This window comes from Siniperca chuatsi, linkage group LG13 (genome assembly GCF_020085105.1).
Source record: "Siniperca chuatsi isolate FFG_IHB_CAS linkage group LG13, ASM2008510v1, whole genome shotgun sequence".
NCBI classification, from domain to species: domain Eukaryota; kingdom Metazoa; phylum Chordata; class Actinopteri; order Centrarchiformes; family Sinipercidae; genus Siniperca; species Siniperca chuatsi.
The window spans coordinates 23603204-23747382 of NC_058054.1; the positions used below are offsets into that span (position 1 = coordinate 23603204).

The 144179-nt window shown below is 39.8% G+C and overlaps 2 protein-coding genes and 2 long non-coding RNA genes across 4 annotated transcripts in view; 1 reads left to right on the forward strand and 3 right to left on the reverse strand.

Moving 5' to 3' along the window:
- Window positions 1-19934: 19934 nt before the first annotated feature.
- On the forward strand, window positions 19935-93216 carry LOC122887141. Its single transcript, XR_006380480.1, has 3 exons — window positions 19935-20067; window positions 73044-73248; window positions 92285-93216. It is a non-coding gene; the product is annotated as an uncharacterized LOC122887141 (long non-coding RNA).
- A 7812-nt stretch (window positions 93217-101028) lies between these two features.
- LOC122887142 lies at window positions 101029-102067 on the reverse strand. The gene is made up of 3 exons (XR_006380481.1): window positions 101691-102067; window positions 101375-101590; window positions 101029-101254 (listed from the first exon to the last, which is right to left on the reverse strand). It is a non-coding gene; the product is annotated as an uncharacterized LOC122887142 (long non-coding RNA).
- Window positions 102068-124340: 22273 nt separating this feature from the next.
- tmem53 (transmembrane protein 53) lies at window positions 124341-126661 on the reverse strand. The gene is made up of 3 exons (XM_044220084.1): window positions 126388-126661; window positions 126103-126206; window positions 124341-125931 (listed from the first exon to the last, which is right to left on the reverse strand). The coding sequence occupies exons 1-3, from the start codon at window positions 126440-126442 to the stop codon at window positions 125230-125232; spliced, it is 861 nt and encodes a 286-aa protein (XP_044076019.1). The 5' UTR covers window positions 126443-126661; the 3' UTR covers window positions 124341-125229.
- A 6047-nt stretch (window positions 126662-132708) lies between these two features.
- Window positions 132709-144179, reverse strand: part of toe1 (target of EGR1, exonuclease) — an 11798-nt gene continuing 327 nt past the window's right edge. Inside the window, exons 1-8 of the mRNA XM_044218830.1 lie at window positions 144089-144179; window positions 139943-139983; window positions 139676-139772; window positions 139188-139346; window positions 138201-138314; window positions 137185-137333; window positions 134638-134800; window positions 132709-134526 (exon numbers count right to left, since the gene is read on the reverse strand). The exon at window positions 144089-144179 is cut by the window's right edge and continues 327 nt beyond it. Of these exons, the coding sequence (XP_044074765.1) occupies window positions 133750-134526; window positions 134638-134800; window positions 137185-137333; window positions 138201-138314; window positions 139188-139346; window positions 139676-139772; window positions 139943-139983; window positions 144089-144179 (1591 nt within the window). The 3' untranslated portion in view covers window positions 132709-133749. The remainder of the gene's footprint in view (window positions 134527-134637; window positions 134801-137184; window positions 137334-138200; window positions 138315-139187; window positions 139347-139675; window positions 139773-139942; window positions 139984-144088) is intronic.

Genomic DNA, 144179 nt, shown 5'->3' on the forward strand with positions numbered 1-144179 from the left:
CATGAATACACATTTTCAAAATATTCCAATAGGACAAGAAAACTTTATGTCATATTGCAAATATTTATAGTTATGTACATGTTCATTAATAATAAAATTAATTTCTTCTCATACTCAACAGCTTCTTATACCGTAGTTGGTTCTGACAACAGACATTTTTACTTACTTTAAGTGTTACTAAGGACTCTAATAACTGTATTTCATTTAGGTTTAGTCCCAGTGTTCTGTTATTTTGCGCATGCTGGCTCATTGGCACACCTGAATAGGGCAGAGCCAGAGACTTTGCTTTTCCTGTTATGACAAGTCAAAATTACTGCTGTGAGAAAACCTCCTAACAATGTGTCAGGTTTTTAGGAACTAAATAAACTAACTAAATAAAAATTGCATTGTTAATGTTCCTGATGAGAAAAAAACCCTCAAAAGACAACCATCAAAAAAGAAAATAACTAAACTAATTACTAATTAAGTAATTTGTGTCATTATGTCAAGATATAAACATTTTCTACTAATTACTATGATGTACACTATGCATTTACCTTATGAAGAGTTGTTTCAGCATTATAAAGTCAAAGTCTTCTCCTACAGGTTAGGGCATTTTTTTAATTTATTTTATTTTGAGTGGGAATCACACAATGTGCACTTGTCCCATCCCCGTTATACTGTACACCATCCTCCCTGCGTTCTTCCTCTCTGTTTCTACAGTCCGCCCTGCGTTCTCTCCCACTTTCTCAGTGTATGAATATGGAGTGATGGTCCTGCCCAAAAACGTGGCTCAGGTCACTGTCATAATGTTAAGAAGCAGCCATTTGAAAACATGGTCAATATAGCTCTCTCTCTCTCTCTCTCTCTCTCTCTCTCTCTCTCTCTCTCTCTCTCTCTCTCTCTCTCTCCCTCTCTCTCTCTCTCTGTCAGGATCTTGGCAGATCGTGGGAGGTGCTAATGGAAAAGCTCCTGTTCCTGTTCCCCTTGTTCACCACACTAATGTGAAAGGCACCATCCATGTTACAGCTGTGTGTTGCCATGGCCAGGCCGCCCTGTCATAGTCCACTGGTCACCAAGCTAATGGGCCGACCACAGACGAGAAAGACGGGCCGTAACAGATGGAGGGAAAAGTCAGAGAAAAAGACAGAAAAGCAAGAAAGCTTCTTTAACCAGTACTCGGATCTCGCCAACTAATGAGGGAAAAAATATTCAGAAACCACCTCATTGCATTTCTAATAAATAATGCTTATTTCTGACATTATACTGGGTATTTTCACAATTTTCTGATATTTTGTATACTAAACAACTAGTAGATTTATAGAGGAAAAAAACTGGCAGATTAATCAATACTGAAAATAATTCTTAATTGCGGGCCTCCATTTTTTTGCCCCACTTTTTCAATGAATTAAAATATCAGTTATAATTATTATTATTTCTAATTATACAGTTGTTTTGAAATGTGTGATTTATTGAAATGACATATAAAATATAGGATATAGGTGCTAAATCTTCTGGTAAAGAATTCACCAAATAACATATTATTGCATATAGTTTTTTATTTATTAATCTCTATCTGAAAAGTGTTAGAATTATGTATAAATATGTATAAACATTACTTATTTAAACACCACAATAACAAGGGGATACTTTACGTGTGTGTGTGTGTGTGTGTGTGTTTGTGAGAGACTGTGTGTACACTAGGTATTCATGTACAAGACACTGCCAGAGTCTGACAGCATTTCTTGTTTCTCTTGCATATTTCTTAGTAACCATGAACCTGGGAAGCCTCTATCTGCCGTCACCTTTGTGGTCCCCAAACACACACACACACACACACACACACACACACACACACACACACACACAAGAAAACCTGCAGTATTAATTCAAGACAAGTCTGTCCATTCCTCCTCTTCTTCCAACTGGACTACAGCTTCAAACAACCCTCCTCAGAGTTTGTCACATGCTGAACCACTACCAGACTCTAACCCAACACTGCACTCTGTATATATGTGTGTGTGTGTATGTTACTGTATGTCTCCTCACACCCCTCATCACAAGCTCTGGAGACAGTGGTATCCCTTAACAATACTCTCCCACTCTCCCCTGTTGGACTCGGTGCTACTGAACAAACGAGTCTCAGTTCGTCAGACCCAAACCAAACTGTAGTCTACTGTTGGACAACACAACACTGAACCACAAAGTGACACATTGCACAATCCCCCCACCACACTCAACTGTAGGCACTAGAAGTTCTACAGGTCTGGTAGAAAATACAAAACTGTAGACACTACGAACTCTTCTCCCAGAATAACTCTGGTTTGTTACAATTTGGTTTATTTCAACTTGGATCCTATTTTTGTATATTTGGCCATCATTTCTATCAGTTATGAAAACACTGTAGGCACATTGCTGAGATCAGGGAATGTGACAACATTGCTACAACAGGGTCCGATGGGGAAAAGAACACAAGCTGTCACATGATCAGACAAGTTGTAAACAAGACAACTAGCCAGATTATCTAAATCACTTTTTTGGGAGGTAAAACTGAAAGTTATTGCACTCAAAATCCCTCATTGCACAGAAAAACTGTGAGTGTGCACAACCACAGTATGTGCCATAGGTCAAATTTAATATTTTGCCTTTTTTAGCTTCTCTTCCCTAGACACTACCTGCCTGGTAAATGCCCACATCTCAAAACCCCATACCCCCATTTTGTTATGCCTTTTTATTACAATTCTCCAAGCGTCCAAACCCAGGTCAAGATAACGCTAATGACACCACAAGGGTTACACGTAGTCCTCCCCATGACAAGTATACTGATCTCCATGTGTAACATTGGTGAAGTGTCCCTTTTGAGCAGCTTTAGGAACAGTTATTAAGTGATATCTGCAAGATATTCAGGTCCTGATTTGACAAAAACATGCAGGACAAATGATGTCGGTTTGCACTGTGGAAGTGAATCAAAGTCTCAGTGGGAGAAAGAGAGTTGAGTGGATAATATCTGAGCTATGGGGCCCCTACAGTGGCTGTGGAGGCCAAGGTGGGTTTACTTATGCCATTGTGCAGTTCAAGTCTAGCTTGTGACCTTTATCGCTTGCCTTCTCCTTCTCTCATCATTCTTACTATTTTTATTGTGTTCTATCTAAAGCAGATATGGCCTATAATAATCTTGCAAAAATAGGTAGGTCATGGTGTTTGCCCCTTTAGCTTCAAGGTGGAAAACTTCAATGGCAAGCAATCAGATTTAAGCCAGCAGATTCATGTGTTGAGTAGTTTTAAAAGGTTTGCATTAGCCTGCTTGCACAGACAGACAGACGGGCAGAATATCAGGGGTAAAAGCTCTTTCTGTCTATCATACACACTCCATTGTTGCCAGTTTCAGTCAGTCTGTCTCTCCTCCCCCCTCCGCCACTCTCTTCTAACTGGCTCCACTCTCTCATTCTCTGTCACACTCTCTCTGTCTCTCTGACAATTGCGTTATTTGGCCTTATCGAGGAATATGAAACGGCGTGGTGCGACACCTCCGCGGCGAGCCCAACAGATATGCCAATTCATTTCGCAGCCGGCGATTTGACAAGCTAGACTGCTCCTCTTGAAAGGCATCATTCAAGCGCACAGCCGCCGCCACCGATCCCCACTCCCTTCCCCTCTCTCTCTCTCTCTCTTTTGCGCTCTCCACCTTCTCCTTCCCCCTCCCTCCTTTATTCCAGTTTCTCCATTCCATCTCCCTCTCTCCTTTTTGCAATCTGTAGAGCTTCGCCTCTTAAGATTGAAAAGGGCTCTCGGTCCACGACAAAAACCTGAAAAGAACAGGGGAGCAAAAAAAAAAAAACATACCCCCTCCTCTATATCCCTCCCTCTATCACACTCCTTCATACGAAAAGAAAAAGACTGAAGTATTGAAAATATAAAATGATGGGATGGTGGAGGGAGGCAAGCAGGTGATAACATTGTGGATATTAGGGGTGGAATTGCGGAAGATGAGGAAAGAGAGTGAGAGCATGGGGAGGAGAGACAGAAAAGAAATAAGAAGAAGAGAGAGGGAGGAGGAGAGGAGATTGGTGTCCTAAGCTGCGGGTGTTTGAGGGGATGACACAGCCACTAATACAAGTGTTTAAATATTTGATGCAGGGAGGGATAAAGCGGGATCGTCTCGCCACGGAATTGAGTGTCAAGACGAGAATCTATTAGAGAATCTTTGTGTGTGTATGTGTGTGTTTGTGTGTGAGTACAAGGCAGATTTGACAGTGTGGCGGAGCAGAGCAAAGCCAATTCACCCCCCAACCCAACACTACTTCACCCCCCAATCCCTGTTTCCACCACTACCACCCCACCTTCTCTTCACTTAAATGTTTTTCTGCCATGCTTCAGTAGACGCTGATTATCACATCTTTTGGAATGGAGGTTTTTGGGCAAGGAGCAAGGCCGACAGTGGGTGAGAGACAGACTCAGAGATAGAGAGACCATGGTGCAATGGAGGGAGAATAAGAAACAGTTCTTTGAGGGTGAGAAAATACTGTGGGGACCCTGTGTGTGAGTGTGAGTGCACCTGGACTGGCTCGCATGTCCTTGGACACTTGGGCTGTGTCTGAAATCACTGACTAATAGACTCTTGGTTAGGCTAGTTAAGCATTTGATTAGATTTAATTAATTGGAAGTCTAACCATTGATCACTGTCTCTACTTAGAAATATTGCCAAATTAGTTCTTCCTAGGAAAGTTACAAGGAAAATGGGAATTTATGAAACTGTAAAATAAAGCGTTACGTCACATATTATAGACGTGAAAGGTACAATCATGTGACACCATACCTGTCAGTGATGACCCAAAATGATCATAATTCACAAGTGTCCGAATTGTCAATTTACTGCTGACTATAGAGTGCACTGTTGGGTGCACTATGTAGGGAGTAGTGAATGAGTGAATAAGGGTGATTTGGGACACAGCCTTGGACAAAGAAAAAAACTGTCACTTTAACTACGATAACCAGTATGTTATCCACTATGTGGATTGTTAAAGAACTGCACCTGTTTCATCCTGAAAATGAACTGTGTGGTGGTTTGTAAACCCCAAAAATGCCAATGTGAGAGACATTAAAGCAATCAAAAGCAACAATAAAGTAAAAATGACACCATCTACAACAATCAGCAGCAACAAAAACAAAGACACAACATTAAAGACACCAACAGCAGAAGCAGACACAGCAGCTCTATAACAATAACAGTGACACCACACAACTGCAGGTACAACAACATTAACAGCTTTAACAATTACAACAACAAGCATAACTGCAGAATAGAAATGCAAATGACAACAACAATAACAGCAAAAAACAAAAATAAACAACAACTAGAAAAACAACAATGGCTATCAGACCAAACAACAATATCAAAAACAAAAGCAAACAGAGCTGCTTAGTGCAAAGGCAGCATTAACAACAACAGCAATCGCTACAATGTAAGCTACAACAACTGTCATCATGTTTAGCTCTTTCTCCTTTTTGACTGCTGGTCAGTCATGGTGTTTAGATCCTATTAAATGCAATGAAGAAACAAACACACACACACACACACACACACACACACACACACACACACACACACACACACATCATCTCAATCTCTCCCACTCACTATTCTATGATTGCGGGCTTGTGGCCTGGCCAGTAGTGAAACCGGGCCACAGTCCACTCTCACCTTTGTGTAAGTGTGTGTTTGTGTGTGTGTGTGTGTGTGTGTGTGTGTGTGTGTGTGTGTGTGTGTGTGTGTGTGTGTGCGCGCACTCTTTAGCTGTCTAGACGGTGCCACTTTAACCTGTATGTAATGAGGGCATGGTGGAACATTGTTAGGGAATAAAGCTTGTTACTTCTAGTCCAAACACACTTGCCAACACACAAAAATGCACACACACACACACACACACACACAATACAGATACACACACATTTCATCCAAACAAGACTTAGCTAACACTGGGTGTCAGGGTTGACCAACACCATTGACTCCAATTTCATCTTGCCCTGTAGCTCATGGGCCTGCTTGTTTTCTTTCTTTTTCTCTCTTTCGTAACACTAGAAACTAATAGCTGCAAGTTTAGGCACGTGACATGAAAGCAAACAACAAGGAAAACAAATGTTTATCTAAGTTGCCTCAACATTCATTACAATAATAGCTCCCAATAACAAAAATTACATGAAAAAATTAATTTTACTCCGACTTTCACCAATTCTTGGACTACAAGAAAATACTGCAAAACAAAGTGTCTTTATTTAAATCCCAAAAAAAGATCATTACAGGGCTTAAAAAGTACCCAAAGAAGTGTTTCTCATTAGGACAGCGAATACACAAAAAGCACAGGCAGGTTAATTCTAATTATTATAGACAGTATATTATTATTTTTGTTTGTACATACAGTATAAATAAACATATCCTATTATTTTGTCTTGTCCACCTGCCATAAACAGTCTGCATTTTCTTGTTGATATAACACATTTTAAAATCATACCTTCATTCAAATTGTAATATTTAACACTTTTGTATTAATTGTAAAAAATATAACAAAGAATAACAAATGTGGGGCCTGTTGGGTGCCAGTGATGTGAACCAGTTGAAGGAATCACACACATATCCACACACACCAAACCTGACTCAATAATGCACCTAGTGAGTGTGGTGCGCAATGTGTGTGTAGCATCCAGATCAGACACCCTGTGACATTCCCCCAGCCCCCTACACACACACACATACAAGGACACACTAACACGCATACAACCATGCAAACACTTACACGCGCACACATGGCACCCATCAACCCCCTTTCTCCTATACACACACACCCACCTCCCCCCCTCATTCACCCTGTAGACTGATTCTATGTTCCATGTCGCCACCCTGTCTTGTCACATTTCCTTCTTGTCTGCCACACTGTCTCTCTCTCTCCGTCTTCCTCTTTTGTACTCTCTCTGTCTTCCTATCCACTCCCTCCCTCTCTTCTCCCATCCCTCCATCCAATCAATAACTGCTGGCACTTCCTTCCACAGCTCAGGAAAAAACAATTAAAAGCCATCGATCCCAGCACACACTCACACGTGGACGCGCATGAATACACACACACACAAACACACACACCCAAACACGCGCTCGGCCATGAATATGCAAGTGGGTCTCCTTGACCTTCAAAGACAGGGGAAAGCCAGGTGACTTCATTCTTCATGGGACTGCCACTGGATACGTCCCCTCACACTCACACACACACACACACACACACACACACACAAACACACACTCACACACACATTTATTGACAGAAAGAGACGCATGTTTGAGACATACATGCAAACTTAGGTGCGTCTGTGAGAGCACACATGCATATCTTAACATATGCAGCACAGATGCATACACAGTTTGATATGTCCTTGTTGTTTGGATTTGAAAAGACTACCAATAGTATCTGAATATGTGAATTGATTGGTAGAGTCAGTGAGTTGCTTTCCATCATGAGCATGTTCATTAACCAATGGGTAATGCAAGTTTAGTTCACATTCAATCCCAGAGAGATCGTTTTAATGTTGTTTCCATCGTTATAAGTTACTTTACAGCCATAAACAGAACTATGGCACAAAAACTACAACACTAACTATTATTTCCCTGCACTCTTTTGCCAAGTAGGGCCTCCAAAAAAATTTTAAACAATGTGATATTCCCTGGTATACATTTTTATTTAGCTAATTCTCATTTAGCGAGATTTATCAGATATTATACATCATTCTATGTCCAACATACACATTACAATGGTTTCCTTTGGTTAATTAACAGTTGTTAACAGCTGTCATTGCAGATGCAGTAGTCAAAGGCATAATATCCATTGGAGATAGAGAGGACATGGGACATGTCCCCTTCGCTTTTCTAATACTATTTCTGTCCTCCTCCACTTTTACAGTTTCAGTTTGATTTACTCACTAAACTCTTGATGATCAACATGTTCATACACTCATCTGGGTCGCCTTCACTACCATGCGCTCAGAATAATTAGGCTTCATAAGAAGCAGCAAATGCTTTGCAGACTTTTTGTCACCTCTCAGGTGACATACATGCTGCCTATCTCATTGTTACAGTTATTATTCTCCTAAAAAGACACGTCTGACTTCAATGCGTCCCCCAACTTTTGAAACCAAATCTATGGACTTGGCTGTAGAAAAATTATTGTTGTAGTATTTGTTTGACCTGTCATGACCGAAAACACTGCTAGCATTCTGTGACAGTACCCAGAACTTGGATTTCACCTCATGAGCAAAGCTGACATTTAGCTCCAGCAACTTCTCCTCATAGCATAAAATAAAATTTGTATCTGTGGTTTTTTTCAGATCCATTCAGCTTAGTCCAATCCATCTATTGTTTTGGCCAGCTTTGAGCCTTGGACAGATTGAGAAATGGGGTAGAAGAAAGAGATGGATAGATGGACGGATGGCAGAACGGGCATGGATACATAGACACAACAAAGAAGAAAGAAGGTGACGAAGGATGGAGAAAGTGGAGATGAAAGAAAGAAATGGCTGTTGCAGTGGGCTAAGCAGGGAGAGAGAGTAATAGAGAGGGACAGCAGTCACACTCTGGCTGTTGCTCAATGAGGGAGTGGCCTGTAACGCCACCTCTAATCTGTGTCCAGTCAGCCCTGACACACACACACACACACACACACACACACATTATAGCATCTGCAGAGCTGCCACACTTTCTTCTACATGAAAAATAGTCACATCTCTTTGCTGCTGATTGACACAGGGGTTAGAAATTGAATTTTTTTGTTGTTGGGATGTTTTTTCATTGTGTGTGTGTGTGTGTGTTTGTGTGTGTGATGGTTGATGTCACTGCAGGCCAGGTGTTCCTCAGGGTCCGTTGGTTTTCTTTTGGTTTGGCGAGTTTGATAAATGAAGAGAGAGGGAGAGAGAAAGACAGAGAGAGGAGAGTAAACAAGGAGAGTGAGAGAGCTTGATAAATGATTGGAGAGTGATGGATTGACTGCTCCTACATCTGAAGCATCTGCTGTTGTTGTGTTGGCTGCTGAATTTGTCAGGGGCCATGGTTCTGTGTCATTAAAGGATTTCTGATACCTGCTACTGTACACATTGCATATAGCATTGGAAAGTTCAGAATTTAGGCAAATTAGTGTCCAACTTGAAAATATTGAACATGTCACAATGTTATGTAAGTAAGGATTATCAGATTTTAATTTAGTTAATATTCAACCGGTAAAGCTTTGCTAACTACTTAGGGTGGCCAAGAGATCTCTGCATTGTACAAGCAAGCATTAGACCGCAAGCAAGTTAAGAAACACATTCACCAATTTGACAACAAATATGTAGGATACAGAAATGCTCTGCAAACACAGAAAACACAACCGCAAACAGAAATGCGTACAACAATTTTCGGAAGTCGACTAATGGTCAGTAATTCTGGAAAATTAGCTAAAGATGTTTAAGATATTTTTGTTTTAATAATCTGATTGTATGTTTCATTTGTTAATCAGTCTCAGAAACGTCTATTGTTTTGTATCTTAAATCTGTCATGTTGAGTATGAATTGCAGCATTTCCTTACATTTTTTATATTTGCAGTGTGTTTCTTTATGCTGTGTATGTTTTGTCTTTTAACCTCTAGTATGGTCTCAATTGCATTTTTTCAGTAGACCATCCCTGCCTGATAAGTGTCTGCATATTTCAACGGCCAGACTTCCAGTTTGTGAACTGAAAATTTTGTCTCCAAGCCCAATAAGAGATGACATTATCCGAGTTTATTTTCTCTCCTCCTCAACCACCAAGGACACAATACAACTGATTTCTATCACCAGACAAGAACGTTGATATTGGATTCTGAAAAAAACCCGGGTTGAGTTCAATGACTGTTTTTTTTATTTACGTCCGATGCTTTCTAGAATATCTGCATATAGCCACTATGGTGTGGTTAAGGTTAGAGGGTAAAATTGTGGTTATGGCAAACAAGTGATTAGTAAAGTATGGGTAGGGTTAAGCAACTAAAAGACTTGGTGGGGTATGCAGTCCTGTAGAAATCCAATACCATGACAAATACCATGATATAGAGCGAACAATAGGACTTTGACTAGGCCACTCCAAAGTCTTCATTTTGTTCTTCTTCAGCCATTCAGAGATGGACTTGCTGGTGTGTTTTGGATCATTGTCCTGCTGCAGAACCCAAGTTTGCTACAGCTTGAGGTCACGATTAGATGGCCAGACATTCTCCTTCAGGAGTTTTTGGTAGACAGCAGAATTCATGGTTCCATTTATCACAGCAAGTCTTCCAGGTCCTGAAGCAGCAAAACAGTCCCAGACCATCACACTACGACCACCGTATTTTACTGTTGGTATGATGTTCTTTTTCTGAAATGCGGTGTGACTTTTACGCCAGATGTAATGGGACACACACCTTCCAAAAAGTTCAACATTTGTCTTGTTAGTCCACAGAGTATTTTCCCAAAAGTCTTGGGGAGCATCAAGATGTTTTCTGGCAAAAATGAGATGAGCCTTAATGTTCTTTTAGCTCAGCAGTGGTTTTCGTCTTGGAACTCTGCCATGCAGGCCATTTTTGCCCAGTCTCTTTCTTATGGTGGAGTCATGAACACTGACCTTAACTTAGGCAAGTGAGGCCTGCAGTTCTTTGGATGTTATTGTGGGGTCTTTTGTGACCTCTTGGATGAGTTGTCGCTGTGCTCTTGGGGTAATTTTGGTTGGCCGGCCACTCCTGGGAAGGTTCACCACTGTTCCATGTTTTCGCCATTCGTGGATAATGGTTCTCACTGTGGTTCACTGGAGTCCCAAAGCTTTAGAAATGTCTTTATAACCTTTTCCAGACTGACAGATCTCAATTACTTTCTTTCTCATTTGTTCCTGAATTTCTTTGGATTTCAGCATGATGTCTAGCTTTTGAAGATCTTTTGGTCTACTTCACTTTGTCAGGCAGGTCCTATTTAAGTGATTTCTTGATTGAGAACAGGTGTGGCAGTAATCAGGCCTGGGTGTGGCTAGAGAAATTGAACTCAGGTGTGAAAAAACACAGTTAAGCTATGTTTTAACAGGTGAGGCAATCACTTTTTCACTCTTTGACTAATATTTAAATTTGTTTGATGTTCTGAAACATTTAAGTGTGACAAAGAAATCAGGAAGGGTTCAAACACTTTTTCGTACCACTGTATTAGCACTAGACTACAACAAAAGCTTATATTTATCTATATTTCATTCTCTTTGTTTTTTTGTTTGTTTGTTTGTTTCTTTCTTTCTTTCTTTCTTGGTTTTTGTCTGTCTGTCTGTCTGTCTGTCTGTCTGTCTGTATGTCTGTATGTCATACATTAGACCACAACTAGTAGATCACAGTTTGATCTCTGCAAGTGTGCACGTGCACAGCTGCACACACTTGCAGAGACATTTTTCCTTTATATACTGCTCTCAGACGTGCCTGTTAATGGTAATACTGCTTGCTATGGCAACGACTGTGCATGTAAATGCAGCGGATTGTAGCTCCTTCAAACTTGCCACATTTTTGTTTTAAATTGTTATTTTTTTCCGGCTTTATTGTTGAAACATCATTGAATGATGTCTGATTGAATTTGATTTAAAGAACTAAGCCAAAATTGTTCAAATTGAATGGATCAGGAGATTTTGACTACGGCAACGGCTGCGCATGTAGATGCTGCGGCCTGTAGGCTATAGCACCTTCAAACTCTGCTACATTTTTGTTTTTATCTGTTGCCTTATTTTTTTCCTGCTTATTGAACACATATTACCTATTCATTGGAAAAGGAAGCCGGGATTAAAGATTGGATGGATTAAAGATCAGCGGACCTTGAGACAATCCAACCAGCCAGATCAACCGGACCAGACACCACAGCGGGTGCTGTGTGATCGCCCCGGGAGGAGAGGAAGAGCCGGGATAGGAGCCAAGCTGGCCCAGTTTGGACTTAAGGCTGCTCCTGGCTAATGTCGGGTCTGGACAAAATGGGACTCAGGCTGGCCAAGCAACAGGAGATCTGAGGCTGCTGTGCCCACATCTTTGCAGAGACCCAGATCGAGCACTCAACGGGTGGATCGTGTTCCAAGCTGAAGGAGCACAAGACTCCGGCGGGATGAGGGGAGGCAGAATCTGTGTTTACATTGATGGTGCTTGGCTACACACATACACTATATATATGTGTAGCATATATGTACCGATTGTGCGAAATCTGTACATTCTGGAAAACAAAATCCAGGAACTTGTTTTGAAGGTCCCTTGAAATGTTATCATCACTTTCTTAATGTGATGGAATTCCTGTTGGAACAGGATACTGGGGCAAGACATCAAACAAAAGGGATACATTTTGTAAAGAGAAATATAACATCCCTTTCTTTTCCTTTCCTTTCCTTTCTGAATACATTAACAAGGGCCGTATTTCCAAGCAGCATTTCAAAATCAATGCATACATCAAAACATAAAAAAATACTCTATATATCAGTCGAGAGCAGATCAAGGCGTTCTATTAATAACATTTATTTGACAATTACTGTCATAAACTCCTGCTCACCTCCAGGCCTGCAAGATCAATTGACATCTGCACTGACTGGTTAATCGCTGCTCCTGATTTGCTTCACAACCTATGAGATCATTTCCCTCTTCTGTCAATCATACGTGCTAATGTGCATGCCAGGTCAATTGATTCCCAGTCATCTGAACATAATCCCTCTGCAATTAACCAATTAGGCATTTAACCAATTTAGCAAACATCCAACAAGCCAGACGAGACAGGCCTGTTCAAAGTGTGCTGGTGTTTATTGTTGTTTGTGCTTTTGATTGAAGGCCAGTATTCAGGAATGAGTGTGTCTGTGTGTGTGTGTGTGTGTGTGTGTGTGTGTGTACTGATGTTATCATGCTTGAGTTGAGATATTAGTAACAGGTGGCTAACTGGATCCCTGGGGCTCCATGCACTCCACATGGAGATCTGTGTTAATTGAGAGATACGTAATTAGTTTACGAGTTTGTGTGTGTGTTGTTGGGTGTGTGCTGAGTACATGGGAGTGTTTAATTGCAGTACTGTTAATTAAGCCGGTTAATGCTGCAACTTCTGTAATGGTTTCGCTATTATCCACTGAGTCCTGCCTTTTCATTAGCATGTGTGCTTTTGTCCACATGTATGGCTGTTTTCTGTCTCCTTCTGTTTGTTCTGTGTGTCTGCATGTGTGTAGCAGCTGTATTAGTACATCATTGTCTGTCCCTGTCTATGTGCTGACAGCCATAAACCAGCAGACGAGCATGTCTCTTTCAGCAGAGTCAATTTTACAGCTCTGAGTCGCAGCTCTGAACTGACAAATCAATAAAATCAGAGGGAGTTAAATAATTTAGAGCTGGCTCTAATTAGTCTTCTAGTCCTGCAGTATGGATTCCTCTACAATATTGATGACAGAGTGCCTGTTTATGGAAGAGATTGGAGGACTGAGCTCTCTTCTTCTCTGCTTTGTTATCAGAGACTACCTAATACAAATCAAGATCCTGGAACAGCAGCATGAATTCAAAATGGATTTTGAATTTTTGGGGTGATAATACAGTGACAACAGATTGCATTATATAATAGTGTTTCATTTGGCTTGGCTTCGTTTGTGCGTAATCACAACCTTGTCTCCTAGAAATCACGTTTGTATACTATAAAATTGTTTTCATAATTACGTTGTAGTGACAATTGGAATCGATGCCTGGATTATGTTCAGAGACAACGTTTATTTGAGTTAATGAAACACTACATTTATGTACCACGCTGGAGTCACAGGGAGGTGGTCATGGAGGATGGTGCACGACTGTGACACCAGAATCCAGGGTTCATGTCCAGACTCCTGTCTGTGGTTAGGTTTAGGCAACAAAAGCACTTAGGTGCTAGGTTAGTGAAAAATTGTGATTTCGCTTTATTGTTCTTACATCTCAAGTCACTGCTGACTTTTTCTATATTAGTGCTAGTGCCTAAACATAACCATAAAAAAGTTGAATAATGCAGTAGAAAACAAATTAAATATGTTGTCAGTGAACATTTTATTTTATAGGCTATGATAATAGAAAACATAATTCGGTTGGCATTATGTTTCCCTCAAAACATATAAACGTAATTTCTAGGAGACAGGGCTGGTATTCATTGTCCCAAAAAACGTCACCCCACTGAGGGAATCTGTAAGAATAAAAACTGTTTAAATTAGATATTAAAGGGTTTTTATAGTGGGAAAAAATAGTAACTCAAATCCATCATATCCTTTGAAAATCTGATTTTTTTTCTCTTCTGAATAAAAGAAAAAAAAACCCAAAAGAAAATGTCTTAACTCTTATGCCACTGTCACTTATGAGAGCAGGGGTCAGTATTTTCAGTTGGCTTATTTCTTTGTTTGGAATGTTACCTTTCAGTCTTTTAAGGGAACTCAGGGAAACATGAAGTGGAGTGTAATGCAAATGTGAACTCCTGATTGGAATGGCAGAGAATGGAAAAAATATATCTGGAGTAAATCACACAGTTCTCCATGTGCTAAAGAGCTTTACTCAACTTTTAAGAGGCTAATAAACTCCATATATACAGTAATAACTAATGGTGTCATTTTAACAACACTAAAGGTCAGTATTTATCCAAGTTTGAACATCATCTGATAATATCCTGTCAAAACCAAAATTAAGGACATGTATTTATATTAATCAAAAATATGGCCTTGAATCTATGTTACATCTGCTTATCTAGAAGCCAAAGATCTTAAGTTGCACAATTCAGAAAATGAGTCCTATTTTTATCTGCATTGTATGTACTGTGATGTCTTAAAGAGAGTAGGGTGGGAAAAAAGGCACTGAGAGTTGTCGCTATCTATGATAGCTAAAAGTGGATGATGCAATAGGTCAGTGTGTCCCTGTGCCTTTGAAATTTGAGCATCTACAATTCTTTGAAAATTGCGCAAACTCAATCTGCTGATAAAGATCATGTGATCCACAGCAGCAACTAGCCTAAACAGACCATGTGATGAGATTGTTTCTCAAATGTTTGATTTTGATATATGTAGGTTAGTTAACATTGTCTCATAATACTTAAAAAGGCAAGGAAAGTTGATTTGTATAGCACATTTCAACAACAAGGCAATTCAAAGTGCTTTTACATGAAACATAAAAGCAACATAGGGCAATATAAAAAGACATTTAAAAACAGGAGAGTAAAAGTTACAGTGTAGTGTAAGAAATTAATCATTATTTGATTTAATAAAAGGCAGAGGCAAACAGAAGAGTCTTCAGCCTTGATTTAAAATAACTGAGAGTTGCAGCAGACCTGCAGTTTTCTGGGAGCTTGTTCTAGAAATGTGGTGCATAAAAAGAAGTTGGACTATTTAGTCCTTGCTATAGTAGGTTTCAATTACATATGCTTTTTCAGTAATTCACAGAGTTTTGTTGTAGATGTAAAGGGCTTAAAGTTTGATTATGTAAGAAACTGGTATTCTTTACTTTTTGACTATTTGTAATATTGCTTAAAAATGTATGTGCTCTGTTCTGTTGGTCGGTTTATTTTCATTTGTGGTGTCTTATGGGCTGGGTATATTTGTATGCACGCTACAAGAAATAAAAAGGTTATTGTCATCATTTTCATCATAGGTTAAATATGGTGACCTTATACAATGAAATGAACAATTTTCCTTAAGAATGTACATAGAGAAACTTTAAAAGGTGTATTTTTTTGTCAATAACTTGACATTGCCTGAAAAAGGTTTCATTGTTCTGTACTCCCATTCATTGCTTCTTTATTCCATGTTAGTTTGTGTGCTTCTGCAAGTGTGAGCGTGCATTGTTATGTGCATGTACACTCAGTGCGGTTGTCTGTGCATTATCAGTATCTTGCTTGTATGTTTGCTTGCAGCTCTCTGTGTGTGTGTGTGTGTGTGTGTGTGTGTGTGTGTGTGTGTGTGCGTGCGTGTGTGTGTGTGTGTGTGTGTGGCGGTTGTTATCAGTCACAGGGGGGAAACTATCGATCATCTCTTTTAATTACCCCGAGCATAGCGAGAGGCCTAAATTAACTCCTCTCCTCTGGCTGCTGAAAAAGCCATGCATATTTCACGACCGGGAGACCAATCGTATGTCACTCAGCCCTTCTCCTCTCCTCTGACAAGACAAGACTTATCACTGTTATTTATCTCTCTCTCCCTCCCTCACTCCCTCTCTCTCTCCAGCAAGCATGTTGTCTGTGTGCAAAACAAAAGCGTGAATAATAAATATCCACATTGCGTGCGTGAGTTTGTACTGAAGCATGTTGCCCCGGTGAAAAACAAAAACATGAATCTCAAGTGTCCCCATCGCTGGCTTGTGTGTGTGTGTGTGTGTGTGTGTGTGTGTGTTTGTACGTATGCGTGTGCAGTCATGTGTCATGTGTGTGTCCTTGCTGCTGTACGAGAAGCAGTAAAAGCCCATAGAGGTGCATTAGAGGTGTTTTACCATGCTGCTGTCATTGTGGCTTGTCTGCTGGTGGTGACACTGAGAGCTGTTTTTTCCTTCTGTAAGGGTCTGCTCTGTTCCCCTCCCTCTCTCCCTTTGTACTTTATTGCACTTTGTTTTTCACAATGCAATTCTATCCCCTTTCTTTGATACACTTAATTTTCTAATGATCACATCTATAATTTTTCTCTTTCTTTCTTTAGCTCTCCTACCATGATGGAGTGGCATTTGCAAGTCCCGATTGCAAGCTTTGAGAAGGACATGTGAATGACAGACTAGAGAGGAACATGCACAGTCACACACTTAAAAGCACATTATACCAAATTTCTCATTCATTCAAAAGTACACACGTAGTTAAAAAAAAAGGCAAGCACATGCATTTTTCCTTTAATTAGACTAAAGTTTAAATAATTACATATATAACAGAGTTTAGTTCCTACCTACTGACATGAACATGGACATGCACACATGCACAATCCAAGCTATCATTACCAGCTAATCTATTGTCTTTCATTGGAGCTGGATGTGCAGCACAACAATAGACAAAATGGCCCTAAAAACAAATCTGAGCTATTTAACATACAGGCTGCAGACAACATAACATAAACTTTCATGAGAATGGACTTAATTTACAATCCAATTTCTAGTGTTATTCTATCTGTGTATTAATGTATATCAACTACTTCAGGTTAATTTCACCATGTGACTGCTGTTTCTCTGTTTCAATTAAGTCTGTTTCCTTTTACATAGTATTAATAATATAATATTCCAAAATTCCTGTTATAATGTAGCCTGATAATCAGACAGTTCGATTCATGTCATTTATCCAGCCTGCATTCATAAAGGGTTATATGCTCTGGAATAAGCTTGAATTTCGACCCCATCCATACCATTGGCCCCAGCCATGTCAATTCGACACATTTAACTTGAGCAAAAAATGTGCGCGTATCCCGGGGCTTTATGAATCTACTTCATAAACGTTACGAGAAGAGAGGAAAAGGAGAGAGTTGGAGGCTGGTTTTGCAGTGAGATTTTCTGCTGAGTTCTGAGTCCGGTCAGAGGCTGAGCTGCCGCACAGACACGAACGCACTCCCACTGACATGGTTGGTGCACCCATTGCTAGCTAACTTAACAGCTAAAATACAGTAGACTGTTTGGGGCAAATAAACGGTCCAGTGGTCAAATTCTTAAGAGTGACGCAAGGCAAAATTTCACATCACCATTGATGCAACACAAATCACCATATTCCCTGCAAAATCTGGCCAAAATACTGCTATGATTTACACAGCGGACATGTCTGTCACGCACACCCATCACAGTAGCGAGAATCAGTATACCGCGGGCCCAGATGAATAAACTCACCAGAAAGAGAGTGTTGCCACAGCCACTAGGTTCACTGGATCACAGCGGTGAGCGAGCCTCGGACACTCAGGGCGGCAGGCCCCCACGTCTCCACCCTTCCTTGCCGGGGAGGTTGAGGTACAGAGTCCCAGACTCTAGCCGTGCACGGTCTTAACCTGCAGCTCCGAGCACCCAAGTTCTCTCAAACGAGTGAAAATGCAGACAACGCCAAATTGTAGTCGCAATTCTGCGGAATATAGAACAACTCAAGGCAACCATTTGTCTTTCTGTAGGTTTACTTCAAGCGTCTGCAGATGGACTCACAGCAGCAAGACATACATCAGTATAATCTGCTCTGAATGAGTACAGAGGGAAAGGAGTATCAGTTATTTATCCAGTCTTCAGGGTCAGGCTCCTCAGCCTGGGGAGAAGAGTGTCCCTGAAGTCTGGACATAACAGTCAATAGCATGTTTTGTAGTTCCATCTCATCATTATCAATGTACTGTTCTCATCACGCAGTCCAAACAATCATACACAGATCAGTTATGTGCCTGGTATACAAAAGAGTCATATGTATAAACTGTATGTTATATCACAGAGTCATGTGTATGTTGCACAATCATGCAGTCCGTTTGTTCTTGCCATTACAAAATACAGATGTAGCAAGCAACAGCATGATGCCGAATACCATTAAGCCATTTGATCAGCACTCAAATTTGACTTTCAGTGGAGGGCATGTTGAGGTTTATGTTGTACAAGCAAGGAATCAGGTCCAGAGCTAGGAGATGGAGACAAATCTGGAAAAATGTTCCCACATTCTACATGCATTGGTTGTAAACTTAGAATATTAAAATTATTGCAATGATGACACTATGCACAGATCAAATCCTTATTCAGACTCAACTGCCCCCCAATGCCCAGCAATCTGCATTGTTTCTGCACACAAATGCAATGAGTTCAGATGACATGGCAAACTGAGTGATCAGTACTTCTCTGCAGTCACAGACTGAATCTCTGCATCTGAGAGAGTAGCAAGTTGGTTTATTTGTTAGAATGCCAACTCCAATCAATAATTGACAGTCTCTCCCTCTGTCTCTTGATGGTTTGGCTCCCATCCTCCTTCTCCTCTTAACTCTGCACTGATTATTTCCAACTTGATACACACACACACACACACACACACACACAAAAAAAACTCAGCTCTCAGACATACTGTATTACACGTCTGTGTCCCTCAGTTCTGTTTGTGGAGAGCAGGCCTGTCACAGTAAGGATCAGGCTACCATCACAGAGGTCTTCTCTTGAAAGGTTCAAATGTCTAAAGAGCCTAATCTGATTAATCACAGCTCTCTCAGTCCTGTCTGCCTAAAGTTCTAAAGTCAGCATTTTATTAGCAGAGATCCCATTATTAGAATTTATAACAAGACTTTCATTTACTCTGTCTTGGCTTTCTTCTACTCCTGCAAGTCAAAAGAGATGAAAACTATTTCTGTAAAAGACAAACCTATTCCACTTTACAGCAAACACTGTTGTGAGACACCGAGAATACATTTTTACATTAAGTAATGTGTTTACAGATAAAGCTTTTTGAGCTTGATTTAATTAAATTAGTGCAGTTGAAAGAAATTACAGTTTTATTTTATCTGGTTACAATATCAGCCCATTTTAATTCTTCCTCTGGTATGGAAATGATTATTTGTAGAATTGTCTGGGAAATACATGACAGTTATCCACGCTATAGCATTAAGTCACTGAGATATTAGTTTTCTCTTTTTTTCCTTTTTTTATTGTTTCTGGTGTTTGGGTTCTGACTGTAATGCATAGTATGATCTGTCAGTAAGATTTGCAGCTTGCACAGAAAGAGAGAACGATTCTGCAGAATTGCAGATACATTTAAAATTCATCTTCTTTCCTTTATTTTGGTCCTCCATCCACTTTAATGAGCTTTTCAAAAATGCTGCACAAAGTGGGAAAATTGGAAAATGCTGCACTTTTGGGGATGTCGAAACCAAAAGTTTGCAAACATGCTGATGCACAATGGTCATGTGATCCAATATTTACAATCCTGACCATAATTCACATTTGCTCTTGACAAACATCACTTTGAAAAAGACAAGGCTGCTTGTTAGTAAAGCTGTAACACTGCCGGCTCAGACGCCCTGTGTATGCTCACTAGAAGGAATTTATCAGTTTTTCTAACGTTGTTTTGGTGTTGTAGCGTGGATGGTGAACTCTGATAACGCTAGTGTGATGGAAAAACCTTTGACAGGTAAATGCTATTTACAGATTTATCTGCCTTATCCATTCCTTCCTTCCTTCCCTCACCGTCAATCTCTTTATTAAGCTGCAAAAGTTGATTGCCATGCTATAAAAGCCATTTTGTTTTTCAGCCCCTCCACACTCCTTTTCTACTATTTTATTTTCTTCCCTCTCATCTCTTGCTTTCCTCACATATTTTTTTTTCTCTCTAAGCTTGTGTTTGTGTATGTGTGTGTGTGTGTGTCAATGAGAGAGGGGGAGATTTGTGTTATATTGGTGAGATGACATGGTAAACAAGCCTTGCCTATCTGTCTGTCTGTTTTCCAACAATGAGTCAGTGAGTCAGTCAGCTACACAATCAGTCAACCTGCGAGTCAGTGAATTATCCCACAGCTACTAATGGTCCTTCCTCAATCTCTCTCTCATTCTCCTTACACACACACACACACAGCAGCCATTCTCTCTGTAATTTAAATGACTGTCAGGTCAGTGGCGAGAGCAGCACCTTGCCACGTTAAAAATGCCAGGCGGCTGCCATCGTCACCGCCAACAAGCTGCCCAAACTGTCACACACTCACACACGCGTGGACATGCACACACACACACAGAGCTGTCAGCCACCGGTCACAATGCATTTACTTAGTGACAGAATTCTAATTAGTGGTCTGGCTGGTGTCACCTGACTTGGAGAGAGAGAGCGAGAGAAAGAGGGAGATTTGTATGGTGGAAGAGAGGTGTTTGTTGGAGACTGGAAAATGTGGACGAGTGAGATGGAAGGGTATGGAGAGATGAAGGGGAAGAGAGGTAGAAAGAGAGGAAGTGGTGGGTGGAGAAAGAAGCGTGGCGACGTGGCGACAGTTAAGGTGATGGAGAGGAAAGAGAGAAACAGAAAAAGGTGATGATGTAAAACTGTGAGAAAAAAACAGATGAAGAAAGTCCAATGAAAAAACACATCAACTCTGCTTTCCTCCTGGTCACATTTACATAAAAGGGACCAAATTACCTCCCACGAGTGACTAAAGCAATCCCAGTGGCTCCTAAATGCCCGCTTGCCTAATTGCCACATGGAATGAGAGTGCTAGAGTTTAACCCTGCATCGCCCCTGACGTGACTGCACCCTCCACTGTGACATGCCATTACAGACAAACAAGATGGGAGGAAGCAGCAGCGGAGGTGGTATTACGATGAATACAGAGCAAAACAAAAATAACTGTGATATATCCTCGCTGGCTTTGATTGGTTTACATCATCTCGATTGTCTCTGATACTCTAGATACTGATAATGTATAATAGATATATAATGTTGCAGATCAGTGTATTTTCTATGCAATGATTGACTGGCAGAATATGTTTCAAGCTTTTATTTTAGTTCATTTGACATGAAAAGAGAGACACATCACACAGATTGACACATGTCAAGGTCAGAGACTTATTTCCATTGTGGTCCTTGATGTAAAGTAGGTAAGGGTACATGAGTCTATGTGACTAGGTGACATACTTTCAACTAAACAATACAAATGAAATACACCAGGGCCAAATGTATGGGCATACTGGAACAATAAATCCATATGTGATTGTTAAAAATCTCACTGCAAAACCAGCCTCCATATAACAGCTTCCACTCTTGGGACCAAATTTTGGGACCTGAATGGGAGCAAATCCCTGACTGTAGGACCACACGAGCATTAGTGAGGTCAGGCTCTTGTTTTATGACAAGGCTCACAGTTGGTGTTCCAGTTCATCCCAAAGGTTTGGGATGGGGTTGAGATCAGGACTCTCTGTGCAGGCCATTCAAGTTCTTCCACACCAAACTGAAAACCATTTCTTGATGGACCTGGCTTTGTGCACAGGAGCACTGTCATATTGAAACAGGAAAGGGCATTAACCCTTAAGCAAACTATTGCCTAAGATATCACTGTACACTGTAGCATTAAATTTCTTGCTGAGAGTTAGATGAGAAGATTGATGGTACTCTTTTGTCTGTCTATTCAAAATTTAGCTGGATCCAGCAAACAAATAGCTTAGCTTAGCATAAAGACTGGAAACAGCTAGACTGGCTTTGTCTGAAGGTAACAAAATCCACCTACCAGAACCTCTAAAGCTCACAAATTGACACATAATATCACGTTTGTTTAATACATACAAAAATGACAATTTGGGGTTTTACAAGGGGTTATATGCGAGACTTTCTGGGACGGACGCAGTGACTTCCTGAAGTCTTGTCATAACCATGAGGTTGCCAGGCAACCACAATAAATTGCCCCGTGTATAACCCCTCTTAAAACCAAAGCAAATTGTCATTGCCTTTACTTCACGGTTTGAAGAAGTTTGCCTGGCTAAATGCAAATTCATAACGATATTGAAAATCTGTTATCCAAAAGTAATCAATGGTTTGTCCAATAACAGACATCCACAATAGAAGAAAAATCTTGATGCAGGCTATATGAACTAATGGCAGACACAAGATATTAGAAGACTGAATTTCTGTTGCAAAAATGATGCTTCACAATTAAGTTTGTGAGGTTAACTGCTTGGATTTAAGTTTTGTTTCATGTAAAATATTTTATCATGAAACATCAGCAACATTCTGTGCAGTAGCTCAGAATGGGACTATCCTGCTCTCTCTCGCTCTTCCTCTCTCTTCCCAATCTACCATCTTCTGACCTGTGTTGATCTCTGCATCTCTTTTCCTCCACCCCGACTCCAGTCCACCACTCCATCTCTCCACTCAACTGCCACTCTGCCTCTTCACTCGTTCTCCATGCTTCAGCTCACCCACCTACCTACCTCACAGTGCTTTTGTTTCCACTGGAGCTTCAAAATTGCCATGTTGTGGACCACTTTTACATTCATTTCATGATTTTAAATCCTAAATCGTAATTGTCCCCTGCTGAAATGTTCTCGCCTTAACTGTAATCTTTATTTCAGTGTTTATATGAACTGAAGACTGGCAATTCAATTGGCATACTTATCTTAAATCTGTAGTCCTAAAATTGGATTGAGAGGTAGTAAAAATTCAGCCAGTTTAAAAAGCCGGAGCCCAGGGGACAGAGGAGGCTTTTAATCCCCTTGAAGAGTTCATCCAGGCCCTATTACTGAGGCTCCAGAGTAGGGTTGTGGGGTTAGCTCTGACCCAGTGGAGCTGCAGGGCTGGAGATCTAGGAGAGAGAGTGCGCTCTGGGACTCAGTGAGCCTAGGACTGAGAGCTCTTCATGGGGTCAGGCAGCCAAGAGGTCCCCTTCTGTCCTGCTCCCCACTCTGGTACTATTAACTGGCAGTGTGAAGAGGCACTTTGTTTCTCGGCTCTGCATTTGTCTCTCTCTGTCTGCTAGCATGGCTGCATGTATGCAAGTCTAGTCTATCCCTAGATGGTTGGAGAGAGGGGTCCTTGGGACTCATCATATCCAGGATTAAGAGCTCTTTAAGGGGCAAGCAGGTAGTGGAGTACTCCCCTCAATCTTAATCAACTTCCAGACCCTTTACACCTTCAGGGGTTCTCAGCTGCCCTTATGTCAAGGACCAAAATATAGATCCACATTTGGCCACAGATCCGAGTTTGATAACATGTAATCATATGGGCCAATGTGATTACATGAAAAAAGTTTTTTTTTCATTATTATGTCATCGTTATATATTCAATTCTGGCCTATTTCTGCATTAGGTTTTACATCCAAATTAACTCTGGCTTAACTTTTTTCTAATCCTTTATTTATTCAGGGAAGTTACACTAAAAGCCCAGCTCTCTTTATACCATACTAACATTCACACCTGGAAGCTGTGTGGCTATGAACCAACCAGCTACAACCACAGCCTGATATGGGGGGGTTGGGGTTAAGAGCCCAGCTAAGTAAGCGCTGCTATTCCACTTGCCCTGCCCAGATTTATCCTGCCAGTCTGGGGATCAAACCTACAACCTTCCAGTCACAAGCCTGCTTCTCTATCATTGCATTTCTATGGTGGCCCCAAGGGTCAAAACACAACAACATTTCAGAAAACACAATAACATTTCACAAAACACGACATTTCACAAAACACAACATTTCACAAAACACGACATTTCACAAAACACGACATTTCACAAAACAACAACATTTCAGAAAACATGACATTTTACAAAACACAATATTTCACAAAACATGACATTTCAGAAAACACAACATTTCAGATTACGGAAAGGGTGGGACAACACTTCTTGTTTGTGATTGGACAGAACCCAAGTCAATTCAGAGTTTATTCAACAGATATGTTAAAGTGGGTTGGTGCTAGATTGGATCAGCCGGAGGGACGCTCTAAACTGTCCACTGCTGTGATTGGTTGTTTTGCTCTCAGGCAACTGATGATGCTCTGGGCATGGTCAGCTACATGGAAGTCCCTTATATGGCTAACTGACCAATCGTAGCTTTATTGAAAAAGCTACGCCTTGACAAATCAAATTCCTGCTTCATCTCCTCAGTCCTAATTCTTTCAAGCGTGCTTTCAGGGTTCTACAGGACATTTTAATGTTGTGATATGTTGAAAGCATATCAAGAATTGCATCATATGAATGTCCTTTGTTAAAAAATTCCCTTATGATTTCAATCTTCTCTTCCATCCTTTCAAACTCAATTTAAAATTCATGTAAGGACACTGCTGAGAGTAGTACACAATAGAAACAGGAAATGACATTGAACTGTCGCCATTTTGTGAAATGTGGTTGTGTTTTGTGAAATGTTGTTGTGTTTTGTGAAATGTGTTTTCTGAAATGTTTACCCTCAGGGCCACCGTACATTTCACCTCATGTCACCAAGTGCATAAAGGTGCTTTTACAAATGTACAAAGTAAGATGTATAAGCTTCCAGGTGTATCAGGAGGAACCTTTTATCTATTTTAAGTGTACTCTGTCACCCATTCATCATTTTAAATTGAATTGACTGGTGAAATAGCACACCATGGATTATGAGTGTATTAAACGAAACAGAGGTATTAATTTCACCAATACATCATCTGCATACCCAAAGGGCATGGGGGAACGATTTATGCTAATTCATTAATGTTTCTATCAAGGCCTTGTCAATATCATGATCAGGGAAAAGTTGCCACTTGGCTTCATGTGCGTCAGTGTGCTTGGACTGAAAATGCATATGCAGCTTTTTAGATAGGTGTGTTTTGTGCATCCTGGGTTCTGGTTCAGCTCTGCACCATATACTCATATGTCCATTAAAAAAACTAAACACTTTCTAGTGTACACTCAAAATACAGATGTGTATATGTGGCAATTACTGTCATATTAACCCTAGCTGGGAAGAAATTGCAGACGTAACATACGTAGGTCTGATGTGTGTACACATATATTTAAAAACAAAAATGCATCTTCAGAATGAAATTCACATCAAGTAAAAAGGAAATAGGAGAGAGGGGTCATATATCAGAAAAGACCCAGACAGAATAAATCATTTTTACTTTGTAGCTTGTGTGCGGCCTCTGTGGCCTTCGTTTCCACTGTGCAGTGACACAGCAGCATGACATAATTAGAATCGTGTGTGTCTGTGTGTGTTTGTGCGTGTGAGAGAGGTGTAATTAGAGTCATGTAAGTGAGTAAATGTGCTGTGACCCAGGCCTCTGTCAGGCCACAACACAGTGATGCCATTAAACACACACACGCACACACACAATCACAACCTCTATGCTCCATTTGACCCCTTCACAAGCATAGGAACCACTGACAATACTTGCTCAAAGTTCCTTGCCAAGTGGATGGATGGTGTGTGTGTGGATGTGCATACATGGTGTGTGACACACAGGGCAGAGTAAGAATGACTGAGGGCATCATGCGCGTGATGCTCTCTCCTTTTTACACTCATCCCCTCGTTCTTCCGTCTTCCCTCCTCTGTCGTTTGTCAAACTCAAATGTGGTACACTGACATGGTGGGTTTTGGTAAATGTTACCATAGCAAATGTTTATATCACTTATTTTTGTTGTCTCTACATGTAGTATTTTAACATAATAAATCATAACAATCACAGTGGTCTACAAGCTATTACATTGCTTAATTTCTCCCTTAATTTCTCTACTTTAGTCATTTTCATAAAACCATTCTTCCATACCTCCCCTCCCTCTTTCATCTTCCTTTGCTTATCATCCTACCATTCCTTCTTTCATCCCTGGTTTTCTTATTAGGGTGCAGCGACCCCTGCGAGGACCTTATTGAAACAGAAGGAAATATTTTTCTACCAAATGAATCACATTTTTGAGGGGCTAAAGGTGCTTGAAAACTCACGAAACTTTTAACACATGTCAGAAGTAGGGAAAATGTACTTATACTATGGGTCTTGGGCATGGGTATGGCAAAATGACTCCATAGCGCCCCCTACAAATTTGAAAAAAAGTAGCCCCCACGTTACCTTTCACACAAAATAGCCTTTTGGAGCCATACCCTAAACCTAACAGGAAGTCAGCCATTTTGAATTGAATATGCAATTTTAGGCCTTGTGAGTTTTCATCGAACATTGTTGTCGTGGCGACGCATTATTCACTGTGAAACAGGAAGTTGTTGTAACTTGAGTGTACATTCTCCAATCTGCCCTAAATTTCAGTCCAGAGGACATCTACATGCCAATTAGGAGTCATAGTCTTTGCACAACCTACTGGAAACAGGAAGTAAGCCTTGTGTGACAGTCATCACTTGATTTACATGAAATTGTCATGGTGTGGTCAACACTTAGCATACTGGAACATAACGTATGATTAGTGGGTGGACAGGAAGTGACATTCAACTCCTTTGTGCAGCATCCAAAACACATGAAAATTCAGAGCGGTGTTGATCGACCGCTGGCATCGCCGCCATGAGCTCTTTAAGATATGATGGTACCTGACTGTTAAGAACTTTCTAGGTGAGGAGAAGAATTTTAAATTGTATTCTGGATTTTACAGGGAGCCAGTGCAGACAAGCTAATATTGGAGATATGATCTCTTTTCCTAGTTCTTGTCAGTATACGTGCCACAGCATTCTGGATCAACTGGAGAGTCTTAGGGGACTTATTCGGGCAGCCGGATAATAAGGAATTGCAATAGTTCAACCTAGAAGTAACAAATGCATGCACTAGTTTTTCGGCATCATTTTGACACAGGATGTGACCTGATTTTTGCAATAAAAAGCTTTGCCAGTAAAAAGCTAATAAGAGTAGTTTATCACTATGACTAATATTTAAAATATTTTTAAAAATCATATGATTTGCTTAATGAGGTAATTTAAGCACAGTGTTAACCGTTCCTGCTACAGCTTTCAGACCGTGGTCAGGAAGCACAGGGAAGATTTTGTTTTAATCCAGGGCTGAAGTTGATGCTAACCTCGGGGGTAACCCCCTTCACTTTTACCCAGCAGATGGGAAGCAAGACATGGGAATGTCTTCGGTACTGAGGAGCTGCAGCGTTTCATGGGCAAACTGTAACCTACACTGTACATTTACTGCCACTAGACAACTTCACTGCTAACCCGTCCCTCTGCTCCGATCGCCAACACCTGTCTGCTGTCAGGTCTGCAGTCACCTTCACTCTCTCTCTCACTTGCCCACACACTCACTACATGCTGCCCTGTTATTTAAAGGAGCCATGATACTCTTATAACAAATAGGGAGGAAAAGTAAAGAAAGACCGGGCGAGTAGGTGAGGATGGGCAACATTGTCATTGTCCATCCTGATGTTTCACTGTGGACATCGTCACATGGCATTTTGGTAGCCAAACCCTAGTGAGAGGGCCCATTCATCGCTTTAATTCCTCCTTTTCTCACTATTCTCCATCTTCCCACTCTTTCTTCTTCTCTTACTTTCATGTTTCTTTGATCTCTTCCTTCAACCATCCATTTCTTTCTCCATTCTTGCGGTTACAACCCCCTGCACCACTTTCCCTCCTTATTTTTCCTCTCTCTACCTCAACACCATCGATATTTCACCTATTTCACCATTCCTTTTCCCCTAATCTCTGGGCTTAGAGCAGTCATGGTGATTTAGGTAAAACACTCAGGTAGGTAAAGCAAATGTCAGGGCAAATGGTCGCTCCCTCGGGAGAGAGAGAAGAGAAATCCTTCTTATTTTTACTTCCCTCTTTTCCATTTTATTATTTATAATTCTACTAGATTCCACCAGCTCACACACTGTCAGAAATAGTCCCAAACAAAAGGTACCACTGCAGCGCAGAAGAGTACAATGATACTGCATGTGCTTTCTACCCTAAAGGACATAATTCAGGAAAAAAGTGTTACACTTTTACTTTCTTCTATTTGAACTGTTGATTGATTAGCTTTTGTTGTGTTGAGTCATACCCCTTCTCATGGGTCCCTCTCTATCTTTTGCTCAAATGCCGTTATCACAATAAAGATTTAATGTAAAGACGAGCTGCCCTCTGACAAAATTATCAGCCTACCAGCAGTAATACATAAAATTGTGGGTTTTCTCGTATTTATTTATTTATTTATGGTCTTGCGTGTCTCCCAGCATGCATCACAAACTGCAGAATTGTGTCAACACATGCAGTAATATCTTCAGCAATATCAGTCATAACAGAGGTCCAAAAATAATACAAAACAATAATAATAAAATAAATATGCTCCTGTTGATGAGGTAGCAAAAAATGCAGAAAATGGGGAGAAAATCTTTGAAAAGTTCAGGGAAACGAATATTGGTCAGGTGCTCTGTGCCTGGCCCAAAATATTTTGACAACAATATAAATTTTGATTAATTAGCAACAAGATGTCATCCTGTTCTTCTGTACTTAAAAAAAAACATTCTTAATGGTGTGACTGTATGAATGCCATTGTTGATTGCATGGTTCACCACTTTGGTCCAGAGTGAAATATCTTGACAACCTGCTGTGAAAGTTTGTACAGACATTCATGGTCCCCACAGGATGAATTCTTGGATGAATTTTCCTCTCACCTGCAGGTTAAAATTTCCACTTATCCAGTAAAATATGTCCACATCTACATGAAAGTTGGTTCAGACATTTGTGGTTCCTAGACAATGTATCCTAATCACTTTTGTGATACTCTGTAGTGCCCCAGCAGGTAAACATTTCTTAGAATTTGTTTTTATAATAATATAAAAAAATAACCTCATCTTTCATCCATCTTAAAATGTGGTGTCCTTTACAATAATCTTTACAGCCCCACAGAGATGCTAGCAATGCTGTACATTATACACAAGTGCAACACACATCAGCCGCATCTTTTGATGCCCGTAGCACACGCTAAACATTGTATCTTGAATGTGTTGATAATGGCGGCGAATTCGACAAAACTGCTGCTTTTCCAGATAGTTGACGCTCAGAATATAGGACAGCAGGACGCTTCAGTCATATCTGACCATTTGAAGCATGCCAGCCCACAATGACAGGCATCATGATGCTGCTAATGTGTGTTGCCCTTTAGTCTTGTTTTTTCAATACTTCAACTATAGCATCTCTCTCTCTCTCTCTGTCTCTCTCTGATTGCTCCCACGGGTGTCTGTACTAGTTGTTCTCACCCATGAGGCAAAATCATTAATGGTGCATGCACAACCAACAGCTATCATAATATTATGATCCATAACTACAGACACTGAGAAAAAGAAAAAGAGGGTGAGAGGGAGAGAGGAAGAGAAGTGGAGAGGGACATAACGGCAATAGACCTCAGTGAATTACACTTACATCTCTCCACTCTCCCTGGCTCTATTCATCTGGGAGTGATCTAGGAGGGTGTGCGTCCTATGAATTATAGAAACAAGCCCATAATAAAGCGATAAATATATTTCTCAAGGAGAGCCACCGAGGCATTAACTGAGACATTAGCATAGGCTGCGTCCGCTCTCTATCTAACACAGTGATTAACTAACAGCATGTGTGTGTGTTTGTGTACGGGTCTAAACGTATGGTGCGTGTGCAGTGAGATGAGGAGGGTAAGAGTGTGTACAAGTGTGATTTTGAAAGAGTGAATATGTGAGTGTGTGTGTGTGTGTGTGTATTTGTGTGTGTTTAAATTAAGAGGGGTGATAGTGTGAGTGATCGCAATGATGAGCATTTACGTGCGATCAGGTGTACATTTGTAAGTGCATCTACATTTGGATTCATGTGTATATGTGTGTGCATTGTACAGTATGTTTGTGTGTGAGTATGTGTTTAAAGTATATAAGTGTACATGTGTTGCATTTGTACGTTATGTATATGTTTTTTGTGACTATAAATGTCAGGGTTTGAGTGTATGTAGTAAACATTCACATTCATATATATGTGTGTATTTTTATGCAAATGTATGTGCATGCTCTTGTGCGTTAATGTGTAAATACATGGATACATGCAAGGCAAGAAAAAAGTCTCCACTCTATAAATAAGCCCCCCTCTCATTACACAAACCTAGAGCCATTAAATGCATGCTGATATGGAATTAAGTCTGCTTGTCCCCTCAACGTGAAGAGAAAACACATTTTTCCCCACTAACAATGCAAACAACATATTTACACCTGGTTAACAATTTAAACCACCGGGACAATCATATTGGAGTTTTTCTCCGAGTCCAGTAAATAAAATCGCCTCATTAGCATAGAGCATGTAGTGTATATGGATTGAATAACACTTAACTCCTGCATTGAGTGTCATCATTCACAGCAGCCCTTGCAATGGGTGCCAAACACCTTCATTATTTTGTGTTATCATGTCTGAGTATGTGTGATATTTAAAGATATACACATATATAGGCTGTGTTTATTTTGCTTGTGTGTGAGTCAGTAATGCACCGTTTCACCCTTAAATAATTCCACTGCTTACTGAAAGAGGAGGAATAATGTATTGCAATATTTCTTAGGCCCTCTATAGGAAATATGTAACTTTGAGTAATATGTGTGATAACAATGAATCAAAGTGTTTTCTATATTATATCTGATTTTTTTAACCAGCTATTGGTTAAGGTGTCTAGAGTCTCAGAAAAACCATGTCTATATTTATTACATTTTACTTTTAAAGCTGTATCAATAGTTTTATGTTATCTTTGGATCAAATGATTATGTGTAATGTGAGAGGTTTCGCTCATAGTGACGAGCCCACAAAGAATTATCACCTGACTCTGCCGTTCCCCTCATCTTCATGGAGCATTTTAGCAGCTTTTAGCGCCTTGTTTTGGTTTCAACTTTACTGTTTTGGTTCAGTCTCACTGCTCTTATCAGCCATTTTCAGCTGTCTCTAATATAAAAATATAATGTTGTATTTATGAGCAAACACTTCACGCTTATTTGATGCTTCATGCTTGATTAATCTATTTCATAAAAGTACAGACTCAAGAGGGAAAAGGAGAGAGAAAGGAGGAAAATAAAAAGATCTGGAGTACCTGGTGAGCTTTAAGATCAGTCATAATTTGACCTATCACACAAAAACACACACACACACAGTCGGTATGTACGTTGCTAGCTAGTTTACTGCTAGCGTCTGTATACATCAGCTGTTTGGGGCAAATAAACACAGACTAAACAAACAGTCTAGCAGTGAAATTCATGCAAATAGCACAGGGGGAAATTCTGCTTCGCTTGTTGAATCAGTGTCATCTTTTAAACCTCTTCTCAAAGGTATCTTTTCAAAAAAGCCTTTTTTTTAGTTCTAGCACACTGTTTATTGTTGGGGTTTTATTTCATTTTATTTCTGTATTGTTTTAATTGCGTGATTTAATTTGCCTCAGTCCTGAAATGTTTTAATCCTGGTACAACCATGTAAAGCACTCTTTAACTTTGCTTTACTTTTTGAAAAGTGCTGTATAAATAAAGTTTATTATTATTATTATTGTCTGAACATACCTTTATGATGGCTTTTTTTTACTTTTCAATTCTTTTCAGTTTTTTTGTGCACATTCCAGGTCATACCAGGAAGTGGCAGAGGACATTTTGTTGCTCAAACCACACCACAGGGCTTTTGCACTGCAATCTTTTATCCTACCAGAGAAGAACAGCTTAAAACAGCATTAGCTAATAGGATAGCCCCTACAGAGATCTGCACCGTTAGATTATATTAGATCAAAGAAATCTCATAAATTCTTCAGCATTTTTATACACATGTGAATACAAACAATAGGAACAATTTCCCCATGGAGACAATAAAGTGCAACTTAACAACCTAACTTAACCAACACTAACGAGTAAATAAACCCACTGGTTTACAATACACAGAGAACTAAGCATAGTTTGCTTTTGTGGTAGCCATCAGGCTGTTGCAATGACTTCTCATGAGGGAAAATGGGTTCTAAATCGTTCAAAAACGATGATCCTGTTGGTACATGTGGAGAGACATCGGACGATCAGTAGGTTGGCTGTGCAGTTATGTGTGCTGTGGCTGTGATGGCCGCGGTTGGTAAGCTGGCAGTGGAGGACCTATGGGCCAAAAGAATTGGTATTGTTGTGGTGATGCTCCTGGTGGAAAGGGTGGGTGTTGGCTGGGTGGAACTGGGGCAGTTTGAACATGGTGAAATGCCGGGACCTGAAGATGTCCATCCTTGATGAGTTGGGCAAGGAAGGACATTACTGACATCTCATGTTTGTGCTGAGTGGCCTGCATCTGCAATAGGACATCATTATCCTTTTCTAGTACATCAGCAATCTTTTTGCTTGTTCTTTCTTTTTCTGCTTATGGTCCCTCGAAAACTTTTGATACACCTCAAAGCGCACAACAGTTCTTAAGTATGTACTGTATATGAGAATAACAAATGTTGCTTAATTCTGAACACAACACTGTAAAACTACAGGACTGTAACCACACTATTTATCTGTTTACTGCAACAGGCTTGTTATAAATCACAGTAGCTGATAATAGATGGAATTACAGCATAACATAGCAGTACGTGTTGCAAAATAGGCACTTACATTCAAAGGGAGTTCCAGAAGATGCTGGGCTTGGAGTCCTGTTTGGTTGGGTCACAACTGCTGGACTGACACAACTGTCAGCTAGTTGAACTGTCTCTCTCTCAGAATCTGTGGGCTTATCTAAGACATGGATGCGTGCTAAGTTTGAAATCAAGAAGCTACTTAACCAATTTCTCAAAATAGTCAAGTGTTCAGATCTTTTATTACAAATTGTTAACGTTAACTTAGTGGTTATGAACATACTATTTGTTGTAGTCTCCACAGCATCCTTGACTTCTTTACTAATAACTTCTTGAGTAGCAGAGCTGGCAACGTCAGCAGAGCTGTCTATAATAGTCAAGGGATGAACACTCGGCTTGTCGTCAAGTATGGTGTCCAGTAAGTCATAAACTGGGTTGCTGATATAGCCTGCCCCACTTTTGCTATTGCCATCTTTAATTTCCTTGTATTTAGGTTTCGTCGGCACTGCAACGACCTACGAAACACCCTTTCTTCCATGGCGTGAGAAATCTCTTGATAAATTGTCTTGTTCCAGTAGGTTCTTTCCAGCTTTGCCTACCCCCAAAGTCCCAGCAGACAGCGTCTGTCCATGGATTTGGGCTGGCAGTCTGAACAAGGCCAAAATTGCTGTCGTAAACTGACTGGAATAGGATGCACAGTTCTCACATTAAACACTGTAGACAAATTCCTCAAAGCTTAAATACGGTGTTAAAAAACTAACTTTTTTGCTGATAAACTGACTTTTTAATCTGAAGGCGGTGATGTGGAGGCATGTATTCACAAAACCTTAATGATGGTATTTTCTAGTATATGCATACAGTATGGCGATATTTCTTTCTTCCTTGGAGGTTAATTAAAACAGGCCCAATCTTTCTATCCCAACATCAATTTAAACTCCTCTAAACAGTGGGGAGGAATGGTAGTCTCTCCATCGTTTCCTTCTCCCCTCACCTCCTCTTTCTTCTCTATTTGCAAGACTGCCTTATTAGCCCTGCAGCTTCTTGTCCTCACTAGATAAAGACCAAGTCATTTTTTTAGGTTTGTCCGTACACGCCTGTGTGAGTGTGTGTTCTGTGTGTATGTGCAGTGGAAGCCACTTCACCTCCCCATCAACTGAAAATCTCTCCCTAGTTTGTGTCTAATGAGCGATGAGCGCAGCACAGCCACTAATGACGCATCTTTGTGTGTACTTGTGTGTGAGTGTTACTGTATACATTAAGCGTGTGTGTGTGTGTGTTTTAAGCGACCAAGGCGCTAGTTAGCAGTGTGGGTGTGTCTTGTAGTAGCTGATTTTGAATTCGATGCGTTCCTGATGTAAGACACCAGAGGTCGTGGGGTCAGCCCAATTACTTCCTTGTTGAGAGATGTCTGCTCTTTGATTTGCCGATTCCAAAGGTTCTGAGGGTTCTGCTTGGGGTGTGGGGGGTCTGCTGAGCGCCGATTAAGGAGGTGTTAATTGGAACATGTTGTTTGGACCGGGCAGAGATGTGAGATGTGTGCCTGCAGGTTGGTGTGTGTGTGTACAGTTAGCGCATCTGCATCTGTTTAGCATGCATTATTATATTGTTTTGTGCATGTATGTTTTTGTGCACAATGTCACGATTAGATAACCTTTTTTGTTCCTTGTAATGGACATTGAACAGCAGTGAATACATGTCTGCGTTGGCAGTGTGCCTTACTCATGTGTGACACATGCCTTTTAATTGCAACATCTAAAGAGCCCGTGCTTTCCTTTTCCCCTAGACACAAAAGAAATGGCAAAGCTATCATCAGTGTCCCACAGAATCCTCTCCTCCCCCAAAAAAACACCATTTCAGGCAACATAACACACTAACTGATTTCCTCACTGGCAATGTAGGGGTGAGTCTACATGTTGGGTCAGTCACTTTTAATTGCTTCCATTGTGTTTCTATATCTGTTCATGTGAGTAACCAGCCACCGCCAGCTACACTTTACATGGCACGATAGGTTCAACTTGACATTTTAACATTGGATTTTAACTGCCTTTTTAAAATGTTTACTTTTTAGTCATTTTTCGTGGGAAAAGTCACCTATAACCTGCCATCTCTGGATTGTCAGCACTGAATATTTGCATATTTAGTGTACATCCTTTCATGCTGTACTTAATGAAAATGGCACAGGGCTACACCAACAGGTTTCAACTCACACTTTCAAAATCCCTCATCATTCACTGTGTAAAATCAACTTAAAACTCTAATCTGTAACTTTCTGCATGTTGTTACCCTCTCTGGCAGTAAGAGGTCATTCAAACAATGTTCAAAGTACTGTATAACAAAGATGGCAGAGAATTCGCAGTCGTGTGTTACATTAACTCTGAATGCATATATTGTTATATACAGAATGTTCTTGACCTACCAGGCAACTCAACTTTTGATTATGTGTTGTGCTTTTTTGTGTTAAAGTGACAAACTTATTGCAGGGTAAATATTAGAGGCAATGACAGAGACATTAGCAGACCAACATAAATAACTGTGATCCAGGACAATATTAAGCTAAAAAGAATCTGTCCTGAACAAGAAAGTAACTTGGGTTGTGTCCGAGGTGCAACTACCATACTTGTTTCAGTTGAAAATGATACATTACTGTGCAAATACCATTCCACCTCACAATGTATCAATGAACTGTACCAAAGGGACTCATCTGGCCTTCACAACCCTTAACCCTTATGTTAAAGAATAACTTTATTATTCAGATTTATTTTGATCTTGTTTTCAGTTTTCCCTTTTGTATTACTGGTTATCTGTGTGATTACTGTTAATATTGTGTATATGTACTGCACGTGGATGTGTACTGTTCTTCAGTGTGACTGTCATGAGGAATGGACAGTTTGCCATGAAATGAGTTTTGGTGCACACATATCAGTTTGTGTGTGTGTGTGTGTGTGTGTCGTCCACACAACACAATTTGGCTTGGGTGATGAGGTATTGAACTGGGCAGCTTCTCACTGGGCTTGTTTCACTTGTCATAAAACATACTCCCTTTATTGGCCTGGCCATTCACACACACACACACACACACACACACACCAAGCACTTAGTGCCATGTCCCCCCTTAATCCACTTCTAACAGAACAATCTCCTGGGTTTTGACTTGTACAGCTCTCGCTCTGTGTGTGTGTGTGTGTGTGTGTGTGTGTGTGTGTGTGTGTGTGTAGGTGTGTGTGTGAATTGACCAGGATCAATGCTGTGTTGTTGTCAGCAAAGTGTGTATTTAAACTACAGGGCAGTCCAGGGAGCAAGAAGATGGAGAAAGGATGGGAGGAGGTCACCGGAGAGGGAGGGAAGCTAGGGAGGAAGGGATGAGATATTTAATGTGTTTGCTCTACTTGCTGTTAAGTAATGATTCCCATATCTACCAAACCCCTAGAGGGGAAAGTTGTTCATGTTCACAAATCAAGACTGAAGTGTCTGAGAGAAAAACGCATGCAGAATCCATTTTACTGTAACTTTTTTTGCTTTAAGCATTTCTTTAACATATGTGCTACTGTCATCTCCTACACATTACTTATTGACTGCATCTTAGCTAGAACACGATTAATGGAATTTTATCAATACACAAAAAGTATAATGAAGCAATCTCAAAGTGCTCAGATTGAAGCAGCTGTTCAAGAGGTGACTTTTTTGGCAAAGAAAAGCACTTTTTGAAAAGGCTCATCTTTTCAGAACATGTGTCATTAACTAAGCACAATGAAGGAGATTATGTGTTACATGAAACAACAACAAACATGGTGAAAAAAACTGTTGTGAAATAATCCAGTCTCCATAACAAGGCAAAATGTTACTATCAGCTAAAAGAGAGCAAAAATACTCTAGAAAACTGGGTGAGTGAGGACAGATGGGTGGATGAATGGAAGGGAACAGAGATGGAGGGAGAAATTCCTGGATAAAAAAAAATATAGAGACAAGCACCAGGGAAGTTGAAGAGAGGGGAAGGAGATATCAGTAATCTGAAGACATTACAAACACTCGACACACATGATGGATGATCTTCTGTTTATAAGATGAGAGATAAAAGAAGAGTCAGAAAAAATATAATTTACTAATGTGAATCATTGAGTGTCTTTCTTCTGACTGTGCTTGCCTCAGGGACGCAGGCAAGGGTTTTCTAATAATTACCTAAAACAGACAGGGTTTGTTCTGTGGATATATTGCAACTATCTGTCATGTCAAGTATTTTAAGTGCTTTAGGGGTTTGCCTATATAGCATGTTTCACAGTTTTTTAGTGCATTGCAATTAGACATTTGTAGCATGTTTTAAAAAATGCACAAAAACAACATATGTGCTTAGATTGATCCATACATATTAATGCTTCACATGAAACTGTAAAAATCATGAGAAGTCTCCCGCTGAGGCTAAAAGTCTTACTTCACCTAAAAACTGAAAAGGAAAACAGTATTTATACAACTTAGTGCTTTTCTCGAGATACTTTAATGACAGCTTTCCCAGAAAAAAAAAACACAAGAATTTTAACACCAAATAAAAAAAGTTATTTACAACACCAACAAGCATGTACCGTTTCAGCATGGAACATAAAATCTGTATAAAACCTTTCTGAAGGGGTTGATTGTGTAAGAAAAAGGATACTGTTAGGTCCAAACCATTTTATGGGCAACTGTAGAATGTAAGTTATTTAGCAATTCATGTGGTTGTGTAAAAAAAATTATTTATAGTATGTATATTCAAAATATACATCTCTTGCCGTTAAGTATTAAGAATTTTTTTGTCGATTCCTTGATTGTTTTTTTATTCTTGAACCATATGTGGGGTTTTTTCCTTAACACTTCTAAATATGCTGTCATGTCAATACTCATACAGTGCTGTGGTAATACTGTATCTGAATATGGTTAACCTCATGGGGAAGAGTATGATTTATTTACAGTCTTACTTAGAGTCATAGAGTCAGTTACTGTATCCTGCTAATTTATCTACAACCTTTATTATAATAAGTAGTCTAAAGCAGTGAAAGAAAATACAATATTGTATGTCTCTGCAATGGAAGTTTACAGTCCCAAGCTGAGAGGATGAGAAAGGGAACAGTCCCGCCTGCTTCTGTCTGTTTGGGATGGGCTCTGATAGGTGAAACATTGTGGCTGCATACACACTCTGTGATCAACAGCAGGTCAAGAGACAGCTGCTCAGACGCACACATGCAGACAGCTGTGTGCACATGTACCTGTGAACACACACTTTTTCAGACCGCACATACTCACAAAAACAAATATAAACATAGGCATACAATGATATTCCTACACACACACACACACCTGCACATGTCAACACAGGTAAAAAAAATACATCTTCACATACTGTACTATAATATGGTACACATGCATATTTTTTTGTGCAAACATAAAATGGAATGTGTGCACCTACTGTATATGCAACCATGCAGACAAAGAAATGCCAACATACAAACACACACAAACACACACACATCCCAGACTTTCTTCTCCAAGGTAGGTCTACCCCCCGGTTCTTTCCTTCACTGCTGAGACAGAGCCATTCATCCATCCTTTCTCCCTCCCTCAGCGCCTACCGCTTTATTTATTTATTCACTGGCTCACGGCCAGTTTGTTTTTTAAGCAAGACAAATTGAAAGGAATAAAAGTCCAGGCTTGTACAGGCTGCTGCTCCTATTGCCTTTGTGTCAAAAGGCAGCACACTAGGTTATGAATCATGTGGCATGCAAGTGTGCGTGTGGGGTGTGTGTATGTGCAGGTAGTTAGTCCTGTATGTTATCTAAACCTCACAGCTGGCTGCTTTTCAGAGGGGTTGGTTAGTTTCTAACTGCTACAAAACAAGCTAAGCAAAGGAGCACTGTAACTATGCTTGTATACCACTACAGTTAAACAGGTTCGCTGTAAAGCTTCCATTCACTGACTTCACTCCATTAAGAGCAGTACATCGACAGCATTGATCATTAAAAAGCTCAAAATGACCATGGTTTTACATTCAGTAGCAACGGATGGTTCACTGTAAGTCAAAGGTCTTGGGCTGGAGTTGATGGAAGGGCATACAAAGTGTTTGACTTGACACCGGAGAAAGATTGATCAGCATTAGTTTGTTCTAACCATAAAAATTCCCTAAACTTTTAGTCCCCTAAATTTGAAGTACTCAGACAAAAGCACCAGATCAGTCATTTAGGTAAAGGGACTTTTTTATAGCAGTTTTGAATGTCTGACTGCTGTTTGTCTTCATTTGTCCAGATTGCTGGGTGAATTAACGGTTCCGCCACTGTTGCTTCATGGCAAGAAGCTCCTGGGTTTGAATCTGCTGGCTGGCTAGGGCCTTTCTGTGTGGAGTTTGCATGTTCTCGCCATGTCTGTGTCGGCTTCCTTCATATGCTCTGCTTTCATCCCGCAGTCCAAAGACATGCATGTTAGGTGAATTGGAAACTGTATAAGAGTGTATATGTGGTATGTTAGACCTGTGAGTTTCATCCAAATTTGGCACAACTTTGAAACAAATTTCCAGATAATCTGCAAAAGAAGATGTTAATTAATATGTGCATTATGCATGATGGAAATATGGCATTTATGTTTGTTTCATGTGTTCGTTTTAGGAAGATTACAGTCTCCTCATCACTGCACACAGATCTGATGCTTTGTCTGCCAGTAGGGCTGTAGCTATCAATTATTTTAGTAATTGAGTATTCTACCGAGTATTCCATCGATTAATTGAGTAATCAGATAAGAAGTACTTTAGCTGTATTAAAGAGTAATAGTAAACATCCAAAACAGTAAATAAGGTCTCTTAAAATGAACAACTAATTGGTTTCCTTTTTAGAAAAATCTACATTTTTATTGCTTTAATTGCATACAATAATATTATGTCAAAACTAAACCCATTTAGTGTATTTAAGTGCCATATTACATTCTGGGTTTTAAAGAAAACATGTTCTGAAATGCAAAAACAAACACCTTTTGCTTTAAAAAAAGGTATATATACTTAAGTTCCAGGACTACAAGTTTCAACCTAACTACAGCTCAGCCATAACGTAAGCCTTTACTGTCTTCTTTGTGGCATTTGTAAGATGCAAAAACAAGTGGACAGGAACTGTGTCTATCATAATAATAAATAACATGAATAAAGCTCAGGCTTTCACAAATTGACCACAGCTTTTTATTTTCTGTGGTTATTTTCTTGAGCAAAACCTAGCTAACTTAGTGACATCATAAGTAGCCACTACACTGATGTATGTTGTTAACTAGCCATTACATATAGCCATAATTAACGTAGCCTACATTCTTTGCTAGCCTTTATATACCCTGTGTCGGGTCCGCTCTGTGGACTGGATGCAGAGACTGTAAAGTTATGCTTTCTGCTGAGATGCTGAAGCACAGACGTGCTATTGTGTTTGGCTAGTTTCGTTTTACAATAGACACATTACTTTGTGTTGCAAAGTAATCCTGCACATTTCTAGTGATCTTACCAGAGCAACGGGCAGATAGAATAAACCGCAATTCAGAATTAACATTTGTTTCAGCATGATAAGTCAGTTTGTTTTTTTTTACCATACAATGAATTGTATTACATAATCACGTTTTTTGTATGATGTATTTAGAGTAATTACTGTTCATGCAGGAACTTTAAAAAAATTCCACAACCCAATATAGTTTATTCATAAACATTTATATTATAAACCTCTCATATAAGGTAGCTTGCTCTGGTCATACAGTTGAAATTGTGTGATTTTAAAATGAATGCTTGATGCATCCTCTTGTTTTCTGCTCTGAAACTGGATGGCTGCAGATGTGTAATGACACCAGTAAAACAATTAGAGGAAGGAACTTTGTCTTTATCACTGAATATCTCCAATAAACACCTAACAGGCCTTTTTCGCAGCAGACAGTTTGACATGTCACAGTTGGAAAAACACAGTGTAGATAATAAAATAAATGATGGCTGAATTCCATTTAGCTGTTTTAGTTTCAGGGTCCTGGTATTGTGCATGATGACTCACCGTCACACTGTTATGACTTACTGGGAATAGAACAGAGCCATCATTAATGTTATTAGTAACAAATGTGCTATTCCTGCTTTTACATATGTCATAATATCTGCTGTGACCTACTGAGTAATTACAGTTTTTCCAGTTGCTAACAAGCATTGTTCAATACTGAAACCACATTTTCAAAACTCTTCACACAGTCAGCGAAACAGAAGTCAATGCAGACCAAACTGTGAACCATTTTTCATTGCTTTCAGACAAAATGCATTCAGTGACCACACTTTTCAAAATTCAGGAACTCTTTTCCCATTTGTACTCCACAACATGCAAAATACTATGTATTTTCAGCACATTTTTCTAATGCTAACACACTGCATTCAAAATGATTACAAACACATTCAAAACAGAATTTATGCAGTAATTATTTTAAAATACTGAAAGTATACTAAAATACTGGAGGCAATGAAGACACTTCTCCTGAAGGCTGCCAGGGATGGATCAGACATCCCAGGAGGAACTTTCCAAGATGCCAGAGACGACATCAGATGTGATGTTGATGAGAACAGAGAGAGCAGACTAGAACCATCACTGTAATTTACTATAATGAACAACTACACATGTTGTTACAGTAATGTGTAGGATGTATTTTATTTATTCTTTTTTTATTATCATTGCTGCCCTGGAGTTTTTCCCCTCTTTTTTCACCTTTTGGTTATAATTTTCAAGTACTATATTCATATAAAAAAAAATGAAATTTTGATTAATTTCTGATTCATTCGTGTTACAAATGCTTTCAATAAAGTGAAATTGTGTTACAGTATGTATGTGGAAAATCACTTAAACTTTAAAAAAGAAAAGTTCATCAATCATGTAATGCTCCCTGTTAGTGTTTTTTAGGTCAGTGTGTTGTGAATGAAATGTGTGTTTTCTGAATGAGAATTGTGGCCAGTGTTATGTCGGTCTGAGTGAGTTTTGTAGGTGAGATTAACCGTTTGGCCAACATTCATGCTGGTAATGCAGACTGTGTGAAGAGTTTTGAAAATGTGGTTTCAGTATTGAACAATGCTTGTTAGCAACTGGAAAAAAACTGTAATCAAAAATCCACTATAACTGTTGTTGTTAACAGTCCAGTCAAATGTGTTCACCCCAGCCAAACACACTACAAAGACAACACAGTCTGAAACAAGCTGTTTTCTTTAAGAGGTCAGTTGAGGGAAACAAAACACAACACTGAGCAGCATTGAATGTGCGTGTGTAGGTGTGTGTGTGTATGTGTGCATGTGTGTGGCTGCTGAGAGCACTGTTAGATGCGCTGTCACATACTGCTCGTATCTCGTGTGTATCTGCGTGACTGACGAACTTAAAACAGAATCTGTGTGTTTGTGTGTGTGAGTGTGTGTGTGTGTGCGTGTGTGTGCATGGAGGTGTAGGTGTGTTTTCTGTGAGTGAGTGACAGAGTGGAAACAGAATCAGAGGCCTGGCAGTGAAAGACAAGCTGAGTGGAAGCATCTGGAAGAAAGAGAAGGGCCCATCAATCATGACTGCAATGCCACCACTTTCACACAAACACACACATATTGTGCTGTACATGAAACACACAACAACATAACAATGCACCAAGAGGGAGAAATTGCTCCAATAAATAATGATGTCCAATTCTATTCTATTCACAAATGTACAGGTGAACTAAAAGCATCCTTGCACTTTGGTTTCACCAAATTTTTAACACTTTTAACATCTTTGCTATCACTATGAAAAGTCAGTTTATTACAAATTAGTCTACTCATGACTTACGCCCTTTTATTGTGGGCGTGGATCAGTGTAAAGTGTGGAACAAAGGCACAAAAATCACTAAATATTATCCGAATCTGCCACATTTACAGTGGTGTGAAAAAGTGTTTGCCCCCTTCCTGATTGCTTATTTTTTTGCATGTTTGTCACACTTAAATGTTTCAGATCATCAAACAAATTTAAATATTAGTGAAAGATAACACAAGTAAACACAAAATGCAGTTTTTAAATGAAGGTTGTTATTATTAAGGGAAAACAAAATCCAAACCTACATGGCCCTGTGTGAAATAGTGATTGCCCCCTAAACCTAATAACTGGTCGGGCCACCCTTAGCAGCAACAACTGCAATCAAGCATTTGCGAGCGCTCCACAGCTTTTACAGCGCTGTGGAGGAATTCTGGCCCACTCATCTTTGCAGAATTGCTGTAATTCAGCCACATTGGAGGGTTTTCGAACATGAACTGCCTTTTTAAGGTCATGCCACAGCATCTCAATAGGATTCAGGTCAGGACTTTGACTAGGCCACTCCAAAGTCTTAATCTTCTTCAGCCATTCAGAGACCCCACAACAACATCCAAAGAACTGCAGGCCTCACTTGCCTCAGTTAAGGTCAGTATTCATGACTCCTTTTACTGTTGGTATGATGTCCTTTTTCTGAAATGCGGTGTTGTTTACGCCAGATGCAATGGGGGACACACCTTCCAAAAAGTTCAACTTTTGTCTCATCAGTCCACAGAGTATTTTCCCAAAAGTCTTGGGGATCATCAAGATGTTTTCTGGCAAAAATGAGACGAACCTTAATGTTCTTTTTGCTCAGCAGTGGTTTTCGTCTTGGAACTCTGCCATTCAGGCCATTTTTGCCCAGTCTCTTTCTTATGGTTTAAGTGTCAAAACCATTTCTTTTGGTATAGTTATCCACTGGGATGCATATTGCATCCTGTGGGCTGCAACACTGGCCTGTAGTTGGATCCAACTGAAGTCAACTTGGTGAACTTATCCATGGATGTTTTGTAAACCACAAACTTGGAAACTGAATTTGAATGTATGATAGTTGTCTCTGAATATGATGATTTGTACAATTATTTGGTTTTCAGCACCTGGCAACGCAGAACCGGAAGTTTCACCAAGAAGTGGGCATTTACCAATCTCCTTCCACAATTCCCCCAACTTTATGGAAGTGCTATACAAAGTCACTGGGGAACTCTCTTGAGGGCCTACAATATTTGAGGTATACCTGATCATCAGTAGCACATAGGAAGAAAATATTTGATATATTATTTCCAGTAGAATCCAAAGAATACAATGAATAGACATAACTTTATATGTACCGACACAATGTTTTGCTTATTCAATTTTGTAATATTTTGAAACCTATACAAATACTTTTGAGTTTGACCACTGCAGATACTGTATAATACTGCATTTTAAAATTCAAGAATGAATAACCAGTGTAATGAATATAAGCGAAGACAGAGGTGAAAATAGAAATAAATGTGAACATTTAAGCAGCATCTTCTTGTAGTTCTACACAAGGAGCGCTTTAGTGGACCCTGACGTATAACGTGACAGAACTCTCAGAGAACACACAGTCCATCTTGTCATCCATCATAGTTGGTAGATGAGAGTGGTGTCTACATCTTGACCAGACCAGTGCATTGTTCTGGTAGGCTGAGTCATGATTTGCGGAGAGAAACCGAGAATGACTGCAGAGGTTAGAAAGAGCAGAGACAGACAGAACGAGCAAGAAAGAGCAAGAGAGGAGGAGTATGAAGAAGAACACAGAAATGGAGCTGAAGAAAGAGAGAAAGCCCTGGGGTGTAGCTCAATATAGGAGAAAGTGTCACGTTGACAAATGTAACACAGTGTGATCTATTAGTTATACCACAGACTATGTTAAACACCTGCCCTGTGCTTTGGTGTTGGTTCACTTACACATTCAGTATTGTGGCCATCTCTATCATTGGTTGCCTATGGAGAGAGAACAACAGTTAAGACAGCTTGTTTCTGACAGCAAACGAAGGGAAACTAATTTAGTCCGGTGGGTTCTCTCTATTTCTCTCTCTCTTTCTCTCTGTCTGTCTCTTGCTCTCTCTCTCTCTCTCTCTCTCTCTCTCTCACTCTCGCTTCCCCTTCCTCCTTCAGTGTTGGAACAAACAAATATTTGTCCTCATTACTAATTAAACAGCAGCAAGAGAAAATGCACAGAGGGAAATTGACGACTATGTGCACCCCCGTTCTCGGACACACACATACACACAAGGCTCTGCATCTTCAGGCTCTGTATCCTCAAGAAAGGTATAAAAAAAAAAGTGTGTATGTGTGCGTGTGTTGTGATTTACGAGCGGTGTTGCTCGGTTGCTGTTGTAGCATCCACCTGTAAGCCATTCATAAAGCAAGCAGCTGAATAATGAATGGCTGGTGTCTGGGGCCAGGCTAGGCTACGCCGTGCCCTGGTGGCTGTTTTAAATGAATAGGAATTAGTGGCCTAGAATGGAGCGCAGAGCCCCTTCTGTGCATGTGTGTGTGTGTCTATATATGTGTGTGTGTGTGAGAAAGAGATTGTTGTTTATAGGCACAAGGGACGGCCATTTATCAGGCAGCCACCATGTTGGCAGGAGTGCGGGTGTGAGGGTTGGGTCTTGTTTTCATGGTTGTTGCCATTATTCTGTAATAACAACATTATACTTACAAAGTTAATCGGTGATAAAGATCAAGAGATCGGTGAATGTGGCAAAATTGCTAAAAAGAAGTCAGACAGGGCAAGAAACACGAGTCAGATGATCAGACAGGTTTTTTTAGTTGCGGGGGAAGAAAAGTTGTGAATGTAGCTTAAAGAGACCTGCTCTATAGGAAAAGTGCATTGAGATAACTTCTGTTAAGAATTGGCAATATTGAATTTAACAGAATTGTTTGGTTGAATTGGTAAATCGGCTCCATTGTATTTTTAGCTCATTTGGTTCAAACGTAGAGTTTATGGTTGTGTGATTTCTCCATCAGTTTTACACTGTGTCATGTTTGTGTTTTGCCCTAGAAACCTACACAACATGGATTTATTGTTTCTGTGGTCCTCTTGATTTTGTTTGCATTTAATAATAACGCCTATAGGACTTTCAGCCAGGAGACCGCTGTTCGTTGTCCCATGTGAAACCAAAAGTCAACAAGGACTTATTTTAACTTGTATGTTACACGTTACATAAGTTAAGTAACGTATTTAACTAATGTAACGTACCTAACGTGATCTTTTCCTAAACCTAACCAAGTAGTTTTGTTGCCTCAACCTAACCAAACTGAGCCTTGCTGGTGACATCATGACCATTTAAGTTGATGCGTGGTATTTGGACGCATCTGCTCTCCACAGAAGTTAATGGGAAGGATTGGCGTATCACCTGCACGCAAAATTGGAAAGTGTAAAATTGTGTTATTTATAAGCAGATTGAAGGGACCGGGTTCATTTGATTGAGAAATTGAAGACAAACAGTTAAATTATTACCCCAAGTGTCTGTTTTGAACATCCATCACAGGTAATGGACTGACTTCTTGGTTCAACTTTGACCTATCTGTACTTTAAGTATGCACGCTGTGCAATGAAGAATTATCACCAACATTTTCAGCAAAAATGGTCAGTACAATGTTATAACAATAGAAAAACTACAAACCACGAAAACAAGGCCTAAGTTGTAGTGAACTGGAATTTTCCTTTAAATGGGTGTGTGAGGGGAGGCAGAAGTAAGTAATGGCAGTGTGTGTGTGTGTGTGTGTGTGTGTGTGCATTGCATCTGTTAATGTCACATGATTTATTTATTTTTTACCAGTAACAAGTAGTGTTATCAATTAGTATTTCAATGTAGAGTGAGTTAGAGTGAGTGAGTTAGAAATAAGTATTAGTAGCGAGAATGTAGTAAGTAGTGTAATGAATCAGTGCTGCCATTAATGACTCTGCTTCTCCAATGAGTGACAGCTAATGAGTAATTCAATACTTATTCATGCTCTTCATGTGCAGCATCACAGTTTGTAAAGATTTTCCAGAGTTATGGACATTTCTTCTTTTGCATTTACTGTCTAATTTACTCACAGCGACAACACACACATATATGCAGATAGACTGTCATTGGGCTTCGGGGACACACTCGGAACAACTAATGTCACATTCGCGCTCTGCCTTTGTGCATTGTTCTAGGGTTTAACTATGGGAAAGTGTGATGCCAGGCCATTTGTGTCTCCAAATTGGCTCGTTTGTTGCCTCGCCTGCTCTCCTCTGCCATTCAGCTCCCGTGGTGCTTCGCTTCAGATGGACACTGCACTTCAGCGAGGCAAGTGGAACAAAGTTGAGTATAAAATAATAATAATGCTGTGAAATAGTTTAGTGTTTTGTGTCAGAAGACTGAAGCTTGCCAGGCACGTAGCTATCATTGAGGACACCAAGGTCATGTCCTCTGTATTTTTTCTGGGTCTTTTTTAATTTTTTAATATATATATTTCATTAAAAAAATATTTGATTAAAGTGACAAATTGCTAAAACTACTTAGTTTTATGGTGTGCTGCGAACAAAGGTTGGCATCATCTCGCCAGCAGAGCTGAACATCTGATAATACAAATCCTCTTAATTTATCCAATGCAACTTCATTTGCTCGGCACAAGTAAGTAAATTAAATCATTCAAAACACAGACTACTTGAGTTCATTCGCCTAAAGTCTGGTTATGTGTCCATTTCTCGATCATTTATATTCCTTTAGTCTGTAAGGGTCCACCGATCAAAATAATCAAAACGTTTTTTTCATAAAAAATAATCCAAGTTGTGGATATTGTCATGTGAAGTCCATTGCTCACTTGCCTGCTAACTTTGTTCGTCAAACGAAGGTCGCACTTTAACTGACAAACAATATTTTCTCCTCTTCCTGCACCGTGTTGTAGGGTATGCTCGTTTTTTCGTTACTTTGCTGGCTACAAAATAAAAGTGTCCCCACCTTTCTCTAAGTGCAAAGAAAGGTTGAAATAACTACGGTAACCTTCTGCTTTCATCCTTTCTAAGGTAGGCTACCGGTATTTTGATATGGGGCTCTCTCTCTCTTATATGTTATATGAAGCCAATTTCTTTATGTTATCCTCCCAATAGTTTGAGGGTGTGACACCAACCTGGCTTTTCGATTTTTTATTGATTTTTGGAAGTGCTCCCGACAGCTGAACCAACGTTAGTTAGCTCAGGGAAACAATCAAACGGAAGTGCGGCACAAAAACCGGACGTTCAACCAGCTGTTTACTTCCACATTTAAAAATAAGGTGAATAGCCTTCCATAGACTGTATTCCATCTGACCTACACACTCAAAACAAGTAACTACGAGTTACACCACAGGAACAGAACTGTGTTCAAGATCTGAGCTCACAAACTACGTGGCATGTCCAAACTTACTCAGAATCAATTAAGAGTTTCTGCTCTGACATTTTCAGTGGCAAGAACATTCATGGTGGGAAACAGGCTAATACATTATAATAAAGTTACACTGCATGGCAGCAGCATTGAATAAACAATTAGCCTACCTTGCTGCAGTCATGCTGTCTGTTATTGTCTACTCCAAAAATGGCCCTTGCCAGGCCTTGTGCAAGGTTTGTGATGATGAAGGATTACATCATCAGGGCAAACAGCCTGTGTCCAAAATAAACATGATCGCATGTATGCGAGAGAAGTCAATCTCTCATGGGTCATTGTGCTGCTAAATATTTTGGAATGACAAGATTTGTGTCCAGTGATTTTTACCAAAAAGTTTCAGTGACACCTCATTTATCACTTTAATTCATTGGTCAATATTGAGAAATACCTCTTATTTTGATCTCATTGGAAATAAGAATTATTATTATTATTAAAAAGTATTATTTACAGTATTTTATTTCTTATTTTAAAGGGCATATTATGTATTGGTATATATTTAACAGTTTTATACCACTTCCTTGAATCTGTGGAACATTGTTAGTAATTTTGTTTTTGCACAGATCCAGCACCTCTTTCTTCTCTTTCTTGTATTGAACACGCCATTTTTGGTGGGTGTAGCCAAATTTACACCAAATTTAAAATTAATTACTTTCGTCCCTGCCTTTCTACGGCACTCCCAAGAGTAAAAGAAAAAAAGTGTAGCTATATTTTAGCACCACTTTTCCACTGTCATGCCATGTGTAACTTTTAGATTATGGCTTATTGTTCAGAAGAACTTGAGTAATGAGTGTTAGAACACTTGTTAATAAGGTTGAATGCCCTGAAGCTTGACAGGAAAAAACGAAATGTTTTACATTGTCAGTGTTGTGTAGATCTGTGCAACCTGTATCAATTTATGTGTGTGGGGATTTAACTAGAGTAGATAGATAAATAAGTTAAGGGCATTCAGACTGAATGTGAATTTTCGCCTTGCGTTATTCGTGCGAATTTAACTGCTGCAGTGTCTTTTCAGTCTGTGTTTATTTGCAACAGTCAATGCTAGCAACGTACTCACTGACCATGTGTTTGGGATATGTCTATGTGTGTTTGTGTTCAATTCAGACTCTGACTAATCTTAATACTCACCAGATTTCCTTCTTTTTTCTCCTGCCTTGGTGAGCTTTATTTTTTGGGCATGAGTTGAAACATTTGTGCGGACGTATATTTTGTCTATTTGTGCTGCTGAATTTGGTTCCACTTTCCATTGGCATTATATTGCAGTTTGCACTACCTGAAAAATATGATTTGTGTTTTAGTGAATGCACGTTTAGTCTTACATAAATGTTTAACATATTCTATCATCATAAGCCAAATGAAAAACTAATCACTCATGATTTTAGCGCCTTTTTATTTTTTCTGTGAAGGATATTGATATTTTCTTCTTCAAATTCACAGAAAAAATAATAAAAAAGGCAAAATAAATTATCGAAAAAATAATTGCTTGATCTTGAGTTAAAAACTCCTTAAAGGTGTATTTTTACTAGCAAACAAAGCTCAGAAAGCCTCTCCTTTTTTATTTAAATCTGGGAGCAGTAGCTATGTAAAGTTATTTTTCTGCAGCAATGTGTGTGTCCACACCAGCAGGTGTGAGCATGTGTGTGTATGATCCCACTTTAACAACCGCCATCTGCTGCAATCAGCGTTCTTCTGTCGGCAAGTGTGTGCGTGTAACATCGTCCCAGTGTAGCTAACAGTCAAATAGCCAGCAGACACTGACCTTTTCTTCTGTCCGGAGGCACACACACACATGCGCACACACTCAATCCATCGTACAGTTACACAAACACACACAGTGCATACGGTCTGTTGCTTCTCAGGCTATGTGACAGCTGTCAGTCAGCACTCATGCAGTAAACACACACACACACACACATATGCAGAGTTAGGGGCAGTGTTGAGGTTTAGTGGTCCGTGTGATCAGATTGCTGGACAGACAACGTACGGCCCATGTTAGCACAATAACAACCCTTCAGGAGATGATCTCAGAATACCAGTTTGTGTGTGTGTATGTGTGTGTGTGTGTGTCACCCCTCTGGCTCTGGTGCTGTGAATACCAGTTTGACAACTGCTACCCTGGGCTGACTGACACATCTGGGTTTAAACAGGACAGGCCACACACACACTTACACAAACATACATAAGTATTCAAATATTCACTCTGGACATGATGCCAGCTTTCTGAAGCAGAGTCCTTGGCATGATCCAGCTGTCAAATCTCCACTGGTGGGAACAAACTGATCATGACATGAGTCAAATATCTGTGCTTCTTTTTTGGTTCACGTGCAAAGTTACTGAAAGGCCAAGGCAGTCACTTTGACCATTTTTTAATTTAAAATGTAACAACATTGTTTAATGCCACAGACTGCAACAGAAACCTAAATGTTGGCAGATATGCAACTGACATTTGTCTTACTGACAATTGCCACCACAACACACGCCAAAAAACATCAGTATTCACGCCATCTGTGATTTAGACCAAAATTCTTTGTATAATATTTAGGAGTTCGTTTGGTGAAACTTTTCACCCTTCCGCCCCTGATTGGATCATTTCATAAATTGATTTAAAGTAATTTGTCTATGCTGGTGACACTTTGTTACTGATATATTTTTTTAGTGCCTTACAATTTCATTCAACCATCAGAAACCTGAACCTCACTCAGCCAACAGTCTGTTAAATACATTAATATCCACTGATTGACACCAAGTTAGAACAGATATCCATACAACTAACTGCCCCAGTTTCTTCTTCTCTCTTAATATCTGTTAAACAAGGCAGTTAGCACAATTCTGCACTCTTGTGAGTGGACTACTGTGACTTTCACATGCATTATAAGTGAACATAATTTTATAACGTGCAGGGTACTCTTTCTAGTTTAATGGCCCATCACTTCTAACATAGGCTCGCTATGACACCATACTGGGTTAAATCATATTATTTATGACTCAATTTCTTTTATCGATGCATAGTAGCACATAAACTCAACCCTAAGCCTGACTGGATCTGAAGGTTTCTCAGATTACGAGTTACTGGTGCATAACAGATTAATTTATTCACTGCAAAAATCTCCATTTCAAGTCATTTGTGATGTCATTTGAGTCCCTAAACCTGCAATAAGTGATTTTTTTGACCACTTAGGGGCAGCGGAAACAACGGAAGCTGTAAACACAACATTGCCATGGCAACACGTTTTAAGTTGATATGGCAAACTTGTTAGCTAACAGTTTACACATCCAGCAGTTACAGAGCAACATAATTTGGAGTTCTGATGAATGTAAGTCTAATATTTACACTCTTTTAGCTCTGTTTTTTGTCTCTTTAGCGCTAAATGCTCCACTGTGTTCACCGGCTAGTTGCTAACTGTGTCTGTCTGCAGTTTGGTGCTGAGCAGGTAGTGTACAGTGGTTTTTTTAGAGCCTTTTCACTGAAAACAACTGCGTGCTGAGGCCGAAGAGGACGTCATGAGAGCGGTGACAACAAACCAAACAGTAAAGTTGCGGGCCGAACAGCAAAACAATGAGCTGAAACTCACTATACAGCTCCATAAAGCCAAGGGGAGCTGCAGATTCAGGTGATGATTCTCTGTAGGTTCATCACTAAGAGCGACACCTTTCACACTGTTGTTTTCACATTGTCATCTGATACATTGTTAATATAAAAATTTTGATTATAGTCACTTTACAGTCTCAGTTTTGTAAAACAATGCAATAAGAATATTTCTATGTGTTTTCAATGAAAAACACTATTGTATTCTTATTCTATAAAAACAAGTTTTCTTGATTCTAGTGCAGATTTTGTTTCACTTGGATTAAGACTTTTTTTCAGTGTTAGTAAATACGTTATATATTGTGGAATATGGACATGACCCAGCCGTGGCATTTCCATTGATTTTTGAATTCATTTTTTTTATGTTCTTTATCAGATAGTATCGACTAAAGAATTTAATAGCAAAAAAGTTTAATATTTCCCTATTGTCACCAGCAACTGACTCAACAGACTCAACCCAACTGTAACTATAATCAGCGCAACAATCAAAATGTCTGTCTGCCCCTTTAGCCAAACAATACCAAAACAACATGAAACGTGACAGAGGCCAGGTCTGAACAGATCACTGCACTTTATCTGGAGAGATCTAACTCTTGTTTTGGGAAAAAAATTGATTGATTAAACAGAGAGAAAGACCACAAGGTAGATATGATAAGGGAGGAAACCATATTGACAGAAAGACTGACAAAGCAAGAGAAAGAGGAGGTGAAAGACAGACACAGGTTGTCGAAACAGAACAAGGAAAAGAGAGAGTGCGAAAGATAGCTTGAGACGCAGAGAGAGAGAGAGCGCAAGGTGCCTTTGGGCAGTACTTTCACCTCCACTGACATTTAACTAAAAACCAATCTCCATGTCTGCCATCTACAGCCGCTAACCTCGGGGCTAGAGGGTGGAGAGGGCTAGGTGCGTGTGTGTGTGTGTGTGTGTGTGTGTGTGCGTGTGTGTGTGTTTGTGTGTAAGCGCAGCAATTTGGAAGCATGGATTTTGGGGGATGGAACGCGTATATATTCGTTCACACATTCATGTTTCATATGTGTGTGTGTGTGTGTGTGTGTGTGTGTGTGTGTGTGTGTGTGCGAATAGAGAGAGAGAGAGAGAGAGAGAGCACAAGAATGTCCATTGTCCCCTGGGTGAGGTCAAGGTCTCTGTCCCCACTCAACATCATCACCTTCTCCATCTACACACACACACACATCTCCAATAATCATGCCATTGAATCAAATATATAATCAGAGAGGAAATGTCCCCTCGTCACCACCATGCCATAATCCAGCAGGAATTGGAATTGGAAAACTTATACAAGGGCTAGCTGGTGCAGTCGGATGGTGCCCCAGGGCCTCAGCAGAGCAGGAGGGAGGGAGAGGAGAGATAGTGAGGGTGAAGAGATGACACAACAGAGTAACAGATACAGACAGAGAGAGAGAGAGAGAGAGAAAGAGAGTAAGACAGGATACAAACTGGAAAAAATGGAAATGGAGCGTAGGAATATGATGTAAAAGAGAGGAAGTAATAGAGATGTTACGGGCAGAATGAAAGGAAGACTATGAAAAAGAAGGAAGAGAAAACAGGTGTATGTCTTTCCTTGTGTTTGACATAAGGGTGTCACAGCCCCACTCCACCCCAGCCATTCGCTTCTTTAACATCTCTGCAATCTTCAGCATTTCATAGGAGAAGGGTCTCAGAGCTCAGGTTAACTGCTAGCCCCAGGGCTCGCAGTAACACCCAACTACCCCTCCACCCAACAACCACCAGCCTCAACTGACAAACTGCACAGTGAATGGCACAGTGAAATTAGTCAGATGGGTATGGTGAAATAAGTAGCAAAGTTTGTTTTTTCTAATATCTCAGTCTTAGTTCCATTAATTCCAGAAATTTTGACAATTAAGGTTGGAAGTTTTCAGGTACATGGCCTTTACCATAGATCAGAGTTTCAGTATATTGGGGTCATTGAAAAGGGAGGGAGGAATAGAGGGAGCAATGAAGTGATGGAGATAGGAGGAGTAAGGGTCTGTGTAAGTTTATGTGCTCTTGTGTGTGCAGTTGTAAAATCCCACAATTATATATTTGCGCCTGCCGTGCCTCTCGGTCAAGGTCGTGCCATCTGTGCATGGCTCTTTGCTAATGATTGGCTCCTGGTGTGTGTGAGTCAGCTAGTGCCCGCCACAGAACAATATTCTTTTGTCCAGCTCATATGTGAGTTTCTGTATCCGCTACTAAATGGGTGACAACTTGGAGGTTTACTACATGAAATGTGTAAAACATACGTGAAGATGTATGCTGGATAAAATGTGGTCATAGAGCCTCATTGCTTCATCTCTGAGAATCCTGTGCGCCAAAGATATGTGGAGCCTTTGTTCAGGCAGAGCACTTAAGTCGCGCTTGCATTGTGCTGATTGACATCAGCTGCTTCATTCATGCTTAATCAGCTGTTTGGCTACCAGCTGACTAGTTACATACAACTATATACAGGGGCACAGTACAGCCATTACCTTTCCATCATCTATAACTGTTGCTACATATGGTAAATTGCTTGACATAAGTGTCCTGTCGTGAACTCAGGTTTATTTAAACAGCACTAAACAAGCATTGCAGGAACAAATCTGCGGTTTTAACCTGGTTTTTGCATCAACCTTCCGGGTGGCTTTCTGGTGGGCTTGCTGTGGATTTCCAGTGTCATAGTGCAGCTGAAACTCACGTCGAGGACAAGAGCACAGCAGTATGTGCACATCAGTGGCTGCAGAGGGGATGGTGTGTGCAGGGTTCGAAATTAACACCCGCCAATTGCCAGATGCAGGTAGATTTTCCGTTTGGTGAGTAAATCTTGGAAGGCTATTGGCGGGTAAATGTTTGTACCAAAATAGTCATGCAATAACAAACTATGCTGAGAGTCTCTACCGCGTAAAACATTGGTGTCATTTAAGGTGACAGTCGCTGTTTGATCAGATTTAGGCACCAAAACTACAGGTTTAGGTAAAGATCATGGTTTGGGTTGAGATAACTACATCCTTAAAACAATCAACGTTGACTATTGGATTCACTTGGGAAATGAACCCTGATCTCCTGTTTGAAAGTCCTGTGTTTGACCCATTACTTTTATATTTGATCCTTAAGTACATTTAATAGCAAAAACAGTAGAATTTTGAGATCAACATTTCTTGAGTTGCATTCAGGCTTGATTAACCGTTGATCAATATATTAAAAAAATTTTGCTTCAAATTTTGCTCTGGCGTCTTGTTTGTATACAGCATAGTATCTTATTATCTCAATGAAATGTACTGAAATGAATGTATATGTGACACAAAAAGGCAATTTGTTATTTTAGCCAGTAAAAAATATGCTTGGCCGGTGGATTTTTTCATCTACCAGTCCCATTGGCCAGTGAGTCAAAAAGTTAATTTCGGACATTGGGTGTGTGGATAGGGGCAGAGACCATGCTGAACCCTTAAAAACAGGACTGATAGTGAGTGGAAAAAGGACAGGTGTGGCCCCTGTTAAATCAGTATTGGCCAACATCTGGCTTAATTTTCCTTGTAATTTATTGGTCTGAAAGCTTCACTTCGAAGCTTTCTGACCAGGCCTAATAAAATACTGACTGTAAAAGATGCTCTTCTACAGTTTCCAAGAAGTATCATCAGAACATCATTGACAATGATTGACTTTAGTCGGATCAAACTTACATCACAGGTCAAGGTCGAGTCATATAACCAATGATCTACAATACTTAACCGGATCAGTCACCCTCGGCATCCAACACCTCCATTCTCATGACTCCCTCACCTTTACTGTCACTTCTTTTCTGTTTTTTCTTTCCCTTCTCTCTTTCCTGTTTTCTTTTTCCATCCAGTCTTTCTCTTTCTCATTTCTTTTCATCTGTCTCTGTCATTACCTCAATTTGTTTCCTCCATCCGCCTGCGTTACCTTTACCCCTCGCTCATTCTCTTTCCTCATCTCTCCCGCCTTCCTTGTTGTCGCGGGGAGGCCACCGCTGTCGGGGAAGTTTTCCCAACCTCCTCATCCTCTCATTTTTCATCAGCCGCTCTCCGACACCCCCCATTCATTCACTCACACACACACACACACACACACACACACACCTGCTCCTATCTCCCCATTCATCCCCTCCCTCTACTCTCTCCCTGTCCGTCCGTGGCACAAATGCATTTGTTCAATACCTCCAGCAAACAGATTAGCGAGCTGTTATCAGCGACAGGGAGACGGTGATAATGGTTTTCACCACATCTTCTCTCTGCCACAGATTAAAATGGGACAGGTCACCCACCGCACGCACACACAAACACACACACACACTCACACGCTTTGACGTTCACTCACAAACACATGCACACACCTGCATAACCACAAATATTTAAAGTAAATACACACATTTGTAATACACATCACACACGTCATACATATATATGCATGCCATAACAAAACATACAGTAACTTAAATGTTCACACACACACACACCTCCACAACAGCAGCATATTAGCAATCTGCTTTCTTCCTCTGCTCCTCCATCCCCCTCTCCTCCTCTCCATGTCTCTCAGCTTGCCATTGGATTTCCTGTCCAATCTATTGTCGCAAGCCGGGGCCAAAAGATACAAGGTGAAGTCAGTTTCAATCTGATGGGCCATTGTTTTGGCTTTGGCTTTTCACACACACAGACACAAACATGGTCACACACACATTTATACTAGCTGATTCCCTGTTTGGCCATCGATCGTAGCTTTGCCCCAGCTGCTTGTCACCTTGGTGTATGTGTGTTTGCACGTGTGTGTGTGTGTGGGAGGGGGTAAAATCTGATCAACTTGACGCTGCTTGATTAACCGGATAAAAGACCACTTTTCAACATGGGTCAAGTTGGGATACATTTCTCAGAACTTTTCTCAGAAGATTTGGAGCCATGTTCAATGTTCAAGTCAAAGTGTAACTCACAGCAGGTATTGGGTGAAGCGTATAGAAGGGTCTATACCTCATGACACATGACACTTTCAACAACCAGATCAGTGTTCTTCGTAAAAGTCTTCGTAAGAAATCAGTCTGTGTTGTTGCATTGTGTCATTGAACGTCTTTGGTATTGATATTTATAAGTCAAATATATAATGATACATTCATATTTGCATGTTTCATGTTAAAATCTCAACCCTTTCTTTCATGTAAAGTATCAAAATGTTGGTAATGACTGACTGTGCAGACAAAACCTACAGATCTACCTGCACCGTAATGCTTATAAGCGCCACAGTAGCAGCTACTTGAATACTTCAGTGTCAACAATAACATCATCGGCAGCCCTGACAGACATCCATCCATCCATCCATTTTCTACCGCTTGGTCCCGTTAGGGGTCGCGGGTGACTGGAGCCTATCCCAGTGACTTTGGGCCTTAGGCAGGGTACACCCTGGACAGTGGCCAACTCGTCGCAGGGCTAACACAGACACAGACAAGGACAGACAACCATTCACTCTCACATTCATTCAATACGGGCAATTTAGAGTTATCAATTAACCTACACATGCATGTCTTTGGACGGTGGGAGGAAGCCGGAGAACCCGGAGAGAACCCACGGTAACACGGGGAGGACATGCAGACTCCACCCAGAGAGATTGTGTGATGTTGGTCTGGTCCGGGAATCGATCCCACAAACCCACGATCTCCTTATTGGGAGGCAGGAGCTTTAGCCGCTCTGGCCCTGACAGACATTAGACATTAAACCCGATTTTAATGCCAAATTGGTCACCCCAACTGATTTTAGCATTGGGCCGAATTCCTGCCAGATTGGTTGTCGTTTGACGGGCAGTTTGTGGGGGTTCATGATGCCTGCTTAAATGCCTGAACAATCAACTCTCTCGGACAGTCAGTTTGATTTCTGGTTTGTCAGACATTATGGTTGGCCCAACATGGTTGCTGTCAAAAGATCTGTTATAAACTGTAGTGAGCCTGTTTAAATACTACTGCAGTAGTATTTTACACATTGTTGCTTATACTGTGGTCTGTACTGAGACTGCTGTGATATAAAACTAAACTGGACAGACCAGACTGCCTGCGTGTGCAGTGTGTGTTATATTTTTCCTTTTTTTCTTCTTACATTCCATCCATAGTAGAATTGCACAAAGTAATGCTGCTTTTCTCTCTTTTTGTCAACATTGTTAAGGTTGCGGCTTGTTTGAATTAACTTTATTGGAACTGTCACTAGACAAAACTGACCGGAGGTTCCGTGCTTACGTTCACTGTGAGCAGACACACAGTAACTGCCCGGTTTAAGCAGAGGTGATCCCACACGGCTAGTGCTGTACCATTTATTGCCCTGTCTTTGTCCTGCCTGGTTCTTACATTAACTCGTTAACAACGTTTAGTCCTGCACAAACTTCCAGGAGATACGTCAAATCACGATCAAGAAAACATATTATTTTCTCAAAGACATTTTGTGGGACCTTTTAAAACAGTGATAAAAATCTGGGGGAGAGTGCTGGGGGATACCTAATTTCCAAAGCAAATCAAGTAGTTTTGATCTTTAATAGGCAAATTCCAATATTTTACCCCAATGGATAACTTTTTTGTTTGATTTAAGGCTAAATAAAAATACATTTCACTATTTATATTCTATTCGATTGTATATTTCATTATATATTTGACTTCAATTTTTGATTTAAATATATTTGACTTGAATTTTTGCAGTGAATGTTTCCAATAAATTGACTCGAGGCAGGCCTGTATACAGAAAAACAGGATAGAAGTTTCATATCATTGTACAGTGGGTAAGTTTATTCCCAATGTCACAGAGAAATAGTACAAAATATAAGCATAAAGCTCATGATTTGCTGAGGACTTACTGATGATTTTGGTGTCAGTGTTCTCATCACTTAACACATAAGTTAACCAAACTCCATGTGTTTAGTTCATGCGCTCCGCTTTGTCTGAGCACCATCCAGTGTCCAGTGGTGATTAACTATGCTGGTGGTCAGTGTAATGTTTTCTCCCCTTGTAAACCCCTCCAGCGGCGCCCCAGCCCGGTCAATAATTAATGCCAAGGATGCTCTGCGTTTTACAGGAGGCCACAGCCGTGTTTTATCACTGCAGCACATCATTCTCATTAGGCCAGATTCCATCAAGACTCACTGTACATGAAGACACACAGAGAGACACAGTGAGATACATGGGAGACAGGAGAGAGAGAAGCAAGGTGGGGAAAGGAAAGGATACGAAATTAAAGGAAAGAGAAGAAGCAACCTGACCAAACCGTCCACCAGAAATAGTCTCTGCTCCACTCTGTGCCCCTTCTTCCATCATTTTTTCTTTCTTACCCACCTAACCCATTAGTAAGCTAGTCTTATTTCTCTGTTTCTCTCTGTCTCTCTCTACAACCCTGTCCCCGTCGCTTGCTGAAATTTATTGCATGCAAATAGGCTTCAGTGTGTGTGTGTGTGTGTGCGTGCGTGTGTGTGAGAGAGAGAGTGAATGCGGTTGTGAGAAGGTTGAGTGATAGGATATACATTTTTAATGAGATGGAATGAGATGTGGGTGAGGGCAAGGTCAGGGGTGACACACACACACACGTAACACTTAAAACATGCATACATAGCCACTCATAGACATGTTAACATATACATACTAAGTGAAGACGCACACACACACACACACATTAGACCCTCGAAGGAGTGTGTGAAGTATGGTCTCATTAGGCAGGCTGTATGGGATTAACAACAGCGGTGACATTTGGTGGCTTGTAAGCGACCAGTCTATAAAAACGAGACTCAACGAGAAAAGGTGTGCATGTGTGTGCGCCTGTGCTTACGAGTGTGCATATGCGTGTGTGTGTGTGTGTGAGATATAAACGTTTCTACATTTCCAATTGTCATACTGTGTCGCAAACACTAACGCACACACTCTTGTACACATACACCTGGCAACAGACGGGCCCAACATGTTTGATAGGAGAACCTTATTATTTGTCCCCTGGGTATTTTAGCTAGTCTAGTTTTTTGCTGTAGTCAAAGTGATTATGCGATCCTACTTTTATTACGCAGCTTTGTCCTAATACAAAGCTCCCCCAAAGGATTCTGGGTGAACGCGTGTGTATGTCTACCTGTGTGCCCATACCTCTGTCATTTTGTGTCTGTCATTCTTTATTTCTATGCCAATCTCCTTTTCTCTCTTGCCCTGCTTGCTTGCTGCCTACCCATGCAAGCACACCTACACACTGCGACTGCATATTCTAAAGCGCACACACCATCTACAATTTACTGTCCTGAGGATGGTGGATGGCAGAAGAGGCTCAGCATGCAGTGGCTGCCAAATAAGCCAATGTAGAGGAGATATTCTGGTTAATGAGCTGCAGAAATACAGTTCTCACCTAGTGTCTACATTGTGTGTGTATGTATGTATGTTTGAGAGAAGAAAGGAATGATACAAAGGCAAAAAAGTCAATATTCTCTGGTCTTTCCTCTAACATCTCTGTGTCATTGTGTTCTTCCTTATCTTATCTGCCTCTATTGTTCTTGCTTTTTAAACTCTACTCTCTTGTTGATACAAGAAAAGTGGGTGGACTAAGCCTTGTAGCTTCCCAACCAGCCATGTGGATGTCTATCGGTGAACCAAATCTTACCCGTAAATGGAAAACTAATATTACAACTTATACTATTACTACTATTAACATTGTACTCACCAAAGCGTTTGCTGAGTTCCTTGAATGCGGCAACTAAAAATGGGTCCAAGTTTATCTTAAGTTTCTCTTCCAAATACATTTGACAAACCTGGGGGTTTGTTTGTAGCCTGATTGTCTGACTACTCATGTTTGTTGCCCTGTTGGACCTATTTTTAGCGATGTAGCCGCATTCTGAGATCTCAGCAGTTACTTTGTTCAGTAAAATGGTTGGAGCAATGAACATTAAAGTTGCAATACACATTAGCTTCCCTTTAAGTTTCTTTATATCAGAGAGGGCAGGGGTACCAGGTTAAAAAAATGAATGGGATTGTTTGTATTCCAGTGTAGCCCGTAGCATCCCGGTTGCTGTAGCTGCATTGTAGGATTATGTGCTGTGCTCTTGTACACTTGATGTGACATGAAATGATGCAGGGTATACTGAACATTGTAATCATAATTTTTTTAATAAAGAGAAGAGTAAAGTTTTTTTATATAGCCAGCACTATGGCCAAGACCATTTGTTTGTTTGGAGGTTGTTGGGGTTTTTGAATGGTGGCGATGGTGGTGGGGTATATATTCACGTTTTCTAACTACGATTCACCAGGCATTCATCGCACAATCTGACATACATGCCTCAACTCTGATATCTTGCAGCCCGACACAGATTGTAATCAAGATTTTATTAGACCTATCTTGCACAGTGTGACATGCAATGAACCTGCAAGATTACCGTTATCACACAGTGTATGAGGGCCTTAAGGTATGGTGAAGGTTAGGCAATTAAAACACTTGATTAAGGTTAGGAAAAAAAATTGTGGTTACGGTTGAAAAAAAGGCCAACATTAAATGTTGGACTTGGATGGGACGCACTACACGCCCATCCACCACCCCAACCTTTTTGCCTAGGACATACCGCCTCCTGCATTGGCACCAAACGCTGGCAATGGATGTAAATCATGTGCTGCAAAATATCAATGTAATGGACTGGTGAGGACACCCTTAACCATTGTACAATAACTATAGTATAATATCAGTCATGTGATTTTGGTGCTGCCTACTGTAGTCCTCAGAATCTCATAACATAACTATTATACCGCTAATCAGAGGGAAAAAATACTCTCTCAGCCAGGTAACACTGCTACAGAGCAGCAGTAGTGTGCTGGTGTGCAGTGCATTCATTACAGACGTAATGCAAAAAAACAGAGCAGATAAAGAAAGACCAGCACCTATTCTGCCCTGATCAAGTTTCATTCCCTCTACTTCGCCTCTCTGTCATAGCTCCTTTGCACTCTCTCCTTCCATTTCCTCCTTTTCCCCACCTACAATTTCATGATTTCTTCTCCTCTCCAGACCATTTCACACCATCTCTTTTTCCATTATACTCTCTTCTCTTTTTACCATCTCTCCCCTTTGCTCTCCCCTTCTCTCTCCCTTGTTTCTTTCTCTTCTCTCCTCTGCTCTCCTCTCCTCTCTCCACATCTCTCCCTCTGTCACGGCAGCGATGATTATGACTAGTGAGCATAATGCATAGCCATGAATAGGACTGTCCGGCTGATTGTGATGTATAGTTTTTCATTACCGCTCCCCAGCCCCCGTCATTAGGCACAGGGTGGATGGGAGGAGTTTGTAAAGGAAAGGGGGGTGAATGGTGGCGATGGTGGTGGGGTATCTATTTATCCACTAATTTGTAAGAAAAAAACCCTCCCCCTTCCTGTATGGTGGCAATCAGGGGACAAGGTAATCGTCTGCACGTGCAAGAGGCCCTGACGGCCAGCACCTGATGAAGAGCTATGTGGTGTCAGGCTATTGTGTGAAAGAGAGAATCAGAAAATGGAGCAAATAAGACAGTGAGAGTGTGTGTGTAAAAGCTGTACACTTTAAAAAGTATCCATCTTATTTTATATAAGTGAGAAAAGCTGCCAAGGTGGTAAGGTAATTCCACTTGTTTCCAATGCAAATCAACTTCTTTTTCAAAATCAAGAGTCAGTTTCTTCATAGAAGTAGTCTACCTTATTCCACCTTTTTTCAAAAGCAGTGATACTTCTTTCAGCTGCATTGAGGACAAGTTAATTTAACTGCAAATGACTGAATATGAACTAAATAACTTTAAGATCCCCTAGTATTCGACACTTTCTGATGAAACGCAATTGCTGGTTAGTTTCCTTTTGCAAAGTGTCACCCTCTTAAGGAACTACTCTAAAAATTTGGGAAATTGGCTCATTTACTGCTGTGAGCTAGATGAGGGAATTGTTATCAGTTTCTCCTGCCTCAACCTTTTCAGCACAAAGACTGTTGTATCTTGTTAGGTTTAGGGGGGTTAGATACAGTGTGAATTAGTGAGCTTTAAATGTGTTCTTAGGCATATTTTTTAACTTTGGAGAGAGCAAGAGAAGCTGTTTACCCCTGCTTCCAGGATTGAGAGTCATTGATCTACTCGTCTAACTGCTTTAGATGATAATAAAATTGTGCTTGGTGTCTTTTTAGATTTGACCACCAGATCTGATATTGTTAATCATAATATTCTTATTTCCTAATTTAATAAATATGGTGCGCAGGATGTGGCTTTTTAACTATTTAAATGATAGAGAACAATTTGTATCCATCAATGGTTGCATATCTAAGAAAAATACTTTTTGGTGTACCTCAGGTTTCTATCTTCGGCCCTTTATTATTTTTTATAATGACTTGGCTGTGACTCATAAAAATCTTCTCTCTATATTATTTGCAATGGTTTCAGCTGATTAAGCTTACACTCAGTATTAATAAATGTGACTCCATGATCTTTTGTAACAAAAACAAGCTTAATCTAAAATATTTATAAATGGAACAGAAATTCTCCAAGTCCCAAATACATGAATTGCAAGGAAGATCTTCCAGATACTTTTCATAATTTTTATATTTTATCATCAGACATTCACTCATATTCATCTAGGCGAAAAAAATATTTCCGTTTACCTTATTGTCGTACATCAAGACATAATTTTTTTTAATCACATTTTGAGGTCCACAGTTATGGAATTCATTGAATATGACACTGAAATCGTCATCTTCCTTGTCAGCTTTTAGGTCACTGTTAAAAAAAAATCCTATTTCATCTTGAACCATATGGTAAGATGCTGTTGTTTGTTCAAATCTACTTATTCTAGGTTTTTTTCAGTTTTTTTTTCCTTTTTTTTTATTAGTTTATGCTTGCTTGTGTGTGTGTATATATATATATTGTTTGTGCTATGTGTTGTTTGTTTGTTTGCTTGTTTTGTTTCATTTTTGATGAGTAATAATTTTTGTATTTGTTTAAATAAGGGGAAGACTCCAAATAAGCCTTTTAGCCTACCCTCCTTTCCTTCACTGTAACTACTGTCTTTTTTATTGAATGTATTTGTATCATTTTTACTGTGCAAATTAACAAACTAAACTAAAACTAAACTCTCAGAAAGAAAGAAAATAAGCAAATATATGACTAATTATTATTTTAATAATAATAATAAATTTTAATACATGGTGTAACTTCACTTGTATAAAAAAAAGTCTTAATTTGGTTTGATTTCTCATATTCTTCCAACACATGAATTGTCTTTGTAAGAAAAATGCATTTTAAGACCTTGTACAAGATGTAGTGGCTGTTTAATCATATTTTGTAACATACAGACAGTCTGCCACCCTGATGCCAGCGCTGGATCAGCTGGTTCCTCCCAGTCTCATCCTGTCTGTTAATTAATGACCATTTGGTATAAATTACAAATGGCAGAAATAGAGGGAAAAGAGCGGGCTCCTGTGCTTGGCCTCTGATGGCTATCTACACATACACACAAACACATTCCTGGCTGTCGGGGAGTGGAATAAGGTGCAGACACTGCCGGGGGTGTAGCTCATCAAAGGTGGAGACATGGACAGGCGAGGTGAAAAATGATTTAACGAGGTGGGATTCATGTATTTCTAATTAACTTGTACATAAGCACACACACATAGACACACACAGTACAGTGAAATACAGTGATCAAAAGTTTTTTTTTAATTTATTTGATTGATGACAATTGGAAAAAAGTCATAATAATGTTACAGTAATGCAAATAATAGTGCTGCACAGTACTTCATGCATAGCTCACTTCAGCAAGAAGACTACACAACTGGGAACATTTAAAGGATAGGTTCACAATTTTTTAAGTCAGTCTTAAAACAATAGTTGGTCATTTTAATACAAAATAACCTCTTTTTGTTACTGTCCTACCACTGCAGCTCAGTAAGGAGATACTGTCCAGACAAACAAAAGAGGGAATTATATACTAAAAAGACAGTAACTTTCTAAGTTACTCACTTGATTTGATTAACTCAGACTGCTAAAGCCTCATATCAATAAATATTCAGATAAACTTTGGAATCCATTTTTGCACAAAACGAGGACTGTGGATTTTGTCCCCCCTCACTTCCATTGAAAGCACATTAAGAAGGGTTCTTTAAATGGCCAGTATGAACAGGAGGAATGGTTACAGCAAACAAAACCTCTTTCAATGTTCATATGGGCACCTGACTATTGTTTTAAACCACAAATTTGCTGCCTTGATTTGTGCTTTGACTTGCTATTTACATATATTTGTTTCTTCAACACATGTTAAGTTCACAAAGAATTTAACTGTATTGCTTGCACCAACAGTGGTTGGTGTTAGTTGTAGTGGACATGATGGTGCAATATAGATTAGGGCTGTCACTTTTTCAAAAAGTCAACTTCGAATGAATTTGAACTAACATGTACCCATCTTACCCCTCAGTATAGTCTATATATTATTATTTATGGTGCGACTTGGAATTTCATGTCGTGGCTGCTGTTCTGTCATTATCCTGAAAACCTTCTCATGAAACAATGCTAATGGACCGCATATCCCTGCATATGATATTTTTACAAGCTTCTGGCAAAGGTCCTGAGGATGAGTCTTTGTTTGTTTGTTTTTGTTGACAGTAGATTTTGAATTCGAAAAGGTCATTACAGTACAAACATTTGATCTTTTCCCACGTTCGATAAATTTCGAATATAAAGTGACAGCCCTAACACAACTTTCTGATTTATAGATGAATATGAGAGGCAAAAGAAAAGATGCTGAAGCAATGTTTGACACTGGAGTTCTGGACCTTTTAAAATATTTAATCATTAAATATATCTTTCTCTCAACTTATGACGATTATTGTTTGCTAACCTTAACGAAATGCTTGTGTTGAATAACCTTATCCATACTTTAACCATTTGCCATGTGCAGATAATGAAAAACTTCAGTAGCGGAAGTGAAAGAATGTTGCCACTGTACATGATCTGGGGTTTTTCAGAATCAACCAATGTCAAATGTTCTGTCAACTAAGTTGCTTGTGTAGTCGTCATTCCTCTATACAGCTGTGTCCTGGTAAGTCTGTGTCAGTAATCATCAGCTCTGTCCAAAACAAGCAAGATTATGTTGTTTTGCATGTTGGGGAAGTTTTGGTAGCGTGATACGGTTACAGCTGTTTGTGATCTGGACAAAAACACTGCAGGAGGCACGACAAAGGAAGCACATGGTTCACACACACACACACACACACACACACACAAAACAAGCAGGATGTCAACACGTTGTCATTACTTGGCAACTCACCAGTAATAAGCAATATTAGACATGCAGTGTTAGAAGTTCTTGCTTTTATCAACTTTAAGAAATAGAGTCTCACTCCAGATCCTCACATACTGACAATCTTTTCCATTTTAATTACAGCTTTAGACAGACTGATGTAGAACACATGTGGTATTTCTGTTTCCTGTGCAGATGTAGGAAATCATCCTGTCAATACAACAGTTAATTTATACTTCGTCCTTTCATGGACATCTGATTAAGACCACTTTTGGCGTGTGTACTCAATAAGAGCTTCTAGGCAGGACAGGATGCAGCAAACTATGTAAGCAAGTGAGCAGTTTAAAGGATGGCTATGACTCTGTCAACTCAACAATGAGACCTGAGGGATTGTACACGCAAAATGGCCTTTTCACTATTGTACATTTCATGTATATTGATAGATTTGATGTGACTTTTTCCGGTATTTCTTTGACTCTGACTTGGACAGAGAAGCAGCTGAATCTGCAGCTGATGGGTTTGTTTCTTTTGTAATAGCTTCACAAACAACATATGAAGCTGCTGCTAATTCTAAATGAATGGGAATAAGTGGCTTGTTGCTTTGTGCATTAGATTGCAAGCACTGACCTATTATTAGGATACAATGTGTAATAAAACATCAGCTTTGCTCTGAAAATGTTGCCCTACACTGTTGGAATGGCTGGGCCGGCGCTCAGGAATCTATTAGCCTCTGTGTAAATGGCTTGTTGCTTTTACACACCCAGGCTCTGGAGCGCTGCCACTCGCTTTGTAATTAGTGCTGCATTTCTGCCAAGGAAACGCTGGCTCACCCTGTCCATGCACTCCCTCACACAAACACCCACACTCAACAATTAGTGTGTTTTACCTGATAATGAAATTATGTAAATAGTGGAAGTGTCCAGGAGACGCTTGCTTATTCAATTCAAATAGGTTCAGGCCCCATTACCATATTTTGGAACATCTGACTAATTAGGAGGACGAGGAGGGTCCGGGACCCGTGGAGAGGGATGAGAGAGATGAGAGAGACAAAGACTTTTAACGGCATCCACTCGCCTCATAAAGAGGTTATTAAGAGTCGAGGCTGAAGATGGCCACTAATGATGTGTTGGGGAAATTAGGCCGATCAAACATTAAAAGCCGAAGCCCCCTCCTGTGGGCAGAGAAGCAGCCAAATGGGTCAATTAGAGAGGTATTATTTCTCTCTTTCTCTCCCCGCTCGCTCCCTCTCTCAAGAAAGGGAAAACAAGTGGAAGCTGATCTGCATAAAGTGTTTATCAAGACAGACATGTCCACTTAGGGGTGATCACGCTGAAATACCTCATCCAGCTAGAAGCAAACGAGGGGGAAGGGACAAAGTTGGGTAAATGTGCATCTCGGCATGAGTGTGTGTTGTCTTAATTAACAGGATAATTTGGTGTTTGTACGTGTTTTTGCATGTGCCTGTGTATTTCCTGGCCCTAAGCACGCACTATATTGGCATTTTCCTATTGTGGGTGAGACCAGGCGTGTTTATATGAAGTTTGCATGCAGAAGGATTTGAAGGTAAGGGCAGAGGAAGCGAGAAAGGGGGCTATTAGTGGTCCTCAATCAAGAAGTAATTCAGTATCAACCACAAAATGTCTTGGTCATAAATAAGAATAACCGAATTAGCGTGCAAAGCGCTTTAAATTGCCTAAAATTAAGTACAGGCATACATCATGGGAGGATGAGGAGAGTAATGTTCCTGGCAGAGAATCTACTCACAATAAATTGTCATTTTATCTCTTTTCTACTGTGTTTTTACCTCGCCTCAGAGGGGCACATTTTCAATTAACTGCTGCATCCTAAAGGGAGTTCAATTTTGACTTTAAGGACGGAGTAAATTCTACAACCTGGTGCTTTGTTGTGGTTTAAATACACTTTAGATTTACACTTAACTTATCTTGGCTACTTGTTTCACTTTGCTCTCTTTAGTTTGAGTGGGAAGACAATGAGGAGAGCACAGAGTGAGGGGGGGGGGGAGAGGCATTCAAGGAAGGAACTGTAATTCTTGCGCAGGGTTTGAAATAAATTAGCTCTTAGCCATTCGGGGTTAGGCTAACATATTAGAATTTTCCATCTGCTTGCTCTAAATCATCTGCAAGTCCGCTCAGCGCAAAGGGCAGGCTGCTCATCTCTCAACTCGTAGGACAGATTGCATTACTGAGCAATATACCTTTATTTCCCCCATTTAATCCTCAGCTCAGGGCCGGCCAGTGCACAGCTAGACGTAATATAACACAGAGTCATGTATGTGCACAATTAAACATGGAGAAATACACACACAAGCATGCAGATACAATTTAAATGTGTGCCCCGCGGACAGGATGATGAATGAAAGAACGCACAAACTTGTATACACACAGGGATACACCCAAGCCGCCATCAGGTGTCATTTTTAATCAGCTGATAACATCTTTGTGTTTACCCACTGCTTTGTGTTACAGAAAGAGGTGTCAAAACAGGGTCGACGCGTCTGAAACACTTAGCAAAAACCACCCAGACACCACTCAAACACGTCACTCTTTCTCTTCAAGTAGCTGGTGTGTTGCCTGTCTCTCCCCGTGCATCAGTAATCAACCTTGATGCTCGCTGCTGTTGTGGCCATTGATTTTTCTGTTCCACATGTGGGTGAAAATTGCACTTTAAGTTACCCTGAGTGTTAAATTAATGATGAAACCGCAAGAGTGCCCTCTCCTGACTTTCAATTAACACCATCAGGATTAGAGGGGTCGGATGGAGGGAGGGCAGAGAGAGAAAAGGGGGGTGAAAGAGAGGAGAGATCGAGGAGAGAGAAGGACTATCCATGACACCCACTCTCAAGGTTTGGGTTTCGATCGGTTTGGTGTCCTGTCATCATGTGGGAGTTAAAAACATGGGCAACTCCTCTAGAGCGCAGTGTTCAAGCTTTGCAGGAAAAAAATCTGCAAACTGGAAAGGAATTTGGCTATTTCTGCTAACAAGAGAAAACTTAAGCAAGCAGCAGAATTTATTTGGAGTATATTTGGAGAAAGGAGTGAGAGCTAAGGACAGAGATAGAAGAATGAAGTGAGAAGAGATGGGAAAATTGATCAGAATTTGGAGACATGACATACTTGAGATTTCAGTCACTTGTGATAGAGTTTTCCACATTTGCCAGCTTTCACCTGAAGCAAATTCGCCTTTCTGTTTTTTTTTGTTTTTTTTTGCTTCAAAACCAGGAATCTCCCCTGATTTCTCTGGTCAGGCTTTCCAGTCAAACAGACACGTGTCCACAGGAAGCCAAGAGCCAGCTAACATGGAGATAAACAACACGCCAAGCCAAGAGGACACAGGTGCCTACTGGCAGCTGGCCCTGCTGGACAGATACACACACACACACACACACACAACCTGCCAGTTAATTTTGACCCTGCTTTCCCGCCTCTCCGTAAAGGGAAACACCTGCCTGATAGAGCTCTATTTAAGGAAAGTGGGAACATGCAGGAGCCCATTCAGCCAGTAAATCAGTGTGTGTGTGTGACTCTATGTGTGCATTATTTCAGTGTCTGTGTCTATTGGAGGAAAACAATACTAGTGCAACAATACTGTCAGAATTGCTCAGTAGTCAGCTGATTAGTCAGACACTGAGATAAATAGACGACTAAGCCAATCAGCCAATCCGCCTGCCGAGCTGCGGATCAGCCAATCACACGCTGAGACCGTAAAGTATGATGTCACATCAGTTACTTTACATCCTGAACAACACGGCCTGAACTCCACCCATGATGAGGTCACTACTTTATTTCTGTCAGTCTTGTGTGAGCTTGTGTTTTGTTGAGAGTCTCCCTCCAACTGGGTCAAAATGTATTGAGCCATGGTGTACCGCGGACGTTGGAACAACGGACATTGTTTATGATTAAGTCACCTTGCTCAGTTGTATGAAAAAATAAGGAGATGATTGGAGATGACTCTGAGAACTTGTGATCTGTATTTTCCACTATTTTCTGACATTTTATAGACTGAACAATTCAACAGCTATCCAAAAAATTAATTAACAGGTTAATCGATGGAGAAAAAATGTCATTAGTTGCAGCGCCTAGAGCAATCTATCTCTGCTGGTTGGTTCTTCTTGATGTAGAAGTCAAAGTAGTCCTTGTGTTTCGCTACAACTCCCCTGCATCCCTTCCTATTGTAATGATCACAGTATGGGCAAAATAATCAGCAGTTAAGGACAATTTAGCACAGTAATCAAAAGCACTGGTCTACTTACTAGATTCTATAAGATAAATCATTTCCTGATTCATTCATAATTACCCAATCATCACGAGAAAACAAAGCTTATCATGATGTGATCATAGCAAAGACAAATTGCTTCTTTGTGACAATGAAATAACTGTTTTGTGATCTCAAGAAAACAAGCTTTTTACATCATAGAGAACATTGTTATATCTTCTTTTTACATGCTCTTTGTCCTGCCGTACCGCACAGAACTGGTTTTTGTTTTGGTTTGAATTTCATATTTATTGGTTTTTTCCTTATTCTCCTAAGAGAGTTTAGTCTACCAAAGTGATGGCAGGAAAATGCACCACACACTGTCAACACACTTCCATTCTGTCATTTATTCAGGTGCTTCCTGCATTTCCTTTATTTTGGAAGTTTACCTGAGTGTCGTGATGTTTTCAGGAAGTGCTGTGTTGTGATGACTGACTGTGATACTGCAGGTGTCGGAACAGTCACACTGAAGTAAAAGTTCAGCATGGCTTCAAACACATACACACACACACACACACACACACACACATTTTTGTGTGTGTGTTGTGATTCTTTGGTTTCAGGATAGTACAGTCTGGTCTCAGACCTCTGTCTGTCTCTAATGCCTTCCTCTTCCTCCTTTCGCACACACGCGCACACACAGTGCCAGGTGCGCTGTGTGTGTGTCTGTTGTTGTTCTCTTGATGTACTCCACAGCCCAGTGTGGTCAGATCATCCTGGCTAATAACTTCCTGTTTCCTGTTTCTGACTCGGCTATTTCCTGCCCACTGAGCCACGTGGATTCAGGCCCAAAAAAACACAATTGATATGTCACAATCTCTCAAAAAGAATGTGCAGTCCCCCCAAAAACCTGCGACCTGTTGTTGTTGTTGTTGTTGTTGTTGAATTATAGACAGGAAAAGATCAGAAAGTCCATTAAACCGAGGATGTTACATCTCGTGACTAATGAACACAAGTCTTACTGTAGATCATACTTTACAAATGAGATACTGTAAAAGAAGCTAGGACCCTCTTTATTAAATCACACCTTAACGTCTTTCTGAAAAGTAGACTCTTATCAGGTATCAACATCAGTCGCACCAAATAATACGCACACACACATCATGCACTCTCAAATGTGCTTTTCTATATTTTAGAAAACTGAATATCTTATATTATAACTCCTTGTGACATGGGTAATTGCAATAGGCATTTTTCAGTAAATTGTAACATTTTGTCGACAAAATCTATTAATCTAAAAAATAATCAGCATATTAATTGATAATTAAAATAATCATTAGTTGCGGTCCTAAGGCAGACTGACCACTGTCTGGTCCATTATCACTGTATATCAGGACACCTTATCATGTATTATCATTTGAGCTACAGTAGGAATAGATTTTAGAATTATCACATATAATGACTATTTCCACCAACATACACAGATGACAGGTAGGCTGTTATTAGAGTCAAACTGGTAGGCAAATATGCATAAGATGGTGGACCGAGAGAAATAGAGCAACAAAGCCTGCCTCTGTAGAGGAAGCTGGAGAGTAGTGAACTTCATCAAAGTGAGGTGGAACTTCAGGTGAGCTGTGCTTCTGCACTGATTAACTGGACAATAAAATGATTCTCACACTTTGATCAAGGTTCCAGTTGAAAAAATGTTTAAAATAATCTTCCAGTAATGAGAATGACAACCAGCAACTGGATCAGAAGGCAAATGATTCAAATCCTTTAACACCACACGCTAGGAATTTATCTGCTAACTGTCATCACCAGTTGACCCAGTTTGGAACAAACTCAGTAAGGGTCCTGATGCCAAAATCATATATTCATATCAATCATATATTTATATCAGCCCAGCAGTCATAATGTTGGGCCCTAAAGATTTAAGCCTTAATGAGGTGTGTATACTGAATTTTAGCTACAAGTAGTGCAGTGTTAAAATACTTTGTGCTTTACAGTATACACACAAACACACAGCTGTCATTTTGCCAGACAGCGTCATTTCAAACAGTGAATCAACATTGTTCTCTCGCTGTTGCTCTGTCGTCCCGTTGCTTGATGCTGACAAAGACAAACGCAGACGCAGAGCTCCACAGGATGTTTACGACACCTGTATCCCCCCTCGTTCACCTCACCCATTACCCACTCTCTCCACTCAACTCCCTGCCACCTCCTCTGCTATCTCTTCATGCCCTCCCGTTCCCCCTCTCCTCCGTTTTGCTCCCCTTCTCTTGTCCTTTGACCATCCTCTTCATCAATTCATCCCTTTCTCCACCCACCGCTTGCCCTATTTTCCCAGCCCTGTTCGACCGCCTTATTCAGCTTGTTAACAGCTCACTGCAGTCATAGGAAATAGCATGACGGTGAGCTAATGTCAGCTTCCTGTTGTATGACACATTCATACAATGTTTTGACGCTGGTCAAGGTGAAACCCGCAAACATGGGCCGACAGAGCGGGACACGACCATCAGGGGTTAACTAGAGGTTGTGCTGTGGATCACAGAGGCTAAAAAGTACATCCCATGTATTAATTCCAGACAGTGACGCAGGTTTGAAATTCAGTTGAACCGCCTGTCATTTCCTCTCTCTGTCAGTTGCTTTCCTGTCTTTCTCTGTGTTATGTTAGCCAGTAAAATAGAAATATGATTAAACATGTTTCTTATGATTTGCTTTTAGCAGGTTTTACAGATGGCAACAAAGAAGGAGTTGTCTTATTTTGCAGTGGCCTTGTAAGAGTTTGGTTTTCAGTCAGTGATAGAATACATTCTGTGATGTAAAATGGGAATTGTAATTGAATGTAGGTTAGTTACTGTTAATACCATCAGTGAGGTGGGAGGTAATCTGTTCACTGCATGTTCTCACTCTTCTGTCAAGGCCCGCTGACTGTGGCTTGTCGCTGGCTGGTCTCACACATCATTCACTAATGAGTGAGTGACATCTGCTGGGGGCCTGTGTGACAGAGCACTGTCACCCTGCCTGACACTGGGAAAACATGTCTATTCATCCGTCCATCCATCCATCCATCCATCCTGCTTCTGTCCCACAGCCGCAGCAGGCATGTTGTAAAATGTAAAAGTCGGTAAGTAACATCAGAATTCTTCTTCTAAGAATTGAAAGTAAATGCAGTAATAATAACAATAATAATTGCTAATTATATGAACACATTTCCTTAACATTTTCAATTTTTATAATTGGTTGGACCATAGGAGTTTCACATAGCTTGTTCTGCATATTACTAACACCTGGTTTGAGACATCTCTCTAACGCATCTCACTCATAAAGTCACAGTGCTTCTGCTTGCATCAGCACTCAACCTCATAACAATTTGTGAGCAGTGGATTATGAGCTTCTTCTACACATTAAGACTCCCACTAGTGTCCTGACACCTGATATCTTCACTTTCCCCTCCTTTCACGCCAATTGAGATACGACACCAATTGATGGGTGACACTGCAGACAATTTGGATAATTTGCTGTAAAATGGTGCACATTTTCACCACTTTATCGTACCGTCATGTGCTTCTCGGAGATACATGGTTTCTGAAGGACATCAATGTCCCCTTTACCTCACAGCTACATCTTTATATATAGACAATATAGTCAGAGTTTTGTAAAAATACAAGCTCTACTTTTAAAAAATGATTGCCAACACTGTGTAACCTAGATTCTCAAATGTAGCGGTTTTCTATATCACCTAAACTTGATGCAGAATATTTTGTAATAAAGAATTAAAACTCCAGATAGGGTTTAATTATTACAATTATTATTTTCAATGTGAGTGACAACTCAACAAAATCTTTAGACTACCTCTAAGGCAATAACACAGCTCTTATTTCAGCAAACCCCTGCCTTGAGCAAGACACTGAATCCCCATCAGCTCCATAGCTGCTGCTCTGTATCTGACCTCTGACCTCTGATCTCCCTGTGGAAAATATGACAATTTCCCAGCTGGGATCAGTAATATATCACATTGTTATGATTGTATCCCTACATACCACTCGTTGCAATGATTGATACTTATAGAGAACAATCACTGGATTCATCTAAAACAACTGTTAAATCTGAGACTGCAAGATTCACTAATATCAGGCAGCTGGACTGGGCAGCATTATATGATTCTGCAATTTAAACACGATGTCTGCTGGCACTTATCTTATTCCATACATTAGATTTCACACCTCACTTCAGCTCTGTTGAATGTTACTCTGTGGCATGATGTAGAACTGTGAGGATAATGAGAGTTGGAGGCGATGAAGGGGTGGGAGACTACAGGAGACACAGAGGTGGAGGAGAAAGGAGTCACGGAGACCAGCAAGTTCTCACATGTCGAAAATACAAGGAATAATTATTGTTGTCTGGTGCTGATATTGAGAGTTGTTTGAAAATTGTTCCTTGTTGGTATATGTAAGTATAGCACTCTATGACAGATTTTACTATAGCCTGATCAATACTGGATTTTTAAAGCAGATGCTAAAATTGATATTTGGGAGTTGAAAAATCAAAACGATATATCCGTTGATGTTTTATGTTTTGTTAAGAATTGTGACCATGATACATACTGAGTGGGACAATTTACAGTTGAAAACTCAACTTGACAGTGCTCTCTAATGATGACACCGTTTCAAAATGACCTAAAACCTAGTTTGGTAACATAAATATATTGGCCTGGCCGATTTATCCTTCTAGTTCTAATTTTGACACATGAATTTTGAGATTCACCTGCCAAATGCCAAAATGAGAAGCAGAAGACAAACATTAGAAAGAAGAAAACACAGATGTCATGAAAATTATATTTTGAATTATATAATTTCTTACACTGACAAATGCTCAATTTCTAGCTCTTAGATTTCAGAGCATCCAGTCCCTACATGAAACTGCATCACCACACAATGATAAGTTCACTTTGATTACAAAATGGAGAGGATTAACGTTCAGTGTGATGGATTATCTCAAGCAAGTGTTAAGTCCTTTAAATGAATTTTCATACTCATTTGAAATGAACAGAAAAAATAAATGGCTACCTTGTGGCAGGAAATCAATATTGGTATGCTTCAGACAATATTCAAAAATAATGTGAAACATACAAAACATACAGAACATACAAAACAAACAGTGTGGTCCTTTAAAAGTCTTAAAGTTCAAGTGGTTATGAAAATCCTCTCCGTACATGAAATGCCAAATACACTGCCATGTAAATGCGTAACTTTGGTTGGAAAAACACCAAAATTGCTGTTTATGTGCAACAACTCAAATAAGTTAGCCCAAGACTCAGCCGAATAAATTCCTAAAATGCAAAACAGGCAAGAGACTGACAAAGAAAATGAGGAGGCTAGAGGTGAGGTGATTGGGGAGGGCTTGTTTTGCTTCCCCGGTCCTCCCTCCTGACATACACGCTGAACACAAATATCATTCATTAACAGTAATGTGCCATCTTAACGCTGATGGATGGAGCACAGGCCGCAGCCACACACTCACACACACACACACGCACACACACAGAGCTATAAAACACACAGACAATTTAAAGACGGACCTACTGGGGAGCTGGCATGGCTGACTATCAGTCTCTCTCACACACACACACACACGCATGCATGTACACGCATGCAAGCAGGCAAAGACACAATCACACACACAGAAGGCTTGAGCTCAGGTGTCAGGCTAGCGTGCCGCAAATGAAGACATTTCCTACAGCTGGCAACCTTTGATGGCTCTATGATTCCTCTCCCGCTCACTAGCACTCCTCAGAGGAAACGAGATGAGAGAGAGAGAGGAAAGAGTGACCAACATAAATAGAGACAAACAGAGACATGGTGAGCCAAAGAAAGACAAAAAAAATGGTAAATAGCAGCTATGAAACATCTAGAGGTGTCTTTGGTTTAAAAGTACAACCACAAGGGATGGAATGGGACATAAAAGCAGCCCTGGAGGTTGACCCAGAGTGGCCCACCACAAGCCACTATGCAGTCCCTGGCAGAACTGTCATAGCACCCTAATTTTCACAATAGAACATGGATTTAAATATAAAGTTTAACACAGCAATTAATCAAGAGGTTCTAACATTTAATCATAACAAAAATGTAGTTAGTACAATGATGGCTTCCAAATACAAGGCTTATAAGATATGAGTTTTGTATATGTGCAAAATGAACGGAATGCCAGGAGAATAACTCAATATTGTTTTTCAGATAAATAATAGCATGGCATTGTTGTCTTAAAGGCACAAAGTGTGACGTGTGTCTGCGTTGGTACTACTTTACAAGCAAAATCAATGTTTTTAGATTTGAAGTACTGTCACACATGCAAACCACAAAGGCTATTTTTAACCACAGGATGGCACTCAGACAACATATTCATGTTCAAATGAAAAAACCATGCACATATCATACAGATACATGACTTACACATAAAAATGTAGCTAAAGAGGCTGTGTCGCTTTTGACCTACTCTGATTCCAAAAAGCAAATCAGTAAAGGGATATATTTAACCTAACATTGATTACATTTAAAAGTTTACATCAAAACACATCAAATACAAACCCCTTTTATCTTTGAGATACAAAAACAGCTTACACACAGTATCCCTTATTGAAGTACATTTTAAAGCTAATTACTCATCATACAGCACAACTTAGAACCATGCAAGGGTGAAAAAAATCCAAGCACCAGACCACAACCCATCACAAATCACACGCCTCCAAATAGGTGAACTAATATCATTAATGTAAAATTGGAGAATTCTAAATTATTTGAGGGCAGACCCTGTCCAAAGGTGCTGAGTGTCTGTGTAGACAGTACACAATGACAAACTTTAGTTATACAACCACATAAACTAGCAGAGAGAGAGTGTGTTTGACTCACCTATTACGTATTTAAAGTCCACTGTCCTTCATGGGGGCAAAGTTTTCAGGAACCACGTCATATAGGCCTAATTTCCCACTGGACTCGAGGGCTTTCACCACAGACAACTCCATCTAGGCTGAGTTTCCAATTCTCTCCTGTCCACAGGTGTCCTAACTCGGTCCTGTTTTTTCTCACATCACTTTCTATTCTCAGTCATTTTGAGCAGCTGGTTCTCAGAAAAGTTACAGTTATCCATCCCTCCATTGCTGCTCACTAGGCAGGCCTAGTCTAGCAAAAACACGGTAGCTGATATCATTAGCAACACTGGAAAACTTGCTAACTAAAAAGTTGCTTACTATGGTTACATTGGTGTGAGACCACACTTGCCTTCACACTTCCCCTCAGAGCCCTAAACATTGAGAGTTTAGCAGCTGTGTAAAACTACTAATCAAACGACGCCACTTTCACCTGACTTTCCTCCAGTAGACTGGACGTGATTCCCTGTGTAGCAGTTCAATCCCACATTTCACCACCATTTCACTGATACAAAAAACTGTAACTGTCATACGACAAAGACAAAGGTTTTATCTTTTTATTAGAATGAAATTAGTACCTTGAGTAACGGGAATCGCTTTTTTCATATTTTATTTATTGAATAAGCTTTCCAGTCATTTTTTTTAGTTTTATTTCAAGGGAGCAGTTATTCCTCTAGAAATTAACAATATCTTATAAACTCAACTAACTAATCTCTAACTAAGTCTCTGTTAGTAACAAATTACATAGTTGTTTTCATTAAACGTCATGCTGACCAGCAAAATTAAATATTGCCATTTTATGTCCCAACAAAAAGGTCTAAATTTTGTTTCAAAGCCCTCTCAGCCAGGAAGAACATTGTGGTGGAGAAATACAGAGTCTGAGTCTACAAATACTGGAATTAGCCTAAACCCCCATGGTTGCTAAAACAACCATATTCCCAGAAAAAATACCAAGGACATCAGTGTCCTCAGTGGCAGCTAGTACACAAACTGCTATCTGGTAGTCATCATGGGAGCTGTAGTTTTTTAACATGAAATACCTTGCTAAACTATGTTAAATTCAGGAAGGGTTACAATTCTAATAGCAAGGCCTTATTTATCATTACCTTTTGAATATGGATGGTAAACCCCAAGAATGTGTTTCACTTTTTCATATGAAAGAAAACTTAAGAGAAATTGCATTAAATTATAAATTCTGGAACAACAGCTTGCTTGAATATCCTTAAATATCCGCGTTTGGCTTGCAGTGCCTGCAAACCAAAAAAATATGGATGTCTCACATTAGCCAAAGTCCATCATTCAAAATAATTCAAGCCAAATTTATTAGATATAGAGCCGTATTGTCAATGCACAGGATTTTTAACCTGGTTAACTCTGCAATCACACAATTGTCTTGAGGCAGTCTTGTGATGTGAACGTGGAAGTTTGCAAGTTGTAAACATAGGAATCTTTCCTGTCTCCACTGCCATATGACAGAAATGCAACGTCAGTCTCTCTATTCAGGAAAGACAATGAGGAAATGTAGTTCATGGGAAATTTTGAGAAATGTGAGCAATAGTAATAGCTATACTGGTTCAAAACACAGGCTACTAAAATTCTTTACAGTGGTCTCAATTGTTTTTGTCTCAGTTGGTCCAAATTGGTAATTAGCAACTTGACAATGACATATTGTTACACATATATATTTGAAATACCTCGCTGCTATAGTCTGTAAATTATAACGTGAAGTCTGTCTTATCAATCTTATGTAACAGCAAAATAAATAAAATAATGAATAAATAAATTACCATTTGCCTGCCTTTGCCAGGGATATGCTAATAAGGTTACCGGTCAGTTATTCCACTTTTCCTAATACATTTTCTCAATTTGATCCCTGGTCCAACATCCCATCACCTGCTGGCTATTCAGATGATAATATTAAGAGATGAGAGGGGAATCAAATGATGATATTAGAGGAGAGGGATGGTTAGAGAGATGGCTGCTGTCACCGTTATGCGTCTATGACACCTCAATGTGCAATAGTCATTTGTGCGTGTGTTGTCGTGAGTGTGTATGTGTGTGTGTGTGTGTGTGTGTGTGGTAATATGAGAATTGATGCTGAGGACTGACCTCCTCTGCCCCTCTCATTTCCATTCAGCCATTTTAGTTCTTTTCAGAGTCGGCGGAGCCATTGTGGCTCAACCAGGGAGCAGTTTGTCCTCATTAGAACTGTTCTGAATGAAACCGGAGAACAAAGCATGGTAGGTATAAATTTTGATATAACAGCTGAGGAGAGAAGAGAAGAGATTTGTCTTGTCGTTTATCATTGCATAGTTAATTAGTGTTTATGTTTTTAATACACATGCCATATGCACAAATTAAAAATTAACAAGGTTGTGATTTATGATGAGAGGATAAGGATGCCAATAAAGAAATCATTTGAGTAGTTTCCCAGAGGTTCTTACTTTGTAAAGTACTAAAGATGTGACATGAGCATCTGTTTATATGTATGCGATCAGTAGACCTGATGATATGTGAGCTACAATGAGCATTATCATACGGAGCAAATGTCTTGATATATAAGTCGATGCTGCCATACCGGCATTATGGTTATGGATTAGGCACATTCCATAAGTGCGGGATTGTGCTGTGAGCGAGGCAGAGATGTATCGGCCATATAAAAACTGAATCTGTGATGTAGTTAATCATTTATTCAGCTAGCTTCTTCATTCCTTTAACACCTACCACCTATGCGGGACCATATTTTTCCAGGCAAAATAAATCAAAAGCCACTTCCTCTTCAGTACCTGTGTGCACCATCTCCGTTTTTCTCTACACCTTTCTCCACCTCTATCAGTTTGGTTTACTCTTCTTTGTTATTCGATTTGATTTTACTCAGTTTTCTCTCACCTCCATGTTCTTCACTGCAGAACTTTCCCCTTTCTTTTGCCGTCACACGCTTTTGTCTCTTCATCTTTTCCGAGCTGTTTCATGTACAGACAGGTAACAATCAGGCTTTTACTCGAAGCAGTCGTGTAGAATGGGGACCGTATCCTCAATACACCTGTCAAAGTTTGTTTTATAGTGTTGGAGACAAAAACACACCCATACACACCACACATAGCACAGATTCACACATGCACAGTAGAGTGGAGAGTGGTCAGTTACAAATGGTGACAGATTGATCCAGTGAGAGTCCAGCCTGTGTCACCTAAAACCATGTTTGATTGGATTCAGTGTGTGTGTGTGTGTGTGTGTGTGTGTGTGTGTGTGTGTGTGTGTGTGTGTGTGTGTGTATGGTATATGAAGAGGTTGTTGTTTCCTTTATTGTTTCTCTGTAATGCCACCAGATGAAAACAAAGGCCTACAAACAAAAGAAGTTCATATTATAAAGAAAAGAATAGAAAATAAAATCCTGAACCAAACACACAGTAATATTTGGATTGTTTCGCCAGTGAAGATGTGTTAAATGTGTGTTAGATGCGCGTTAAATTATACAACAGTTTCTGTAAAGTCAGTACAAGGCTAAAACCAGAGTGAAAGCATGTCAGTAAATACCATGTCACTAACTTAGTAAACAGTAAACAAGCTGCATATAGAATATTTAGCATCAGTTAGATATCAGCATTTTCTTTTCGGACATCTTAGTGTAAGAACTCAACCTGAGCAAAAACCTTAAAAGTGGAAACCCACTTGCAACAGATGAAGCTTTGCTGTAATTTCCATGACCTAGGCCAACTTGGTCAATGCTAGTAAAATTCCCATGTCTCTGTAGAGATGAAAATGGAACTAAGTGAACTGGAAAAGCTTAAACAGAAAAGAGAAGAAGCCGGTGAGACCCCAATCTGTAATTGTCACAGAGTGTGTGGTACCCCCCTTTAAGTCACGAAATATACCAACGAAATACACCATACCATTTGAGAAAATGTGATGTGTGAAATGATCCAACTTTGGAATAGACTTGTAAAAGTAGACTTTAATTGAGACATGTTGCATGTCAATTGGCCATCCCTGGACTAGTGAGATGAAATCTTTATTTTGTGTGATTAGGTTATTATCTTTCCATGTGTATAAGGAAAGATGGTCTGTTGATGACATTGTCAGATAAAAATAACTATAGTGTGTGAAGCAGAATTTAACCAAAGTCAAAGATCTCAGTGTGCACAGTAAGATTCAGGTAAACTACCATGAACTATAGAAACAGATAGCTTTAATGGTCACCCAAAAGAGAAAAGGCTTTGTTTGTTATGTGATTTAGGCGAGACTGAAGATGAAGTTCATTTCATGTTTTATTGCTCATTATATGATGATTTTAGGGATTTTAGTCTATGATGAAATGTTCTTATCTCTTCTTCTAGTTAGATGATTATTAAAGACTTAAGTTGCGTTTCAAGAATTTTTGTCAACTTTTGTGGCAGATTCTGTTTGTAAAGCTTGGGATATGAAACTAAGTTCTTTGTTTGCAATGTCATGCTGTATGTAAGAAGTTATGTTCTTCTTTGGCAAATGTTGTTTCACCACAGCAACGGTATTCTATCGTTTGAGATTTTGTGAAGAAGTGAGATTACATATTTGAAAAACGTAGCGTGTTCACAGCTTGTTTCCACTGCCCCCAAGTGGCCAAAAAAAATCATTTAATGCAAGTTTTTGTTTTCTCTCAATATTATTATTTTGGCAATGTTTTGCCTTTATTAGATGCAACAGTGGAGAGACGACAGGAAACAAGGGAGAGAGAGACCCCTAAGCTACGGGGGGCAGTATAGAGTAAAGCATACTGACATTATCTTCATATCATTGAGTGAGCTACCTCATTTTACCATTTTTCCACATGCTAAAGCTAACTACAAAATCCTCAAAAGGTTTGAAAAGAAGGGAAATTGTGTGTAGTGATTTCTGTGCCCTCCTGTTCACCACAATAGAGTCCTCCTGCTTTGTCCTGGTTTCACCTCCCTCCAGGCTAAACATTCGCACACTCTCATCCCTGCATTGAAATTTATGAAAATCACCCCTGTAATATTCAGCCAGTGCCTGCCTGCCTGCTATATATATTTATATATAACAACCTTATTAAATCAGTTCAAAGTAGGACGATCCCATGATTACATTGAAGTGGGGAGAAGAGGAGGGGAGGACAAAAAGAGGCGAAATGGGGAGAAGGAAGAAAAATCAATGCCACTCGGTAATTGCATATTACAGCGTTATTTTGTGCATTGATATTGATAATACGTATGTTTACATTTGCCGTGATTAAAATCAATGCTGTAAAGTGAGTTATGACAGCGTGGCCTGATGGGACAGCTTTATGGCTGAGAGGGACTAATGAGGTGGTTGATGGGAAGGAAGGATTGCCTCCATCCATCTATTCACTGAATACTTCCTGCAAGGGACTGAGGGACCGATTCACACTGACTGTCGTCTCTAACACGCCATACAGGACTCATTTTTAATCTCAAAATGTTTCTCAAAACATTTGAAAGATTCTTTCAGTGGTTTGACAATTCCATTCTTGTTCAGTATCACTTGTCATAGCAGGTCTTTGAGAAAAAAATGGTCTTAAAAATAAAACAGAAACATATGATTTTAAAACTCTATATGTGATTAAATGACCCGTTAAAAGAACAATTCACCACAAAAGAAGCCAAAGTCATTATCTGTTAATTTTCATATTAATCAGAAGAACAAAAGAAACCGGGAACCTCTACTAGAGAGAGTTCAAACAAGGGTTAAACAATGTGCAAAAAATGACTCCAAACAGCTGGTGCAGCATATAATATTGTTTGGAAGAGTTCGAAAGTCCAACATATCCTTTTAATATTCTTGACCATGGTAGTTGCGTGGCTCTAGGGATGGCAGTGTTGGGTCGGTCGGTCGCTCGATCCACCACTTTGTTCCAGACTGAAATATTTCAACAACTATTGGATGGGTAACCATGAAATTTTGTACAGACATTCATGGTCCCCAGAGAGTGAAGCCTACTGAATTTGGTGATCCCCTGACTTTTCCTGTAGCGCCACTATTCTCCACAACTATTGAATGGATTGTCGTGAAATTTGGTCCATACATTCACATTCACAGGTTGAATTGTGGTCACTTTTCAAACTTTTTATCTAGTGCCATCATCAGGTCTAGTGCTAATTAACAAATGTTAGCCTGCTAACAAGCCAAACTAAAATGTTAAACATGGTAAACATTATACCTGCTAAACATCCATATTTAGCATTGTCACTGTGAGGATGTTAATATGCTGATGTTAGCATTTAGCTCGAAGCAACACTGTGCATTAGCATAGCCTCACTGTATACTCTTAGTCTAATGTAACTGTATAATACATGTTGTTTGTTTAGTGCTTATTTCAAACTGTTTAAGTATGTAAAGTAAGTAAGTAAATATGGCAGGCAAGTTTGCAAGTATTGTATTTCATTCTGAACTGATCCTTTCATTTCCACTCCACCTCCCTCCTCTCGTTATCTTTCCCTCTCACAAGCTAATGTCACTCTACACTGAGAGCTGTTGAGTACAGTTCCTTTACTAACACTGTTACATGGCTTTTTAGATCATATATTTTACTTTGGCTGCTAATGTTGGCTCAGTGTTTTGGCATCAGGTGCCTGCGTTAAGTGTATGTTTCTCTATTGTGTAAATGCGTGAGAGGGTGTTTTTGAAATTAGACCCACAGCAGGGAAGCAGAGGGGTTTAAATGCACTCACAAATGCGCACATATACGATGTTCACATGCATGTACACACATAAACAGACACAAATGCACATCTGTACAGTAACCGCAACTTCTTTGGAAACCACAGGCAGCCATTTGTAATGATAGAGAGACCTGTAAGTGCTATCAGATATACACACACTGCTGTGGCTACATTTATGCCCTGGCTGTGTTTTCACTGGCCTCTCCCAACTGCTTTATTACTCAGTTCATGTTTTGACAGAAACCAAATAATTAGTTTCCTGAATCTGATTCTTGCTTCTTGCTGTTTGCTTAAATCTCAGCATTTTGACTGAGCAGAGTAAAATATCTTACATGTAACCTTTGCTTGCACAAGTAAAAAAACAATCCTAAATGTTTTTGTTTTGGAGGATCAGTGAAAACAAGAAATCCAGGTCCTTTATAGATTTAGCTAACATGGTGTAAAAGGCTTTCAGACTGGCTAAATTGTCATTTAATGACTCTGGGAAACCACTCCTGACTGAGAGTAATACACATCCAGAGAGGATTGTACATTAACTTGCCACTAATATGGTTTGGTTTCCACAAATAAGTCAAAACCCTTCACGTATCAAAATGCCAGGTTGTGTCTGTGTGTAAATGAATATGGCACACATTTGTCCATAGACCAGGGTTTGGGGCAGAGGGAAGCACTTTCAGTCTGGGTGTCAATCCATTGTTGCATATTAGGGACGCAACCCTGTCCATTAAGTCAAATTCATGGAAATTGCTTTTTTTTTCCTTTCACCACAGATGGGAGGAGGGAGGGAGGGAGAGAGAGGAAGACAAAGAGAAGGAAGTTAAGAGATGAAAAGAGAAAGTAGAAGATTGGCTCAGAGGTAAAAGGGAGGTAGAAGCACAGCAGCATCCATCCACTCATCCATCCCCCCTCTTTCAGTTGTCCAGTTGTCGAGGCTCTAACTTTAATTAAAAGTTTCTACAGCAGAGGTGACCCATTGGTGTCGAGGTAAGGGTAAGACAGAAAGGAAAGATAGAGAGTGATATCAGGGAATGGGAGAAGATAGAGCAAGCAAAAATATCATCTCTCTTTATGTGTGTGTGTGTGCATGAGTATATGTGTGTCAACTGCTATAGAGTAATAAAGCATCAATTGCCTGGATAAGTGATGCCTTTTGAGGTAACATGAATTCTCAAATAGGCCTTTATTTAGCTCAAATTAAGAGAGAACCTTTATTTGAGACAGGCTATTATTAGAGGCCTGCATCACCTGTCTATTTGATCATATTTTAGTTAGAAGCTTCTGTATTTGCTGTTCAGCAGCTCCCATTTGCTGTGTTAATCTGCTGTTGCTGCTGTTCCTCAATCTGTTTCACATTAAAAGCCTTCCAGGTTTTTATGGGACGTAATCCCTTCAAATCCCTGGAGGGCTTTTATTATGAAACATCTGCAGGACGCATTTATTAACAGCAGGTTAACTGCTGAAAGCACTGTAAATGCTGAGAGAACTAGGCATGTATTTGAGATGGGCTTATATTAGAGACAGAGCTTTATTTCCAATTTTCCATGTTTTATAAGTATATTTTATCACATTTTAGTAAGATGTGCTGCTGATGTTATTTACTGTTAATTCAAATTCAACACTTCCTCCATATGTACTTGTTGTCTTGATACATTTTAACATAATGGACATTTCCACACCCCTAAATTCATCAGTGCTTTCTACTCCAATTCTACTTTGCTGTTTTTTTCGTTCAGTGTTAAGATACACTTACTGCATACTTCCTGCACAGATGTTTCACATTAAAAGCCTTCTAGTGGTTCAAAGGGCATAATATGAAATGGCTTTTAATATGAAACATCTGCAGGCGTTCCATTGGAGTTTCACTGACACAATGACATTTACAGTAAATGGGAAAATATTTTTGTTGTCAGAGAAATTTTTGAGAATTGAAAGTTTTTTTCTACTGAAACTACAATGCATTTTTCCCATTTGTAAGCAATCAAATATTTATTTTCTACTTCTGGCCTCCATTGTGTGTATCTGTGCTTATACAGTTGAACTGAACATATGTGTATCTGATTTCTTGTCCCCAGCCCCATCAGTACTATACGTGTAGGTTGTGAGGGTATGTGTGTGTGTGTGTGTGTGTGTGTTTGTGTATGTGTGTGTGTCTCTGTGTGTGTGTGTGTGTGTGGCTTTGCAGCACACCAGCAGATCGTTGCGGTGTGCAGGCCATGGGGACAGTGAAATATAGCCACAATTAGCCCTGGACACAGTTCAATGATGATAGAGAGGCTCGGCACCCCTTAGACCATGATTAAAAGGCCTGCCCAGCCCACCGCTGATAGAGACAACTGATCTCACATTATTAGTAGTACGATCACCACCAACCAAGTGCAGCTTCATTCTAATGTGATCCGTGATGGCTTTTGTTAATTTATCATTCACTACTGAAAGTATTTGTTGTGTTCTTTATTCCTCTTTTGAATGCTTTACTTGTTCATTGGTATTTAAACATATAGGGGATTATTTCGTCCACTGTGTCCATCAGATGTGATTTCTAGAATGTCATAGATTTTTGAGAGGTCATTTCTCGACCAAAATCCAGGAAATTTGTGAATAAAATAACAAATGACAGAATTTCATAAATCAGTCATTTTATAGGTATTTTGGATATTTTAAATGTTTATTGCATATATTGTGTGTGTATTATAGCATTTGAAATATATTTAATATACATTTAATATAAATAAACAAGGAGAGAAAATGTTCTGGAATCATGCATTCTGGTTTGCAACTAGAATTTCTCGGTTTTGATAGGTTCATTGTCTTTATTTGTTTCTTCGGGGTGGTTTATGCTTTTTTATTTTATCTTATGTTAGTTTAGATTTGTCAATGAAAAATCTTTTAGATACCTCTGCTTTATTACACATTTTTCTGAAACCTGTATTAGTGAAATTATTTGAGATGGGTCTGCAGTTATTTAACCCTCCCACCTATTCAGTAGGATGCACTCTATTTTTCCATCTGCTTCAATCTGCTTGTCTTCTTCTATTTTCTTTCTTTCTTTTTTCCTTCCTCTCTTTTCTCACTCCCTTCTTCTCAGTTGCTGTCATGCTCGTAGATCAATGCTGAGACCTTCTTTATCTTTTACACATCAGTAGTGCAGCGCCGTTCAGCCCTCCACCCCATTTATTCTCAACACTTTTTTTTACATCTAGACCTCTGATAATGCTACTGCTCTGTCTCTATTCACTGTTCACATCAAGTCTGCACAGGGGAAAATGCTCATCTGACTGACACCAGAGCAGAGAGAGCAGCAGGTATAAACAGAGGTCAGAGAGGGTCACAGACAGAAATGTAGGCATTCAAGCACATATATATGGACAGTGTGTGTATGCATGTGTGTGTATGTGCATGTAAGCAAAGATTTATGTGGATGCCTGCCATAGAGGACATGCAAATAGTTGCAGAAATGCAGCAAAGCAGGAACAAGTACAAACACACACAAGTACATAAACTCATGCAATACTGATATACACATCCAAACACTCATCCTAGACACAAAAGCCAGGCAGGCACACACAGTTGTAGTGACCATGGCGCAGATATACACCCACAATCATAGCACCCCTGTCCAAAACTGTGTGTGAGGAAAGTCACTCCTTAAAAAAACGGGAAAGGTTGATAGATGGAGGGCTGGTAATGAAATGGAGACATCAAGGAGCATGAAGAGGAGAAGAGGGAGGGTGGGAGCGAGCATGGAAACAACCCGAAAGAGAGGGAGAAAGAGAGAGAGGGGAATAAGAAGAATAGCCTTTCGCCTGTGTTCCATCAAGGGAGAAATTACACATTTACTAAGGTTTTTTCTTAAGACGACGGCCCTCATAGATCAAACCGCTTGGATGTACCGGCCAATTTTCAACATGAAATATAGACACCAGAAATCTATTACACCTGTGTTCTCTCTCCCTTCTCCGATCTGCAGCTCTCTGTCGCTCTTTCTCACAAAGGTTGATGCATCTACATCGCTGTCTTCTCTCCTCTCCGTATCTATCCCTGTGTCTCTCTTTCTTCGAGGCTATGAATCTCCCACTGTCTCTCTCTGACATGTACATTATGTTATCTGTCGGTACATCTGCTTGACAAATGGAGAAGTCGATCATATTCAATAATTATCTGACCTTTTCCCTTTGTTGTATTTCTGTTGCTTCCTTTAGCGCAGTGATGTTAAGGGCACTTAAGTTAGATTTTTTTAAAGTATAAACTAAAGCTACTAAAACGGGTGACATTTGTGAGAATGATCACTTTAAATGATTATTTTTCTGGCTTTTGACTTTGATATGATGGCATATGTTAATATGAACTGTTTCGGGAATTTTGTTATTGGAAAAAAGTCAGTTTTAGTTCTCAAGTTGTAACATTACATGTTGTGTTCATGGAAAAATAATAGTTGTAGACAGTGTGAGGAGAGTATGTAGTCTAACCAAGCATAAACATTCATTCTCATTAATTAGGAAGATTTTACAAAAACAGCAATTTGCCTTGATATAGTGAAGATACATATATAAAAGCAAAATCAATTCCATGAATGAACTGCAAATCATGTTTTGTCTGTAGTTTGAGTCTTTAAATTCTTATTTTCTGAAAAAAGTGGGGAAAAAAATCCAAAAGTTTCACCTTGTTTCATTTATTTCTAAAATCAAGTTTCATTTTCTTGATTCTAGCGCAGCAACCTGCCTTGTTCTCTGTTTTTCAAGAAAACAGAATCACTTCTAGAAAACTGTTTCAGCAACACTTTACTTTGACTCTCCATTTAGCATTCATAAGCACTATGAACATTTTAAAAAATGGCTTATAACACACTATATTGTAGTTGTATGCATTTCTAAGGACAAGTGTTAAATTTATTTGTCAGCAGTTATAACTTCTCCTGTGAAGACTGATGTTATTATTGTAACCGTTTTACTATATTGTCATTCATTATCTGTTTATATACCAGCCTCCACTTATGCGTGCCCACAGGAGGAGTAATGGTTGTTGACAAATACATTAATAAATGCTTGTGCCCGATTACAACAACAATATAGTGTTTTATAAAACATTCATTAAATGTTTATACTGCTTATAAATGCTGAATGGGGGTTAAAGTAAACTGTTATCATTATTTCTAGACAATGATTTCTATTGGGAATAGGTTAAAATATTATCATTACACTGTCAGATTGTTTTCAATTGTTTAAAGAAAATACGATTATGAGGATTCAATTATAGAGAGAAATTACTTCATAAAATTAAATGAGATATTGTGTGTAATCTTTGTGAAGCTAATTCTTGTTCCATTTGAAATTACGTTTAAAACCATTGGTTTGACTTATTTATCACTTCAAAAACGTCACATCCAGGGGCTTCCTGATGGCCTGGTGGTTGAGATGAATACCATCATATCACCAAAATATATCCACTTTCCGGCTAGAAAGATTGTTGTATCTCATACCCAGCTCTCTCCCCCATGTTTCTTGTCTGCATCTATGTACACTGTTACTGTCAAATAAAGGCAAAACGTTATAATGTTAAGGAATCAAATCCTAGACAGGTTATAATAACAACAGTAATAGTACATTTTATTTATTAAAAAATGATCCTAGAAAACTAAAACACAATACAAGGGCACAGTACCACAGGATATAAAACCAAACATTAAAAGATGAGTTTTGACTAACTTCTTGAACATAGAAAGATTAGAGCAGATGTGTTTGGGGAGAGAGCTCCGGGTATCACTATGGAGAAGGCCCTGTCCCACCAGGTCTGGTGCTTGATCCTGGAGGTTTGTGTCGGAGGAACGGAGGCTGTGGCAGGGAGCGTGGTGGTGGAGAAGGTTGGTGAGGAAAATTAGGTACATTTGTGTAAAAGTAATCCCTGTGAGCAAAAAGCTCAGGCTTCAGACTTTTCTACCACTAGGTTTCCAACGTTTTTTTCTACTTTCGAACCTGCGTGACGTCAGCCTAACTCGGATGTCATGGTGAGCGGTCACCTGGGCACATCTGTATTGACTACTTGTTTGTTTGTACTGTTTGTATAATTCTTCTGTTAATAAAGAATTTTTAAAAAATATTTTTAAAAAAAGGTCATCTGCGCTCATGATCTGCTCCAGGGACAGCTCGCCCACAAAGTACTAGGACGTGCCCATCCATCTGCTCTGCTCATAGCGCTAAAGTGAAGTGTGGAGATGGGTCTGGCTATGCGAGACTATTGTGCTGTGGACTACTCTTCAAGTTTTTGGAGGTTGTTCAGTATGCCTTGCAGAAAGTGCTTTTTCAGTTGTGAAGAAAAGTTAGTTAGTTTCTTGATGGACAGATGGCTTGTCGCTAAAGTAACCGCTAACCGTAGTAGCTACTGTTAGCTTTGTTAGCCGTTCAGCACTGAGTGTATAAAGAGAACTGGATACAGCATCAGAGGCGGGGCCCCGTTCCTTCCTAGGAAAGTTGCTCAGTGGCGCATGAAGCCCAAAAAGTTCGACTTCCTGGTATAAAATTACCCGGATCTTCCACATAAGCTTCTGCATCATGCGGCCCATAGAGCAAGCGCACTAGAGACTCCACTGGCTCTTCCAGTTTAGACCCCCGCTAACTTGAATGGGGATAAAATGATTTTATTGTGTCACTCTTCTAGACTTATGTTATCATACCAAATGGATCAAATTTTGATAGTGAAATGAGTCATTTTGCAGGGGTTGTGACGCTCCAAAAACTGTATCCACTGTTTTACAGCCACTTCTTTCACAATGTAAGGAAATCTACATTGAATCTATGGAAAAAAGTATTTTTGGGCCAGTGTGCATCACATCATCACGGACTCAGAAGCTGTAATTGCACGGTTTGGCTGCTATGTCAAATTTACTTCAAAGCTTGGTGCACTTCCTGGGGGCTTGGGCTTGATGGGAAATTGGCCAATCAGAAGAAAGTGGGCTTTTAGGGTGGGGGGCCCTAAAGAGACAGGAGCTAAAGCTGCTTGTTTAGACAGAGGATGAAATGAGGGGCTGCATAACGGGCCAGTATAAGATAAATAAGGATGTTTTTGAACTGTGAATCATGCAAAGCTACTCTAGTGGAATCCCAGAATAAAATAGAGCTGGAAATGAGCATAATAGGTCCCCTTTAAGGACTTTGGAGAATGTTCCATGAAGAATACTATTGCAGTCTTGATGTGATGAAGGCATAGATCAGAGTTTCAGCAGCTGAGAAACTACTTTGTTAGGTTTAGGAAAAGATCATGGTTTGGATTAAAATAAGTACGTTAGCTACGTAAATTAAGTAGCCGTATTTTTGGGGAGGACGGTCTGATTGGTACACAGAACACACAGCACACACTGTACTTGCACTACTGATACTAGCACCTCACATTTAGTGTCAATAGACATCTAGAATCACCTCAGTTGAACTGCAGAAAAGGATGTGCTGGACTATTTTTAATTCACTGGGCCCTTTGAACACCACACCTGACAAAATAAGGAAATTAGAGACGTTAAAGTAAAAAAAAAAGGTGCTGATATCACACATTCATTGTTCAGAGAGCTTGAACACCATGATGTCAGTGAGGTGTTGTTACAGTCTGACCTGTTAATGGATTATCATTGGCAGCGCAGTAGAAACAGTCAGACAGCTGACACCTGGACAGCAGGATGTGTTTAGTCACTGCACATCCTGGAACGCCCACTCACAAATCTAACACACACACACACACAGGTGGAAGGTTTTGTGATTTGCAGATATCTTACAGAACATGACATTTAAATTCAAAGTCAATCCAAATACATTACACCAAACACATAATCGTATTCTCCAATAACAAATCACATTTATGTAAAAAAAAACAAAAAACAAAAAAAAAATTTAACTCTTAAACTGTTTGAAACTGTTACCAGAAACACATTCAGGTCCTGATTTCACAGTAATGACACAGGTAGCAGCTCTGCATATTATTGCATGCATAACATTTTCTGGGGTTCTTGATGCTGGTGCAGCCCGTAAAAATGTCAGGATTTTTGTTGAGTAATGTGTGGAACCGAGATAAAACATTCAAACAATCTTGAACAATGCAATCTTTAATAGTGATTCGGTAGTTTATGACCCACAATCCCTGGTTGTTGTTTTGTCCAATTCTGGCTTTTGATCAAAACACTATATTTCAGTCTCAAGTTGAACAAGCTGGTTTCTGAACATTTTCCATATTGAAATTGTTATATTGAATAATGCAGCTTTAAATACATCATTGTTTTGCATTTTTTCATTCTAGCACAGGAACTATTTTTAATAAAGAAAGCATGTTGCTCTTTTCAATGCACAGCAGAAGTAATACTGACATCAAACCGTCGTCATCTCCATACCACCATAAGTTTCACATAGTAATACATACATACAGTTTACACTCCCACCCCCCTCATCACACAACTCTCCCGACTGATAGATGTTGTGATACAGGAGAAAAGAGGCTAATTAGAGGGAGGATCTTCATGTAAAATTCACTTAGCTGCCATATTTTTCCCTCTGGGACAAGATTGATTTCGTTATAACTTGTTTCAGGTTGGGGTGGAGGGTGTGCAGAGAAAGATGGCAGCGCCTGCCGGTCCAACCCAAACAGCCTTCCTCCTTCCTGACTCCCTCTCCTCTCCCCTCCTCTCTGTGGAAACCATCTCTTAATACATCCTGAGAAATTGAGGTTAAGAGGGGATATCCAGGGGGTTATCGGCATCGCAGCGCTCAGCGTGGGGAGATTGATGGTCTTAAGAGGCCGGGGTGCCGTGGTCATATTCATATGGTAATTCCTCCCTATTGTCCCTGCGGAAATCGAGGCTTTCTTTAATCTGAGAGGGAGGCCTCCTCTCCCTGTCTCTGTTGAAACGAAGCCTAGCGTCACTTTATCATCTCCACAGATGCTGATGATGACGATGGGTGGCCGATGACGTCTGGATGGATGTATCACAGTAACATGTTTTGTGTGTGTGTAAATTGAAAAAGGAGAAGAGGTGGGAGCATAGGATAATGTTAGGATAATGTTAGAGGGTGTTTTGGGGAGGGGGACATGGTGAATATAATGATAACTCTATACTGGATGTTATTTTAATCCCACTTCCTCCGAGAAAAAGGAAAGATAACTTCAATCCATTTGTGACTAAGAAGCATTCAGTGCTGATAATTTCAACTCCTGAAGTCCAATTCTGAGACAATAATCCTCTGTGATAAAGGCATTTTGGTTTTACACTTGGGATTGTATGAATGCATCATACCTTTTTATTTTGTTATCTTTTTTGTTATGCTTGTATTTTTCAAAGTGGCATATTTGCTCAGATTGAGCAAACAGATTTTGGGGAAGAGAAAAGTTTTATTATGGCGTTTTATCAAAATAAGAATGAAAGCCTCATCTTTTAAACCCTCCATCAAATCAACCTCTAAAGCTGAAATCCACAACTTTACACATGTTTTTGTCCCGGTATGTATTAACAATAAAAAAATATCATGGGTGCCTTGCCTCAAAGCAGTTCCCTGCATTCTGTTCATTGTCTAACACCTGATGGCAGAAAAAAAGAAGGAAATGTAAATTTTACAAATAGTTTCTCGGAAACAGTACAGATGTAGATAATGTGCAGTAAACCTGTCTGCGGTAGATCTATATGCTCACATAGTGAATCTATACATGTGGACCAAGATCTCCCATAATAAATGGCTTATCTATATACTTGGTGGATCTATATATCCAGTACATGGCTGATCAATAGCAATGAATCTGAGCTCAGTAGATAGACAAGATTATGTCTCCTCTGAGAGTCAGCTGTATTGGCCAAAAACACATAATGTTGTATTCCATCTTTTTTTTTTTTTTTTTACCGATTTACATATCAATATCTGTAATTTGTTTTTCCCATCCATCCATCCGTTATTTACAGCCATTTTTTTTTGCAGAGTGGAAGGGGGCCGAAGCTGCATTCAGAAAAAAAAATAAACATGCAGGCATAAACAGAAAATGGCAGCTGTACACAGAAAGGCCCCAGCTGGCTGGTGGATTCAAACCCATGACCTTTTTGCTGTGTGGGGACAGAGCTCACCACTGCACAACTGTGTCACCATTTTATAAGAAAACATATTTCATTTGTTTAAGCAGCCACTTACTGATAACTCTGAAAACGTGGTGGCTAATTTTCAATCACTTTCATCAAAGTTGCTATTTGTTGCTAAGGGGTTAATGTGCTGCCCATGATCCGCAACATCCCCTGTTCCAGTCCGGCTGGGGACCTTTGTGGCATCTCTCTCTGGCACTGTCTAATAAATGCATAAACATGGCCCAAAAAATATTTTAAACAAGAAGAAAAAAGCAAAATACTCAATATGCATGAGTGTGTTGCTACAGCTATCAGTAAAAGGATAAAATATAAAGCAGGAAGTCCAGTCTGAATGCTTGTCAAGAAACTGCACAGCACTTTGTCCTCCTCTGAGTCAGGGTTTTACAACTCTGCAAACAACTTGCTCCTCCATCTCAGGACCAGGTCCATGCCAGGACACAAACCACAGCTTTGATTAAGTTGGGCTGCAGTGATTTTCTCTCCACTGCCCTGATCAGTCTCTTCAGTGACCACCCACTGACTTCCTGTAGCCCGCTGGTGGTGTGCGCACTTTTCCTCATATCACCCCTATCAACGCACACACACTCATCACCACCTCCTCTTCTTAATCAATACCCATATTAATCATCCAAAATATCTGTGTGACAAACCAATTATTAATCTGCACCGTCAAGTCCAATACAGTGATAATTAATTTAGTGGGATTGCTGTGGACTCCATCCGTTCATTAACTGCTGATGGCTGCTGTAATGACTGCTCAATGTCACCAGCATATTCTACCGCTATTGATGAAGCGGAGACGGTGGGCACACACACAGACACACAGACACACACACACACACACATATACATACATAAGGAGGCATGTTTGCATAGAAGGAGATACAGTTACAGGTGCAAACAAACAAGTAGAAATATATATATGCCTCATCCACTAGAGGGTGTCATCCTTTTCTCTCCTCCTTCTCTCACCCTCCTCCTCCTCCTTCACGTCCTAACATTTCCTTCCCTTCTCCCTTACTCCCCCCCACCACCACCACCCAATATTGATGTCTTAGCTCCTCGCTCCAGTAAGCGTCTAATCAACAGCAGAGAGGATCAGATCAGATCACAGCAGGATGATGGATCTGGGATTCATATACTGGGACGGGCCCACTCTGCTAAACCACGGGTATGTATCTTCAGGATGATAGCTTGATGAAATGATGAGCTCTCCATTCCACACTGTGAATTCACTGCTTGCACTGAATAAGAGCTGGAGATACTTTAGGATTGGGAATTTGACTCAGTCCCAAAGTTTTGGGGCTTCATTGCTGAAGAAAAGCTTATTATTTATCACTATTTCAGACCAATATTGGCCATCTGTTCATAGTTGGTTCAACAGCATACACTCATATTATTTCACAACAGGTCAATACTATAATTAATAAATCAGATACTACTTTAATGTAGGAAGTTCTCCATTTGAATTTATGATATGATTTCAACTTTACATTAATTATTATTATCTTTATTGTTAGTTTCACATCGTGGTCTGTATTCTCAGAAGCTCTCGTAAGACACCAAGTCCTTGTAATATTTCGGGATATTTGACATGAAAAAAAGGCAAATGCATGCATGCTTTTTCTCAGCCCCCCCCCAAAGTGGAATGTACCATCTGTGCAGGTAAGCACATGAGGTGAGTTAAACCAAGGAAAACATACAAATACCACACAACAACCCAAAAAAAGATAATTAGGAGATTTTGTTCAGTTGCATCTTTTTCACTGCAAACATTTTGACTTGTTGTAGCAGGAAAAGCACAGGTGTTACTAATAACATTAATGATGGCTCCGTTCTATTCAAATGTCCCAGTAAGCCATGACAGTGACAGTGACTTTGCTTTTCCTACTGTGACGCGTCAACATTTCCTCTGTAAAAAAGTCTTGTGATGTTGACCCCTTAAATCATAACTTGGAGGAAAACAAATAAACTACAAAATTAAAATAAGCTTGTGTTCCATTATTGTTGAGGTTGACTGATAAATTAATCGTATTTTTGGCAAAACACTGGGCCAAATTCATGTTTAGTTTACACTTAAAGAAACCTGATAATGTTAGGGAACAGGGCAAAGAAAGTAGCCTTTTCAAAAAATGAAAGTCATCACTCATACTGGTATTGAATTGTCACTTGTTAAACAGTTTTAGCTATTGCTTAAAAAAAACAAATTGCTAGGCAGGAAAATATCTCATTTACTGAAAGAAAAATAAAATATTTCTTAAAAATCTTCACATTCAGCCAAAGAAAAAAAAAAGTGTTCGAAAGTGTTTTATAAATAACATGTTTGGAGCTGTTAATTTGAACTCCTCAGCATTTGCGCCTTCAATTCAGCTCATTCGGGCAGATGAGAACAATGCCAAATGTGTGATGGCACCAAATAATTGCCCCAAGACCTCTGAACTGTGCATAAAGAGATGGTTCTTGCCTTCTGACAGCAAGAAGTTACTCAGGCAAGTCAGGCAAACCACAGTTCGCACTGATGCGCACGTTGTTTTTTCCTCTTGTGTTCTAAAGGCCTTGATACACTATACCATACATATGGACAGAGCCAGCCTAGCTGTTTCCCCCCTGCTTCCCGTCTTTATGCAGAGCTAAGCTAATTGCCTGCTGGCTGTAGTTTCATATTCAGACATGAAAGTGATATTGATCTTCTCATCTATTTTTAGGCAAGAAGAAATAAACAATCATCCCTTTAAATGAGTAGCATTGAACACCCTCTGCCACCCGACAGGTTATTTTTGAATTTAGATGTGACTTTCAACATTTTTGTTTTTAAAATTGAATTTAATTTAACTTTTCAGCCACTTAGACTCCCATTACATGACCAAAAGGCCTTCAAGTGTTCAGTATTTGCGCACACAAAATAATGATGAATCATGTCATGCAGGCTCTGGCCACCCTGTGTGTGGGTCACCGTTCAGTGAGTATTTCTGCCCTCCATGTTGTCTGACGCCAGCTCCCCTTTCCTCTCCCAGCAGCGTCTAAATTTGCATACAAATGAACATCTAAACGGGCTCTATGACATAATTGACTTGCAATTAGAAATTTTCTTGAGCTGGTCACTTTGTACTGGATGGACCAAGCTGCGCAAAAAGAGGAACCACACACACACACACACACACACACACACACGGAGAGAAAAATGGCTGCTATTTTGCATATTAATGAGAGTCATTAGCTGTCTCTTGGCAATGGCTGACAAGGGGACTTATTTATGCCCTGGCCCTCGATGCCTGACTGGCGGAAAGTGTCCACTTCAGCGACCAGCGCTAATTGTTTCTGAGCATGTTGTCCGGCCGATCATCATCATCATCATGGGAAATTACGCTCGCTTCAAAAAGATGACTTGGCTGACGTTGAGGGTGGCCTATTATGATAACTCTGTGTAAGCTTTTAACTTCTGGTGCTCTACAAGAGCCAAGCTTTTAACTTGGACCCATTAAGGGCCTTGTATCTTGCTGTTTTACTCCAAGTAACAACTATTGAATTCCAAAAGACTGAAAGTTAAGCCAGAATAGCAAGTGACTGATGCAGGCCATTATGCTAATATTTTGATAAATGGAAGTGGGGAAGTCGTATAAGCTAGATTTTAATGAAAAAGTGCTCCTTTCTGTATTGAAAATAACCATAATGCAAACAGATGTGTCCAAAGATTCCGTATCACATCAGATAGTTTCTTCTCTTTAATCTGGTAATATTATTCCATGTTACAGGATGCTGAAATGCAACCAAAACAATGAAACCTCTGTAGCAAAAGTCTCTAAGCCCTCCATCTTAAAATAATGTTGTGTGGCTGCTGGCTGTGGGCATTCTTGACAGATTGCATACGTTTTCTATGCAAACTGTCAAAGATCTGTCTCCATCCATAATTTTCTGAACATTGAAGTAAACATATGATATTTGCCATAATGGGCTTTGAAAAATATGTTTTTTGATAGGATTATGATTTATACAGCTGCATACATTTTGGATCAGGCTTCCAATGATTCAGCGCTATCTGATATTTTAACTGTAGGTTTGTTGCTGCTGTTTCAGTTTGCAGAGGGATTAAACACAGAGAGAATGAGCCTCATTCTCAAATTTCTTTACATTTTTTCAGTAATGTTGAAAAAAATTGGATGCACGTTCAATTATGGATAGATGGATGGATGATTAAGCTGTAGTGCCCACAGCTTGGCAGGTGGGCACCATTGCATCACTGTGTTTGCTGCTGAATCCACATGTACACTGAATGCACAAGTGAAAATAAAAGTAAATCTGTATTTACAAATGTTTCATGAATGAGGCCCAATATCTTTATGAAGGCTTTTTATCATGCTCATTGTTACTTCACTTGGATGTTTGAGCTTCTGTAAGTGCAGAGTTTGACACTAGAAGGATGTTTTCACATTCATCCACTGAAGGGGGAAAGTTTCTCTGCATGTGCTCACTTTAAATCTGAGTTTAAGAAGTGTCTGTACAAAAATAATTTGTGACATCACAACGAGTTTGGAAGCAAATCGTGCAACAAGTGTGATGTGGAAAGTTTAAAAATCCAGCAGATATATACTGAGAATGGAATGGACTGAGCAGTTGAACCACTGAAACATATTCATAGATTCTGGATTTTTCAATTGGGGGCATGTCATTTTAAGAATTTGTAACAGGATAATGAACTTTTTTGTGGCTAAACCATATTAGACATACATTATTATTCAAAGCATAGTATTTTAACATGTCTTAAAACGTGTCTGGAGGGGATCTTTAAAGCTCTAGTGGAATTTAATTCATTCATTTGCAGCCAAGTAGTGTTGAAACGATTAATTAATTAATCAATTGAAGAGTCAATCAACCACATTTTTGATAATCGATTAATCTTTTAAATAACTTATCAAGATAAAATACCAAACATTTTCAGTGTCCAACTTGCAAATGTGAGGATTTGCAGCTTTTATATCATTGTGAACGTGAATATCTTTGGGATTTGGGCTGTTAGATTTTTGTTTATTTTGGATTTGAGTTGATGCTGAGCAAAGTAAAATGAATCTATTGGTCAGACAAACCAAGCAATTTGAAGACATCAACTTGGTTCTGGGAAACTGTATGGGTATTTTTCACAATTTTTTCCACTAATTTTTAAAGATTATTGATTAATTAGAATAATAATAGGTTATTTAATGATGAGAATAATCAGTATTTGCAGCACTATAGCTGAGACACTGTGGCTTCCCAGACACACAGACAACATACACAAACGTTCTTAGCTCTAATTATCATTGCTACTGTGTACATGTGCTCATCTGTGTCTTGTTATTCATCTATTCCTCTAGCATGTAGGCTTATGGGCTTCTTTACTGAAAAGATATCTCTCTCTCTCTGTCTCTCTCTCTCTTTCTCTGTCTCTCTCAGCTGGAGTGCCAGGCAAGCCGCTCTGCAGCGATCTGGAGATGAGGAGTGTGACAACAAAGAGGTGGAGGACAAGGAGGTATTAGTGCACACACTCACACACACACACACACAGCAGCGTACGGTAGTTATGGTCTCGACAGCTTTAGCACCCCCACATTGTAAACAGGGGGGTGGTGACCGCCTCCCTGTGCTTGTTAACATCATCTCCGTCATTCAGCAGACGCGGCACTGTCAGCACCTTGCTGTGCCCCGACACAATCAACATTAACCATGACACACACACACTTGCAAGACACACCAACTGTGTACATTTATCCCAAACTTTACACATACAGTACACACACACTAGCAAATTTGTTCACGTGTCCTGTGATAAATTTACACACAAATATGCAAACATACACTTAGATTGATGCACAAATATAGATACTGTATAGTTAGAAACCCTGTATAGCTGCACACACACAAGCACACACACACACTACAGCATATCCTGGCAGCGCACCATGCAATCAGCATTATCCATGTGAGCTCCTTAATGGGCACCTCGTAAAACAGACGACAGCTCTGCTACGAAGACCATTCCACAGGGGAGACAAACTACCTGTGCTGACACACACACACACACATACACACACACACATTGAAGATATACAGGAACATAGGCACAGTCTAATCCATGAAAACAGTGCTTGTACACGAACAAGTATGAAATTGATATTTAGTTCAGTAGTTTTTGTTTTTTCCTGCATGAGTTGAAATAAAGAAAACATCTCAGCACTATATTTCTTAATTGCAAGTCAATTGGACAAAGCAGATATTTTTGGATTAATGAAGTAATTGAGTTGTGTCACGACTGTTGTAATTTAAAGGATAATTCTGCTGTATTATAACTTATTTAAAACTTATTTTCGTAGTTTTGTCCATCATTCCTATCTGTAATAATGAGTGTTGGGCAAGTTACTTGAAAAATGTCATCAATTACCCATTACTTTGAAAAAGAAATTACATTATTTTACTAATTACTCATCAGCGAAAACAATTCTAGTTACATTACATGTTAGATTACTTTCCATTACTCAGCCCAGTTTGTCAAAGGTGCCTTTTCCCAGCTCCAAATCCTTCACACCCAGACATCACATCTTCTGCATTTAACGTGTAAAAAAAGAAAAACACGACATTGTGGTTTAACAGGCAGTCTGCCTACGGTTTTCGAGAGCTAGCTTAATGTTAGCCACGTTGACCGCACACCAGAAGTCCCATACTCATGTGGGGTACAAACACCCTCCAACTCTAAACAAAACCTGAATGTAGGCTTATCGGAAGATAATGTTAGCAAGCCAGCTAGGACGACATCACAACTCCTGGTAAGACATAAAAGACACCAACATCCAAAATGTCAAAGTACTGAAGCATCACTGGAATTAGCCTCTGTAATGTTATTACTAAATTACTAATTGTAATTCATTCAATCAATTGTTACTGAGAAAAGTAATCACATTACTGTAACACATTACATTAATGCGTTACTGTCCAATACTGGTTATGATAACATTGTATTCACCAAATTAACTGCCAAGATCTGGGAATGTGATGAAATAGCTAAAAAGAAGTCAGATGATCAGACAGGTTTTAGCCAAATTTGATTGGAAAATGAAGGCAAATGGAGAAATTAACCCATTTGGCATTTCTTGCCCCATCTGACTTTGTTGTGTTAATGACGCTGTTATGGCGCTAAGAACTAGTGAACCCAGGAGCAGACACAGACAGGAGGCCAAGAAGCAGATTTAAAGTATTTATTAGAAATAAACTCAGCAGATGGTGATGTAGGGAGAGGGGAGAGCCAGGGTTTGGAGCCAAACAGAGCCAGAGAAGCGTTGAGGGGTCCATGGGAATTTTCATGAGAAAAGCCAAGTGAGCAGGAAACTGAAGTGGAGTAGTTCAGGAGGCAAAGTTGCAGGAGTCCAAGCAGTGGAAGGAACAGAGGCCGAAGTCAGGGATGGCAGGACTGTGAGGAGATGGAGAACAGAGTTAATAACAGGTCAAACAGAAGGTGATAGCAAAAAATACAAGAATTACGGCCGGAACATAGCGAACACTGACGTCCCTGGGGCAAGTGTAACAGTACCCCTTCCTCTATGGGCGTCAACAGGAGCCCGACCTGGCTTGTCACAAATGAGAGTGGGATCTAGTATCAGAGAAAGGGACACCCAAAGGCGCTCCTCAGGCCCTTATCTCTCCCAATCCACCAAGTATTGCAAGCCGCGGCCACGGCGGCACACATCCAAAAGATGCCGAAACGTATAGGCAGGATGGTCATCAATTATCCGGGTTGGTGGAGGGGCTGAAATAGGAGGGGACAAGGAACCAAAGCATACAGGTTTAATCAAAGATACATGAAAGGTGGGATGAATCTTCAGAGAGGTGGGAAGTTTGAGACGTACAGCATACGGGTTGATAACACGGTCAATTTCAAACAGGCCAATGAATCGAGGAGCTAACTTTTTCGACTCCACCTTCAATGGAAGATCCTTAGAGGAAAGCCATACCCTTCGACCTGGGGTGTAAGCTGTAGCCAGCGGTTGACTTGGGACTGAGCCCTGGTGGAAGCACGGTGAAGGGCAGCACGAGCCTTCCTCCACGTCCACTGACAGTGGTGCAGATGGTTCTGGATGGAGTGAACAGCAACCTTGGCTTCCTGGGATGGGAATAGGGGAGGTTGATAGCCAAAAACATATTCAAAAGATCGTAGAAAAGGTTTCAGTCGTAGTCATCTGGACACTGTTTTCAGAATCAAGACGTTTCGGCTCCCATCCGGAAGTCATTCTCAATTGTGAAAAAATTGGACGGGAACTGGAAATTTAAACTACTCTGAGTTACATAAGCCCTGCCCTCAGGAAGGAATCTGCCTGAGTATCTGTAAATAGCTAGTTTCACCTGAAACTGACCTAATAGTTTCAAGATGGCCCAGTAATCAGTAATCAGGCCTATTGTTCTCTGGCTGCATCTACTTCATCACTGCTAAGTGCCTGATTAGCATGTGATAGGCGTGACCAAGGTGATAATACACTCTGATAGACTTTGGGCAGATTAAATCTCAGACCACCATTTCTGTTCAAAGAGGGGTTCTCTTTCTTCACAAAAATGGCTTCCTTGACGCCCCGTTCAAACCAACTCTTCTCTCTACTAAGAATCTTCACCTCGCTGTCTTCAAATGTGTGGTTTGTAGCTTTTAAATGCAAATGCACGGCGCTCTGTAATCCTGAGTTAGCGTGTCGTCTGTGCTGATAAAGTCTTTTGTGAAGTGGCTGTTTGGTTTCGCCTATGTACCGTTCTTTGCAGTTTTCCTCACTGCACTGAATGGAGTAGACAACATTGCTCTGTTTCTGTGTGGGTAACCTGTCCTTAGGGTGAACGAGTTTCTGTCTTAAAGTGTTGCCTGGTTTAAAGAAGACAGGAACATCGTGCTGTCTAAAGATCCTTTGTAGTTTTTCAGACAGTCCAGACACATAAGGAATGGAGACACCGTTGTGTTGAGACAGATGTCTAATAGTTTACATATGTGTTCAGGTGTAAGCTTGGTCCTTTGCTGCAAGGTGGAGTCCTCCTGCAGTCTTCTCATCACCGCTGACACTGCTTCTGAGGTTGGGATGCAAGTGAACAAGGACACTACATCATAAGAAACCTTAACGTCATCTGGGTCCAACTGGAGATGTTTCACTTTGTCCACAAATTTCTGTGTGTTTTCCACATGATGTACTGTGTTCCCCACCAACGGAGCCAAGATTGTAGTCAAATGTTTGGCTATGTTGTATGTGATGGAATCTGTGCTGCACACGATGGGTCTGAGTGGAACATTCTCTTTGTGAATTTTGGGAAGGCCATAGATGCATGGAATGGCTTCCCAGGGTATAGTCTGTAGTACAGAGGCCTGTCTATCACCTCCTCCTTCTCAAGCTTCTGTAGACAGTCTATAACCTTCTTCTTGTAGCCATTGGTTGGATCTCTTTTAAGTTTTTGATATGTGGTTGTGTCTTCAAGAAGGTTGTTGACCTTGGTTTCATAATCGGCTGTGTTCAGAATCACAGTGCAGCGACCCTTGTCTGCTGGTAGAATGTCCCATCCCAACCTCAGAAGCAGTGTCAGCGGTGATGAGAAGACTGCAGGAGGACTCCACCTTGCAGCAAAGGACCAAGCTTACACCTGAACACATATGTAAACTATTAGACATCTGTCTCAACACAACCTACTTCCAATTCCGGGGACACTTCTACAGACAGATTCACGGTTGTGCTATGGGCTCTCCGGTCTCTCCCATTGTGGCCAACCTGTACATGGAACAGTTTGAGAAGAAGGCATTATCCTCGTTCCCGGGCACACCACCAAGTCATTGGTACCGTTACGTGGATGACACCTTTGTGAAAATCAAGAAACAAGACTTGGAAGCGTTCTCAGAGCATATTAATACGGTGGACCCCAACATCAAGTTCACGCGTGAGGATGCAAAAGAGAACCGCTTGGCCTTTCTTGATTGTTCTACTCTCAGAGGAGAGGACGGAAAGCTCCAGATAGAGAGTGTACAGGAAACCAACACATACGGATCAATACCTGCTCTTTGACTCACACCATCCACTACAGCACAAGCTGGGTGTAATCCGGACATTACAGCACAGAGCCAAAGAAGTGCCCACAGGCTCAGAGGGTAAGAAGAAAGAGGAAAGGCATGTCCAGAATGCACTCTCAGCCTGTGGTTATCCTACTTGGGCTATCAACAAAGTTAAAAGAGCCAAAAACAGGACAAAAGTGTAACTGAACCAAGAAGGAACGGTGTCTCCATTCCTTATGTGTCTGGACTGTCTGAAAAACTACAAAGGATCTTTAGACAGCACGATGTTCCTGTCTTCTTTAAACCAGGCAACACTTTAAGACAGAAACTCGTTCACCCTAAGGACAGGTTACCCACACAGAAACAGAGCAATGTTGTCTACTCCATTCAGTGCAGTGAGGAAAACTGCAAAGAACGGTACATAGGCGAAACCAAACAGCCACTTCACAAAAGACTTTATCAGCACAGACGACACGCTAACTCAGGATTACAGAGCGCCGTGCATTTGCATTTAAAAGCTACAAACCACACATTTGAAGACAGCGAGGTGAAGATTCTTAGTAGAGAGAAGAGTTGGTTTGAACGGGCGTCAAGGAAGCCATTTTTGTGAAGAAAGAGAACCCTCTTTGAACAGAAATGGTGGTCTGAGATTTAATCTGCCCAAAGTCTATCAGAGTGTATTATCACCTTGGTCACGCCTATCACATGCTAATCAGGCACTTAGCAGTGATGAAGTAGATGCAGCCAGAGAACAATAGGCCTGATTACTGATTACTGGGCCATCTTGAAACTATTAGGTCAGTTTCAGGTGAAACTAGCTATTTACAGATACTCAGGCAGATTCCTTCCTGAGGGCAGGGCTTATGTAACTCAGAGTAGTTTAAATTTCCAGTTCCCGTCCAATTTTTTCACAATTGAGAATGACTTCCGGATGGGAGCCGAAACGTCTTGATTCTGAAAACAGTGTCCAGATGACTACGACTGAAACCTTTTCTACGATAGAACACTCCTGGACGAATGAGGGACTACACCGTCACATTCAAAGGATGACATACCAGACGAAGCGTTGATGAGGGTGTTGTGGGCGTATTCCACCCAGGGAAGCTGGGAGCCATTGGACTGATATCCAGAAGAGAGAGTGACATTAATACCAAGGGCAGAACAGAAAGATTTCCATACCTGAGATGTAAACTGAGGTCCTCTATCCGACACAATGTCTGTGGGGATGCCATGTTGACAGAACACAGGATTGACCAACAGGTCCACAGTCTCTCTGGAGGTGGGGAGCTTGGGAAGAGGCATGAAGTGAACTATCTTGGAAAATCGATTGATTATGAAGAGAATGGCAGTGTTACCGCTAGATGGAGGAAGACTGGTGACAAAGTCCAGGGCTATATGAGACCAGGGACGATTGGGTGTGGGTAAAGGATTCAGCAGGCCGGAGGTGGGTCTAATGGAGTCTACCAAAGAATAAAGCCCACCTGGCTTTTTGAGAATTCATACGCTTGGCAGTCTGAAAGTAGGTCAGGTTTTTATGATCAAACAATGAAGGGAGATGCAGCTCCTTCCAGCCAGTGATGCTATTCCTCAAGGGCTAGCTTGACTGACAAGAGTTCACAGTTCCCAATGTCATAGTTCCTTTCTGCTGAGTTTCGGGGAGCACAGGGATGGAGTTTATGATCAGAAGAAGGGGAACGTTGAGATAATACAGCACCTACCCCGCTGTCAGAGGCATCCACTTCCACAATGAACTGAAGCTCTGGTCTGGTTAAATTAGGACCAGAGCGAGGTGAAGCGGTGTTTCAGTTCTAAAAATGCCAACTCCGCCTATTGGGTCCAATGGAATGGTGTGGTGGTGGAGGTAAAAGGGGATGAGAAGAGCTGCCAGACGACTGTAGTTGCATATGAAGCGAAGGTAAAAGTTTGCAAAGCCCAGGAAACGTTGCAGTTGCTTCAGGTTGATGGGCGCTGGCCACTCCATAACTGCTGAGACCTTGGCAGGGTCCATTTGAACCTGGACCTTAGCAATGACATATCCCAAAAAGGACACAGATGATACATTAAACTCACATTTTTCAGCCTTGACAAAAAGCTTATTCTCAACGCTGCTTGCTTGTACAATTCAGGATCCTTGGAAAATATCCCAAATCGACAAAAAACTAAATATCCGATCATGTCCCTTAACACATCATTAACCAGGTTTTGAAGCAGACGCTGTGTTCCCAGATCTCAGCAGTTGCTTTGGTGATCTATGGAAATGATGGCCAAAACTACAAAAAATAAGAGTGTAAGTTGTCATAAATGGGTTATTTCCCTTTTCAATTCATAATGAAGACAAGGCAAACGTTTCAGGAAAATTCAGGTTAAAATAGACAATAACAAAGGCATCACGCCATCTTGGACAGTGTCTCCCACCCGCTCCATGACGTGCTGGTCAAGCAAAGGAGCACCTTCAGTGGAAGACTCATCCCACCAAAAAGCACCACCACAGGAAGTAATTCCTGCCTGTGGCCATCAAACTCTTTAACTCCTCCCTCTAAGGGTTAGTCTGTATGACCCTAGGTCACTAAACTGGACATTGATCATTACGTCTCTGCCATAATTGAATAATTGTGCAATATTCTTTGTACTACTCCTGTGCAATATTAGTTTTCTCATGTTAGTTTTTCTTATTTATTGTTATTGATATTATATACCTCTATTACTCTCGACAGTACATGCACCTCTGCTTATTACTTATTTTGTTACATTGTATTATTATACTGTACTATCATCATCAACCGGTAAACCCACTTGGTACTTAGTTTATCTTATACTTATACTGACCTGATACTTAATTTATTTTCTGACCTGTTTTTATAGTGTTTTATAGTGTATCATATTGTTTGCTAGTACTTTCTCCTGTGTGCACTGACGTAAAGGCGAGCTACTGTAACAAAGAGTTTCCCTACGGGGATCAATAAAGTATTTCTGATTCTGATTCTGATGACCAGCTTCAGGGATAGGCAACAAAGATTGTCAAACTGAGATTCAGTGCAATCAGTGAAGACTGCACCTTCAGAATAAGCTTTGACATTCACAACAACCCACTATCCAAAAGAAAACAGGAAAGAAAAGGACAGAAAATCAACATGCCCAAAAAAGTGATGCACTCGAAGGCTCAGTGGAGTTGAAGATGCTATCAAGTAAAGCTGGTGCCACCAGGTGTGTCTGTGTTTGTGTGTCAGCATGTGTGTGTGTGGTCACTGGGACATAAAAAGGGAGCACGCCACCCATGTCAGATGTGCTGCCCTTTCTGCTAATGGCTCCAGAGGCCACAGAGCCATTGCTGCCCCCCAACCCCCTCCTCCACCCCCCACAGACAGCCTTTATCCTTTTCTCACATGCACACTCACACACTCTCATACACTCAGGCATGCACAGGGCTGCAGTCCACACAGCCGCGGCCATTCTGTACGTCTCCAGCCAGCTAGCGGCGACGTTCCCGCCACAACTGCCAGTGCATTTGACCTTTCCTGTCCAGGCCTAATCGGATTGTGTCCCTCTTTATGAAATCAGACGCTAAAGGTCAGCAGGCTGTTTAACATGGGGTGGAGGCCCAAAGCTATGGAATTTGCCTTGGCAGTAAATTACCTTTATTATGTTTGGTCCATGTGATTCTATACCCTCCCAAAGGCCGCAGGGTTCTGGACGTGGTGATACATGGAGATGGGCTACAAGGCCGCAGTTTTCCTCAAAAGCACAAAGAAAGTCTTCACTCTGAAAAAGGAAAACTGTGAATTAGAACTGGGGTGTTGCATGATGTTACAAAAATACAGTGCACTTGCAACACGGTGAGCTTTCTTTCACCTCTTGCTTTGTGTTGCATGTCCCGTCATTCTCTCACTTGCCTCTGTGTAGAATATAACAGATCAATCATACACCTCTTTTTTTAAGTTTCAAGAAGATTTTATGGAAGCTAAACCTGACAGGGAAGGCATTTATTACACAAGAGGAGAACCACAGTATGAGTTGTGTGAATATTTCAGCCAAAAAATTTAGTTTTTGTTGCGTTACTGTTGTGCACTGTAGTGTGCACCTTCTTTATTTAGTGTGTCACTTCATTTAATATCAAACCTAATTCCCCTGATGTTCCTTCCAGGTGAAATTAGATGAAAAGGTAATTTAGAACTCACCACAAATTCCAGTTCTTTCTATTATTTATTCTATTATTCTCTCTTCTTTTTTCTTTTGTCTCTGTACGTTTATTAAAAGCTCAGAGTTCAGCACACATTTTTCGCTTAAGTTTGCAACTTTACATTGATTTTATATGCAATCGCAACATATCTAAAATTCACTTCATGTTCTATCTGAAAAACACCTTAACCAGGCACGCTTTTAATGTGGCTTAGAAGTTGTAACTCATGGCTTTGTTAATGGTTAATGAATACTTATTAAGGCTTTATAGATCAGTAAGCCATTTGTAAGAATGCATTTTGGGTTGCCTGGTTGTGAAAAATCCCTTTAGCTGCTGTCAACGTCCTTGCTTTCTTTTCTTTTTTTTAGCTCTCTAATTCATCAAGATGCAATACTTGATGAATTGGTTATTATATAATAAGAAAGTAATCTTCTAATAACAATCAATCAAATCTGCAGATATAAATGTAAATGAGTCCATGTTCAGACTGACTTTAGCCCTATTTAAAAAAATGCAACCCCTTTATTTATTTGAATGGGCTCCGGCCAGAAAAAAAAAATGCTACCATTGGGCCATCCCCCCTGTTAAAAATTAACAAATCGCCTACTGATCGTCCTGCAAAACTTTTGCTTTTGCCGGAATGCAACGTGATGTTATCTGGCAAGGAGCTGCATTGGCCAATCAAATATGTGCAAGCACACATTCCTGGTAGATTCCTTTGTAATGTGAACAGTGTATTTCTCATGTTTATTTCGTGATTGTTGCGATGAAAGATAAAATGATTGCTACTTTGATAAACTTCCAAAGCAGTAAAGTCCATCATAATGTTATAAAACCCTGTGCAGTGTTGTGGCTTTGGCCAAAAGCATTAATAAGTGAATTATTTACTATTAATAAAGTTATCAGTTACAACTTGTAAACCATTTATAAGGTACGCCTTATCACATAGTTTGTCCCAAAAGCCTCAACTTCCCTCAACTGACAAAAAAAATTCTATCTGATTGTTTATCTCTGTTTTTTGTCACAGCTTTTTGCAACTGATACTTACAGTAACTCTCTAACATGACAACACGACTAATGGTATAATATTCTAGCTAAACCATAAAGATATTAAATTCATGCAGAGGAGACAGTCCCACATTTACTTTGATATATACATGTACGTTTGTACTTGTATGTATGTGTGTGTAAGAAAATGACACAGGGAGAGATCAGAGACAAGTGATGAAGATAAAGACACAGACAGACAGAATGACCTGAGATGAAGAAAAAACATCATCCTGGATACTGGACGCGCTCTATTTTGAGGACTGATCTCTTTCTCTTTCACACACACACACACACATTTTTGATATGCCGTGCTGTCCATTTGAGGAATGTTTCTGTCAACCAGGAAGTCCTTGCCTGGTTGTCATGTAACCCTTTGATCCATCACGCTAGCCAGTTCCTGATCCCTCACCCCTTCATACCTACTGTTCATCACTCACATGACATGTTCCCTACATCACACTGGGTATGTGTGTGTGTGTGTGGTACTGAAAACATGCCTGTGCCACTAATGGACAGAAAGGCTACTGTATTCAGGTTGACATCAGTCATGCTCCTGGCTACTAACAGAATGATGATCGAGATGTTACTGATATGCGCAGACAACAAAGAGAAAACTTCTTCAAGGCCTTTTACACGCTCTGAGTATCATCAAAGACGGCAGATGGCGGTGAATGTTACCAAAGACGACAGTTATCCTGAAAATTGTTACCCTCATGTTCAATCACTCATTTAGTTGTGGCTGTAAAAGACACATATTTCCTATTTCAGTATAGATTTGCTATTTTATACATTGTGGCAATACTTTATTATATGTAATTTAAAAGAGTAAAGAGTTCTGTATCTCTAAAAGAAAGAAAGAAAGAAAAAAGAAAGAAGGAAGGCAAGCCGGGGATTCTAATAGAATCTTAACTCATCTCTCACTAAAAGCCTCCTCCAGAAACAATTACAGATAAAAAATGAACATTGCCTGTTTCAAACAGAACATGCGCACATTCATAACCCCCTAAACCAATTGTAAAAATGGCCCCTTCTCTGGATGAGCTGCAAATGTTTTCAGACTAATACATTTTCCTCATCAATCGGCTGCTAATGACTGCGAGGTTTCAGAGTTGATGTGAGGGAGGGGTCGGTGGCACATAACTTTGTCTGGAGAACATTGTCAGCAAACTCTGGGGAGCGATGCTTTACAGTAAAGGTGAAATCCATAGAGTTTACGTATGTGATTCCTATGATTCAGGACTCTTTAATCAATATCGACTACCTGAGCTTGTGAACAGAGAGCCAAGATTTTAATTTGTGAAGTTGTCAAAGGGGTGGAAACATTTATAGTAAATTGCAGTGGGCTTTGTGAACTTCCAGGCTGTTTTTGCAACTTTTATGTGAAAAGGAGAACATGTAATTGCGGATGAGCTAATTTTATGAAGGTGCTTGAAATTGACAAAATGCTAATCTAGTCAAACAATTGCTCCTGTATGTTCAGAAAACAGGTAAAAGGAACCCAAATCAGATATTTTTCCCTTCATGAAGAATATTAATGTGACCAAATTCTCATTGGTCGGACAGATGGATAGATATTGTATTGTATTGTATTATATATTGTGTTAGACATAACATTGATTGTGAATAAAAATGATATTCAAATATATTTTACTCAACAAATGTGTTTCTGTTTTAATAATTGTATGGTTTGATCGATTTATTAAGACTTATAAGACAGGAAGTCAAAACACCCCTGTTTTCACAACTTTGTACTCGCCCAACCTAAGGGAGACTGCTAATAACTTACTGAACGTTTACTCAGCTCCAAACTAATTAAAATCATGTCAAAGAACCAGCACAAATCACTACATCGGCCCCCAGCCTCAGAGGACAGAAGAGCTGAGGGGATAAAGTTTCTTTTTAGTGGCAACCTGTGTGCATTTTACTGCTTTCTTAGCGAGGACCGGTAACGGTTCAAACTCTATGATGGATCGATACTGGCTGTCCGTGACCCGACTTCAAACTTGTAAGCTGTATGTTTTGCCATGTTTTATGATGTTTTACTGTTTATTTTGTAGGTTAGCGTGTTGAGCTTGCCGTTAGCATGTTGTGCGGCTAATGTGGCCACTCCCACAGGCTAGGGCGATGTTGGACTAATGTTGTAATATTGTGGGACAGTCAAGTGAAACTGTGTGCTTTTCCTACTATAACAATGCCCTCTGTGAAAAAGGTCTTTTACAACACTTTTCATACATGTGCTCCTCCTGTTTGTGGGATACACTCGTCTATACTCATAGATGAAACATAATAATATAACTTTTTCAAGGCAGATATTTTAACATGTCACAGCAGAAAAAGCACAGGTGTAATCAATAACATTAATAACAACTGCATTCCATTTATATTAGCCAGTTCCAGGGTCTGCTATTGTGCATGCTTACTGGGACTGGAACTGAGCCATTGTTAATGTTATTAGTTCCACCTGTGCTTTTCCTGCTATGACAAGTTAAAATGTCTGCTGTGAAAAAGGTCTATCCAGGATATGCATGTCAGCACTTTTACGTACATTTTGTGTTGTGCAAACACATAGTCTTTTGGTAAGATTTGGTAACAAGCACAATAGATGTTTTTTCACATACATTTTGACTTGTCATAGCAGAAAAAGCACAGGTGGAGCTAATAACATTATGGAATCGAATTATGGGAGGTCACCAAACTCCACAAATAAAGATGATAAAGTTGTAAGATGCACCCTTAAATGTGTCAGTGTTGGGAGGGCTATGGGAGTAAGGCATATGTATTAGATACTGTAAATTTTACTGTAAAAATGTCAGTGATTCACAGTGAAATAAATGAACAAACAAAAAAAACAAGACACTTCAACAATAGGTTGGAGCAGAAAAGGCAGCTGTGAGGCTGAAGAAGTTTGGCAAAACACAGCAAAACGCTCATTACTTTATTCCACTCATAAAACTATAATACTCAAACTTGCATTGTAAAAAACTCATTTACGCATTAAACACTCTACACTTGTTAAGCTTAGACTCTGTTATCATTACAAAGTCCACCACTTAAGCCTACAACATAAATACAACGCTGCAGCGGGCTGTACAGTAAAAACACTTGAGAGCGCACATGCCTTCCATCAAAAATTAACTTGAGTAGCTTTGATAATTATACGATGGTGTAAAATATTTAACAGCGGGTGGAGAGAGAGCTGTTTAGAGCAGCTCAAATGAACATCAACTTCATCCAGGACAATAACAATTACAAACTGCTAACCGCTTTCTCGGCCACTGTGTATCTCACTGTGTCTCACTTATTCCACTTTGGCTCTGTCTCTGTGGTTCTCTTTCTAAACGACTCTTTCTGCACCTTTCTGTTTGCATCTCTCTTGCTTCCTCTCTGCAGTGAAGGGAGGGAGGGGAAGGGAAGGAGATGATTTAAGGTAATGAGAGGAGTAAAACATCATTAGTGCAAATTAACTTTTGTCAGCTGAGGTGATCTTGGTGGGGGCGCTTCTGCCACCGGCGGCAGCTCAGATAATGGCAATTTATGCATTAACGTGTGTTACAGTGTGTGTGTTTTAGTTTGTATGTGTATGTGAGTGTGTGTGTAATAATGGCCACCAAGGACGCTTTCAATCTTAAAGGGCAAGTCCAATCTTTTGAAAGGCCTTTCTCAGACACTCTAAATGTTTTCATGCCAGCTAATCTAAATACTATAGTTGTTATATAAAGGTGAGAAGACATCTTCATAAAGCAAATAACCAACAACCTGAAAAAGGGTTGCATTTATGTTGAAATTGGGACCTAAATATCTTTCTGATTTTAGTTCGAAACCGATTACAATTTCCCTGATACTTAAAATTCCTTTAGTAAACTTGAGATCACTGCATAATGTTCCCAAATGATGACACAACTTTACTTCCACAGTTGGCAAAACAAGATAACTTTCTGTCTTGTGAAAACCTGAATGCAATGTGTCCTTGTAAAGAGTTGCGAAGTGGGAAAAGCAGCTGGTTCTGGAAGTATTCAAGCTGTTCTCATTCACTTTTCGTAGTTATACCTACAAAAAGTAATGCACTATAATTCGGAGCCACGAGGAAATTACATTTATTAACCTCTAGCAGCCTCAGTAATTATGACTGGAGCAAAGGAGGAAGTCAGATGAGGAAGTATAAAGAGTGTAAAGTCCATGAATGGAGGTGGACGGGGTGAATGGATGGGTCAAACACAGGACTTTCATCCGTGAGACTGGGGTTCGTGTCCTCTGTGAAACCAAAAGTCAACGCTGACTTATTTTAAGTTTCGTAACCTACATAAGTTAAGTCATGTGATTTACGTCACATGACTTGCGTGTTTATGTCATGTGACTTACTGTGAGTTAGTAACGTAACGGTAACCGTGAGCTTTTCCTAAACCTAACCAAGTAGTTTTGGTGCCTAAACCTAACCAAACTATGACCATTTCACAACGTTAACCACATGTTTTTTGTTACCATGACGACGAAGAATTTAGGAGTATCAAAGTTTCTCCTAATTTGGCTAGTTTCAAGCTACTTTTAGCATGAACATATTTTGTGAATACAGCTCCTAAGCTGTAGCAAATTCAAAACACTGTTGTTGCAAAAAAGCAACATGAAAAAAAGTTACCGGCATCCAACCTACTAGTCTCGTCATTTTGTTGGCTTCAAATAAGACTTAACTTTCACACAGTTTCACTTGACTGTCCCTCAATATTACAACATTAGTCCAACATCGCCCCAGCCTGTGGAAGTAGCCACATTAGCCGCACAACATGCTAATGGCAAGTTCAACACGCTAACCTACAAAATAAACAGTAAAACAATATAAAACATACTACAACTTACAAAATTACAACTTTCAAGTTTGAAGTCGGGTCACAGACAGCCGGTATCGATCCATCATTGACCTTGTACCGTTACCGGCCCTCATTAAGAAAGTAGTAAAATGCACACACGTTGCCACCAAAAAGAAACTTTATCCACTCAGCTCTTCTGTCCTCTGAGGCTGGGGGCCGATGTAGTGATTTGTGCTGGTTCTTTGACATGGTGTTAATTAGTTTGGAGCTGAGTAAACGTTCAGTAAGTTGTCAGCAGTCTCCCTTAGGTTGGGCGAGTTTAAAGTTGTGAAAACGAGGGTGTTTTGACTTCCTGTCTTATAAGTGTTATAGTCTATTAAACCATACAGTTATTAAAACAGAAACACATTTATTGAGTACTATATTTCTGAATATTATTTTTATTCATAATCAATGTTATTTCAAACACAATATAGCCTATAACTCAAAAATTTAAATACATCAGGTCTGTATATGTCCCTCCTGCCCCCGATTATAATGGATTAAGAAGCGGCTTTCTCCTTATGAAAGTAACACCAGCGATTGTTCGACCAATGAGAATTTGGTTGGACAAAAGCATATTGAACCAATCGACCAACCGACCAGAGGGTGTCAGCCCTATCAAAGAACCAGATATTTTTTAATGCAGTTGTTCGTCTTTTGTAGTGCTGATTCAACCAGCGGAGTTTAATATCCATCTTTGTCTTGGAAGTGCTCCAACTACTATGACATTGTCCATGCACAAAATAAACAGGACTTTTATTTCTGGAACCAGGGGTGCCTAAAATAACTCTTGGTAACTTATTTGTGTATTTTTAAGTCATCTGATGTGTTACAGGTCCATGTTGTTCTCTATTGTCGCCTGTCTCTCTCTGTCTCCTTCTCTCTCCATCTTTCTGTCTCCCCAGCTCTGGCAGCAGAGGGAGGCATGGTCATGTTTAATGCATGTGGTTTGTGTTGCACTCAGCGCTGGAGAATGGGCTCCAGTCCATTAATTAGTAACAAACGGTCGTTGGAAACAAGACAGGCCCAGCACAGGTCAACCAGCTCCAAGGTCTGGAGTGATGTGGACACTGATGTCTGCCCTGGGCCATCTACAGTCTGCAGCTGGGCTTCACACCACCTCTTAACTGAGTCACAACGGGTACAACACTGGCCACATTCTGCTCTGAATTACTTATCTAGAATGCTAATACTAGTAGCTGCTTGTGCATGCATAGGCCTGCATATAGTATTGATGATTCAAAAAGAAAAGGGCATAATTATTGGCTGAGTCACATTATAAAGGACTGCAAAAGGTTCAGTATACACCAATGAGGTTGCCTAACATTTGGTTAAAATAATAGCATTTTTATGGAACATGGAAATTTGGTGACAAGGGGAATGACATGTAACAATGTCCCTGTCTGGACTTGAACCAGGCATGTTACAATTACATGGTCAGCATCTGAAATCCCTAGGCCAATAGGACACACCTAGTAAAAAAAATTATCAGGGTTTTCCTGCTTCAATATGGCAGCATGTGCAACTGATGTTTTGAAGTTTTCTTAAATTTCTTTCCATACTGATGATTAAAGCTAGGGTAGGTAACGTTGAAGAAACTAGCAAGAGAGCTAGATTTTGAAAGTATCCAACCAAAAATCATTTCATTCAGGCTGACTGACATGATTGGATGGATTTATTACAGGCCCTGCAACAGCCACAGATACCAGATATTTTTCAGATATGTTTTTCAGAGCATTTGATTTATTTATTGCTGTTGTGATGTAAATTTCAACAAATATAACAAATGAAATACTTTACCTACCCTACCTTTAAAGTTGTAAACATTAAGATTTTCAAGAAATCAAACCCAGTTTTTGATTCTATTTATGGTCTGCATTTTCTTCCTGCAATCGCCATTCCACGTGTTTACATTCAGTAATTACCTCTATAGTTTTATTGGTAGTCCGCCATTCCCTTGTGGATTCAGATTGCCAACTTAAACACGTTTACCGTTTGCTCTCTTACAGCCGTATCAGAGCGGTATTGCTGTAAGCAGTTGCTCTTCTTCTGACAAAGTTGCTACCCAAGGAGTGTTTGCTGTAGTATTAAACCACACTTGCTGTTACCACGGTAACCACAGGTGTCACCAAATCAACTAGGACTGAAATCTTAAGGATTACAACTTTAAATGACAGTCATAGCCTTGCTTGATGTAGTCAGGATTATTTTAACTGCAAATATATGTATTAACATTAGAATTTCAGTAGGTTAAAACATTTTCAATATCATGATCACTTCACGTGTGCCATGATTAATTGTTTTGTTTTGAGTAATTACAGCAACTGACTTGGCTTTACTCTGAGATACTCAAAATGTTTCCTGTATTTTCAGTGCTCTGTGCAAAGGATATAAGTTAATTAACCAGTAGGAATAAATTATTTGTAATTATCACCACAGGACCAAAGCACAGAGAGAGAGAGAGAGAGAGAGAAAGGGAGATAAAATCTTGTATGTTAATCAAGCCATGATGAATTGTCCATGTTCATACAAACACGGACTCTTCATGAGTCCCCTGTGCATTATTTTCATACACACACACACACACACACACACACAAACAGCACAACAGAGTGGGTGGAGAGGAGAGAATTAATTCTATGAAGTGAGTTGGCAAGGAGACACTGTATGTAGATAAGTGGCGGGGGTGTGGATGGTGTGTGTGTGTGTACATGTCTATGTGAGTGTGTGTTTGAGTGTGTGAGAAAGTATGGGATTAACTGACCAACATTATGTGCATACGTGAGACTGTGTGTGTGTGTGTGTGTGTGTGTGTGTGTGTGCAGAATGCCAAGCAGAAGTATTGTTGTGTACAATGTACTCAGCAAGGTGTTACTGTGTGTGTGTGTGTGTGTGTGTGTGTGTGTGTGTGTGTGTGTGTGTGTGTGTGTGTGTGTGTGTGTGTGTGTCTGAGAACATAAGTAGTGTACTATTGTCATCCTGGTCGCAATGACATATCTTAATCTGCTTAGTTAGTGGCCAGGGGTCTTTAGCTAACGGATTATCAGCCAGATTTGAGTAATAGACTCCTCATTTAGCTTTAATGCGTTTTGCATAGAGAGCAACCTCCCCTCATCACTCTTTAAGATGAATCGGCTTTCCAGCTCCAAGATAAAGGGAAAAAAAAACTTATTAAGATATTAGTCTGCCAGCAACTGCATAAATCATAACATTTTGCTAATGGAGGCAAAGTTAAAACACTAACACAGCCTCTGTGTAGTGTGTAAGAACACTTCAATATGCACACATACACACTTAGGTAAGCAAACATACACATGCATATTCCAAATTAGTACCCTTTTTCTTAAATTCAGCTCTCCATTACATGGCTTACTTTAACCCTTACTCCATGCGTAAACCTAATCCTAATTCCAGCCCTCATCCTAATGTGGTTTCCAACCTTTTTGGCTTAAAGGAATAGTTTGACATTTTGGGAAATATTATTATTTACTTTCTTGCCACAAGTTAGATGAGAAGATCAGTCACATTTTAATACTGTATCTGTACGCTAAATATGAAGCTAGAGGCACTTAGTTTAGATTAGCATAAAGACTGCAACACTGGGAAACCGCTAGCCTGGCTAGAAAAATATGTGCGCACAGTACGTCTAAAGCTGACTAATTAACACAGAATATCTCATTTGTTTAATCTGTACAAACACAGAGCGTTACGTGTTAGAAGGATTTCTTGGCCAGGCCAGGCTAGCCGTTTTCTCTTGCTTCCAGTCTTCATGCTAAGCTATAGGCTCATCGAGATGTGAGCTGTATAGTTTCTCTGTTATTATGCCTATAATTTTTCAGTCAGTTTTTTGCATTTTTCAAAGTTGACTTTTGTCTATAGCTGCATCTGCCAGCCCTCTGTCTGTCTGTCCAACCAAAGAGTGATGTTTTTCCCCTTGTTTTATTTAAATATTTTTTAGAGGCCTGGAGAGGTCAAATTAACCACTAAATTACAAGGAAAAAGGCAAAGATTAGACTCAAATCTGAATCACCTTGCAGCCCCTCAGATTTATTTTTCAACCCATTGCTTGGGTTCCCGACCCCAAGGTTGGGTACCACTGCTCAACCCTGCCTTCCTAAACCTTATCCTGAGTCCAATTTAAATGCTAACCCTAAATTCTTAAACAACGGATGGCCTGCAAATTGTACTCATTTGAGGATTGTCCTCATTTTTTAGTATTATAAGGGATATTTAGTCCTTGTAAGTGTAAAAAAAAATAACACACACACACACACACACACACACACACACACACACACAGTGGGATATCCTGTAAATTATACAAAATCCTGACATAAAGGTTCCCTCAATTTACATCTGTCTCTGTCCACACTACCTGCAGGAGACCTACAGCTTTCCTCTTTGTTCTAAGGATCATTTATCATCTGATGTTCACGACATTATTTCACCCACCTCAGTGTTTTATCAGAAAATTATTCGTCATTTTTTTGCTTTGATAAAATTTTGGGAATACAGGTACACATTAATGTCGTCTTCCTTCCTGAGCAACATTAATAAATAGATGTAAACATGATATATTTCCATTCAAACTGAAACAAATAGATATTATTAATCAATGATTGGAAAGTATTTGTTTTGAATTGTGCAAAGTAATAATTGCTTGTTTTTCAAGAGCTTGTATTCCCATATTGCTGGATTTTAGACCTTCAAACTCCTGTATAATCATGTAAAATCATCTGAATGGAGATATAAGTCTTCAGTATTCTAAGGTTGAATGTGTGTGTGTGTGTGTGTGTGTGTGTCTGTGACACTTACTATATGTTACTTTTAGACACACCTCATTAGATTCTTCCTTCACACCAATGTGTGTGTACTTGTTTATTGTAAACAAGTGAAAGATGCATGTAAAAAAAAAAAAGATGCATGCCACAAAATCCAGTCTCTCATTCTCTCTCACACACACATACACAAGGACACTCTCACACACACACACAGATATTCACCCACAAACAAACACAGACAAAGCAGCCCAAGGCCTACCGTTGCCATCATACACGCGACTTGGCCTGTCTGTGTGACACACACAGTTTGTTTGGTAGTTTTAATTTGACAGGGCTCTGAATAGAGCCTCTGAAACACACACATTCACACACACACACACACACTTTCTCAGACCTACACACACACACCTTTAATTTGACAGCGCTCTAACAAGAGCCTGCTGCTTGTCAAATGTTCTCCAGTGGCAGCAGGGATCCGCAGAGCCGAGGGGGTTCTGTTCAAGGACATCTGTGAAGAAACACACACACACACACTCCTCCACTAACACACACTCGCTTTGAATAGGCTGAGAGAGGCAGCCTGCTGCACCACACGATGGGAGAGAGGCTGCACACATGCTGAGGGGTTTCTACACTGCTGTTCCTCTCACTCTCCATCTTCCTCTCCCTCTATGTCTCTCTGTCTTTTTTTCCCTTTATCTAACATTCCATCGCTTTTTTTGCCTCTTTTGGTCTTAAGTAGAGGGCTGAGGGGCTGAGATAGACCAGGTGAGAGTTTGATGATGGCTCCCTGTCTGGTCCACACACACACACACACACACACACACACACACACACACACACACATCAATTTTCTCTTCATTCTTCAACCCAGAACACCAGGAGACGGATGGGACTTTGGTCCTGATCCTCTGGATTTCATCCTATTGAAGGTGTGTGTTTGTGTGCACTTGTGACGCATTTATTCCTCTTTGTGTGAGTGCACTTGTGTGTGTGTGTGTGCGTGTGTGTGGGAGCTCTCATGCTGTCTTGGACTGGGCTTCCACGAGACACTTTGCTCATTAGACAGAAGAGAGGGTGACTTGAGTGACTTCTCGTCGGCTCCCCGCTCAACTTGATCACAAGGCCGGTCCTGTGGAGCGAGAGAGAAAGGCAAAGTTTCGATGCCGTGTGTGTCGCCTGGAAAAGACAGCGTGACACACCTGGGTATGTGTGTGTGTGTAAAAAGAGATAAGAATGGGAGTACTATAAAGATTATGAAGAGGGATGCAGTAATAAAAAAAAGTGGGCTATCTACAGTATTTATGTATGTATCTATCAAATTAATACACATCCTAGCACAAAAAAACCCAACTTTAGATGAAGAAACATAAATGAGTTCCCAATTTTGCAAATACTGTACTTTCTTATTGCGTTACTGCAGACTAGAATGAACAGGGAAATTCCCCCCAAAAAATGTATCGTGATCATTGGCCATAAAATCAAAGTATGTCAGACTTAAAATCAAAATGTCAAACATTATACAAAATCACTTCAAATCACCAGAGAAAGAGGCACAGAGATTTGCCATTAGATCATATCTGTTACTGTGTGTGTGTGTGTGTGTGTGTGTGTGTGTGTGTGTGTGTGTGTGTGTGTGTGTGTGCCTGTCAGATAAAATACTGCACGTCCACAACCAATGATCTAGAAAGGGGGTTCACAGGGTAGCATCCAAAATGTCAACATGTACATAAATACAAACATTTCTTTTCAATTCGGAGTGACATTAAATGAAGGGAAATAAATTCCTGAGAATAAACAGATTTCTGGAAGAAAGTTCATTTTTTGGCTTTGCATGATAACCAGTAATCCAAAGTGCAGAGGGGAAACATTGGCATGTTTTAAGGTTTTGATTGTATTTTCCGATAAAACTGGCACTGATGTAACTCCGTACTGAAGATGCTCGCAGGTCTTGCAATGATGAAAAGCCACTCGGATTATTTGAATCCTGTAAATCACAGCTAAAAGTCAATGTGTAAAGCCAAGGTCTATGAAACTATCAGTGTGGGATAGAGAACATAGACGATATGTTACCGCTTTGCCAAGTGCTACCACTTAATACCATTAATCTTGGTCCCCCCCCCCCACCCCCCATTTCTCTCACTCCATCTCTGCGTTGGAGTGCTCAGCGTCCTCTAAAAGTATGGATCTTGACCGCAGCCATTTTCCGCAGAAGAGGGAAAGGCTAAAGAGAAAGCGCTGACCCCTCTTCGCCGCAATTTTCCCCTCATCAACTTGTGAGACTTCATTAACTTCCATGGGGTAATTTCTTCTTTCAGTGCGTTTCTGAGAGGGGGGTGTTATGACGTTTTCTTCCCACCCATCCATTCCCAGCTCTTCTATTTTCTTGCCTTTATCTCCCATCCTTAACTGAAAAGACTCTGACCTGAGTGCCATCTGTAATGTCAGAAAAATTACAAGAAAAGGAAAGGTATGATTTTAGGAAAGCTATATAGGCTACCTATTCACATTAAGATGTTATTTCTTGGTACACAAATAAACATTCATCTTTCCTTTTTTTACAATTAAAAGCAGCACAAAAATGCACAGACATAGCTTCTGAAGGTAACATTTCACAGCCTTTATGCCTCAAGAGCCCAGAATAAAATATCCATTGCTGAACCTGATTGTAGTCGGCTTGATGCTCAGCGGAGGCCTTAGTGAGACGCTGCATGGAACTGTGAGTCAATGCTGCCCTCTTCAGGAATATTATGGATGAAATATCACTCAGATATTTGTATTTGCCTCATGGATGGTCTGGGGTTCAGCATACAATCTACCAAACTCTGTGTATTGATTGTATTCAATCACTGTACATGAAATATGATAGTTGCTATGACATGGTGGTACTTTGCTAAGTTGCGTGGGTATTTTATTGTAAATCATGCCTATTGCAATGTGGGTTCACAGTCATTTTTAACCCCTTGTCAGTGAGCCAACACTGATCCAAAAACATTACATGTATTGTTTGGCTTGTAATGTAATCCAGTAAATAAATGTAAACCATAGTGTGTAAACCACAACAGATGTTTTTTTCTTGGTTGCGCTGTAATATTTTTAGAATAACAATGTACCAAATGACAATGTAAAAACTATGTGACTGTCTGAGGGGTCACTTATAGTGATGAACCTACAGAGAATTATCACCTGAATGTGCAGCTCCCCTCAGCTTTAAGGAGCTTTAAAGTGAGTTTCAGCTCATTGTTTAGCTGTCCGGCCCGCAACTTTACTATTTTGGTTCACTCTCACTGCTCTCATCGTGTCGTTTTCGCCAGCAGGAGATAGCTGTGAAAAAGCTCTAAAAATCCACTGTACACTACCTGCTCAGCACCAAACGGCAGACAGACAAAGCTAGCTGGTGAACATAGCGGAGCATTTAGCAGCTAAAGAGCCAGATATTTCCTTCAGGAGTTGGTAGAAACAGAGCTAAAAGAGTGTGAATATTGGACTTACATTCATCAAGGCTCCAAATGAATAAAAATGTTGCTCTGTAATGCCAGATGTGTAAGGAACAACTGTTTGCTAACGCATTTGCCGTATAAAGGTGATGATATGTCAGTGTTGTGTTCACAACTTGTTCCCGCTGCCCCAAGTGGCAAAAAATATCCACTATCGCAGGTTGATAGCTGCATTCCATTCAGGTGTGCCAGTTATGTTATTAGTTTCACCTGTGCTTTCCCTACTGTAATAAATCAAAATGTCTGCCATTGGAAAGTTCTGTGATACAGTGCAGTAACCTACAGTAGATGCAGGGCTGAAAAGTAAGTACATTTACTCAAATACTACATTTGAGTACAGTTTTGAGGTGCTTGTACGTTACTTAAATATTTCCATTTATGTGCAAACCATTTGTCGTCTTTTTTCTTACATTCTGTATTATAACTACATTGTAAAACTACAACAGTACAACAGTATTTGTACAAGTCTACTTTACTTGATAGTGGTCATGCCAATAAAGGAAATTTGAAAATTAGCTCCACTTTGGCCAACTATTATATTCAAATGCAGTTTACATATAATCAATGATATAATACATATAATATGTGTATAATGAGGGGACAATTTTGAATAATACGTACTTTGCTGCTAATACGTCTGTACTTTTGCTTAAGTGGAATGTTCAGTGCAAGGCTTAGTTTTACATTGTAGAATTGCGCATTACTTTTGCTCAAGTAAAGGATCTGAATACTCCAGTACTATCTAAATGTGATTCTGTTTTTCGCTATAACAAATACAGACATTTCCAATCTTGCAGATGTTTTTGAGGTCACAGTAATACAGTCTGTGATACATCTTTCTGTAAAGATAAATCAAAGATAACAGCATTTTGTGTAGCACTTTGATTCAGAGTGAACAGGGCGACCATTGAGGACTTCCTATGTCATAGAAACAATCCAGAGACCACCAGCAGGATCAGGGCAGCCTGTCTCATATGCACTCCAGTAAGCGATGTTCATCTGTCTGTGCCGATATGTAAACTTTCCTCTTTCCTCCAAGCAGCTCTACATGATACATGAAGTGCCAGGGCCTGGCCTGGCGCAGAGACAAATGCCAACCACTCGCTCTTCCAAATGTCAAATCTGACATGTCGTAGACATTCAATAACCATCCCTGCTGGACCAATTCAGAGTCACGCTCTTCAAACAGTTCCTGATGTCTCATGATGAGAGTGGAGGGGAAATGGCTGGATTTTTATCTGCCTCTGGGTATGAGATCTCATAGACACCTTGTCTTGATGTCTTCCCTTCAATGAAGCCCTCTCGAGATGAAGTTTATTTCGTACACAAAGTGAGTCCCTCTGGTCATGGAACACGGTCAAGAGATCAACTGAAGTTAAAATGAAACAGCCCTCATAACTAATAGAAGAAAGAGTTGATATAAACTTAATTTTAATTAAACCTAATTAAAATGGTAAAAATGCTTTGTTTTGACTACACCCCGTCCACGGTTCAGCACTGTAAATGAACAATAAAAGCAGGACTCACTACTGTTCACTTTACATTTTAAACTGAAATGTCAACTTACATATGTAGACCATTATCACCACATTTTGTGTGTCGGATAGTGTATATTGTGCGTGTATATTACTAAATTGTTTTCAGAATTCCTGGATTATGTTCAGAGACAACGTTTCTTGTAGTGAATGAAACAGAACAGTTCTGCACAGAGGTAGTTGGGTAGATGGTGGGAATACAAAGTGCAGGACTGTGACACCAGAATCCAGACTTCTGTGGTTAGAGGCAACAAAAGCACTTTGGTTAAGGTTAGGGAAAAGATTGTGATTTCAGTTAAATGTCAATAACGAGTGGATAGTGTATAGCAAGATAGCCTATTTTGGCAGAAAATAAATCACTGTTGTCAGTGAATATATTGCATCCATATATTTTAGAGATTCCCAGAGGCTGAGATATTATGCTTTCAAAATGTATTTTCATCTGGTTTATCATACCCCTCCATTATACAGTATATAACACCAGTATTTTTATTAATAGAGCTAGTGGTGTTTAACTACTTTCCTACTGCATTTAAAGTTATACTCAAGTTCTTGATTTTCCAAGGAGCATTTGGAATCATTCAAAATAAATAGGCTGACATACTTTTCTATGAGCATTCTGATTTATTGAAGGCACATCAGTTAGAAAGATCACAATAGTTGTGCTGGGCATATACATTCATTGTCTATCACCTTTTTTCTTGAACTAAGTCAATTGTGTATAACATATTAGGGCTGGGTATTCTACAATTTCCGGAACCAAAAAAAATCAAAAAGGCATTTACTGTTTAAGGCAGCAAGTTTGAGACCTTTTTATTTTGAAAAAACAACATATTATGCGATTAATCTTTTTTTTTTTTTTTTTTTTTTTTACAGTTGACTTCATTGTAAGCACCCTTGTGATTTCATTTTAATGACAAATTGTGAGATTAAAACCATAAATACATTGCAAATTTTATAAATAGAAGACAGATTATTTTCCAATACCCAGCCTAAGTTTTAGAATAACTACAACTAACCTATAATGCATCACATTCCACAGCAATATTAAATACCATTTAAATTATCCTAAAGGATTTATTTTCCAGTGTAAAGCAATAGTTTGTATTGTTATTTTTACATATGGTATATGACTGTTGCAAAAACATTTGAGTAGGCAGGGTTAGGCCTTTGTGCCACACACTTTAGGGCTATGTGAATTACAGTGTTTCATGTGGCTGGTTTTCCCGACATGGATTAAGCACAGTACACATAGACCACATCTGTGGAACCTTCCCATTATGGTGCACAATGGATGGAAAAACATTTCCAAGATCTTGTACTAGTTCAGCTCAAATTCCAGCTGTCTTGCAAAAATCTTCAGCCTCATTTTCTAAATGATTTTTCAGATCACTTAGAAGAAGTTGTCTGATTTTCTTCACCTCTCTTCGAAAAAATCTGGAAAAGACTGCTTAACAGAGGGTTAGCAAAATCTTGTGAGTTCTCTCCAAGTTTCATTGATTCTGAACCTTCTGTCTCTTCTTTATCTCAGTCCCTTCCAAGTCCTTCATGCAAGCAACCAGGAAATTGCGGCACTTAAGAGCATACTGCTCAGGAAAATCCCGGAAATGACCAACATGGGGACTGGAAACAAAATCAAAACTGTCCACCGGGACGCCTCTCTGCTTCAGAGTCTCCACAAAGAGCTCGATGTCCCGGTGCCGGATCACCTCGTCAGCTCTGGAGTACAGGTAGAAATGAGGCCAGGCGGGCGGCCTCTCTTGCACTGCGTCATAGTGGTTCTTGTGGATGTACTTGGTCAAGGGGTACAGCACGACTCGCAACAGGAAAACAGTCACTGCGAAAAGGGCTAAGAGGACGTACCTTAAAACAGGACTTATTTTGGGCCCCAGGGTGGCCGTCAGTGCACGCAGGGCCCCTCGAACATTCCCACTACCTGGGGCACTGTCCACTATGGCCCCAATCACACACAGGGAGCTGAAATGTTTATCATTGTGCAACAACTCTATAATGTAACGGTACAGCATGAAGCCACCATTACTGAATGTGTGAAAGACAATAGGACTGTTCTCCACCTCATAGTCATAGAGGATCTCCAGCAACTTCAGGGCTGTACTGCTCAGCTCCTTGTAGCCAAACGACTCTGAGATGAAGACCGTCTTCAAGGGAGCTGTGTAACGGATGGTGACACATCCCTAAAAGTGAAGAAAACAAAGAAAGAAAGTGAAAAGACAAAGACAGGACGAAATGAAATAAGTAGATATGAGTTGTTGACAGGATTACCGCCTCTGTAATGCCCCAATGCTGCCAAACGGACAAAACAGTAAGCAGAATGTCTTGTGAGATTATCTTATTTAGTTTGAAACCTGTTCATTGTAGATGGAGCTGTATTTGGAGAGGTGTTTGTCTTTGCAACCAGCCCAACCCAACAGAATCACAACTGGCTCCTTTGTCCCCTGCCAGTGTCTCTCTGAAAACAAACCAGACGATAAAACAGCATGTTGTCACAGCAAGCGAAGCTAAACTAAGATAGCACGCTAAGCTAACACTCAGCAGAATTCCATTTTTCACGGTTTCTTTGTAAGATAATGTTAGCCTGTACGCTAAGCTAACTGAGTCATGAACATACAGTACAATGAAATGATGCTCACCCGACGTCCCCGCATCTGGGAACACGATATTGTAGTCTATTTCATCGTCTGCCATTTCTGTACGCGAGAGTATCAGCTGTTGTTCTCTAATAATGTTAATGTTTGGTTCATTTGGCTATTGAAAACAGGATGATAGACAAGCTACAGAGCGCTGAATTTAACAATGCCAGCTTGGAACAAATAGCTCAGACAGACAGGTCGATGGACTGTCACCAGTCTCCCTTCCCTACCGGAGCATTGCTTCTTCTTCGTGTGGTTGAACAGCGGATAGCATCCAGCTAATGTTACAATACCGCCCCCCTCTGTATAATAGTATTATATGTCGTTCAAATTGGTAAAATTCTTCATCATAGAATTCCATTCCATAGTCTTGTGTATGCTGTAGCTACTGATAGATATTTAGTGAATATAAATCATTAAAATGTAGACTTGGATTGTTGAAAATGAAAGATAACACTAAACAAAGTGGAAGAATAATTTGAGTATGATAACTCTGTGATGCTGTGAGTGTAGAGGCCTACTTCTGCGTGATACGATTTCACTTTTTGTTGAGTCCAGTCTGCATTAAGCTGGTAATATAGACTATAGGCTAATGAGTTACTACCTCCAAACCAGAATCTGAGGATTTTAGAAGATATTAGAAGATTGGGGGGGGTATAGTGTTATATAGCCTACGTAAAAAATCTGTAATTAGTATAAAGCAGTAGGCCTATATTTGCAGCATATTAATATTTTGAATATTATACTGAACTTATTAATATACAGCATCCCACATTTATTATACATCATCAGAGAATGACTGAAACTGCTGTCACTGTGTGAGGTGCACAAAGTTATTTAAGAAAAGAATTGGGGCTACATCTAAAACGTGTTTTTACTGACTATATTTTTTAATAGTTGATTGGAAAGGTTGCATTCAGTTACTCATATTTAGGCATAATAATGCCTCTGTAAACACATGAGAAAGGAAGTCCGGCCACTTAACACATCAACTGTGAACTCTGTAATAATCCTGCTGACAGACAGAACTCATTTGGATGATCCAGAGATTTGCTTAAGCAAAAACTCGGCCGCTAAATTATCTCACTGTTTAAACTTGGTATCTGTGTGGAACAGCTGATACACAAGCACAAACGGTCAATTAACCATCATCCCAGTGGGCCCGAAGATTTAGATTTAGCTTAATAAATGACGGTACCCGCTGTGCAAGCCATGCGTAAAATTGGAGACTGCAGATGCTGCACACATATTCCCACTGCTGATGCTACAGCTATTTATAAAAAAAAAATGACTTTGTACATTCTGCAAACAGTTGTGATTGACAGTGTTGGTAAGAATCATTCAAATGCACACTATTATATTTTCTTTTGCAAATATGAAGAGGTCTTGAGTGTGCGCGTCAGCCAAAAAGCCACGAACATAATGATTTCTGAGCAGATGGAAACGCTAATAAACATAATCTATTGAAAATATGGAGAACATTTGCCTCTGCAGTTTTGTAGGCTATCATGAATTCATAAACAAGTGACAAAAGTGTGTTTATCATCAGGCTGTATAGACACATTCAGGTGCTGCAAGAGTTTCTGACAGTCTATAGAGGCAATGACAGATCAAACACGTCACTAATCACACAGAAGGGATAATGATATGAGATGTCTATTATCAGGAATTATTGGACGGCGGGGAGGCCAGAACCGTCCGATACGCAGCGGAGTCCATTAATTCCTGATTATGCACACCTTGAAGGGCATTATCCCGCTTGTCTTCGTTTAAGTCTCGTCTCAAAACACATTTTTATCTGAAAGCATATCCTGATTTTACCTGAACTGGCTGTTTATTTGACTGTTTATTTTATTGCTTTTCTGTATTTCATGTGTTTTATTTCTCTATATTTCGTTATTTACTGTGTTATTTTATTTTTCTTGTTGTGAAGCACTTTGTACTTTGTTTTGATAAGTGCTCTATAAATAAAGTTTTATTATTATTATCATTATTATTATACCATGGTCACTTGCCAAAGATAAAAAATGAAGACTATTATTTATATTTTCATTTGTTTTGCAATCAAAATCTGAAATTTTTCACAAGCCATAACAAATTTATGTTAAATACTTTTCATTTTACTTTTAATTCTCAGGAAAGATTACAGAATAATTCGCTCCTCTGCTATGAATTTGTATGAATCTAAAAACTAATATTCATCAGTTTTCATTAATTTTTTGCCCCTGCCCCCCTCTGTAAAAAACGGGAATTCTTTCTAGTCTGAAATGAGCTTGAGTATTTCTTTCTACTCTCTCCATCGCTCATTCACTGAGGAGGACAAGGCGCGAGCGTGCGAGCGAAAATGCGCTGTACAGTGCCAGAAACAGGTTGTGATAACGAAAAGGAAAAAATGTGTGAAATTTTGTCATAAATCGGAAGAAATACTAGAGAATTGTGACTCAGGGAGGAAACCGGGAGAGGGCAATGAAAAACGGGAATCTCCTGGGAAAATCGGGAGGGTTGTGTGTTACAGTCACCTAGGGATGAGCAAGTACACCATTATCTGTATCTGTCTCTGTTCAACCAACTAAATAATCAGTTTCTGTCTCTGTTCAACCAACTAAATAATCAGTATTCGTATTCAGAATGGGCGGGGCTTAAACCGGACGTGGGTGGTGCTTAAACCGGAAGTGGTCGTGAATAACTGGAAATTGTTCATTTAAGCCTGAAATTGATATGGGTTGATTGCAGAAGTTGCTATATTCATTGATATATTTACAGAACAGCCTCAGAATTGAGCTTCGGAGCAATGTTTTTGATCACAAGAGTAAGAGAACTATTTACAGAACAAGTTCTTTTCCTAAAAGTTGCTATATTTATAGTACAGATATTGACACATTTTACTTTGATGAAGCTCGCAAGAAAAAAGTACATCATCTGTACCAGATACTAGTTTCAGCCGAGTACTCGCTCAACCCTACAGTCGCCATCCTGTGGTGTTCAGAGGCTGAGGCACTGAAGGACTACACTCATCTATACAGGCTGATACTTTTAGCATTATGTAGCAAGAGCATTCATTCAGAACGGTGCCAGTTTCACTGGAACTACTGGAACTACAGTAGGTGTCCATTGTCAGGAATTAATGGACACACTGCAGCCAATCAGAATCGAGCATTCACCCAGACCATGGTATAATAATTATCATCCATTTACCGTAAATCATCTCTCTCACGCACAAGCGTGTTCGTGCGTCAGTAAAAGCCATGGAAACAGAATGGTGACGTGACCCAAGGTGATATTAGAGCAACAGACCTTTGCAATTTCTCATTTGGGTTACACTTTATTTGGATGATCTGCCTACAGATAGTTTATAGAGCACTTGTAACTTTTCAACAGCTTATTAGTTGAGAATCAACAATTCAACGGTTTCACAAATAAAACCGTTTCCTAGGTTTGGTTAGGTTTAGGCACAAAACAACATCTTGCTTAGGGTATGTTCATGAATCGTCACATATACTCTATTGATAATCTGTTAAACATCTACAGACAAAGCAAAACAGTTGAAATGTTACAAATACTAATATAAACTATCTGTAGGCGCACTATCGAAATAAAGTTTTACCCTCATTGGCACTTGGACTTGACACAAGTTGACCTGATGCAAAACTTGTCTGCTGGAAAATGAACTCTTGGATAACTGAAAAACTGTTGGAAAACGATTTGTTGGAGAACTGAACAAGAGGAAAAGTGAGAAAAAAAACTTTATTGTAAAAGTGACCTGCTGCTGGGAAAATGGCTTTTAATGGACCTCCATGGAGGAGCACCTTCTGACCAGTCAGACGGTGGTTGAACTACTATGCAAGACTTCTTCTAATATCACACCTAATTTATTCATTTATCTTCCTGAGATCCTTAAAAACATTTTTTCAGTACAAAATTAGTCCTAAATCAATGTCAAGTGTTGAATTTTGAAGATGGACATTTAGTCAAACTGTGTGAAACACAGTTTTGATGGAAACAGACACACACGTTTTCTCGGTGTAAAATGAATATGAGATTGTAGGAATGTAAGGATTGTCCTGGGAAAGGTGTAGAATGTGTTAATAATGGTGTGGTGATTTGAAGGCATCAATTGCATCAAATGCAGGTGTAAACAAACCAGGGCCTGTTCTTCTATGTGGATAGTTGACTTTGCTTGTGTTGTGATTGTAGAAGCTTTGCTTCAAAAGTTCAAAGTTTATAAGATGAATTAACTATAATTTTCAGATATGACTCAAAACACAGCAACAGATCGATGTTGTTATGAGCCTGAGTGAAGGAGATAAAGTGAAGTACAAGTGTCTGACTGTTATTGACCTACAGCCAGAGCTGTTCTATTCAAGCATCACTCTTAGAGCTTGTACTCGACATTTTGCTATTTTCATTGCCTGCTTTGTGTTCACACAGATTGCCTGACTAAGATGTTGTAATTAGAAATGTTGCATAAATAAAAAAGCAGTGTGAACAGTAATTTCTATTCTAGCATGAAGGCAGCATCGCATGACTCTGGCATGTGTTCAAAATAACAGTAGCAGAACTGCACAATATTTGGTGTTACTTTTAGAGGTGGTAGTAGCACCTTGTGAGTTGGTGGCTTCTCCACAAGGTGCTTGTGATGCACCTGGTGCAGTACAGTATCCACAGTTAGTGTAGGTACATGAGAATATACATGGTCAAAAAGTTATTAATTAGGGGTATTGAACGCCCCGATGCTGAAAGGCCTAAAGAGAACAGGATCATCAATTCTCCACTGCCCCCTGATGACCAGGAAGAGGAGGAAGAGATAGACGTTGTTGGTGTTGGTAATAAGGATGTGCTTCAGGTGGCTGAGCCTCACAGAGATGATGGAGACGGTGAGAGGGATGATTGATCATCATTTTCATCATCATTGAATCACAATGATGATGAAAATGCCAGACCTCCCACTTCTCAAGTCCACTACGGAACTTTGGGATGGACTGGAGATAACAGGGTCCTGCTGCTCATATGCCTGTTTATTATCCTGTTCTCCATGCTGCTCCTTATACGTTTCCTTTCGATTTGCCTTATGCTTATCTTAATGCTTTCCTCCATGCTGCTCCTTTTGCTTTTCCTTATGCTGCTTTTCATACTGCTCCTAGTGCTTATCCTTTTGCTTGTCCTTATGTTGCTCCTCATGCTCCTCCTCACACTTTTCCTTATGCTGCACCTTATGCTGATCCTTTTGATTTTCCCCATGCTGATTTTTTTTGCTTCTCTTATTGCTGCTCCTCATGCTCCTCCTCACGCTTTATGCTGATCCTTTTGCTTTTGTTTATGCTGCTGCTCATGTTTTCGCTCATGCTTTCCCTAATGCTGATCCTGATGGTGGAATGGATGTTGCTGGTGTGGTTGAAGAGGATGGCATTGAGAACCCTGAACTTGAGGTGTTTGGTCTTGGTGATGCTGAGACCAGTGGGCCACTCTCCTCAGAGGAGTCTCTAGGATTCTTCAGCAGTGATAGCTCTCTGGAAGAAGACCCTCACTCTTCCTCAACTTCTGGCCTCCGTTCCTCCAGAAGGAGGAGCAGGGAAGAGAGCGACGAGGAGCAGGCTGCTGCTAAGAGGCTGAGGCGGTCTGATGAGAGCGACTCAGACCAACTCCACGATGGTCTACATGGCTGACAAGTCTCCGGGAATCATTTACCCTTCCTCACTACCACACCACAGGTATCACACCAAAGCATCTGGCAGGACGACTGCAGTGACCCTTTTTGTCACTGACGAGTGGCCTCTGTCTGGCAGGACCAGTGATTCCAGAGATACCCTTTGCATCTGGCAGAGCTGAAGCTTTTTTTTACGCTGTCAGTTTTTTTTTCCAGTTTCGAATTTCTGTTACTATTTTGGTGTGGAGAGGAGGGTTTTCAGATTTGTGCTAATTAGTAAGTGTTAGCCTATTAACACACTAAACTGAGATAGTGAACATGGTCAACATTGTACCTGCTAAACATCAGTATATTGACATGCTGAGGTTAGCATTTAGCTTAAAGCACTGCTGTGCCTAAGAGCCACTAGCATGGCTGGAGACTCTTAGTCTTGTTATATACAGCACCATGGTTACTGATATTGTCTGAGTGGGAACTACTGTATAACTATATACACTTTTGTTTTACTGTAACCTATACAGTCTGAACACACAGCAATTCTACAACAATATTTGCAGTTAGTACTGTACCTTGGACTGTCCATTCGTGGGTGTCCATCCATGCATGTGTGTGCGCTTGACATTCTGTATCATTCTTCCAGATAAACCCAGAAGATGAAATAAAGACAAGAGTCATTGTTAAAGAGCATGAGTTTATTTTCCACAGGTAACTTCAGAAATAGGAAATGATACAAAATCTGAAAAGTGAGATAAAAGCATATCAATCATGATCTCACCTTGGCTGTTTGCAGAGAAACCATAGAAATGCTTGCTAACTAAATTAAAACAGGTGCCTCTGCATTGCAATGTATTGCTGGTTTTACAATTGCAAGTCACTAATGCCATTTTTGGCAGTTTAATTAGGTAAAAAATTCACAGAAGACTGCTAAATAAATAAAAACAATATGGGGGCATAAGGAACGGACCAAAATGGATGAGAAAAATGTGACATTTTATCTCCTTCAATTGTCTACACTGTCTGACTGAACGTTTTTTTGCCATGAACATAAACTGACCACCACCCCTGATTTTTATACCCTTTTCTTAAAAAGTCAACAGAAATCACCCAAAAAGCCATGATAGCGGCTCTGTGAGATTACTAATGCTCGGTGGTGCTTTGAGCTAACTGCTAATGTGAGCATGCTAACATCCTCACACTGACAATGCTAACAGGCTAATGTTTAGCATGTTCACCATCTTAGTTTAGCATGTTAGCATGCTAAACTAGCTGATGCTGATAGAAACGTCATTAGTTTTGCAAGTATTTGGTCATAAACCAAAGTAGTGGATAAATTAACAGTTTGACCTGATGATGGCAATAGAGGAAAAGTAAGGGGCTCACTAAAGTTTTTCAGATTCATCCTGAGGGGGACATGGACATCTCTACCAAATTTCATGGCAATTTATCTAATAGTTGTCAAGATATTTCATTAAGAACCAAAAACCATTAACATCATGTCTCATGGCGGTAATAGAGGAAAAGTCAGGGGATCACTAAAGTCAGTAGGATTCATTCTCTGGGGACCATGAATGTCTGTACAAAATTTCACAGCAAACAGACCAAAGTGGTGGACTGAAATTGCTATCCATAGAGCCACGCTGCTAGCATGGCTAAAAAAATTTATTGTGAACCTGCACATGTATACACTGTAATTGCCCTGCTGTTTGCACGTGTGCACACTACACTCTCCCTTCCCAAACCATCTCCATTTTCTGCACATGGGCCTTAGACGATTTGGAGAAGGTGCTTTTAACCACGTTGAGAGGAGCGGCCTTGCCGCTGAGGTAGACCTTATTGACACAGGTAGGAAGCCTCGACTGCTCCTCCTCCTTCTGGTGCTCCTTCTTCTCTACAGCTCCCACTCCGTCCTTCTTGATGAGGGTACATGAATAGGCAAAGATGTATCCCGTCATGAAGGCATCAAACCCCGCCCGGTGCGTTCCTGTGTCAGCCTTCTTCTTCTGATCGTCAGTCTTAGATGGGTGGTCACTAAACTTTTCTCTCCCTCTGTCTTCTGTTCTGCTTTCTACACCATCGTTTGTGTTGGTTTTTGTGTTTTTGTCGTCATCAGTTGTGGCAGTTGTTGCAGAGTTTCTGAAGTCTGTATTGTCTTCATGCACTCCGTTCCCCTCGCTGTCCGTATTCATGTTCTCTCCTTCATAGCGTTGGGTGTTTCCGTCACTGTCCATTAGAGGCCCACTTTCTGGGCATGGCTCAGCCCCTCCCTGGTCATCTGGTGTTTCTTCGGGATCTACCTCCATGTGAGGTATTTTGTTTTCGGGGGCACCGTCAAAGACGGAAGAGCCCTCTGCTGCCTCGCCTCCACCTCTCTTCTTGTTTCTCTGTCTCTTCCTCTTTTTTCTCTTGTCCCCCATGCCTTTCTCGTCCTGGAGGACGATCAGGTCAGTGTCATGGGATAATGGACACTGGGTGCCATTCGGACACCAGCCAAATGCCTGTCAGACGACAAACACACACAAACAGAAAGACAGGGTGGTTCATAAAAACATTTACTTTAAAAAAAAAAAAAAAAAAAGGAAAAGAAAAGAGAAAAGGTTGAAACTCACAGAGAAGCGCTGGCAGATGTCAGTCTGTCCCTCAGGAGACGCCACAGCTGGACACACTCTGTAGTCCACATAGCTGGACATGTCACCGGCATACTGACAGAACTCTACATGAACATTAAGTCCAGTCCCTCCAGAAGTCACACTGCGACTGTTATCCAGCTTACTGGAAGGAGGCGGGAACGGAGAAGGACATTATGACATTATTTTTCCACCAATGATACAAGTACAATAATGCACTCTGAGGTGTCCTGATATTAAAAATAATGGACACAAAACGCCATTCTGCTCTGCTTTTCACTTCTGCCTCGTCCATCATTTTCTTACATTGTGACATCTTGTGCATTATGGTTGACATAGATACAATTCAATTTAATTCAATTCAAAACACTTTGTCCCTCAAGGGGAAATCTGACACACACATACACAAACAATTCATCCACATACAATAAAGACAATTAAAAAATACAATCATGTAATAAAAAGTTGAAATACACAAGGGTTAATAGCATTGGTCAATCTGTAGCTGACCAACAATATCCAACACCATGAAGGCATATGATTTCAAAAAAGCACATTATGTCAAAATATGCAAAAAGTGCAGGTACATTTATCTATCTATACACAAGCTAAACTGTCCTGAACGTCCTTGTACTTGTCTTACATAGAGGAGATCTAAAACAGATTCCTGATTGCATTAAAGTAGTCGTAGAAGACATGTGTGGGGTCATTGATAATCATATGCTTTATTTGTGGTTTAATAGCTGTGCAAGGGATGTCTGTGTTTTACTTAATAATTTTAGAGCTGAGGTTAATGACACTTTCCAATCAGTTCTTGTCCTTTTGACAAAGGTATATAAACCAGCAAATAAATGAAAAAGTTTGAAATGGAGTTTAGTGTATTTAGACAGCCCAGATGCTGCTGAGCCTTTTTTGTTTGTTTTTTTAACATTGAAATCTGTATATTAACTAAATTTCAGTCTGTCATCAAACACTATTTGCAAGTATTTGTAGTATTTGTATTTGTCAGGACAATTTCAATTTCAATTGACTGTTGGAAGACTGATATGATATAAACTCATCAGCCACTTTATTAGGTACACCTGTTCAACTCCTCGTTAACGCCAATATCTAATCAGCCAATCACTTGGCAGCAACTCAATGCATTTAAGGCATGTAGACATGGTGAAGATGATCTGCTGAAGTTCAAACCAAGAATCAGAATGGGGAAGAAAGGTGATTTAAGTGACTTTGAACATGGGATGGTTGTTGGTGACAGACGGGCTGGTTTGAGTATTTCAGAAACTGCTGATCTACTGGGATTTTCACGCACAACCATCTCTAGGGTTTACAGAGAACGGTCCGAAAAAGAGAAAATATCCAGTGAGCGGCAGTTCTCGGGGTGAAAATGCCTTGTTAATGGCAGAGGTCAGAGAAGAATGGCCAGACTGGTTTGAGCTGATAGAAAGGCAACAGTAACTCAAATAACCACTCGTTACATCCTGAGTATGCAGAAGAGCATCTCTGAACGCACAACACATCGAACCGTGAAGCAGATGGGCTACAGCAGCAGAGGACCACACCGATTTCCACTCCTGTCAGATAAGAACAGGAAACTGAGGCTACAACTGGCACTGGCTCACAAAAATTGGACAATAGAAGATTGGAAAACCGTTGCCTGTCTGATGAGTCTGGATTTCTACTACGACATTCAGATGGTAGGGTCAGAATTTGGCTTAAACAACATGAAAGCATGGATCCACCCTGCCTTGTATCAACGGCTCAGGCTGCTGGTGGTGGTGTAATGGTGTAGGGGATATTTTCTTGGCCCACTTTGGACCACTTTGAGCACCAATTGAGCACTCTTAAAATGTAGGCAGGGTTGTTACCGTGTCATTCGGAGCTACCCCCCTTAACTTTTCCCGCAGTTGGGAAACAACAGACGAGACTTTTCTTGGTCTTGAGAAGCTGCAGCATTTATTAACTGACACAACCAACAACAAGGAGACAAGCTTTCACTGCACTTCTGAGCTCTGTCTTAGAATGATCTGTTCTGCCCGACCCCGAAAAATTATGCAGCCGTAGCGCTGCTAGTTAAAATACACATCAAATTGTAAATGCATGGTAAGCTACAGACAGAATTAATTAAAATAAAATACAGCATGCAAGAGAAAAAATATGGCTTATTTATGTATGTACATGTAAACACACCTTAGAATTCACCATGGCAGTGGATTTCTGGCAAAAAATAAATATATAAAAAAATTGCAGATAGGCATTGCCGATTGATTCAATCCATCGTCAATTCTCAATTAAATTGAAATTTTGCTTACAGAACTGCTGAACTGTTTGGTTCAGCATAAAAAAGCAAAAGTCGGCGTAATGACGGGCTTTTATTTGTTCGTAGCCATTATTTGATATATACAGTATATATATATATATATATATATATATATATATATATATATATATATATACATACATACATACATACATACATACACACACACACACACAGTATATATATCTGTACTATTAAGCAATACTCACCATTTCTTATAGGCATACTCCAGATAGGAGGCAGTGAGCCGGAGCTCAAATTCAGTGACATATTTGGTGTCATAAATGCCAGCAGGAAACATCTCAGACAGGTCGGCTGTGAAGGTGGCCAAGCGCTCGGGCAGATGAGCATAAAAACTCTGGTAGAAAAAGAGTAAAAAAAAGCAGTCATTAAATAAGTGCAGCATGCTGTGAGAAAGGCATATAAATCATGAATTATATTTTGAAGATTTCTGACACGGTGTGTAGGCCTGTCACAATAATTACGTTATCGAGTTAAAGTACGATATATACGATATGTAATTATCGCCTGTCATGATATCGACTTATCGTATTATATATGGACACGACTGCGATAATTTTTCCTGACCTCGATATTGCCCACTGTGTTTACATGCGTGTTTTTTTACATAAGAATGTCATTAACATTTTCGCCAACAGATTCCAGAATAAACAGCAGGGGTTTCCCTACCATTACTATATTGTCTGTTATGGAATTACCTACTCTATAGCCTACACCTGTGCAGAATGTTTAATATTTATTTAAGTGCAATTTTTGTTTGAGTCCATTTTATTTATTGTTTTGGTTGTGTGATTTTAGTTATGTTTTTATTTAGGATATTTAAAAAAAAATTCACATTCCAATTCCAATGTCTAAATATTCTGTATAAGTTAATTGAACATTTGGCATTTTTGCTTAAAATAATTATTTGAACAATAAATCGATCAAAATAGTTGAGTATAGAGTGATCGACTAATCATTGCACCTCTAAGACCAACAATGACTAGGTAAGACGATATAGCAAGTGCAAAAGGTTTTGCTATAGCTTGAGAGCAACAAATTATACAAAGTTACAGATTTGAACTTTTCAGTCAGTATTATTGACCTAATTTGAAAAAAGTCAATTTGGTATTTTCTTTCTGTAAAGAAAACATGTGAAACACTACTAACATCATAAACAGAAAAAGAATGAAATTGAACAGCAAACATAATAACTTGGTGGTACCTGGTAAAGGAAGGCCATGTCGATGAGGCCGTTGTGGAGCACCAGGGGTTTCCTGGCACGCAGCAGTTCAGTGAATAAGGCCCGGATGTGGACACCTCGGTCATCTGATCCTCCCTGACACAGAAGGTAGAGAGAGAAAAGACAGCTAGAAATCAAGTGTCCTGTTCCATGTTATACTGGTCTAGTAACATAACATTGTCTATATAATATGTGGCCTGTACCATTAGACGGCTTTAGTCCTGTCATGATGGGTGTATCTCGCGATGCATGAAGCAGAGAAATGCTAATGCTAATTTATCTGCATTATGCCATATCAATAAAAAAAGAACAATCACAATAAAGAGAAACTTAATGGATAAGCACCAATTTAGAAATAATTTATCCCAAGAATGTAAAGAATGTAGCATACCATAAATCATTTTAAAGGGGAACTCCACTGATTTTAAACATCAAGTCTGTTTCAGGTCTTGGGGAGTAGTACTGCATATGTGAAAAAAGTTGTATAAAGTATTTTGTGGCTACAGAGGGAGCTGTGTGACGTCTGACAATTTGCCTCAAGTGATGACTTGAGTCACAGTCACAATACTGTTAACAATATAAATCACTGAATAATCACATAAGTAATTTTAACCATTTTGAAAACATGCTACAAAAATACCATAATCATGTACTGTATGTAATAATGGAACTAACGCAACATGGTGTAGTTATAAGACCAGTGAACTGCCATGTGGGAGACCAGGGTATGATTCTCGTCTAACTTTTCATGAGGTATCAAATCACCTGTGACAAGATACAAGTCGAGATGGCGCATTTATCAACTTTGTCATCCCGGGTCACCAGTACGAGATGGATCAAACAAAGTTGTCGTAAAGGACAGAAGGGCATAACAGAAGGGCACAGACAAATACAATAGAGAACACAGTGGGGTCAGGACAAGGCTCAAAACACACAGCACAAAACAGAACAGCATGTAAGTATCATCACCTTATTATTGCCCTTGCAGTAAGGGATTCCATGGGCGTACTGCTTGTTAAAGTCAAATCCATGCTGTACCAGGAACTGGACTGACTGGGGCTCTATGATGTACTCCTCTGAACACAGCAGGGTGAGATTATACACCTGGACTAAGTATGTGTCTGCAGCCTGGGGAAGGAGGGGGGGGGGGAGACATAAAAGAAGGAAGAGGCAGAGGATAAACTTCATGGACATAACACATGTCCTATTAAAGAAGTCTGCAGTGGCAAATTCTCTTATCTGACATGCATAAGATACATTAAATGTGATGACGATGTGGGAGACAGATCATAGATACTCACAAAAGATTTAGGTATGTGTGAGAACCATCTAATTGGCATTCTTCTACCAGTGTATGTGATACCTCATCAGAAATATATCATTTCATATACAGTATGTGGCCAAATGTATGTGGACACGGGTTTAATGCAATTGGAGAAGGCATCATTTTATTGTACCTTGTAGTCCAGTTTCTTGTAACAGGCAATTCCCAGGGAGAGGATGGAGCGAGAGCGAGCTGCATGGCATATGGCTTTATATCTGTCCTCTATAGATCTGAAACATGACAGCGAGGGTCAGGGTGAACTTACAGAAACACTAATAAGCAGTAAGAGATAGTATAGCACCACATATTCTGCATGCATGGATTCTTGCACGACAACCTGTTGATACTATTTCAGGTGTTAGGAAGAAGTGAGGAGAGGACCGTTAATGTTTTTACTCACTCGGCCAGCAAGGATTTCCTGTTTCCAAGACCACTCAGCTCCTAAAAATGACACAGGAACCACTTACTACATTTCTTTTTAATTGGGGAAATCATGTGACAAAACAAAGACAAAGAAAGTAATTCAAACAGACAAAATGGACAAACATACAGACAGGAAGACAAAGCAGTTGCAATGATGCATGGGATGACATATGTCGAGAGTTTGAAAGTAGAGGTTAGATCTGCTTAATTAGAGTATTGTTGAAGGGAGGGCTGAGTTATGTGTGTGTGTGTGTGCATGTGTCGGTGTTATGTGTGAGGAATATGGAATGTTTGGGGGAAAGAAAGAAGGGGAAATAGTATTAATCTTATGGTAATAACAAATATATTCTGCAACGACAATAATAACAATATAGTTATTACTGTCATCGTCAGTGAACAATAAGGAGTGTGGCCAGACTAAGGCCCCGGAGCAGCAGGTGACAGGCCCCCCACCTGGGCCTCCAGCAACACATGCAGAGGCTCCAGAGGGGAAACAGGCTGGGTGAGTCAGCTAAGTCCACCTCCCTGTCTTTTTTGTTTTAATAACATTTTTATTTATCTTTCCCCCCACCCTTTAGGGTGGCATTGCTTTCAGCCTGTCCACTGAGGGGTGGCACACTTTTTGTTGGAGGATGGACTAGGGCTCCCGCCTGATTTCCCTGACCAACAGAGGAGCTGAGTGTCACCAGAGACCAGATAGAGGCCGACCAAAGAGAGAGAGGCTGTATTCGAAACCACCTACTATACTAGCAGTACCTACTGATTTGGCCAGAATGGAGCATGTAGTAGTCTACCTCTGGTACTGTGTCCCACAATGCAAAGCACTGGAACGGTCACAACAACGGTTTAAAAAAAAAAAAAAAAAAGTATTTAATCTTTATTTAATTAGGTAGTTTCTACAACCCGCGTCACCTGCGTCAGTGGTGGACAATGAGGAATATAACTCCTTTGTCCCTAATAAAAAATATAACAACGTTAGACTTAAGTTATGTATGACACGTTGTTTTCTTATTGACAGCTCGCTAAGGTTAACGTTGCTGTCTTCGTGATATCCAACGGTAGCTTAGCAGGCTTAAATTAAACATTATGGCTTTGTTATTGGTAACGTTAGCAGGACAAATGTAGCGATGCGTTCGTTACAGACAGGCTGTAGCCGAGTCTTACACAAGGTTAAATTCAAAAAATGTTATAAGTGGTATTTACATTTATATTCCTCCTACTGTTTACTTCCGAACCTCCAAAACCAGAAACGGTTTCATACTGCATAGTACTATAAAAAGCAGTACGCAGTATGTAGTACACACTGCATACATCTGTAGTAGGTGGTTCCAAATACAGCCAGAGTGAGAGAAAGAGAGAGAGAGAGTGTGAGTGAGTGAGTGAGTGAGTGAGTGAGTGAGTGAGTGAGTGAGTGAGAGAGAGAGAAAGAAAGAAAGAAAGAGAGAGAGAGATAGATTGTTTGAAAGAAGCTGTTGTAGTCCCGATACGCAAACCCAGAAAAGATTGCACAAACCCAGAGAAATATAGGCCTGTTGCCTTGACCTCCAATGTATGCAAAATAATGGAGAGAATGATAAATGTAAGAGTGACATATTATATGGAAAGCGAAGGCTGTGTATCAAAATATCAAAGTGGATTCAGAAGAGGTAGAAACACCATGGATCTTGCTATATGTTTAGAACATGAAATAAGGAAAGCGCAGATTAATAGGGAAAGCATAGTGGCCATTTTTTTATATATAGAGAAGGCTTATAATATGTGGAGGGAAGGATTATTAATTAAACTAAGTAAATTAGGGGTTAAAGGCCTAATGTATAGGTGGATCAAATACTTTTTATATGGAAGATCGATTTAGAAGATTTTTGTTGAAAATGGAACTCCACAAGGGAGTATATTGAGTCCTGTGTTATTTTCTATTATGAGAAATTATGTTTTTCTGAATTTGGAGAATGGGATGGGATTCACTCTTTTGGCGGATGATGGGTCAATATGGAAAAGAGGGAGAAATTTGGAATTTAGTGTGAAGAAAATACAGGAGGCTATTGTTAAAGTAGAAGAATGGCTATTGTTAAAATAGAAGAAAGTGGGGATTTAAGTTCTCAGTAGACAAAACAAAGACAATGTTCTTTACACGAAAAAGAAATGATCGTAATTTTAAATTAAAATTATATAATCAAGAATTGGAGAGAGTGAAACAATTTAAATTTCTAGGGTTGTGGTTTGATGAAAGAGTCACATGGGCAGTACATATTCAGAAGGTAACTGACAAGTGTAAAAAAGTATTAAATGTAATGAGAAGTCTGGTGGGAAGTGAATGGGGGACAGAGAGATCAGCATTGAAAACCATCTACAAGGATTAATGAGATCAGTATTAGATTATGGGTGTGTAGCGTTTGGATCTGCAGCAAGTACATCTCTCAAAACGTTAGACAACATTCAATATCAGGCTTTAAGACTATGTTCAGGTGCCATCAGAACAACCCCAACATCAGCATTACAAGTGGAAATGGGGGAAATGCCACTGGAATTAAGGAGAGCACAGCTATCTTTACACTACTGGGTTCGTTTAAAAGGACATAATGAAGATCATCCGACGCTAGATGCACTAAAACCCTGTTGGGAAAAGGAGAGGAGAGAAACACAAAGTTTTGGATGGACAATTGAGCAGAAAGCAAAAGAACTAGGAGTAACTGAAATAACCATAAGTCCAACAGTATCACTCCCAGTAGTACATCCTTGGATACTCCCTGACCCGACTGTAGATCTCACAATGCTTGGCAAAAAGAACAAAGAAAAGGAGCTTATTTTACATCCACAGATAATATAGACATATACAGAAAGTATCTACTACAGCTGTGGTAAAAATTTATACAGATGCTTCAGAGAACACAGCGAACAAAATTGGTATTTCATTCATAGTTCCAGATTTCAATATTAAAATTGGCAAACGAATCAGTGATGGAGTATCAGTGTATACAGGAGAGATTCTGGCAATTTTGTTAGCACTGCAACGGGTTGAAGATGTGAGACCTTTGAGAGCAGTAATATGCTCTGATTCCAGCTCGTCATTAATCAGCTTGAAACACAGCCATTCAGACAGCAGACCAGATGTCTTAATAGAGATACAACAAACACTATATAGAATTCAAATGATGGGGCTAAATATGACATTTGTATGGATACCAGCACGTATAGGAATCAAAGGAAATGAAATAGCTGACAAGTGTGCAAAAGAAGCCACAAAAATGAATCACACTGACATTACAGTAGCCCTTAGTAAAACGGAAATGAAAACTACAATTAAGGATAAGTTGAAAGAAAGGTGGCAAAAGCAGTGGGAAGAAGAGAGAACAGGAAGGTGGTAGAGAAAAGTAGGTGTGATGAGGAAAACGGGGAGAACCAGGAAAGAGGAAACTATAATATCCAGGCTACGTTTTGGTCATACAGGATTAAACAGAACATTAGGTAAAATAGGAAAACATAATACAGGAAGATGTACATTCTGTGATCAAGAAGAAACTTTAAAACATGTTATGATTTACTGTCCAAAATTTGATGCTGAGAGAAGAGAACTGACACTGAACCTTAAAGAAAGGTATAAGGTTTGATTTACGAGATCTTTTACAAAGAAGTTCTAGAGAAGTGTTATCTTTATCTATTGTTGTTTCATTATCTTAGGAGAACAAATTTAATAAAGATAATATAACTATGGTGTGTTTATTTAATTTAAATTTTTTTTAATTGTTTTTTCTCAGTTTATTTTCTTTTATTTAATCATTAGTGAATGTATGGTTAGAGTCCCGATCCACACTCCATTCCAGTTGGTGGCGGTAATGCACCATAACGTTGGTTGCCAACCGCCATAAAACTTTACGAAGAAGAAGACAGATTGTATGGGTGTGCGTGCGCACATAAAAATACAAACTGCGCTAGTTAGTAAAAAGAACCAGAGATAAATAAGAGGGGGGGGGGGTCTACATGATCATAATTCTATTTGTTTTGTCACAGTGTCCTTAAGAAAAGCCATGGAGTGGTTTTAGTGTTTCAAGAGCCTTCAATGTAACGTTAGTTTGTTCACATGAATGCTCAACCTCCGCTCACACACGCACACACCTGAACTTACCGTGTCCACTGCAACGAAGGAAGACGATTTAATGGCCACTACCATAGCAGGCCAAAGCTCTTTGAAATTATCATTCTGGACATCAATTACT

Coding starts and splice junctions, on each gene's coding strand:
- tmem53 (XM_044220084.1), bottom strand. CDS start 126,442: ATGGCAGACGATGAAATAGACTACAATATCGTGTTCCCAGATGCGGGG. Junction 126,207..126,387: donor CCCAGATGCGGGGACGTCGG/GTGAGCATCATT, acceptor GTTTGTTTTCAG/AGAGACACTGGCAGGGGACA. Junction 125,932..126,102: donor GCTCCATCTACAATGAACAG/GTTTCAAACTAA, acceptor CTTCACTTTTAG/GGATGTGTCACCATCCGTTA.